The sequence below is a fragment of the Canis lupus genome, chromosome 2, assembly GCF_048164855.1.
Source record: "Canis lupus baileyi chromosome 2, mCanLup2.hap1, whole genome shotgun sequence".
NCBI classification, from domain to species: Eukaryota; Metazoa; Chordata; class Mammalia; order Carnivora; family Canidae; genus Canis; species Canis lupus.
In genome coordinates, this window is record NC_132839.1 from 44,979,437 (window position 1) to 45,123,615 (window position 144,179).

The 144,179-nt window shown below is 38.0% G+C and overlaps 1 long non-coding RNA gene across 50 annotated transcripts; it reads right to left on the minus strand.

The window, feature by feature from the left end:
* Window positions 1-8,488: 8,488 nt before the first annotated feature.
* LOC140616885 (uncharacterized) lies at window positions 8,489-96,294 on the minus strand. 50 transcript variants are annotated; one of them, XR_012017212.1, is made up of 13 exons: window positions 96,136-96,294; window positions 95,878-95,950; window positions 94,425-94,648; window positions 54,117-54,248; window positions 32,274-32,495; window positions 31,191-31,231; window positions 30,325-30,364; window positions 27,705-27,784; window positions 17,776-17,953; window positions 17,409-17,510; window positions 15,897-16,032; window positions 10,411-10,529; window positions 8,489-8,697 (listed from the first exon to the last, which is right to left on the minus strand). It is a non-coding gene; the product is annotated as an uncharacterized lncRNA (long non-coding RNA). The 50 variants fall into 50 exon arrangements; XR_012017222.1 differs by lacking the exon at window positions 31,191-31,231 and having other exon boundaries at window positions 8,490-8,697; XR_012017219.1 differs by lacking the exon at window positions 27,705-27,784 and having other exon boundaries at window positions 8,491-8,697.
* Window positions 96,295-144,179: the final 47,885 nt, after the last annotated feature.

A 144,179-nucleotide genomic window follows, 5' to 3' on the forward strand; every position in this document is an offset into this window, starting at 1 on the left:
GTTGTAATTGTAGTTACTGGAAGGTTCAATATCTGGGGCATGTCGAGGAGACAAGGCTGTGGCCTGGCACCCTGCTCTCTGCAAATACCTCCTGAAGCACTTTCTCAAGGGCTATTAAAGCAACTCTGCCTCTCTCTGCTCAGAAATGCAGAAACCACATGGGTACTCAGCCACAAGGAAACTGGGGGCAGGGCATGAACATGGTCATAAGCAATGTTGTGCATGTAACTTAGACTTCTCTCTCTCTTTCTTTTTCCTCCCTGAGGTCAACCAAGCAATTAAAGAAGAATGATAAGAACAGTTTTCCTCTTTTCCTGAAGGTAAACAATGATAGATTCACGTTTGTTGCAACGTTATCATTCCCACTGCCTTTGATACTTCTTTTCCCTTCCTGTGTCTGTCTCTGCCCCATCTCACATTTTATATGAGACTTTCCAACAGAAATTGTATAATCACCACTGAAGTCCTTCTCATCGGACTGGGAAACAGCACCCCTTAACAGAAGATGCTACCGGGTTAATGAGGGTTAATGGGCATTGTATTTCACTTGGATATTGCCAAGAAATTTTGAGTTTGAAGGGAATAAGGTGGGAAATGACTTCACTGATGATGAAACCAGTACCAATTAAGCATTGAAAGATATCTCACTGTTGGAACGCCATGTTTAAAATATGAAGTTTGCAAGTTCAACTATTTCACAGGGTTACTGAGGTATCAAAACATTGCTTTCGTCCTAAGAATTCCATACCTTTAACTTACATAAAGAGGTTATAAGAGAATCATTTCTACAAAAGGAAAACAAATCAGCTTGTGAAAAAATAAAGTGAATTTGGAATGTGTGACTAACACCTGAACACACAGCCACATCCACACTACGTTATGACAGAAATCTTCAGAAGAGGCATAGAGTGGTGGAGAAGGGTCTTGTGGATTCTCTAGAGCATCCAGGGAGCAACTTTCTGGTTGGAGAGTCCACTTGGACTTGGATTAAGTAAGTTATTTGTGCTTACTGGGGGCAAGCTATTGAACAGTAAGCCATATTTTCTTCTCATAGGCCCTTCTGTTTGGGGGCTGTTATCTCTAGCTTCAATTCCTCTCCATTGTTTAGTCCCAAGCACTTTAGTCCCAAGTGACTTCATTATACAGTGCAAAACCTTTTTTCTGTTCATGCCACAGTGCCCTCCCACATGCTATTCCCTACACCTAGCACACCACTCCCTCCTCCTTCTCTACCTGGCAATTCTGTATACTCTGGAGACTCCGAACAAATGTTACTTCCTCTGGAAAGCACTTTATGAACGCCACACCCTGTTCTATCTTCATTTAGGAACATGTGCTGAAATGCAGCCACACAACAGCATCTCAGTTCTTCTAAACTGGGAGATCTCTGGGAGTTGGGAGTGTGTTATATCATTGTCTTTAAAGAACAACTATCATAGTGTTTGGCATATAATCACTATACTTAATAAGTAATGATAGACAAATGAATGAGTGCACTGAAATGTCTTGCTAGGCAAATCCACCAGCCTAAAGTGGAATTTGAAATTTGGAATTTGAATTTTGAAATCTGGCACAGAAGAGCCAGGTAAACGACCTAAATCAGTAGAGTGACTCAGGAGTAGCATTTATCTTGATAAAGTGAGATAATATATATGGGATAACACATACCCAGTGTTGTAGAGCCTTCCACTTTTCTTTTCTTTTTTTATTTTTTAAAGATTTTATTTATTTATTCAAGGGAGACATAGAGAGAGAGAGAGGCAGAGACACAGGCTGAGGGAGAAACAGGCTCCATGCAGGGAGCCTGATGTGGAACTCGATCCCAGCACTCCAGGATCATGCCCTGGGTCAAAGGCAGGCCGTAAGCTGCTGAGCTACTCAGGGATCCCCACTTTTCAAGATAAAGCAGAAATTTGTATTTTTATTTGCAATCAACCAGTTTTGTGAAATATTGGAAATTTATCCTATTTTATATATAATGGCCCACATTTTCCCAGGTGGAAAAAAGAAAAAACTTTCACAAGAAAATCCTAGTATGAACTTTGTCTGGCTGTGTTTCTCTATCAGAGTAAGATGTTAGATCCATCAGAAAATAACGACGTGGGTAAGACATGGAGACTTCAGGACTTGAGAACTAAATGTTCTTACAGAGTTGGTTAATTGCTCATGAATGGAATCAACTACTTGATCTGGGAATTCATTTTTCCTAAATCCATGGCAATTAGGAAAGTATAATGCCCAATGTTCAGAACAGCCTCCATTGGTAGTCAACATCTGGGAATCATTCTCAGTGATATCACAGTGAAGCAAAAAGAGGTAGCAAGATAAGGATCCAGGACATAGTCATCATTAGAAATATGTGTTAGCAAGAGAGATTTATTTGAAGATCATGAGATTGTCTGTTTCTATAGAATCTACCAGAAATTGCTAGAATTAATAAGTGCATTAGACAAAGGCATGGCATGCAAAATCAATATAGAAAAATCAATTATATGTCTACACACTAGCAACCAAAATTTGAACACCAACATTTGAAATAAAAAATAGGGGATTGTCCTTGTCCAGTTGGCTTTTCCATTCTGGAACAAAGTCCTTGAGAACGGCGTGTGGGTCAGCTGGCCGTACGTGGGTGTAGTGGACCCAGGGAGTAATCCCGTCGACCTTGAGAGTGGTGGGAGTGGTCAGGATCACGATGTAAGGATGTAAGGTCCCTTCCAGCGAGGTTGAAGTGTCTGGTGTTGGTATCTCCGCACGTACACCCAGTCACCTGGCCAATATCGATGGGGGTCCAGGGGTGGCCGAGTCTCGTAGAGGACCCTCAGCTTAGGCTACACCTGCTCATGGGTTCGTTCTAACATTTGGAGGGAGAAAAGAAGTCGGTGATCATTAAATTCAGCAAGCACCTCAGGTTTTAAGTTGGGGATAACAGGTGGAGGAAGACCGAACATGATCTCGTAGGGGGTCAGTCCCATCTTATATGGGGAGTTCCTCACCCTATATAGGGCGAAGGGGAGGAGAGTCACCCAGTCCCCACCAGTCTCCAGGGCTAATTTAGTTAAGGTCTCCTTTAATGTTCTGCTCATCCTCTCTACCTGTCCTGAGCTCTGGGGCCTATGTGCACAATGTAATTTCCAATCTGCCCCAAGTACTAGGGCCACTCCCTGTGTTACCTTAGAGACGAATCCTGGGCCGTTGTCTCACCCAATCCTAACAGGAAAACCATACCTCGGTGCGATGTCTTCCAGCAGTTTCTTGGTCACGGTCTGTGCCGTTTCACGTTTGGTGGGAAATGCCTCTGTCCATCCTGAAAAAGTATCTACAAACACTAGTAAATACTTGTACCCGTATTTTCCAGGTTTTCCCTCAGTGAAGTCCACTTCCCAGTAGGCTCCTGGGCGCCCCCCCCCCGCCCCACCCCGCGCCGGGTGCCCGGTTAGATCCGTGGGCGGTGGCCTTAGTTAACTGGCATGGGTGGCAGCTCACCACAATCTGCTCCATTTTTGCTCCAGGGTCTTTAATAGTGAGCTTTGCATGTCCTATGAGGTCTCCCATCTTCCTCGTTCCCAGGTGAGTGCCCCGATGCATTTTGGATAGGACTCGCCGTCCCAGTTCCTCTGGCGGGATGATGCTGGAGTCCGCGGCCCTCCCCCAGCCACGCAAGCGCTGGGTCACAGGCAAGCGTTTGATCCAGTGTACGTCAGCAGCAGTATAGTTGGGGGTGTCCGGCAGCGGCGGTGCCCCCCGGGGTCTCCATTTCCATGGTTACAGCCGCCCCCGTGTATCGATTCCTTCTCAGACGAAACTACTGCCGTCCGTGTACCGGGTGGCGTCCGCATTGGGCAGTGGCTGGTCCTGGAGGTCAGCTCTGACTCCGTGCACCTGCGCCAAAATTTCTTGACAGTCATGCAGAGGGGGGGTCCCAGTCTGGGTTAGGGAGACGAGAGCATGGGGTATTGGCGGAGCCTGACTGCGCCGTGCTCACTTATTTCCCACCTCCAAGACTCCCTAGTCTGAGGTTGTCCTTCAAAATAGAAAGGGATGAGACTTAGTCTTCTTACAACAAAGGGTGGTGGTGGTGGGGGTGGGTTATGTGCTGCCTTAAACGTAGGATGTTGGTTCTTCGCTGGAATGTAAATGGGAGCGAGAACAGCAACAAGGTTGGTTAAAACCCTGGTTTAATCATTCCCCCTGGCTCACTCTGAGAGCAACCTGGACCCATGATTGGGTTCTTCCTTAGGTTCCTCTGAGAGGGGGAAATGTGGAGGCCGAGAAAATTAAGGCCATTCCACTTTAAGTTCAGGGTTAGCACAAGTACAGCCATCCCAGGGCCCTGTGAATTAGAGCTGAAATTTACATTACTTCAGTTACAGGAGAAAAAAAAAACAGCTTATAGCTTATCCTCCTAGAAAGCCCCATATTAAAATAAGAACAGAGCCCAAGCCAGTGGCAGGAAGCCCCTATTACAATAAGAACAGAGCTCAATGCCCTTGAAAGCCCCATATCAGAATGTAAACAGAACTTGAGGAATTGCTCCACCCCTTCTGGAGGTCCCCTAGACCAGCCCTTAAAACTAAGCTGAAACCCACCTCAGGGTCCAAGTCCCTGCTCCACTGTGTTGGGTACACTTTGACCCAAGTTCAAGCTTGTAAATAAACACTTGTGTGTTTGCAAAAAAAAAAAAAAAAAAAAAAAAAAAAGAAAGAAAGAAAAGAAAAAGAAAGAAAAAATATAATTTAAAATTTTATCAAAATATAAAATATTTGGGAAGCAATCTGAAAGAAAAAAAAATATGGATAAGACCTAAAAATCACAAAATATTGCTGCGAGAAACTAAAGAAGGCCTAAATGAAACAAAATATACACTGCGTTCATGAGTCAAAGACTCAAGATTGTTAAGATGTCAATACTCCTCAAATTGGTCTTTTTAACAAAAAGCGTTTTATGGAGATAGAATTCATGTATACACCATCTACCCATTACATTGTACAATTAAATGGTTTTAATATATTTATAGATTGTACCACCATCATCACAATCTAATTTCTAAATATTGCAACCCACCAAAAGAAACTCTGCTCATTTGCAATCACTCCTTTCTTCCCTCCAATCATATAACATTGCACTTAGTACCTTTTCAAGGCTTATCCCCATTATGCATGTCACAGTGCCCCATTCCATTTTATAGCTGAATGATATTCCATTGTGTGAATATGCCACATTTCATTTATCTCCCTAAGTTATCTTGGGCTCCAAACAGTCTAAATGAAAATGCCGTTTTTAAAAAGATTTTATTTATTCATTTATTTGAGAGAGAGAGCTCTTGAGAGAGACAGAACACAAGCAGGGGAGGGACAGAGGAAGAGGAAGAAGCAGGTTCCCTGGCTGAACAGGGAGCCTGACATGGAACTCGATCCCAGGACCTTGGGATCATGATCTGAGCCCAAGGCAGATGCTTAACTGGCTGAGCCACCCAGATGCCCTGAAAATGCCATTTATTTTGTAGAAACTGACAAGTCGATTCTAAAATACTTATGAAATTCAAAGGATCTGCAATAGCCATGACAGCTTTAAAAAAGAAGAAGAAAGTTTAAAAACTGTAGCTAACTATCAAGACAATGTAACGTTGATGTCAAGATTGATAAATAGATTTGTGGAAAAGAGTAGAGAGTCCATATATGAATCCACACATATATGAACAACTAATTTTTGACTAACACACAAAAGCAATTCATTGGCGAAAAGAGTCTTTTCAGTAAATGGTGTCAGAACAATTGCATAGCTGAGAGAAAAATAAAAAAAATAAAATAGCAAATAACAAAAAATACTTCAATGCATACCTTATACCATATATAAAAATTAACTCAAAATGGGCCATACATAAAAAGGTGAAACATGAAGCTATACCATTTATAGAGTAAGACTAAGAAAATTCTGGAGTTAATCGTAAGTTTGGTAAAAAATATTTTACATACAACACTTAAAGCCCTATCCATTAAAGAAAAAAAAAGTTAAACTTCGTTAAAAGTACAAACCTCAGCTTCTCAAAAAATTATTAAGAGAATGAATACAATGGAATATTACTCAGCCATTAGAAATGACAAATACCCACCATTTGCTTCGATGTGGATGGAACTGGAGGGTATTATGCTGAGTGAAATAAGTCAATTGGAAAAGGATAAACATTATATGGTCTCATTCATTTGGAGGATGTAAAAATTAGTGAAAGGGAATAAAGGGAAAAGAGAGAAAATGAGTGAAAATATCAATGAGGGTGACAAAACATGAGAGACACCTAACTCTGGGAAATGAACAAGGGGTAGTGAAAAGGGAGGTGGGCAGGGGTTTGGGGTGACTGGGTGATGGGCACTGAGGGGGGCACTTGGCGGGATGAGCACTGGGTGTTATGCAAATTGAACTCCAATAAAAAATTTAAAAAAGAATGAAAAAAACTTATACTTTTAGATGATATTTGCAATTTATATATCTGATAAAAAAACATATCCAAATATATAAGGAACTCTCAAAATACCATAATAAGGAAACAAACAACCCCAACCCAATAAAATGGGCAAATGATTTGGACAAACATTTCGTCAAAGAAGACATAAAGATAGCACATAAGCCCTTGAAAGAATGCTCAACATCGCTAGTCACTAGGGAGGTGCAAATTAAAACCACAAGAAACTGTTATATACCTATTAGAACAAGTGCTGCTAAAAAGTTGAAGAAATTGGAACTCTCATATACTTCTGGTGGCAAAATAAATTTTACAACCACTTTGGAAACCAATGTTGTGGTTGAGGAAGGTTTCTCAGAAGGAAAGACATGGTGGCTGAACCATGTATGTATCCAAGCCATGATACCCCCTCCATGATTGCTCCCTCTCACTTCCATCCCTATGAATCTTACTGATCTGTGTCAGATGTGTCATGTCTTTCAATTCCATCCTGGTATGTTCACACTTGATCCCATCCACACTGACCTTAGTACAGTTACTCCTCAGCCACCTGGACCTTCCACTAGACAGGCAGACACACACACACACACACACACACACACACACACACCTACTCATTATGTCTACACTGTGTGAACATTTGCAAAATCACTCACTCATTGCACATGCTATAGTTGAGCTATACGATTTTTCTATTATTACTTATCCCTGAAGAGTTCAGTGCTCATGAATAATACCCTCTAGAGTGGGGCAGACCTAATGAAGCCATTCTGGTTTGAGAAACAGATTAAATACAGCCCATGTCCTTTAGAATTAACATTTCATCTCTTGTATAGCATACCTGTCATTTAATGAGAGACCCTAAAACTTTTGCAGCTCCCTACAAAAATATAGATTCTAAGGAAGTAATTAGATTTACAAATATATCAGCATAACATTGATTAACATATGGTTCAAAGTATCAAAAATTATTAGAGCAACTTAAATATTCATCAACAGAGGAATAGTTAAATGAATTATGCTATATCCATCCATTGGCATGCCATACAGACATTAAAACAAAATGATCTAAATTTAGTTTATTGCAGAGAACAATCCCTGTAATACATATACATGTATATGTACTTATATATATGGAATGATCTTATTCTCCACCACACCTAGTATATGTGTATACACATTTGACTTTAGTATCTCTGGATGGTGGGATTACAGGTGATTTTTACTTTCTTTTATATGTATTTATTGTATTATTTCTGAATTTCTTGCAGAAAGTGGGCCTTGCTTCTTATAATCAGAAATAATAATTCTTTCCACATGGGCAAAAAAAAAAAAAAATACCATTCACATCTTAACATTGGCTTTGGCTGTAGGCCAGGAAGTCCGTTCTCAGGATGTGGGGAAGGGGAATGGATCTTCCCTGTGCAGCTGATGATTATGATCCCTGGCCCCCTCTTTGATTAACAGTGTGAGCAGCTGATGAATTTAGCATGTGCCATTTCATACACAGGTCTAGAGCAGCCTTTAAACTAACTCAAAAAGATGTTCAGATTTATCAAAATACTATTTAATATCCAAAATGTGCCTTTGCTCCTACTTATTACCTACTTGTTTTTCAGAGCTGACACCAAGTAAAGGAAATTCATATTTAAAAACCCATAATGCAAATCAGTGATATTGTATACGATGTAATGTATAATAAAGGGAAAAAAGACCTAACCATGGCTTAGCTGCTGAGGGCTGCCATAATAAATTAAAACAGAGTTGGTAGCTTTTATTTATTTTTTTTAAGATTTAATCTATTTATTCTTGAGAGACACAGAGAGAGAGGCAGAGACACAGGTAGAGGGAGAAGCAGGCTCCGTGCAGGGAGTCCAACATGGGACTCCATCCTGGGTCTCCAGGATCACGCCCTGGGCTGAAGGCGGCGCTAAACCACTGAGCTACCGGGGCTGCCCAACTAGGTGGCTTAAAAAACAACAACAACAACAACAACAACAACAACAACAAAAACACAAAAAACAGAAATACATTGTCTCACAGTTCTTGGGCTGAAAGTCTGAAATCAAGGTGTTAGTTGTTTGGTTCTTTCTGAGTGTTTATTCCATTCCTCACTCCTAGCTTCTGGTGACAGCTAGCCGTTCTTGGCCTTCCTTGGCTTGGAGATGTGTCCTTCCAATCCCTCTTCCATCTTCACATACCTTCCCTATGTCTCTATGTCTTCCTGTGGCTGCAATCAACTTTAGTAAACAGGAAGAAAAAGTAATCTGAAAAATCACTAAGGTGATAATACATTATGATCAGCCTCTTCTGTTCATATTTGGTGCAGTAATGCTTTATATACACATTTGACTGATATGTATAATTTGTCTTATTGTAGATAGCTATGCATCCCAATTCAGTACAGGGTAAGGAAGTCAGACTGTATGAATTTGTTTCTTGCCTTCACCACTTGCTAGCTTTTGTTTGTTTGTTTTGTTTTTTAAGATTTATTTATTTATTTGAGAGAGAGTAGGGAGAGTAGCAGACGGAGAGAAAGAGAAGCAGATTCCCCACTGGGCACAGAGACAGACTTGAGGCTCAATCCCATTACCCTGAGATCATGACCTGAGCTACCTGAGCTGAAATCAAGAGTTGGACACTCGTCATACACCCAATACAATAACCAACAGAGTGTTTCCACTCAGTAAGTATTGGAAAAGACAGAAAGAGGGAGAGAGAAGAGAAAGGCAAAAATGAGATTCAAAGAAATCTGCAAATAGAACTGTCTCAAAACACTATTAATATAGCAAATGGTATACTAACATATGGTGCCAAATGGAATCAAATAGATAAGAAAAATCCTGAAGTTTTGAGTGAGCTACACTGAAAAACTAACAACAAACCACCCTAGATTAAGAGGTTGCAGTAAAATAGAAAACAATAGAGGTTTTAGGGGAAAAAATGGCAGAAAACTTCAGAATGAATTCCTAGACTTGATTTCAAAGCATGAACCACATGAGGAAAAACTGGATTTGGACCTCGTTACATTAAACACTCTTTTTCTGCAAAAGATTTTTAAAAGGATTTGGTGGACCTGCAGCATCTATTAATAAAATCCCATGGATCAATCTTAGAAAATACTAACAATCATTGTTATCATTGTTGTTCTCTCTATTATTATGGCCTTAGTCAATCCCTGTCTCAAACACTGCTGTCAGCAGAGCAAAGCATTTTTAATTCCCACTAACCTTATCATTTGCCATCTTTTCCCCCTTTTCATAAAATTGATCTCCCTTCTCCTTTTCCTGACATTTTCTCACTTATCCCTGCTGACCCTGATCATAAGCCACCTCCTTAGCAAAGATTCCCTGATTCCCTCAGTGTCCACATCTCTCTCTCTTTTTTAAAGATTTTATTTATTTATTCATGAGAGACACAGAGAGAGAGGCAGAGACGTAGGCAGAGGGAGAAACAGGCCCCCCGTGGGAAGCATGATGCGGGACTTGATCCCAGGATCCCGGGATCACACTCTGAACCAAAGGCAGATGCTCAACCACTGGCCACCCAGGTGGCCTCTCTCCCTTCTTTCTGGTAGTTCCCTTCTGCAAATATATATTAATTTTTATATATATGATATTTTATTGTATTAAATAGCATATTATTTTTCAATATAATATGCATTTTATATATAATAGAATGTTAATTAGACTATAATTGAGTAGAATATTTGATAACAGAATGAAATATATAAAAAAGAATGAAATATATATTCTCTATCAGTGTGTATATATTACAAATATAAATATATAAGTATATATGATATAAATATATTTGAAAATGTTTATATATTAAATATGAATTTAATACATATTAAATATAAATATATGCATATTTATATGTAACAGTTCTATTTCTTTTTTGTTAAAAGGGTCTTCCCTCATTAATATTTACAGTTGCAAATAATCACTGACCATTTGTTGAATGAGCTGACATACAGCTGCTGCTGGAATGATAGGATTCAGCTCTGCTCCTGGGTATCCCCCAAGTGCCCAGTAGAATGTCTGGAATATACTTGCCATGGGGAAAATATCTAATACACAAGTAAATGAAAAGATTACAGAACACAAGCATCAGCCTAAACACGATTAGAGCTCCCCACAAAATTCCATAAAATATATATATATATATATATATATATATATAAAAAAGTCTGATGATGGAAGAAAAGCTCACCAAAACAGCTTTCTCTCTTTCTCTGTATTTTTTTATTTTGAATATCCCCTAATTTTTACCATTTCTTTCAATGATGTTTACATCGAAGGGAAAATAAATTCATGGTTTGATTATGGTTCATGTTACTTTTGTGAATACGTTTTGCTACTTTTGTCTTTTTTTATACCAGTCACTGATGTCTTTTCTAATTAACAGCTCTAATCAAATACTTGTGTATACTGCTCATATAGATGCTGATTTCAGTATGTGTGTGTGTAAGTGCATGTGTGCAAGCATGTATGCTTTTGTGGATCTGCAGTTTAAAAAAATGTAAGTTTAAAGAACTGAGGTTTAATATCCTCTGAGATTTCTCTAATTAGGTTCTACTCCTCTTCTTAGATGAGTTTAGTACCCAAATAAATGAACTAATTAGTAGTCTGTTGTTGAATGAGGCTACAAGGTTTTATAAAATCCCTGGTCATTCTCGAGAGTTCCTGCCCAGGACTGCAATTAAAGAACTCAGAAAAAAATAAAAAATAAATAAAACCTGTTTTCTATCCTCTCACCTTGTTCCATAACCACAAGACTGCAGGTGCTGTGCTCAGTTCCTGAATGGGTGTGGGCAGGGCGACATGGGTGGAGGAGGGCAGCACACAACCCAAATCTGGGTAGCAAAAGCCAATACAGAGATGGAGAAACAAAGACAATTCCCAGAAGACCAGTGCTCTTTTGAATGACCCAAGTAGTCTGAACGAGCCTTTGAATTTCACCTTGATGTTTAAATGAAGGCACAAAGGGAAAGCAGGGGCTAATTCTATCGATTGGTGTGGACTCAGAAATCTAGCATAAAAGTAATATACCAATATAGAGGGAATGTGACATAAAAACGAATCTAGTCCCATCTAACTAAATCATGTCCTGACCTTCTTATATCCCTGTGGATTCTTGTAACACATTAAGCTAGAGTTTTGTTGGGGATTCATTTATTAATAAGCAAATACATCAAACCTTATATTAACCATATTTAGCCTCTTCTGAAAACATTTAAACAAATGAAAATGAACTAATGACTAGTTTTTTTGTCCTGGTTTTGTGGACAAGATCTTGAGAATGATTCCTTAAATTATAACTATTTTTTCACTCGGGTCATGGTCCTCTGCTGCTCAAACTACTCTCCCCTCCACAAGTCGTCCCTGTTTCCTTCTATAGGGGTACATTGTTTTGGACTGCCAGTAAGAACTCTGTCAGGACGCCCGTCTGTGCCTCAGAGGGAGTACCAAATACCCAGGTAGTGCAAGGAGTGGAGAATATTCAATGTGTAACGCATATAAAGTCACAGACCCACAGCAGAAGTACAACAGAGCTCTGCGTATCTGAGGTTCCTTCTTTTCAGTACAGTGTTTCAGCCTGATGCTCAAGTCACTTCCCCTGTCAACTCAGCTCCCTGCATACAGAGCCCTGTCTCACTATAGCATCTTCTCTGCCTCGGCTATATCCTCTTTATAACCTTGTAGTGAGGATCCATCCCCAGCCTTTTCAGTCTTGGAAATCCACTGAACACCAAAGCGTTTCTCCTGCATTGGCTTTTTTCTGAAAGGCTAAATAAGGAAGTGGGAACCCTGGTTTCAGTGGCTGCAGATCCCTGAGGGTGGGCATGGGGCACCAGGTGAACACTGTTCTCCAAGCTCAGGAAGATGAAGCAGAGCTGGGTCTTTCTCCCCAGTCTTCCAGTTTCCTTTTCTAATGTGTCTAGAATAAATCCTATCTATTACAGTACAGATTTAGATCCCCATCTGTTCTGAGAAAGCTACATCACTCCCATTCACTTGTGTGTGACTTTGTTGGTGGAAAATAGCATCTGAGTTACTTAACAAGGCATCTTAGAGTATAATGGAGCAAGAGGAAGAGTAGGCTAGTGCTTGCTTCCCTCATGCCTGGGAGAAGGGAAATCCTTTCACCCCACGGCTTTACATCATAGTAACTTACTGAGTCAATTTTTAATTAAAATAGAAATATCTGGTAGAGGTTTCATGCATCTTCAAATATATTGCACCCAGATGCAATATTAGAAGAGAAGTAATTTGTCTGCAAACAATTGTCTGTCAAAACTAGGACAGCATACCTGAAACCAACATTTGCCAAGTTTAGAGAGACTGGTGAAAAGACTGTTTTCCCTGAAGCATTATTTCTGCCAGAGGAGCCCAAGCAGCCTTCAAGCAAGGCCAACAAACTTCCAAAGGCAGGAGTTAAGGGAGAAAAGAAAATTAATTATTTTCAAAATATAAGATACTTAGATGAAAGCCAGATGTTTGTCAATTTGCTAAAATATTACACTATCCAGCTTAAAAATGTTTGCAAAAAGTAGACAGAAGCATGAGCACAGATCTTGAAATGCAGCAAGTCACCAGGTTCTAGAGGACCAGAACACTACCAGGCATGGAGTGGTTCTCAATCAGTGCTCGTGGACCAAAAGAATGAGTGAAGATCAGCAAACCCCAAATGCCTTAGGATGATAATCAAGGTCTCTCATGTGCTTATGAAGATCCAGATATGGTCCATTTGCCATGTTTATGTCTCAACTCTTCGAATTCTTAACTATCAAGCTTCTGAGATACATCCCATCATAATCCCCTTCTTACAGAAAGGTTAAGGAATCTGCACATAGCCCAACAGGTCATGAGGTGAAATCACATTCTACCATGCATCATATCCTAGGTTCCAGGGAATGAGATGAATATGCCCCGCCAGCCAACAAAATTTTCTTATAAGAAGCACCCTGGAAGCAATTTGGACTCTGTCAATTGTCAATGCCTAAGGGGAAAAAGCAGTCTCTAGTAGATTGTTTCCTGTGGCCACAAAGTCTTTCTGAGCCTCAGTTTCCTTAACTGTAAGTGGAGATGATAAAATGTAAACCTTGGGAGTTTTCTGTAAGGATTGGCAATGATGTGTATAAAGCACCGCACCCAGACTACTGTCTGGCCAATGGGAGAGAGCCTCAGTGAACATTAGGTATTTTTGCTATTACCTGCTATTCCAAGTGTCCACCCTCTTCGTAAGCCTAATAATGTGGCATGAGGGATGCATTTTAGACTTCATCAGACTCCCTGGATGGTCCATATTATAAGTCTGTGGTCAAAGCATTTAGGATTGGTTTTAATGAGCTACCACCCATCTATTAACCCTTACAGATTCTTTTAATAATCCTGTTGGGTGAAGGTCTCCAGAGTACAGTGTCTGCCTCTTTGGTCTGGCAGCCTTACAGTAAGCGGTCTCTGGCATAATACCTATACTTATATGTAACTTCCCATCCAAAAGGCTCTTTAATAGCTCTAGTGAACAAAGCACCTTGTAAATAAGGTAGTGTTGGCATTTTTATGTTGGCTTCCATTAACAGAGACTCTATGATTGGTGTCAAGATGGTTTCAAAAAGGTTTCAAGGTAAGCTCAGCATTCCAAAGTCCCACTTAAGGACTCCTGCTTTCTATGTTTCCTCCACATTCATGCACCCATTCAGGAAACATTTGCTTAACTCCTTTGATGTGCTAGGCACTTGCTAGCACAGTGATGTGGCAGTGGAGGCAAGCAATGGGGGGTGATGGGAACAGAATCCTCATCCTCATGTGGTCTAGAGACTGGGGGAAACACAATCATTCTACATGAAGTGACAAGGAGTGGCATGGGGCAGGATACAGGGAAGGGTAAGGAATGGGCAGGAGACCCAGGCCCATCTGGAAAGGCCTTCTGCACAGTGGATTTGTAAACTGTGATGTGAACAATAGGAAGGCCTTGGACACATGAAATGTCACAGCTGGAAGAGAGTATAGGGCCAGTGAAAAGCCTGAATGAAGATCCAAAGGAGAGGATGAACAGAGCACTTTCTAGAGAATTGAAGGTAGGGTGGAGGAGGGGCACCTAGGTGGCACAGTTGGTTGAACTTCTGACCCTTGGTTTCAGCTCAGGTCATAATCTCAGGGTTGAAGGATTGAGCCCCACATCAGGCCCCATACTCAGTGCAGTCTGCTTCAGATTCTTTCTCCCTCTCCTTCTGCCCCTTCCCTCCCCTCCCTTTCTCTCTCTCTCATAAATAAATAAAAGTTGTTTTTTTTTTTTTTTAAAGGTGGGGTGGAGAAACAATCCATCTGGAGTATGTGTGGTAAGGAGCAAGAGGCATGTGTTAAAGCTCAAAGGTGGGCAGCAGTGCATTTGGAAGATGTTCTCATTTATGTGCCATCTATGAAGCCAGCAACACAAAAAATAAAAATCAACCTATATTTTCTTCCTTTGATTCATGCGGGCTGCACTGAATATACGTAGGTTGCAATTAAAGTGAAATGACTTACACTTATGATTGTGTAATAGAGAACTGAATTATGAGGATGGCCCAGCTTAAAGCCCACCTCCACTATCAATCCACCCTTGATCAGCATAAAGTGATTTCTCCACATTCAGATCTCCCAGTATTTATGGCTTTCATCACTTAATTATACTGGCTTGTTAAATTATCTTCTCATACACCCGTGGCTTAACTCTTTTATTAGAGAGAAGGCTTCTAAGAAGATCAAATCCCCTTTGAAACTTCTCTGTATCCCCCAAAGTAACTAGCATCCACATGATTATTCACTTGGCCAACAAATATGATTCTATGCACAAGATAGGCATCAGAGAAGAAGGCAGAGAAGAACCCTGGTCTTGGAAACCTAAAGTTTTGATCAGGGAGGCAGATAAATAATTTAAAACATATTGCAATACATAAGCACATAACTGTATATTTACAGCTTCCAATATTGCTAAGAACAATGATTAAAATGAAGGGAGATGTGTTACAAATTGGATTCGAGGCATACTACTTTATTGTATGGAGAAATCCATACAAAATCCAAAAAGTTATTTTTTAAGTCAGGACATGAATGATAAGAAGGAACAAGCCGTGTGAAAATCTGGAGTGATGCAGACAGATAAAAACTAAATATAAACCTCTATGATGGGAAATGAGCTATGTCAATTCTTCCTATCACTGGCAGAAATGATAATCATGTAATGCAATAGAGGTGTCAACTAACACTATGTGGCCATGTATCACAACATAAATATAAAATAAATATGTTGTACACCTTAAACCTGCATAATGTTATATATCAATTATATCTCAATTAAAATACAAACAAACAAAAACACCCAGCCAGAGGAGCAGAGGAGGAAAAGAAAGATGGCATGTATATCAAAAAAAGAAAGCAGTAGGAGGAACCTGGGTGGCTCAGTGGTTGAGCATCTGCCTTTGGCTCAGGTCGTGATCCTGGGGTCCTGGGATCAAGTCCTTCATCGGGCTCCTTGCAGGGAGTCTTCTTCTCCCTCTGCCAATATCTCTGCCTCTCTCTCTGTGTCTCTCATGAATAAATAAATAAATAAAACATTTTAAAAAAAGGAAAAGAAAGCAGTAACTAGTGTCTGATCACACAGAACTGTATAGAACATAAACAGAGTTTGGGTTTTATTCCTAGGTATAATTAGAAATCTTTCAAAGGTTTTTAAGTACTTAGAAGATACTAGAGTTTTAGATTTATTGATTGCTTAGCTGCTTGCATGCATTAAACCCCAGAAAGACAAGTTTAAGAGAATAAAGCTTACCAAAAATTATTTTCTAATTTGAGTTAAATACTCATGAGTAAGGCCCCAACCTTGTAGCAAATTACAGAAAAACAATGGAATTGGCATAACAACACTCTTCATAAGTGTCCCTTACAGCAGATGTTATCTGTCAATATTACCTTCTCCCTACAACTGTGTCTTTCATGCAAACAACATCTGCAAGTTTGCATGGTGGAATGGACGTAAAAGCCTGCTGTAAACCACTGGCAATTTTTGTGTCTATACTCGAGTGAATGTCACAAAAAATAAACTTCATGGCTTCAAGTCTTTAAAGAGGGAGTTGGTTAATCAGAAGAACAGCAGCTGAGCCACGAAATACTTTTAAAGGGAAATCTTGTGTATGTAAGCACCTATTTTGCAAATGAAGCGTGTGAAAGTCTCATATAAGGAAGGCAGAACTCCTAACTGGTGGTCATTAAACATCTCATGGGCAAAGGCAGTAGTGAATTACCTCCATTTCTGTGTTAACAATTGCCTCAATTTGCATTTTAGCATAAAATAACTGTGAGTAAAATAGCCTAAAACGTCAATATTGAAAAAAATCAACAACAACAATAATAATAGCTACCATTTGTGATGCTATTACTTGGTGCAAAGCATTTGGGGAACATTCTGTAGATACGTGCTCATTTAATAGTTGCAGAACTCCAAATGCCATCCCATTAATAAAACCCATTGTAATGAATGGAGAAAGCAAAAATCAAAGATACAGCAACTTGCCCAAGGCTACAGAGCAGATAAGCTTCAAAGTCAGAGTTCCCAGCCAGTCTGCCTTCAGCTCAGGTCATGATCTTGGGGTCCTGGGATCAAGCCCCAGTTTGGGCTCCCTGCCCAGCAGGGAGCCTGCTCTCTCTCCCTCTGCCTGCTGCTCCCCATGCTTGTGCACATTCCTCCCACCCTCTACTTCTGTCAAACAAACAAACAAACAAACAAACAAACATGTCTTTTAAAAAAATCCAGAGTTCCAGCTTCTCATTCTTAACTATTTCAATATTGCCCTCTGAGACACCTGGTCAAAGCATCCTGCTTACAGCTAATAAAGACTTTGTCCATAAAACTTGTTAAATATCACCTGCTTTAGTTGAATGTACAACTGGTGCTGCCTACCCACCTTATCTCAGTTGATTCATTCGAAGAAAACACTTCTTGAGTGTAACTCCTGTCCCAGGCAACAGAACTACAAACAGGAACAAAATGACTCTGATCCTGACTTCTGGAAATATATATATAAAATAGGTGACTATTATATATGCAAATATATAAATATTTATATATATGAAAATAAGAATGTCACGCATAGATAGGTAAGGAGGAGGGACATCTGTACACACATTAGGGCATTGCTGTGCACAATTAGGGTAGGAACTCTTAGATCTAGAATTTGAGTTTTCAAGTCTGCAGATTGTAAAGCACATTACAATCAATTCCTTCACGTTGCACATAGATTCCTCATGGGGTTTCTCTGCATTCGAAACTACCTTGTGGTTTTGGATGATAAGTCATTTATGAATAATCGTTTCCCCAGAAGACTCCATGGGTAGTATAGCTCACATAGTATGGTAAGTTGGTTCATGCTATATATTTATGACATAATGTTGACATCACTACTGGGATGTGTCATTATTCCAGATGGGTTCCAGTCCACTCTCTCAGTCTCTTGAATATATGTGCAAAAAAAAAAAATAAATAAATAAATAAATAAATAAATAAATAACATGCAAATATAAATACAAATTGCAAAATCCAAAAAATAGTTTTACTCAAAAAACTAACTTTCCTCTAAGGTACCAAAGCTAGTTTGCTAATGTAATTTATTAAAGGTGCCTACTTTGAAATCAATAGTAAATGACTATAGGCTAATTTTTGATTGATAAATCCCTCATTAAAATGAATGTCAGCCTAAGCTTCCAAACTATACCTATTAATAAAACTCTAATTGATATATGCAGCCAATGCCTTTCTATGGGCATAATCAATTTGGTACAGATCCTGCACTTTATTGACTTCTGGCTACCCAAGGGGGTTTTTTCCCTCCTCCTTCAGGGAGGGCCCATCTCTGTGCAGATACCCAAAAGCAGACCTAAGACATGAGGGCACTTGCCATTTAATTTAGACTTCCTGTGACATTCCTAACACACAGCACCAACGTCAGACAATGCTGTTAGTGGACAGGTCCCAAGAGTCACCATCTATGAAAAGCCAATTGCTGCACTTAAAAGCTAGACTGTCAGAAAGCTTGGTGCTCTAGACACCCTGGCTCCAGTTCCATCTACAAAACTTTAAGTGCCACTTGCTGAAAGTATGGAAAAACCATATCCTGTCTTTATCCATACAGAGTATCATTATGTGTTTTACAATATCGCACTAGCCAAACAACAGGAACCAGGCAAGGAGCTAGTGTTCAACATTCAAATATTCTAAATGTTCAAAGAAAAGCCTTTTACCTGAGTCCTGAAGAAAATCAGTTTTCATGGCAGAAGGCACATGAATATTGATTCATTTGAATCCAAAGGAAGACCTCAACCACTAACTGATTCTTTAAAAACACCCCTAAGCTTCATTGACATGCTGTTGCTTTACACTTAGCATTTCTGAGTGAGTGTATTAACTTGGAAAATCTCAGCACACAGAAAAAAATATAATAAAGGTCTATTGGGAAGCTAAAAGCCTAAAAGAAAAAAAATTCAATATCTATATTTTCAAATATAATATAAAATGAAATTTACTCCAGTGATAAAAATCTCAAATAATCAAAGAGCAGCCCAACGGCTAAAGAGAACTTAGTGGAGGCCTCTGACCCTCCCTCCCTGCAGGGATGGGTGGTGTGAAACCCTTAGATTGAAACCATTGCAGATATATCTTAAATATCTCAAAGACCAGATTTGTATTGAGCTCCAAGCAGCCCTTGAGTCTTCAGAAAATGTCAAGAGAAAAGATTCTCCTTCAAGGCTACCAGCACTTCTTACCTCGTTTCTATTAGGCTTGGAAGCCAAGAGCTTTACATCCTCTATGCAATTCCCAGCTAAGCTATAAAACTCATGTCGGTGAAGAACACTTAAGGAGAATTGTTTTATCCCCACCGTCTGTATAGTAGGTAACTTTGTGAATGAGCATTGAGAGAATGATTCTAGAATGGAAGGGAGTGTATCCTACTTCATTTAACCTGAAAACAGTGAAATGATTCTCTTTCTTTCTCCCCCTCCTCCCCTCTTTCTTTCTCTTCTTTCTCTCCTCTCCCTCTCTCTCTCTCTCTCCCTCTCTCTCTCTGGATTTCTTTTAGCTTTGGATGGCTGGTTGACCATCCCTCAATTCTCTATTATATTTTTTTAAGATTTTATTTATTTATTTGAGAGACAGAGAGAGAGCACAGAGGAAAAGGGAGAAACAGACTCCTCGCTGAGCAGACAGCCCAACATGGGGCTTTATCCCAGGACCCTGAGATCACTATCTGAGCTGAAGACAGATGCCCCTACATTTTAAATCATGTTGTAGACCCTTTTTTTGTCAGGGCTTGGGTAAAGATTGAGAAGTTTCCAAAGAAACTTAACAGAATGCAGGCCCTACTGTCAACCTGGGTTTTTCCCCAGACTGAACAGGACACCTGCATGCCAGCATGCTGACTCTGTGATAAAGTGTACCATGTGTTTAGTGATCCCCTCAAATCTAAGCCAGTAGAGATCAACATTTTCTGTTAAGAAAAATTTCATTTTACATAGAGTACTTTGTTTAAAAAAGTATAATTCTTGTTCATTATAAAAGCAAAAGAATATTTTAAAAGTTTGGAAAATACAGAGAAGGTAAAGAATCACTTGGCAATTCCACGATGCCTTATACTGAATAGTGAGGACACAGTTTCCTGCACTATGTCTCTTTTGCTTCATTTTAGAGCATCCATTTGCTCTAAGGTAAGCAAAATGCTGCTTATTCTATAAAATTTTGCATGATTAAAAAAAAGCAAAAGCTAAAAGAAATTTTGCAGATCTATACATTGCTCTTTCTAAATTGTTCTGCCACATGGCCAGAGATTTCACTGAGGTCTTTCCTCACTTGTCATTCTCTGAGGACCTTCTTGACCACTCACAGGAAGTGCTGACACCGTTAGCTTCCTCATCATCCTCCCTTGACCCCACCCCACTGCCAACCCACTTTTTTGTTTTGCACTGGTGACCCCTGACACCAACAGGTGTTAAGTATTGGCTTATTATCTGTTTAATAGAATATAAGCACCATGAATATTTGGGTTTCTGGTTAAAATTCAAATTCAATAATTGTTCCCAAACTCTAGAAACCCACAATTGTAATTTTTTACAGACTTTTTAAATAGTAGTTCTAGGCTCACAGAAACATTGGCAGAAAGCTACAGAGATTTCCCGTATACCTCCCTGCGCCCACGTATGAATAGCTTCCACTCCATCATCAGCATTCCCCACCAGAGCAATACATTTGTTACAACTGATAGACCCACACTGACACATTATTATCTCCCAGAGTCCACAGTTTATATAGGGTTCACTGTTAGTGTTATACATTCTATGGGTTTTGATAATGATATGTATTCATCATTATGGTATCATACAGAGTATTTTCACTGCCCTAAAAATCCTCTATGCTATGCATATTTTTCCTTCCCACTTTCTTAACCCTTAGCAAACACTGATCTTTTTACTGTCTCCATAGTTTTAACTTTTTTCATGTGATATATTGGAATCACATAGTATGTAGCCTTTTCAGATGGGCTTCTTTCACTTAATAATATGCATTTATGTTTCCTCTATGTTATTTTTTCATGGATTGGTAGCTTATTTCTTTTTATTTTTTTAATATTTTATTTATTTATTCATGAAATCAAAGAGAGAGAGGCAGAGACATAGGCAGAGGGAGAAGCAGGCTCCCCACAGGGAGCCTGATGTGGAACTCCTCCCAAGACCCTGAGACCCTCAGGTTGTGACCTGAGCTGAAGGCAGATGCTCAACCACTGAGACACCTAGGCATCCCAACTCATTTCTTTTTCAGTACAATATATCATTCCATTGTCTGGATGTGCCACAATTTATCCATCTAACTACTATAAGGTTATTTTGGTTACTTCTAGGTTTTGGTAAATATAAATGAAGCTATTATAAACATCTGTGTGCAGGTTTTTGTCTAGACATAAGTTTTCAACTTCCTTGGTGAATATCAAGGAGTGTGGTTGCCAGATCATGTGGTAAGGATAAGTTTGGTTTTGTAAGAAACTGTGAAACTGTCTTCCAAAGTGACTGTGCCATTTTGCACCCCACCAGCAAAGAATGAGCATTCCTGTTGTCTCACATCATTGCCAGCATTGGATGTTGTCAGTGTTCCAGGATTTTTCCATTTTAATAGGTGTGTTAGTAGTATGTCATTGTTGTTTTAATTTGAATTTTCCTGATGATGTATGGTGATAGATGATAGATGATAGATAGATAGATAGATAGATAGATAGATAGATAGATAGATAGATCTATATATACATGGAGAATTTTTTTCCCCTGCTTATTTGCCATCTGTGTAACTTCTTTGGTAAGGTGTCTGTTAAGATCATCAGATTGTTTATTATTTCATTGTTGAGTTTTGAGAATTCTTTGTACATTTGAATAAGAGTTCTTTATCAGATGTGTCTTTTGCAAATGCTTTCTCCCAGTATGTGATTGTATGCTCATTTTCTTGACATTATCTTTGGAAGAGCAGAAGTCCTTTGTGTGTTTGGTTTTATTTGTTTTAATTTTAAGGAGGTTCAGTCTATGAAGTATTCTTTTCATGGATCATGCCTTTGGTGTCCTATCTAAAAAGTCATGGCCATATCCAAGGTCACGTATGTTTTCTCCTGTGTTATCTTCACATAGTTTTATTGTTTTACATTTTACATTTAGGTCTGAAATCCATTTTTAGTTATTTTTTTGTGAAGGGTCATAATCATTACTTCACCTAGTAGCTCCCTATGGATAAGATCAAGGCAACAAAATTAAGGAATTTATTACTCCCTAGATTACCTTGAATTAGCATACAGATTGTTCATTCAGCCACTAGTCATTCATCCTACAGGCACGTTCTGATCACCTATTGGGTACCTGAGGGTCTCCAAATGAAAACAACATTTTTTTTTGTTCTCCTTGAAGACGAATGGCCAGTAATAGACAAATGTGACAGAAGGGCCAGACAAAGAAGTGGCACCAGAAGTTACATTATGCAAAATTGGGTGTGTACTGAGTTTCAGTATGGGCAATAATTTGCCACCACTAGCTAATCACATGATCACTCAGAGTAGGTGAGATCCATATATTCAACAGGGAGGAGGAAAAGAAGCAGGTTCCAAGTAGACAAGGGTTAGCCTCTGAAGGATCAAGCAAATAAGACAAGAAAATTATCTAAACTCCCTTCAGGGAAGCCTATCCTACGCTTCTTTCTGTCATAACCCATCACATGCCGCTCCAAATTATCCTTGTATCTAGTCCACACTCTATGCTTGCATCTTGCTGCTACCTCCTATAACCATCAGCTTCATGCTGCCCATTACCTCTTCCACCTCACAGAATACCATGAGCTTCTGATATCAAGAATGAATAAGGCATTTCCAGCATCTGGCCCAAAAAGAAAGCTTTATACCACCACTGGAGGAGTAGACAAATGAACTAAGAATCAGCAAATAGACTCTGGATATAGGAGTAGGCATATAATGAGAGGAGGATATTGTCAGTGGCCATATGGCATTGTAACTTAGACGAAACTCTACCACAACAGTTTAAAAGTAGAATACCATATTAGGGTGCATTAATAGAAACACAGTGCCCAGAAACATGAAGGTTATTATACATTCATTTCAAGTGAATGGTGTTCAGTTCCAAGCAGAATGTTTTAATAGGAATATAAGTCAAATAAAACATAAACAAAGATTGATGAAAAGGCAAGGTCAGAAGCATCTGTTCTAGGAAGAGCCACTGCAAAAGAAAAAAAGGGATTGTTTATTTAGAACAAGAGGCTTAGGGAAAATGGGATACCCACTGTTGGATATTTAAACTCTGCTGTATGAAAGATGCTCTACATATCTCAAAGGGAAAACACTGAAGGCCACTGCTAAATGTGCAGAAGAAACAATTCAGGCCAACGCAAGGAAAATTTTATGGCAATTAGTGCTACCCAAAATTAAATTGGATTTTCTAGTGAAGAAGTGAGGTTTGGCCACTGCAGGTATTCAAGCAGGGATAGCCATTTAAAAAAAATCTAATTATTTTTTAAAATTTGCGATAAAAATTAGGGTACCTGGGTGACTCAGTCCGTTAAGCATCTGACTTCAGCTCAGGTCATGATCTCAGGGTCCTGGGATGGAGTTCTGCTTTGGGTTCCATGCTCAGCAGGAAGTCTTTTGGTACCTCTATCCCTCTGCCCACTTGTACTCTCTCTTTCTCTCAAATAAATAAATAAAATCTTAAAAAAAAAACAGTTGTGGTAAAAATAGATATGATCAATAACATCTGAGTATTTACCCAAAGAGTTCAAAAAAGATACATGTGCCCCCATGTTTACTGCAGTATTATTTACAATAGCCAAACTATGGAAGCAGTCTGAGCATCTGTCTATTGACTAATAATAAGGAAGATAGTGTACATACATATATATGTATACACACATACACACTGGAATACTACTCAGCCATAAAGAAAGAATGAAATCTTGCCATTTGCAACAACACAGATAGATCTAGATAATATAATGTTAAGTGAAATAAGTCAGTCCACGAAAGACAAATGCTATATGATTTCACTAATGTGGAATTTAAGAAACACAACAAAGAAAAAAAGAGACATACAAAAAACAGACTCTTAAATATAGAGAACAAACTGGTAGTTGCCACAGAGGAGTGGGGTGTGGGGATGGGTGGAATAAGTAAAGGGGATTAAGAGTACATTTATTGTGATGAGAGATGAGAAGGTATAGAGTTATAACACTGTATGTTAGTTATACTGGAATTTTTTTAAAGCTGCAGTAAAATATACCTTACATAAAATTTACCATTTTAATTATTTTTAATTGTACAGTTCATGGGGAACGTAGGTACTCAGTGGTTGAGCAACTGCCTTTGGTTCAGGTCATGATCTGGAGTCCTGGGATTGAGTCCCGCATCAGGCTCCCTGCAAGGAGCCCTGCTTCTCCCTCTGCATATGTCTCTGCCTCTCTCTCTGTGTCTCTAATGAATAAATAAGTAAGATCTTTAAAAAAAATGACAGTTCAGTGTTATTAACTACATTCACATTGATGATCAACATCTCATCTCCAGAATCTATCCCATCTTACAAAACCGAAACTCTATACCCATTAAACACTAATTCTTTATTTCCTCTTCCCACCAGCCCCCGGCCACCATAATTTTACTTTCTGACTCTACAAATTTTATTATTAAGGACTTTATATGAATTGAATCGTACAGTATCTGTTCTTCCATGTCTGGCTTACTTCATCAAGCATAATGTCTTCGGGGTTAATCCATCTTGTAGCATGTATCAGAGAGATAGCTGGTTTTTAATTTTTTTTTCACTGTTTTAAGGAAAATAACAAGAGGTTTGTGATAGATGGATCAATCTTCCAAAATAATGGTTGTATGCCCTCCAACTTGTGCAATAATTTCAAAGTATTTGAGGAAAAGGTTGACTGGTGTGTGAAGGCCACTAGGGACTTATCTCCTTACTCCCCATGAGCTTGAGTGAATTTGTAGGGTTATCCTGCACAGGTGTAGCTCATACTGTTGTGGGTGGAGAACCAGGGCTCACAGTAAGTAAAGCTAGGAGCAAGAGGTAAGAAAAAGTAGAAACTGGGACCTTATTAGGAAGGGGGTGATTACCATAAGCGAAGCCTGTGTCTAATACTGCACATCATCATCCCATTTACTCCTTGCAGCGATGCTATGAAATCCATAATGTCATTCCTGAGTCTCCGTTGAGAAAAATGGGCTCAGAGGTGTTGAATAACCAGCTCTAGGTCATGCCGTGACTTGCCTTATACTAAAGTAGGTGCTATTTTTAGCTCATGATTTCAACAGAGTATTGACCTAGCTCTCTAGATGGTAATTAGAAGATTGCCCAAAACATCAAGAACATAGCACAGTTTTGAAATAAAGGAAAATAGTGGGGGGATCTGCCAGATTAGGACAACCTCTGTGTCAGAGACACACTGCTTGCTGGAATCTATTGACTGACTACACCTCCAGCATCTCCAGCCACCCAGACACAGTGAAAGGGCTGGAGTTCCACAGTGAACTGTCCCCATAGAGAAAAATTAAAAAATAAAAAAAAACCTTTAAATTACACCACAGATCTGTATAGGGTGACAAGCCTTTTGAAGCAGCTTTTTATTAAAATTAAAGCTAAACATAAAGCTAAGATAGACCAGGAATTTTCTCTTTATCTAAATATTCTTGAGTTTTTATATCTATGTTTCTAATAGTATATATAACTAATATATAATGCATGGTATATATTTTACAATATACATTAACAATATACATTAATGTACAATATACATTATTATTTTACAATATATATTAACTAATATAGTATATTGTATTTAATAATATTAATACTAGACATTATAAATATCATATAATATATTTATTTAATATTAATTATGGTATATAAGCTAATATACAATATTTTACTATATGTACAATATAGTCAAAGGTATATATATACACCTTATTATATATATAATATAATCTACAGAGTCCAAAGTGTTTGTGTGTGTGTGTATATATATATAATTTGAATAAATATATATATGTGTGTATATATATATTTATACTTTTCCCAATGCTTACTTACATTACAGCTTTGTACATGGCAAAAGATCAGTAAAGACCATGTGGTACTGGTTCCTATGAATGTCATTTGACTGCAACCTATTTTTCTACTTCAGAGTGCCATCTGCCAAATAACAGATTATAGATTCCCTTACATATTGACTCATATACATAGTTACCTATTTAAAAATCCCAGTTAACAGAGGGAGAAGGTAACATTTTTAAAATTGAAAATTACATGCCAAAGTAGACAACATGAAACCGGGGTTCAATATCAATTGCCATTGGGAATATTCAAGTTAAAACCACAATGAGATATCACTACAGACCTATCAGAATGACTAAAATTAAAAATAGTGGCAACACCCAAAGCTGGTGAGGATGTGGAAAAACCAGATCATTTATACATTGCTGGTAAAACTGTAAACTTGTAAAGCCACTCTGGAAAGCATTTGGCATTTTCTTATAGAACTACACATGTAATTATCACATGGTTCAGCAATCGTAATCCTGGTATTTATCCCAGAGAAATAAAAACACATGTTGATGTTAAACCTATATGTAAGTGTTCATAGCAGTTTAATTTATTGTAGCCAAAAACTGGAAACACCCCCAGGGTCCTTCCATGGGTGAATGATTGAACAAACTGTGGTCCATCCACAGCATGGAATACTACTCAACAATGAAAAGGAAGAGATAATAAATACATTCAACAACTGGATGAATCCTATGGGAATGAGGCTGAGTGAACAAAGCCAATCTGAAAAGGTTATATAGTATGTGGTTCCATTTACATAACACTCTTAAAACAACAGAGTTATAGAGATGGAGAACAGGTTAGTGGTCGCAAGGGTTTAAGGAGGGGTTAGAAGCAGGAAAGTGGTAACACAGAGATCTCTGTGGGTATGAAAGCATTCTGTATCATGACTCTGATGTTGATACATGAACCTACCCATATGATAAAATGGCAAAGAACTAAATACTTAAAACACACAAACATACACACTAGATTTTAGAGATGAAGAAACTAAGACCTGTGGCTTCTAAGTAATTGCTCAAGATCCTGGGGACCACACTTGGCAGTGTGGGTTTGAACCCAAACCTGAGTAAGCTCCAAGGCTGCAGTCCTCAGTGTGAGAGAGCAGACAGAGGGGGGTGGAAATAAAAACACATAAAGCTGGAAAATCTGGATAAGATTAGTGGATTGTATTGATATGAATTCCCCGGTTATGATATCATGCTCAATTTTTTCAAGATGTTACCATGGGATGGGGTGGGGGGAACCATGCAAAGGGTATACAAGATCACAAATCTCTTAACTTTTATTCCATATAACCACATGTGTATCTACAATTATCTCAGAATTTAAAGTTTAATTGGAAAAAATTGAGCAATCAGGTTGAAGTCCGTTTGTCTGGTTCTTGCAAAATGCCACTCTATTTCATCCTGCTGTTCCTGTGAGTGGGGGATAATCATAGGTGACTAAGTTGATACAATGAGGCTATGCTTATAACCGTCTTAGCTCAGAGGTTTAGCACATAATATATGCTCAATAAATGACATTAACAATGATTAAGAGATACATATCAATTCACAAACCTGCATTGTATTTCAAGGGTAGATGAGGTCTTTTGTTGCTTAATTAGTTATGCTACTTAACATAGGGACTTCTGGATTGCCTGCAATTTGGAAATGGTTCATTAGCTTACATTTCATTGTATTTTTGTCAAATGGAGGGAGGTTGGGCCCAAGAAGACTGAACTATCACACTCACTCAAGACCAGTACCAAGCAGATTCTGTCTCAGCTTACGTTCCTCCTCTGAAGATGTCATTTGACTTTTTTTTGGTAAGCAGACAAAGTGGGGGGAGGCACTGAAGCAAGACAGTAAATCTTTTTCTCCCTATTTTATGCCTTATTTACCCTAAACTTCTCATTTCCAGTGTGTCTTTACAGTCTTTTTAAAGCTACTACATCCCCTGCTGAGACATTTACATGGCCAAGAAGAGGGAGAGGCCCCAGGGCTAGTGGGGAGAGAGCATCTTGCTCAGACAGCATTCTCTTCCAAGTGTTTGTGAGTCCACGCTACTGATATGTGAAGTCCACGCATCCACATGTATCCAAATTTTGCTTCTGTGCTTTTTGAAAGCACAAAATTAGAGTCATTGCACTTCTTTTGAAATGGCCCACTTCCCAAGAAGAATGAGAAAGGGAACAGAATAGAAAAATCTTAATGAAGTAGGAGAGGAGCCAGACACAAGGTGCGAGCTTGCCATTGTGGTTGAAAATCTCCTGCGCACGCCCACAGAAAGGCCTTGCTGCCTGCCAAGTGTTCTTTCTCTGCAAGCAGACTGCCTGGAGAACAGGGCAGGAAACATTGGCACCAGGAGGGGTCTGCTTCCGCTTCCTCCTGCTCTCTAGGGGAGAATTTTCCCCAAGGTTTGGGAACCAGGGAAATATGCCATATTGAAATGAAAGGCACAAGGCAGAGCTGACATTTTTATCAGCCCAAATTCCTAAATGAGTTCTTCAGGAAGTTAACAGCCAAATAAAGCAGGCAGTCACCTTCAAAATAACAGTCTTCATTATGCTGCTGGGGAATCACTTGTGGAAAGTGGCCCCCAAAGGGCCCCAGATTTACTAAGAAAAGAGAGATTGTTTTGGCATTTGTCAGGTCAAAAAGGAGGGGGTTAGTATATGCAAAGCACATCTGTAATTCAGTCCTCCACCTTTACTGGTCCAGCCTCCACCATCCACTCGTGGGTGCCTTTTCTACTATGTTGGGCACAAGTGTGAGAAGCAAAAAGTGCATGGGAGCCAGACTCAGCTCCTGTCCTCAAAAGAGCCAGAACTCCATGGGGCTTAGGTGGAAGGTCATAAAAATGGATGTATGCTAAGTCTGGGGACACCTGAATCCTTCCAAGTCAAGGAGGACTTCCCAGAGGAGCTGCCTTCTCAGCTAAGACCTGAAAGACGAGAAACAGGAAGCTAGAAAAGATGTTAAGTGAGAAGGATGGAGAAGAGGGGAAGAGATGAGCAATATTCTGAGTGGAGTATGAAAGTAAAAGATCCTAAAGCAGTGCTTCTCAACCCAAGGCTGTTTTCCTCCTCAGAGGACATTTGGCAATTTCTGGAGACATTTTTGGTTGTCTCAATAGGAGTAGTGGGGGTGGGTTAGATGGCAGAGATGTTGCTAAATATTCTGCTGTGCACAGGACAGCCCTGCAACAAGAATTATCCAGCACAAATGTCAGGAGTGCCCAGGCTGAGAAATCACTTAAGTAAGACTTTGGGCAGGGTTTATTTTATTCTCAGAGCTCTGTTCTCAGTACCCATTTATTCTCAGGTTCTGAAAGCAAGTGAGATCCATGTGCCATTTCTGGGTTTTGGGGTATTATTCTCACTCAATATTCAAAAGCTTGTTGTTTGTAGTTGTTTTTGGTGTTTTGTTTTGTTTTTGATGGCTGAAGAGGTAGAGCAAGCAAGTGTAGGTGGTATAAGGAGAAGGGGTGAACACACATACTGTACTGAAAATTTTAAAAGCCTTTATTACAGCAATGTCTCCTCCCTATTGTTTGCTCCTAGTATCTCCTATGTCTTAGGCCAGGCTAGTTATTTATTTATTTATTTATTTATTTATTTATTTATTTATACTCCAAAAAACATAAGCAAGGAAGACTGGACATGTCATCATCAACATCAACCAGTAGAAACTCTGCAGATTACCAAAATAGATAAAAAAAAAAAAAAAGGATTATTCAATAAGGCAAGCAGAGCTAAAGCTTCTAAAATTGTGTTTGAATATTGAGATTATTTGGGTTATATCATCTGCATTAAGACACTAATAAATAGTTCCTGGCTTATACCTCAGCTCTCATCAGTATTAACGTAAGAATAAAAGTGTGTCATAAGATTCTGAGTCCACTAAGAACATTTCCACCCGCAGTGGAAAGTGGTGACATATCTGGTTTGGGCACTAAGATGTGATATAAAATCCTCCTTTCTCATTTCCTATCTTGACAATCCATACAACCCTTAAACAAAAGAGGTGAAATCACTTTTGGAAAATCTTCTTACAGAGTGTGAATATCTAATATCCCAGGCACATGGTCAGTTAATATATTCTGGCATACACGAAGGAATTTGCCGAACACAGACAGCACTGGGTAACACTTAATTTTACTATTGCATATTTATGAAATTAATGATATAACACTTACCATCCCTCCTAAGTTTAACTCTGGATGATGGTATTTGATCCTGTGGGAACACACAGTTATTAAGCCAGGAATTAAATGCAAAAGTAATCTGAAATTTTGAGGGGGTGACAAAAAGAGATGAATATGAGAGACCAAGTTGTATATTAAATACAGGAGCTTAATGAGAACAAAGTGAAACAAATAGGTTGGTACTCCCCCCCCCCACCATACCAGCTAAGGCTTCATTTTATAGCTGTGACCCATAACCACAGTTATGATTAAGGGTTATCAAATCCCAAATTCTGTAACTCCAAGTATGTGCTCCATTTTCAGATTCGTATGTTTACTGTAGACCCCATGCCTCCCTATCAGTATCTAAGAAACAAAGTGTAGGCATGAAGAAAGAAAGAAAAGAAAGAAAGAAAGAAAGAAAGAAAGAAAGAAAGAAAGAAAGAAAGAAAGAAAGGAAGGAAGGAAGGAAGGAAGGAAGGAAGGAAGGAAGGAAGGAAGGAAGGAAGGAAGGAAGGGAAGAAAGAAAGAAAAAAAAGAAGGAAAAGAAAAGAAAAGAAAAGAAAAGAAAGAAAAGAAAGAAAAGAAAAGAAAAGAAAAGAAAAGAAAAGAAAAGAAAAGAAAAGAAAAGAAAAGATTCCTTAATAGCCTATCTGCATTTTGTTAGCTAAAATGAAGGATCTTTATTAGGGTACTCTTAAAAATATTGTAATTGGTTATGGACCATATTCTTCACAATGGACATTTGTAACCATGTCATTAACAACTGTAGGCAGGGAGTGACTGGCAGCTGATTAGAAATGGTAATGCCTTTTCTCATTTTTGAAATCCAAATCCAGTTTTCAGGGTAAGCAATGCTTCCAGATGCTGGGACTGACCTAAAGGGTCTCTACATTCCACAAATGAGGCTTTGAGTATTCTGAAAGTAGAACAGCAAAGTGGAGTCATACATCTGTCCAAAATCACTTGGGGTTGGCGCACACATAAATTCAATCTTTTTGCTGGGGCTCCTGGGTGGCTCAGCGGGTTAAGCCCCTGACACTTGATTTTGCCTCCAGATCCTGAGATCAAGCCCTGATTCGGACCCTGTGCTTAGCTGGGAGTCTGCTTCACATTGTCTCTCTTCTGTCTCCCACTGACCCTCCCTCTACCCCCTCCCCACTCACTCACATTCTCTCTCTCTCTCTCTCTCTCTAAAATCAATCAATCAATCTTTTCTTTTAAAAAATCAATCTTCTTGTCATAGGGGCCATGGAATAAAAACTTCATCTTCTAAGTATTTAAGAACTGGTAGTAAGAGACAATTTCAGTAGTTCCAATCACAACATATGCTTGTTAACCTGGATCAGGGACGGCAAATAGAATTCATTTGATGGGTAGGCCCTGCACTTCTGGTAGGTGGGCTGGAGATACTATTGAGACCCAGATGGACCAGAATAGAATTCCTTGCCAACCTCTGCCACTTGGCATGGGTGACATGAATGTCACATAACTGACATCTCAGCTGTGAATTATTTCTATTGACTAAACAGCAAATTTCTCGAAAGGGGCCTCAAGAACTTTTCTTTAGCTAAATTATAGTCCCGATGAATTTAATATGTGAGACACAGAAAGAAGTTCTATTTCTCCATATATCCTGTATGATATACATGTATCTTATATAATACATTGTATAAGATACACTATCTCTTTGCTATATTTAGTTACATTTATTGCAAAAAAACTTCTTTTGAGTTTTAATGCAAAGCCCACTTTGTATTTCCCCAAATGCACCTCTCCAGTTGGGAATTTATGTACTATCATGAGACAAGATTTTAAGGAGACACTTCAAATTTTATAGGCGGAATTTTACAACAGATAATTAATGCCAAAGAATCTTGTCCTGACCTTTCAAGATATGACTAACTAAAGTATATTAATAATAATCAGCACTGCAAAAAGAAAGGCAATGTGGCACTGACCCTTTGGAAATGCAGGCTTGAAGGTACACATTTAGGTAAGGGAGAAACACAGTAGAAGGACTGCACACTGTATGAGCAGCTAGCTGGAGCCATGGAAAAGTCTTTGATCAAAAATGACTTGGCGGAACCGTTTTACTCCAACAAAATTTCTACTGAAGCCAGTGCCTCCGGCTTTCGTTGTAGCTTCTGTGGGAATTGTGCTCATTGCCTGCCTTAAGAGAGCTGGGTGAAGCAGGAGGAAAAATGAGTGAAGAGGTAGGAAGAAGCAATTGTATCAGTCCCACATAATTCTGCAAACGAGCAATTAGCCTGGAAACCCATTAAAATAGTGAGCCTATCTCTGGGGCTTATTTTGGAGATTACATGTTATACTGTAAATACATAACTACTGGTCTATCCACATGCATATACCTTGTATAACACTTCCACTTAAAATGTATTTATTATGGTGAAAGCATCTGAATCTGAATTATTTGGTTAGCTTGAAATAGCTTTTTTTAAGGCTTGTGCACACATACACATACAAAAAAACAAAAAATAGCGCAGCCTGTAATTTTGTGGCCAAATCAGCTGAGGGTTTAGTATTTAAATTGTTCATTGAATTCAAATAATAGTAAGGATTTGTAAGGATTCTGTAAAAAAAAAAAAAGCCTTAAAATGTCTGATGTGTTCTTTTATCTTATGCTGCTAATAAATGTCATTTGGGAGAGTGTGATTTCGCATTAGACTGTCTCTGCTTGTATTTTTATTAAGTTTTTACATTTTTTATTTCTTTTTAAATTTCGATTTAAATTCTGGTTAACACTGTGCCCAAGAGTGGCTTCAGGAGTTTCAGTTTTTAAGTTTTAATTCCAGTACAGTCAACAGCCAGTGTCCTATCAGTTTCAGGGGTACAGCACAGTGTAATTCAACAATTCTGTACATTGCACGCAGGGTTCATCATAATAAGAGAACTCTGTCCCTACCTGTATACATATTTTTTTTCCCGTATCTTTCAAAGCCAACATTTTTCGCGTAACTACTAATCCAGTTATTAAAGAGCCCCAGCCAGCCTCGGCCCCCGTTGCAAGAACAATGTGACAAATGATCGAGGTGGTGCCGGGGAGGCTGATGACTTTATACGCCGCGTCCCGGCTCGGTGACCCACAAATCTCCTTTGATATGCCAGGCAGGAGAAAGAGCTTGAAAGGATCAGGAGGCGAGGGGCCCGATGAAGCCATCATGTGACAAGCATCCTAAGGCGCGGAGCGGGGCGCGCGGGGACAGCGGTCGGCGGCGCCGAGGCACCCGCGCGGGGCTTGCAGCCCGGGCGCAGCCACCGCGGAGGACACGGCCGGCGCGCGCCGGGCGAGCCGGGAAGCAATCTTCGATAAATTAAAGAAATCTCCATGGAAATTAGCATGAAACATTTTCTAATCTGCTGCTTTTCACTGCCGACAAGGGTCACTGGTTTAGCTTTCCTCTTATTTTATTATTCCCCAGCCACCTCCCGGCTTCTGGCTCCCCTTGCACTGCGCTCTGGGTTTTCAACCCGTCCCTATTGTCGCCGTCCTCGGATCCTTAACCCCTTTAGACCACTTTCCCCGGAGGAGGATCTGATTCTCTTTGCTGCTGCTGGCGTTAGATCGACGCCAGGGCTCCTCCTGCCAAGGCCGCCGCCGCCGCGACTCGGCTCCGGCTCATGCCGCGGCCCGCAGCAGCGCGAGGGCAGGGGAGCCCGGGCGAGCGGCCCCCGCTCTTTCTCCTCTCAGCCATGCAGGCACCACCCTGCAGCAGCTTCATTTCCAGATCAGGCTGCCTGGGGGACCAGCGCCGCAGCTGCCCCGCCCCCTGAAATGTGACCCGACGATGTCCCGAGGCACCTGCGGTTGCTGTGACCCGCAACCAGGAGGACGGAGTGCTCGGTGCGCTGCGCTGCTCCTAAGGAGCAGGTGCAGGATGGAGGGGGCAGTGTCTGCGAGGACCCTTAGGCAGGTCACTCAACCTCCCTTCACTGATAAAATGCGGCCGATACACCCTCGCAAGGCTGTGGAGAGCACCCTGGAATGTGGAGGGAATAACACTGCAGGGGCCACAGGAGGTGCCCTGAAAACGACTGATACCCACGTATCCTGCAGCAGAAAAACAAAACAAAAACAACAAAACAAACAAACAAAAATATTGTAAAATTTTAAGTTGTGAAAATTACTTAGGACTCTTATGCATTAAGCATCCCTAAATGGAGCCTTTGAGCATCAAGATTCAACTTTCATCAAATAAATAGGAAAGAGAAGAAAAAAAAAGTAGCATGCATTGAGCGTTCACATGTGCTACATACCTTTACAGACACTGTCTTATTTAATCTCTACAACAGCTCGATTTGGGAGAGTTCTTTGCTGTCAGAGGCTCTGCTGTTGTTTGTTCATCTCCGCATTGCTAGTTCCTGGCACAGGATAGAGGCCACTTGGTGTCATCAAATGCCTCTAGGTTCCACTGCACTGAGAACCACTTATATCTCATTTCATCTTCTCAGAAACTCTACAAGTTATACATTTCCCCCATTTTGTGGATGAGCAAACTGTCGCGAAAGTAAAGGAGCTGGACTCAAGTCATTCCTTAATTTGTTTTAAAGATTTTTATTTATTTATTTATTCGAGAGAGAGAGAGAGAGAGGCAGAGGGAGAAGCAGGCTCCATGCAGGGAGCCTGACGTGGGACTTGATCCCTGGTCTCCAGGATCACACCCTGGGCTGAAGGCAACGCTAAACCACTGGGCCACCAGGGCTGCCCAAGTCATCCCTTAATTGATGATAGTAATGAAACTTGTGGGTGGTTCTGATCCCAGGGCATGTTCAATGGACAAATGGTCTCCCTTATGGAAAGAGGTAAGTGGGGGCCAACAGAGGCAAGGTGGCTTTTCCGAAGACACCTGGCTAATAAATTGCAACCTAGATCTGCACTGGATTTACCCAGCTCTGGAATATGTGCTATCTCCACCATAGCTCAGGGAGGCAACAAAGATGTTATCTTTGTTACCCAATTCTAGGCTTCAGTTCTACACTTTGTATGAGCAGATCCAGCCTTACTCATCACCATTTTGTGATGAGTTTATATACAGTTTTTTCCATTTGGGGATGTGCAGAAATTTAGAGATCTCATTGTAACTTCCTAAGTGACTCAATATCATATCCCCAGATAGCACAAGATGTGTTGAAACAGTTTCTTAAAAAGATAATTTTTACAATATTCAGACAGTGAGGGTTTGAATGATAATAGTTTCTAGAATATGAGTATGTTTGCTTTCCTCTTGCTGTGAAAATTTGATTTTTTTGGGGGGGATGTGGAGCATTATTTCAATGGACACTGATTTTACATGTAAATAAAGTTTTATGAATAAAATTTTATTTCAGATGGATAAGGAAGTTCATTTCTTTTTTTAAAGATTTTATTTATTCATTTAGTTATAAGAGACACAGAGAGAGAGAGAGAGAGAGGCAGAGACACAGGCAGAGGAAGAAGCAGGATCCATGCAGGGAGCCTGACGTGGGACTGGATCCCGGATCTCCAGGCTCACGCCCTGGGCCAAAGGCGGCACTAAACCGCTGAGCCACCCGGTCTGCCCATGGAAGTTCATTGTGAACAATGTAAATTATTTTATAAACATTGATATTTTGAATTGAAAGAATTGTTTTCTTAATTTCCTTTTGATATCTCTAATTTTGTGTGGGTGTACATACACTTATCTGTGATAAGTGAAGCTTGGTAGCATAACAACAGTCTGTGACAAGAAGGTAACAGGATAACAAGCTGTAGGAAAGGAAAGTCAGGGAGTTTGGAGGATTTTTCCTATCTATTGCAAATAAGAAATGAAGTCAGATACTTTGTACCACTGCTGACTGAATTACAGCATGGTTAACAAATATCTACATCTGTTAGCTGAGGTCCAGAGTAAGGGTTTCCTGCACTGATAATGTTAAAGAATTGCGTTGATATTTGCTCTATGGCTAAGAACCTGCTCAAAAGTCCTAGATGCCCATTTTGGGAATACTAACTCCTATTGATGCAAAATGCCAGGATTCTGATTTTATCACGAGAGTTCACTCCATATGCAAACATTCCTTTATCTATAGGTATTGCCTTTTCTTCCAGGTGACTTTATTCCAAGTCTCCTCTCTGAATGTTGCCCTCAACTATTCCAAGAAAATGTATGGTTGTGTGAAGGCACGACTTGTGCCAAGTACTCAATGCTACGGAAAGGTATTCAGAAACCTGACATATCAGATAAAGGGCTAGTATTAAAGATTTATAAAGAACTTATTAAACTTAACACCCAAGAAAAAAACAATCCAACAATCCAAGAAAAAGACATGGACTGAAATTTCACCAAAGAAGACATACACATGGCCAACAAGCATGTGAGAAAATGCTCCGAATCACTTTCCATCAAAACCACAATGAGATACCACCTCACATCAGTGAGAATGGAGAAAATTAACGAGACAGGAAACAACAAATGTTGGAGAGGATGTGGAGAAAGGGGAACCCTCTTGCACTGTTGGTGGGAATATGAACCGGTATAGCCACTCTGGAAAACTGTGTGGAGGTTCCTCAAAGAGTTAACAATAGAGCTACCCTATGACCCAGCAATTGCACTACTGGGGATTTACCCCAAAGATACAGATGCAGTGAAACACCAGGACACCTGTACCCCCAATGCTCATAGCAGCAATGTCCACAATAGCCAAACTGTGGAAGGAGCCTCAATGTCCATTGACAGATGAATGGATAAAGAAGATGTGGTCGATATATACAATGGAAACTAAGGGCCAGGATGAAATGCACATATAAACATGACTGAAGCTAGTGTATGATATGAAAAGTGAATATATTCCATATAAAGATTTAATACAAGAATTCAAGTATGCTATGTAGGCTTTAAAGCCCATACCCAAAGGTACATCTAGATTTTAAACAATTCTTTGTCAAAGATGCTTAGTTGAAGACAATAATTCAAAGCACTATTCTCAATAGGTAAGAATTATCTTAGTGAATAAAACATAAATATGAGGCGGGCTACTATGAATGAGATTGCTGATGGATGTTGCCTCCATATTTCCTAGAGGACCCTGATGACTGCTTGAGGTGCTCACTGCTCATTATCCTATTCTACTACTTAACACCTCTTCAGCTTTAGTCAAATCCCCAGCCCACCTTTTATAGCCTTTTGCCTTAGAGAAGCAGAGTTCCACTTTCAAGGCTGGGTTTGATGGCTCTGAGGATATTTTTATTTCATTTCCAGATTACTTAAAGATTGAACATTTGATCCAATTCTGGTTAATGAGATGCTAGATGTTGGGGACACATTCTTTCCTGCTCTTAAGAAGAAGCTGGTTCATCTCTCAACCATCACTGGACATGTACCAAAAAATCATGAAGTCCGCTAACTACCATTGCAAACCACCACAGTATCTAGATGCACAGTGAAATTAAACACAGGGGTAGAGCAAAGCAGAAAGACGGGAAGAATATAGCTCTAGATAACCCTAAGTATATTTCACTATGAGCCTCCTCTTAGGCAAGCTCTCATTTTTCCTTTATGTTTCAACTAATGGAAGGTGGTTTTCTGTTATGTATAGGAAAAGCATTCTAAATGATACATGCTGAATTTTTCTCTTTTCTTTTTTTAAAGGTTATTTATTTATTTATTCATGGGAGACAGAGAGAGAAAGGCAGAGACACAGGCAGAGGGAGAAGCCAGCTTCCCGCAGGGAGGCCAATGTGGGACTCGACCCCAGGGCCCCAGGATCATGCCCTGGGCCAAAGGCAGGCGCCAAACTGCTGAGCCACCCAGGGATCCCAATGCTGAATTTTTCTAGTTAACATAATACTTATATCAATGAGGAAACTGACACACTACTCTAACATTGTTTTCCTGTATTTTGTTGTTGTTGTTGTTGCACATCTTTGATTGGCTTTTCATGTGTCAACACTTCTGTCAAACAATTTTCTATAGAGATGATAAAAGGTTAATTTGTCCTTCTTCTAACATGGTTGATCGAAGTTCTCTTTCTCTTTCTTTCTCTCTCTCTTTCTCTCTTTTTCTTTCTTTCTCTTTCTTTCTTTCTTTCTTTCTTTCTTTCTTTCTTTCTTTCTTTCTTTCTTTCTTTCTCTCTCTCTCTCTCTCTCTCTCTCTCTCTCTCTTTCTTTCTTTCTTTCTTTCTTTCTTTCTTTCTTTCTTTCTTTCTTTCTTTCTTTCTCTTTCTTTTTTCTTACCCATGGCCTAGAAAAGTATCTTTCAGCTTTGTAATTTGTTGTTGTGTACATTTTTAAGTAAACATTTTCATTGATGTTCAATCTACATAAAAGTACACAGATCCTAAGGGAGCAGCTTGATGACTTTTCACAAAGGGAGAGCATCCATGCAACCAGCACCCAAATCAAACAACAGTTTGATTAATACACCAGGGGTTCCCCTCATGTCCCTTCCCAGTTACTTACCCTCACTCCCAACTAAAAATAACCAATATCTTACTGACTAACCCCAGAGAGTCATTCTGCTTATTTTAAAATTTTATACAAATGCAGTGTATTCAATGTACTCTTTTGAATAATATAAAGTACATATTCTAATTTGTCTGGCTCCCATTAATTCAATATAATGATGATAGTATTTTCTTTTTTTAATTTTTATTTATTTATGATAGTCACACAGAGAGAGAGAGAGAGGCAGAGACACAGGCAGAGGGAGAAGCAGGCTCCATGCACCGGGAGCCACGTGGCATTTGATCCTGGGTCTCCTGGATCGCGCCCTGGGCCAAAGGCAGGTGCTAAACCGCTGCGCCACCCAGGGGTCCCTGATAGTATTTTCTATTGTAGTTAATTTATTTTAACTGCTGTATAGTATTCCCTTGCATGAATATATCATGACTACCATTAACTGTTTCTCCCTTCTATTGTTTTGGTATCAGGGCTCTGCTAGTTTTCTAAAATGAAAATCAATCCTTTTCTTGTTTCTCTATTCTTTGGAGGTGTCTTTGTAGAACATTATTTCTTCCTTAAATGTTTGAAAAAATAAACAGTGAAGCCATCAGTTCTAGAGTTTTCTTTAGAGAATAGCTTTTAATAATATATTTGAAGTGTTTAATAAATATAGAAATAAGCATTGCTTGCAGTTCTTGTAGGAAATTTGAAAAGCTATATTTAACTAGGAATTTGTCCATTTAATATAACTTTTCACAATCATTGGCATAAAGTTGTTTATAATATCCTATTATCTTACTGGTATTGTTTCTCCCTCCTCCTTCCACATCCCCGATCTTAGTAATTTGTTTGTCCTTAATTTTTATTGTAGCAGTCCTTTGAAAGGTGAGCTTTTAACTTTCCTATTTTCTCTGTAGTGCATTTTTAAATTTTGTGAGTATAATTCTGCCATGACTCACTGCTTTCTTCATCTTACTTTCTTGAAAGTTTGATTTGCACTTCTGTTACCAACTTCTTCAGAGGCCATGTAGGTCAGTGATTTTGCAGCCTCTCTTCCTTTCTAATAAATGCTTTCAAGACTGTCACTTCCCCCTACACACATGCATCCCATGTAACTTGAAAAGTTGCATTTTCATGATCATTCAGCAGAAAATATATTCTAATACTCATCCTGAGTTCTTCAGAAATGTATTGATAAATTTCAAGTACCAGAGCTTTTCTGTTTTCTGTTTCTATTGATTGCTACTGTAATTACACTGTGGTTATAGAATATACTTTCTGTGATTTCAATCTTTAGAAATTTGCCAAGACCATATGGCTCAGCATATGGTCTTAAGTTATTGAGTACAGATTTCTATGTATGTAAATAAGGTCAAGTTTGATAATCATGTGATTGAAATCATCTATACTTTTACTAATTTTTTGTCTATTTCTTCTTTTAGTTGCTGAACAGGGTGGTTAAAATCACACTCTATTTTTTCTTTTTTTAAAAGATATTATTTATTTGTTTGTGAGAGATACAGAGAGAGGCAGAGACATAGGCAGAGGGAGAAGTAGGCTCCCTGCGGGTATCCCGATGCAGGACTCAATCCCAGGACCCCGGGATCACAACCTGAACCAAAGGCAGACGCTCAACCACTAAGCCACACAGGCACCCCCAAAATCACACACTAATTGCAAATTATTTCTCCTTTTTCTCTTACCAATCTCTTTCTCTTTCTCTCTCTTTCTCTTTTAATGCTGTAATTTTGGTGCATATAAATTTAGAATTTTTTTATTATCCTGTTAGATTGAACCTTTCATCATTATGAAACATTCTTGCCTTAAGGTCCACATTGTCTATCATTAAAATTGGACATTTGCATTCTTGTGTTTAGTTTTTGCATAGCTTAAATTTTCCATTTTAATTTCCTAATCTTTCTAAAATAGATATACTTATATATCTTATACATATATGACATATAAAGAAAGATATACATCATCTATATTTTTCATATCTATCTATATGTATGTATAATTTTCCACTTGTTTTATGCAATCTGATAATCTTTGCCAGAAAATCATCCAATTTTTTCAGATTTATCCAGTCTTTTCATTAGAGCATCTAATCTGCTTATATTTGATGTAGTTTGTTACTACTTATATATTTGAGTTTAAATTTGTCATCTTATTTTTTTTCTATTTGTCAACTTACTTTTTTCTTTCTGTTTTTATTTGGATGAAGCAAACATTCTTATCATTCCATTTTTCAACTCTATTCCTTTGTTACAATTCTTCTCCTTTCTTTAATTTTTTACCATAGAGATAACCATGTAAGTCCTTGATTTTAGTGTCTAAAATAAATTAATGTTCATCATTTCCTGGAGAGTTCAAGATCCTTCAAAGCATACATTATTATTATCATCATTATTATTTATTGAAAGTATACTTTAATATGTACATATTTGTACTATTAATATCTATTTTTATTGCTCTTCATTTTTTACTTCATCTTCTTGTCTTAATCAATTTTTTTTTCCTAAGTTGTCCCCCCCCCCCCCTTTTTTCAATATGTGCTGCTGGAAATAAGTTTTCTCTGGTGAGTGTGTGAGCCAAGATATATGTCACCTTCATCTTTGAAGACTATTTTTAGTGGATGGAATTCTAGGTTAGAAGTTATTTTAAACACTTTTAATATGTCATTCCATTTTCTTGTCTTCTGCATAATTTCTGTTGTGAAGTCAACTGTTAGCCTTACTACTTATATTCTGAAGTACTATGTCACTGTGCTTCAGCAGCTTTTGAGATTTTTCTCCAAGTTTTTGATTGTTAGTATTTTACCTTTGATATTCTTATATGCAATTTTCTTTGTATTTATCATGATCTATGTTTATAAATCTTAAAATTGGGGGACTTCATGCTTTTCATCATTACTAGAAAATTCTTGCTTAATACCACTTCAAATATCACTTCTAGATATTCTCTCTCTCCTCCCTTTAAGGTATTTAAATTGTGTGAATATTCTGACTTTTCATTGCATTACAAATACGCTTGTGGTTCTTTTATGTATTTTTGCACTTTTTCTGTCTGCTTTAGTATGGATCTCTTCTAGTAAATTGTCTTTCAGTTAACTGTTCTTATTCTTCTCTGTGTCTAAGATACTATTAAGCCAATTTTTTCCCCTCAAATTTGGTTAATTTACTCTTCAATGCTAGGCCTTCTCTTTGATTTTTTTCACTGTAAGTTACTGGATGAAATTATTCATCTTGGCATCTATTTTCTTAAACATACTAATTGAATTTATTTTAGAGTTTATGTCTGATAATGTCAGTATCTGAATCCCCTATGAGTCTATTTTTATTATTATTTTTTTCTTTTTCTGTTGCTTTATATTATTTAGTCTTACCTTCTACTAGGCCTGATACTTGTTGATTAAATATATACAATAGTTTTCTAAGGCTTTGGCCATAGTCACAGCTATCCAGAGAATATTTTCTTTTGTTTTCTTATAGGCAGTTAGCAAAGGTGAAGATCATCTTAAATCTGCCTGGCAGTAATCAAGCTGAAACCTCACCTTTAGTCTTTTTGAAAGCTGGTCTATTTCTGAATCATTTTTTCAAAATGCTACTCAATAGAAATGTAACATGAGCCACTTTATCATTTCAACTTATCTAATAGCACATTTAAAAAGTAGAAAGTAAAAGCAGGTGGTAATTTTATTGTTACATTATTTAACAATAACTTTAACTTGTCAATGAGATAGTTAACATTAATTTTTGTAATAAGGCTTCAAATATCTGGTGTGTATTTTTATACTTAGAGTATATCTGCATTTGGACTGGGACATTTTACATGCCCAATAGCTGCACTGTAGCTTGTGGCTACTCTATTAGACAATGAAGCTCTTCCTCCCAAGTTATAGCCCTAACTGATGTTATGTTCCTAATTGGGACTCTGAGGTACTCATCATAGTCTCTCCTGAAGATTTCTGACTTCCAATTTTTATCTTCTCAATTTAATGAGACTTCCTTAATCTCTGTTTGAATTCCTGGACTATTAACTGCTACTTCTTATTTGACTTATCTTCTTAGTTTAGAATCAGCAATTGCCTTAATAGGAAATATGGAGGAGAATAAAAAGCTCACCTAAACATAGATAATTCTTTCTGGCATCTTGGTCTCTCAAGTCCTGGCTGCCTGGGTAGCATGGAACTCCAAGATTCTCTCTCCCTTATCCTATGCAACTGCCAAATCTCAGCTCAGAGTCCTCATTTCTTCCTGCCACTTGCCATTTCACTTTGTAGTCCCTTGGACCTATGTCACTTATTAATAGCCATATGACTTAAGTGGAAAAGCAACACAAAATGTCAGGCTCACTGTTATGCATTCCCATCTTTGACTACATCCTGGCATCCAAGTGCTGCCTCCTTTGGTAGCTCTCCAATGCTTCAACAGATTTTTGTTTGTTTGTTTTGTATTTTGTTCATCTCTTCTAGTTATATTTGGTATCAGGTTTGGACTGCACCAAGGTAATGCTCCACCACATCCCAATTTTCTAATCTATGCTGCTGATTTTTAAAATGGATCCAAATATGTCATGGTTAGTAGAGAAAAAAAAATTACACTGTATTTGGGAATGCCATAGGTATTACTTATATCAGTTTTTACAACGTGAAAGATTGTCATGTTCCTCATTTTTTTCCTTGTAAAACATGGACACCCTGGTGTAAAATATACAGCTATCAGAGTACATGCCACAGAACCAATATTTATCAAAACACATGCTTACGGAGGAGGGGCAAGATGGCGGAAGAGTAGGGTCCCCAAGTCACCTGTCCCCACCAAATTACCCGGATAACCTTCAAATCATCCTGAAAATCTACGAATTCGGCCTGAGATTTAAAGAGAGACCAGCTGGAATGCTACAGGGAGAAGAGTTCACGCTTCTATCAAGGTAGGAAGACGGGGAAAAAAGACATAAAGAAACAAAAGGCCTCCAACGGGGAGGGGCCCCGCGAGGAGCCGGGCTGAGGCCGGGGCGAGTGTCCCCAGGACAGGAGAGCCCCGTCCCGGAGAAGCAGGAGCTGCACCGACCTTCCCGGGGGAAAGGGGCTCGCAGGGAGCTGGAGCAGGACCCAGGAGGGCGGGGATGTCCTTAGGCTCCCTGGGACACTAACAGACACCTGCGCCCCGGGGAGAGTGCGCCGAGCTCCCTAAGGGCTGCAGCTCGCACGGCGGGACCCGGAGCAGCTCGGAGGGGCTCGGCGGTGGCTCCGCGGAGGGGGCTGCGGGCTGGGAGCCAAATCCAACAGCGCAGGCCCCGGAGCACAGGGGGCCGGGGACACAGCCCAGGATCTGGCCTCCCCCGGGACAGGCAGAGGCCGAGAGGGCCCAGGACAGCAAGGACGCTTCTGCCCGGAGCTGAGCAGATCAGCGGCCCCGCCCTGGAGCATCCAGGCCCTGCAGACCGAGAGCTCTGGAGTTACTGCGGGAGCTGACTCCAGAGCTAAGAGCTGGCCCCGCCACTGCGGTTGTTCCTCCTGGGGCCTCACGGGGTAAACAGCCCCCACTGAGCCCTGCACCAGGCAGGGGGCAGAGCAGCTCCCCCAAGTGCTAACACCTGAAAATGAGCACAACAGGCCCCTCCCCCAGAAGACCAGCTAGACGGACAAGTTCCAGGGGAAGTCAAGGGACTTAAAGTATACAGAATCAGAAGATACTCCCCCGTGGGTTTTTTTTTTTTTTTTTTTTTTTTTTTTTTTTTTTTTTTTTTTTTGCTTTTTGATTTCTGTTTGCTTCCCCCACCCTTTTTTTCCTTTCTTTCTTTTTCTTTTTTTCTATTTTTCTTCCTTTTTTCTTTTTTCTTTTTCTCTTTTCTTTCCTTCTTTCTCTCCTCTCTTTTTCTCCTTTTCCCAATACAACTTGCTTTTGGCCACTCTGCACTGAGCAAAATGACTAGAAGGAAAACCTCACCTCAAAAGAAAGAATCAGAAACAGTCCTCTCTCCCACAGAGTTACAAAATCTGGATTACAATTCAATGTCAGAAAGCCAATTCAGAAGCACTATTATACAGCTACTGGTGGCTCTAGAAAAATAGCATGAAGGACTCAAGAGACTTCATGACTGCAGAATTTAGATCCAATCAGGCAGAAATTAAAAATCAATTGAATGAGATGCAATCCAAACTAGAAGTCCTAACGACGAGGGTTAACAAGGTGGAAGAACGAGTGAGTGACATAGAAGACAAGTTGATGGCAAAGAGGGAAACTGAGGAAAAAAGAGACAGACAATTAAAAGACCATGAAGACAGATTAAGGGAAATAAACAACAACCTGAGGAAGAAAAACCTACGTTTAATTGGGGTTCCCGAGGGCGCTGAAAGGGACAGAGGGCCAGAATATGTATTTGAACAAATCCTAGCTGAAAACTTTCCTAATCTGGGAAGGGAAACAGGCATTCAGATCCAGGAAATAGAGAGATCCCCCCCTAAAATCAATAAAAACCATTCAACACCTTGACATTTAATAGTTAAGCTTGCAAATTCCAAAGATAAAGAGAAGATCCTTAAAGCAACAAGAGACAAGAAATCCCTGACTTTTATGGAGAGGAGTATTAGGGTAACAGCAGACCTCTCCACAGAGACCTGGCAGGCCAGAAAGGGCTGGCAGGATATATTCAGGGTCCTAAATGAGAAGAACATGAAACCAAGAATACTTTATCCAGCAAGGCTCTCATTCAAAATGGAAGGAGAGATAAAGAGCTTCCAAGAAAGCAGGCAGGAACTGAAAGAATATGTGACCTCCAAACCAGCTCTGCAAGAAATGTTAAGGGGGACTCTTAAAATTCCCCTTTAAGAAGAAGTGGAACAATCCACAAAAACAAGGACTGAATAGATATCATGATGACACTAAACTCATATCTTTCAATAGTAACTCTGAATGTGAATGGGCTTAATGACCCCATCAAAAGGCGCAGGGTTTCAGACTGGATAAAAAAAGCAGGACCCATCTATTTCCTGTCTACAAGAGACTCATTTTAGACAGAAGGACACCTACAGCCTGAAAATAAAAGGTTGGAGAACCATTTACCATTCAAATGGTCCTCAAAAGAAAGCAGGGGTAGCCATCCTTATATCAGATAAACTAAAATTTACCCCAAAGACTGTAGTGAGAGATGAAGAGGGACACTATATCATACTTAAAGGATCTATCCAACAAGAGGACTTAACAATCATCAATATATATGCCCCGAATGTGGGAGCTGCCAAATATTTAAATCAATTAATAACCAAAGTGAAGAAATACCTAGATAATAATACACTTATATTTGGTGACTTCAATCTAGCTCTTTCTACCCTTGATAGGTCTTCTAAGCAAATATCTCCAAAGAAACAAGAGCTTTAAATGATACACTGGACCAGATGGATTTCACGGATATCTACAGAACTTTACATCCAAACTCAACTGAATACACATTCTTCTCAAGTGCACATGGAACTTTCTCCAGAATAGACCACATACTGGGTCACAAATCGGGTCTGAACCGATACCAAAGGATTGGGATCATCCCCTGCATATTCTCAGAACATAATGCCTTGAAATTAGAACTAAATCACAACAAGAAGTTTGGAAGGACCTCAAACACATGGAGGTTAAGGACCATCCTGCTAAAAAATGGAAAGGTCAACCAGGAAATTAAGGAAGAATTAAAAAGATTCATGGAAACTAATGAGAATGAAGATACAACCGTTCAAAATCTTTGGGATACAGCAAAAGCAGTCCTAAGGGGGAAATACATCACAATACAAGCATCCATACAAAAACTGGAAAGAACTCAAATACAAAAGCTAACCTTACACATAAAGCAGCTAGAGAAAAAACAGCAAATAGATCCTACACCCAGCAGAAGAAGAGAGTTAATTAAGATTCGAGCAGAACTCAACGAAATCGAGACCAGAAGAACCGTGGAACAGATCAACAAAACCAGGAGTTGGTTCTTTGAAAGAATTAATAAGATAGATAAACCATTAGCCAGCCTTATTAAAAAGAAGAGAGAGAAGACTCAAATTAATAAAGTCATGAATGAGAAAGGAGAGATCACTACCAACACCAAGGAAATACAAATGATTTTAAAAACATATTATGAACAGCTATATGCCAATAAATTAGGCAATCTAGAAGAAATGGATGCATTCCTGGAAAGCCACAAACTACCAAAACTAGAACAGGAAGAAATAGAAAACCTGAACAGGCCAATAACCAGGGAGGAAATTGAAGTAGTCATCAAAAACCTCCCAAGACACAAAAGTCCAGGGCCAGATGGCTTCCCAGGGGAATTCTATCAAACGTTTAAATAAGAAACCATACCTATTCTCCTAAAGCTGTTTGGAAAGATAGAAAGAGATGGAGTACTTCCAAATTCGTTCTATGAGGCCAGCATCACCTTAATTCCAAAACCAGACAAAGACCTCACCAAAAAAGAGAATTACAGACCAATATCCCTGATGAACATGGATGCAAAAATTCTCAACAAGATACTAGCCAATAGGATCCAACAGTACATTAAGAAAATTATTCACCATGACCAAGTAGGATTTATCCCTGGGACACAAGGCTGGTTCAACGCTTGTAAAACAATCAATGTGATTCACCATATCAGCAAGAGAAAAACCAAGAACCATATGATCCTCTCATTAGATGCAGAGAAAGCATTTGACAAAATACAGCATCCATTCCTGATCAAAACTCTTCAGAGTGTAGAGATAGAGGGAACATTCCTCAACATCTTAAAAGCCATCTACGAAAAGCCCACAGCAAATATCATTCTCAATGGGGAAGCACTGGGAGCCTTTACCCTAAGATCAGGAACAAGACAGGGATGTCCACTCTCACCACTGCTATTCAACATAGTACTGGAAGTCCTAGCCTCAGCAATCAGACAACAAAAAGACATTAAATGCATTCAAATTGGCAAAGAAGTCAAACTATCCCTCTTTGCTGATGACATGATACTCTACATAGAAAACCCAAAAGCCTCCACCCCAAGATTGCTAGAACTCATACAGCAATTCGGCAGTGTGGCAGGATACAAAATCAATGCCCAGAAATCAATGGCATTTCTATACACTGACAATGAGACTGAAAAAAGAGAAATTAAGGAGTCAATCCCATTTACAATTGCACCCGAAAGCATAAGATACCTAGGAATAAACCTAACCAAAGAGGTAAAGGATCTATACCCTAAAAACTATAGAACACTTCTGAAAGAAATTGAGGAAGACACAAAGAGATGGAAAAATATTCCATGCTCATGGGATTGGCAGAATTAATATTGTGAAAATGTCAATGTTACCCAGGGCAATATACACGTTTAATGCAATCTCTATCAAAATACCATGGACTTTCTTCAGAGAGTTAGAACAAATTATTTTAAGATTTGTGTGGAATCAGAAAAGACCCCGAATACCCAGGGGAATTTTAAAAAAGAAAACCATAGCTGGGGGCATCACAATGCCAGATTTCAGGTTGTACTACAAAGCTGTGGTCATCAAGACAGTGTGGTACTGGCACAAAAACAGACACATTCATCAATGGAACAGAATAGAGAACCCAGAAGTGGACCCTGAACTTTATGGTAACTAATATTTGATAAAGGATGAAAGACTATCCATTGGAAGAAAGACAGTCTCTTCAATAAATGGTGCTGGGAAAATTGGACATTCACATGCAGGATGAAACTAGACCACTCTCTTTCACCATACACAAAGATAAACTCAAAATGGATGAAAGATCTAAATGTGAGACAAGATTCCATCAAAATCCTAGAGGAGAACACAGGCAACACCCTTTTTGAACTTGGCCACAGTAACTTCTTGCAAGATAGATCCACAAAGGCAAAAGAAACAAAAGCAAAAATGAACTATTGGGACTTCATCAACATAAGAAGCTTTTGCACAGCAAAGGATACAGTCAACAAAACTAAAAGACAACCTGCAGAATGGGAGAAGATATTTGCAAATGACGTATCAGATAAAGGGCTAGTTTCCAAGATCTATAAAAAGCTTATTAAACTCAACACCAAAGAAACAAACAATCCAATCATGAAATGGGCAAAAGACATGAACAGAAATCTCACAGAGGAAGACATAGACATGGCCAACATGCACATGAGAAAATGCTCTGCATCACTTGCCATCAGGGAAATACAAATCAAAACCACAATGAGATACCACCTCACATCAGTGAGAATGGGGAAAATTAACAAGGCAGGAAACCACAAATGTTGGAGAGGATGTGGAGAAAGGGGAACCCTCCTGCACTGTTGGTGGAAATGTGAACTGGTGCAGCCACTCTGGAAAACTGTGTGGAGGTTCCTCAAAGAGTTAAAAATAGACCTGCCCTATGACCTAGCATTTGCACTGTTGGGGATTTACCCCAGAGATTCAGATGAAATGAAACTGCAGGACCCCTGCACCCCGTTGTTTCTAGCAGCAATGTCCACAATAGCCAAACTGTGGAAGGAGCCTCGGTGTCCATCGAAAGATGAATGGATAAAGATGTGGTTTATGTATACAATGGAATATTATTCAGCCATTAGAAACGACAAATACCCACCATTTGCTTCAACGTGGATGGAACTGGAGGGTATTATGCTGAGTGAAATAAGTCAATTGGAGAAGGACAAACATTGTATGTTCTTGTTCATTTGGGGAATATAAATAATAGTGAAAGGAAATATAAGGAAAGGGAGAAGAAATGAGTGGGAAATATCAGAAAGGGAGACAGAACATAAAGACTCTTAACTCTGGGAAATGAACTAGGGGTGGTGGAAGGGGAGGAGGGCGGGAGGTGGGGGTGAATGGGCGATGGGCACTTGATGGGATGAGCACTGGGTGTTATTCTGTATGTTGGCAAATTGAACACCAATAAAACATAATTTTATTATAAAAAAAATGCTTACACTTATTGAGGGAAATATATCACACTCAATGATTCACTCATCAAATGAAAAGTGAATTCCAAGGCTGGAATCATAGATGCTTTATACTAAGAATATAAATACCAAATATCCAGAATTCCTAAAGAAAATCTTAAGAAAAAAATAATTAAAAAAAGAAAATAATAATAATCTCTAAAATAAAAATAAATTATGTATAGGAACTATCTCTTAGTAAGAAAAGAACATTAGAGTCTTGTTAAGACTTGATTTCTGAATGCTATAAAATATAAGAAATTATGTTTTACCCATATAAAAGTCGATGCATTGTGTTATTAGATGGATCTATATTCAAATCCAATGAGGTCTCATCTGGGATAATAATAAGTCAACATTAGTATATGAAAGCTGCAATTTGAATGTTCTTATTGATTGCACTGATTCCAATTCCTAAAACAGGCAATGACTGCTTAGTATGAGTGTGAGTAGTTATTTAAACTTATTAACAGTCTTCAAGTGTGTTAAAAGCCTATATATCAGTATACTGCTCCCTCATCCAATCAACTTTGCTTATTCCATCTGGTAGTCTCATCATTACCACACTAAAAGCAGTTGATGGGCACTCAGTTGCTTAGAAAATATTTATCTAGACTACTCTTTATTTAACTTTGATTTCTTCTGCCAAAATAGTGAACCTCATATGTAATGTCACCTAGCCCTGGAAATGCAGGTCTTGACAATGCAGATTTCACAAAGACAGAGTATGCCCAGAGAGTAGTTGAATCATGTTTGGAGTAGAGAGAAAAGCAGGTATGTCTGGAAAAATGAAAGCACGGATCCCTCCAATTTTGTCTTTTATATCCCAATTACCATTGTCTTTGTGATGAAGTTACATGATTTTTAAGTGTTCTATGACCAGTCCCTGCTTTCCCATCCAGTTTCATCTTACACATGTTTCCCCATGGTCCCAACTCCATTGGAATCCCTTCTGTTTCTCGAATGTATTCAGCTGTCACTTTACACTGTACGTTCACCCATGCTTTCCCCTCTCTAAATCCCCAAGCCCCTCAAATGGGTAAGTCCTATGTATTCCTAAAGCCCAGCTTCAAGTTAATCTCTCTGGGCATGTATTCTTAGACTCTCTAGATTCCAGTGAATGTTCATATTGGTAGTTAGGTTTAAATGATTCTCTTCCATTGATTAGTGAAGGCTTGGATCACATATCTGCTGTCTTAGTGTTTTATTATCAGTACCTGGTTCCATGCTTCTGTCAAAGTACATAACTTTTCATCTCAGAGAAAGAAAAAGAAATTAGTGGAAAAAATCTTCCCTGGGTTTTAGGAACTTTTATAAATTACTTCTTACAAGAAACACCATCTGATTTTAAAATAAATCAACCAGATAAAAATGTAGAGCTAGAAGGGATTTTTTAAGAAACTAAATTATATAATCACTTCACCTTGCTGATAAGAAAACTGAGGTTCAGGGAGCACCAGCGATTCTCACTGGAGCTTATATTAATGATGATGATAATAATAATGACAATATCCAAGCCATCTCCATCTATGGCAGACTACACTGCAATGTGCAATTTCCCTTATCCACTCCAGCATGTTCTCTGTGATTCTCAGGAGCGGTGTAAGAACACACCAATAATAAAGTACTCAAGTTTGTAGAGGATTTGCTTTCCTAATAGAATCTAATCAATGCTATCCCTATAACTGTGTCACTCTAACTTACATATACTTGAATAGCAATTTTAGTCTTCTTTTGATAATAAAGGTATTTATTAAATCAGGATGCTTTAGTGGCAAGTACAGAAAACCTAACAGAAAGTGGTTTACATAATGATGACTTTCAAATGTCACATAATAATAAGCCCAAGGGTAGGGCAGTTTGAGCGATAATTCACTGGCTTAATGATGTAATCCATGAACCAGGTTCTTTTTGTCTTCCTGTTCTGCAAATCTTGACACACTGGCCTTTGCCCTCGTGGCTTATTTTTGTTAGCTTAATATGTCTGCAACAGTTCCAAGCACTGTATTCTCACAAAGATACTTCCAAAGGTAGTAGAGGAGAAAAGCGTCTTCCCATTTTAATGGCAAGAGAAAGTTTCTTAAAATCTCTACTATGTCCCACTGGCTACAGCTGTGTCACAAGCTCATTTCTGAATGAATTGCTGACAAAAGGGTCATTGTATCACCATGGCTAACATACTAATCAGCATTTTCTTACTTGCTTTGCAGAAGGGCCCAGTTTCTCTTGAAGTAGATGACTTACGGGAAAAAAAGGCAACTAAACTATGAAGGAGTTAACATCTGTGGGCAACGAACAGTGCCCACATTTCTTTTAGATTTTTTTTTTTTACAAAGATCAGGTAATTGTCTAATTGGCATTTAACAGGGATAATATTAATTATTTCTCACTTTTGTCAAGTTTTACACAAAGCTTTAGTGATAATATTCAACTTCCTTTTGAAGTCTTAAATTGCTGGGACAATACATTCAACAGCTAAACATTTTCTAATATCAACCCAAACTCTATCTGTTAAACAATGTGAGAATGAATGCAGTTTTTTTGTTATTCGTCCAACAGCTATTTCTAGGATCACGTCTTAAAAGGAACAAAGACCAACTATTTATATGAAACTGATCAATACGAAGACACATCCGGAGGATCTGACTGTATTGTGTCAGATAAAATTAGTATGCCAAGAGCTCAAATGTCATAAAGACAGAAGACTCAACTTCATGAGGGACTTATTAGCAGTCAGACATAGCACATTGTCCTGCACAGACATATGCTGTCTATGCCAAGCATTCATGATGCTATCTTAATGAATAGAGGAAGAACTCATTTTGAATCTGTAAAGTTTACCACCAAGTTGAATACTTACACTGACTACTGGTGAAAAAAAAAGCCCTCAAATTTTTCATGTTTCTTTCTCATATAAAAATATTATTTCTCTCCCAAATCTTCCTCCTGATGCCCATTGTACTCCATATCAAATAAATAGATAAAAATATTAATTTCCCCCATGTCTGTCCTGGTCTATGGATGTTCATGTTTATTTATAATCACACTGGTTCTCTTGGGCTGCAGGCTCCCTTGGGAAGGAGGTCACCATGGCTGTCCATTCAGTCTACATCGTACTTAACACAGTGTCACGTGCAAAGAGGTGCTTTGTGATCAATATCAGGAATCTAATTGTAAAAGGTAGAATTAAAATGAATTTTATACTTGTTTAAGTGAAATAAACAGTAGCTCCTCATTCAGGGAAAGAATACTGTTACAGGAAAAATATCTTGCCATTATCTTCTCATGAATATCAATAGTGAATGCCAGGTTAAAGAATGGAAAGAAAAATGAAAAAATATTATGATGACTTAGCAATAAGTTGATATTTAGTTATGTAGAATATGTACATATAAATCTATATATATAGCTCTACATATATGTAACTACACAGACATACAAACACACACATATTACTAGACTATACAAGCAGCAGGCATGGCTGGCTCAGTCAGTGGGGCATGCTCGGGTTGTAAGTTTGAGCCTCACACTGGGTGTAGAAATTACTTAAAAATAAAATCTTTAAAAATAAATAAATAAATAAATAAATAAATAAATATAAAACTATGCAAATATTAACAAAATAGTAGTATTGTATTAGCTGGAGTCAGAGGGCACATAAACCAATTCTATTAACTCAGCCACAAAAGACATCAGAGAACTTCAGGTCTTGGTGTCATGTACGGACTGCTGGCAGTGAGAAACAGGCACAAGGACAGGGCACAGGAAGGCTCTGAATATGAATATAACCTGGCTCCACTGTCCTTGCCCCCTCTGGCAGTCAGCTTCTGGAACTGCAACACCCCACCATGGGTATCAACATCTATAAAGCCAAATTAAATTATTTCTAAAACGCTCTCATATCTCAGCATTACTCTTTCAACACAGAGTCCCTAGGACAAAAATCTCATTCCAGAGACACCTGGGTGGCTCAGTCACTTAAGCAGCTGGTTCTTGATTTTGGCTCAGGTCATGATCTCAGGGTCCTGGGATTAAGCCCCACATTGGGTTCTGTGCTCAATGGGGAGTCTGCTGGAGGATTGTCTCCCCCTTCTCTCTGCTCTTCCTCACACACTCTCTCTCTCAAATAAAAAATAAATCTTAAAAAAAAAATATCATCTCAGCTACTATGAAAAGAGAAAACATGGTCCTTCTCATTTTTGAAATGGAATCCCACCAAAACTGACACCGTGGGGAAATTGCCTACACTACAAAAGGCATGCAGATGCTAAGAAGGCAAGAGTACAGGAAGGGACCACTACTTGCTACCTCTGTAAATCTTTCTTCCTCTCTCACACTTCCAGAAGGGAAACAGAAAATGGATAGCACATCAGACAGCCATGCCACAATAAACATGCTCACTCTTTCCACAAAGGGAGACAACTCAAAGTCTTACCAATTAATTTGAAAATGTTCAAAATCCAGGATTCCTAGGTGATGCTTATTCCTCATGTGCAGACACCATCAATGCACATTGAAAGTCAGTATTGCTGAAGCCAATGGTAAGCAGCATAGTCCAAATACAATGCTGAAGGAGGAAGAAAATAAATCAGAAATTGAGGTGTGTTATGCAACAAAATAGGTTCGTGGGGTAATTACTCTCATTTGGACAACTGTGTATGAAACAGAGCTGCTATTTACGACTTCTCTCCCTCATTGCCTTTTCTGCATCTGCCTACAAAGTAGCACCCCAGCTGACCAGGGAGGTTGTTGCTATTTTTAACCTAACAGATTACCAAAACTTTTATTGTTGTTGGAGACAGGCCTTTCACAGTCTTTTCAGTGTATGGTTTTTGTTTTTTTGTTTTTTTGTTTTTTTTTTTCATTGAATTTTACTATTATAAGTGGTAAGATAAAAAGGTGCCTTGAGAGGCCGCTTGAGTTTCCCCCATAATCTTCCTTCTCCATTATGAAGTAGTAATCTTATTTTCCTTTACAGTCAGGATCAATCACACCAACCAATGCTGAAATGTCTATTGTTTCCGTTTTTCTGAGAGTTCTGCTGAAAATGACCAGGTGGCATTATTAGTTTCCAGTGAAATAGGAACATTGTTGTATGTCCTGGTGGAAGTATTCTTCCTTGGTAGACTAATATCTCTAAGCCAGCAGACCCAAAACTTATGGAAATAAGAAGTTAAAATTGTTTAAAGCAGAGCTATAATGGAGACTTCAGTTGACCATTCAAAGGTCTTATAATGACAGATACTTCTGGGTTATGGCAAATATGGTAAGGCTAATGAATCAAAATATAGCAATTCTTTGTTTTTCATGTTTTCTTTCAAGATCCCCTCCCTCTTAGAAGTGATGTTATGCAGAAATCCATAACAATGTTAGAGCAATAAATAAGTCGCTTTATATTACTCCTTGCTGATGCTTGATGGACAAAGACAACCAATCTAAATCCATATTAAATATGTCTTCCAGTGAGGAAAAGTGGCAACCTATCTTAGAAAGGTTTCAATGTTATTATCTTGTTACAAAACATCTGGTTGGTCTTCCTAAGATATAATATATGCCTTGTGTTAATGTTACTTACGTGGATGGTAAATTGGACATCCTTTAGTGAGAGTAGCCTAAATGATCTTGGTCAAGGGGAAGTCCATGTTTTCAAGCCACCCAGAGCCTTTAACTTTGTTTTATGGCCACTTGAAATATGTAACTTGCACAAAGGAAAGATTCTTCAAGAAAATCAGTACTGATTATTCAGATGCTCCTCTGAAGTGGGTGTGATGCTTTGGTAAACATCCCCAAATAACTTCACAATCTGTGGTTTCCGGGAAGATACATTCCTCCTCTGTAAATCTCTTTCTTACAGTTTTTCAAACTTGCCCCTCCAATCTCCTGACCACATGAACAAACAAATTGCCAAATCAGTAGATCACAAGAAAATCACTGAGGCAGTAAGACTTTGCACTTTTCTGTGGGATCTACCTCTAAACCAATGGCCTGTGGATGTCCTGCTAAAGGCAGTTAAATGCCTGCTAATCCTTTCTTGCCTCCTGTCATCAATGTAGTATTAGCCACGTAGAAGAGCAAGCAACAAAATGTCCTGGGAAGACAGGAGAGGGCATGTTACTCCTCTTATTTGTTCAAGCAAACTTCTGCTAGTATTTTCTATTTACTAAAAGAGAAGAAAAGCATTCCCAAATCTACATGCGGGCCACATGCACCAGTTCCTCCAGCAGAGAAATCACATCTAGAAGAGCAGCTACAGTTGGAGCTAAATCTGTTCCACTTAAGATAATTCATGCTCATTCAGTGAGGCTCCTCATTTCCCGCACCTCCACAATTTGAGAGATAAGTAGAGTCACTTTGAGAATCCCCACTCCTGGGACGCCTGGGTGGTGCAGTCTGTTAAGCAACCAACTCTTGATTTCAACTCAGGTCATGATCTCAGGATCCTGGGATCCAACTCCTGTAGGACTCCACACTCAGCAGGAGTCTGTTTGAGGCTTCTTTCTCCCTCTCTCTGCTCCTCCTCTGCTCTTTCTTTCTAAAATAAATAAATAAACCTTAAAAAAATCATCTTTCCTGTGTGTCTCAAGTCTTTGATGGCAGCACTAATCTCTTTCTGGAGAAAAATATTCCCCTAGGGATGCGATATTACTTTTAATTTACTATTTCATTTAGAGAAAAAAAAATCCCAAGGGACACAATGATACCATAATAACCTTTATTTATGGGTCACAAAAGCTTGTATTTTCCCAGTGTGTGTGTGTTTTGTGTGTGCTGTATTTCGAATATAATTTCAAATATATACTATGTAACTAGGAAAGGGAAACAGAATGACTTTGAAGTCCCTTAAGCCAAATATCTGCTTAACGAATAAATAGATATATAAATAAGGACAACTGAGTCTTGGAATCTATTCAGGTGTTGGGATTAGGTTTAAGATGGCAAATACATATCATGATTTCTCACAATTAGCCTAAGCTTACCAGACATGAAGCTGTATCTTCTCCCAACATATACAACCTATTGTTGCATTTAGAAATTTGGAAAACTTCTACCAACTCTGAATCTACTTTGTCCTAGAGGACCTCATAATCATTAACCATGGTCAAAGACCCTTGAAAAGTCTGTTTACCATGCTGGCTTCTTTATCCTGGAGATTAAAGGCAACCACCTGGCTTCTTCTCCTCTGCAATCCTCCTGCCCAGCAAAACCAGAAACCTATTTCAAGTCTCTCAAAAGCATCTTGAATCCTAAACAAATCACTAACAAGCACATTTCATAGATGTTGGTGCTCTTGTGACACCATATTTTTCTTAAAGTCTCAGGAAGAGGGTGTTTTTGTCATTTCTTGGGGAATACAGTTAAGAAATGATCTGGAATAGCCCATGACTGATGCACGACAATCTTCTAATATCAAAGTCTTAGGGGCATCCTCTATGTTTTATGACAAGGCTTTTCTGGTTTTTCATCACCTTCGAGTTTCAGATTTCAGATTTTAGGCATCCAGTCAAGAAAACAATTAAAATCATTTCCAGGGAATCTAACATATTGGAATCGTATTAATTTGATCAAATCAAAAGTAATGATCTCTCATTTTAAAAACAAGCTCAGATCCATCCCTATACACATTTCCCAGATTTTGGGCAACATGAATCAGTAAGTAATTCATTAGTACATTTTTTAATATGAAAGCATTTTTATGAAGGTTTGATTTTGTAATTTTTTCCAGAAGTATTCTGGAATATAGTGTTTTTGACATTTGAGGAGGAAAGCAGGTTTAGGAATGCTCAGAATAGGAGGCTAAAAAGAATGATCTGCTTTTAAAGAAAATAGTTTCAGCAAGAGTGGTACTTAAGACACTTTCATGGAATAGTGAAACAGTCTCATCAACAAGGAAAGAGGGATATTCTAGCTTCCAAGGGAATGACAAGATCTCTGAATTTCTCTATACATGCTTCTTTAAATTCTATGTTTTCTCAGTGACTGTCCTATTGATCTAAAATCTGGTGAAGCTTTGCATTTAACTGATATTACTATTCAGTGGAGGTTCTTCTGGCCCCGAAGAGAAGCTTAATATCTCTGTATCTTCTCATATATCCTCAATTTAATTATTAGGGTTCTAATATTTTTCAATCAAATTTTCTAACTTTGACATGAAAGATACAGAGAAACTTCTAATGCAGTAGATATTGTAATTTAAGGGATGCCTGGGTGGCTCAGCTGTTGAAACTCGGCCTTTGGCTCAGGGCGTGATCCTGGTCCAGGATGGAGTACCACATTGGGCTCCCTGCAAGGAACTTGCTTCTCCCTTTATGTCTCTGCTTCTCTCTGTGTCTCTCATGAATAAATAAATAAAATCTTAAAAAAAAAAAGATATTGTAATTTAAGTCAATCATTAAGCATAGACTTTGGCTGCTTCCACCTTTTTGAAGTATAAGATGAGATCAGTAAAGTATCTGCACCTGGGATTCTGAAGCCATTACCAGTTTCAACACCATTGGCTCTTAGCATGAATATTTTCTTTTTTAAAAAAAGATTTATGTATTTATTTTAGAGAGAAAGAGAAAGAGAGCAGGGGGAGAGGCAGAGAGAGAGGGAAAGGGATTCCACACTGAGCCCAGAGCCTGACATGGGGCTCGATCTCACCATTCGGAGATCGTGACCTGAGCCAAAATAAAGAGTCAGACACTTAACCAACTGAGCCACCCAGGTGCCCTGCCATGGATATTTTCTAAATGATGTCTGTTTTACATTTTTTTTGTATTGGTTTTCTATTTTTTGTCATAATAAATGATCACAAGCTCAGCAGTTTAAAATATCACAGTTCTATTATAGGTAAGAAATCTAGGCACAGCATGTCTGAGCTGGTTCTCTGTTCTGGATTTCACAAAATGGATATCAAGATGTCAGTACGGCTTCATTCCTTTCTGGAGATTTTAAGGATGGATCTGCTTTCAGATCCAGTTTATTCGGGCTGTTGGCAGAAATCAGGTCCATTTGATCATAGAACTTAGGTTCCCATTTTCATGTTTGCCAGTGATATGGCTCCTTCTCACTTTCTTAGAGGCCACCCCTAGTTTATGGTCCTCTTCCTCCATCATTAAAGCCAATAATGAAAAGTTGAGTCCTTCTCATGCATAGGATCTCTCTGACTTCCCCTTCTACCTCAACATGTCTCTGCCTCTCTTTTAATACCTCATCCCTCTAGTTTTCCTGCCTTCTCCTATTTTTATGGATTCCTATGATTACATTGAGGTAATCTATAATCTAGAATAATCTCTATGCTTTATAATCAGCTGATTTGTAACCTTAATTTCATCTGGGCATTCTTCACGGTAGTATCTAGATTAGTGTTTGGTTAAATAATCATGGCGTGGGAATCTTGAAGAACATCTTTGGAAGTCTGCCTACCATGCTTCCATTAAGATACAAAACCCTCATCAGAGCATTCAATCTAACAAAACAAGACCTCACATGCTTTACTTAACTTTATCTTCCAGGGAATGGACAGAAACAGAATCTAGCAGTGTAAAACTCTGTGGAGTTGAGGCCTTCTATTTTACTTATTCTGGTATGGTGGATTTATCAATCAAAAGAACAAATGGGTTCAAATACTTAGTGTTCCTTCCACCAGTGAAGTAATGTCCACTATTGGAAGCAAATTCCTTTTGTTCTTTGAATTGATGTATTTGTTATTTTAACCACATTAATGAAATTAAACCATTAAATTTATATCATTCAAATATGCTTCTATTAATGCTAATCAACTAATGGAGAAAAAATTTGCAACATTTTTCTTAATTAGAATTTAGCTCCCCAAATATCCATTTACAATAAATAATGTATAACTTAAATGTATCCTAAAGAAAAATAAATGCCTGAAACATAAAAATCTAATGGTTCTTCTACATTTACTATTGACTTAATACTGCATAAGCACATGATGAAATTGTAGTGCACTCTAGGAAAATAATTATTAGAACACATTGCAATTTATTTGGTATAAGATTCTCATCAAATACACTGAGTTAAACAGATAAATTCATAAGCCATTCAAAGTACAACAAATGTAAAAACATTATTTTTCTTTATTAGAATAATTATACTTGATTGGTTAATAAAAATAATATACTTAATGTCTGTCTTTCTATTTGAAGATAAAGAGAGTTTGGAGTTCTTCTAAGCCTGCTTCTAAGTCAGATTCCTTTTGCTGTCAGGAGCAGTCCTTGCCTAATTTATTCACTCCATGCAAATGAATCTTGTCAAATGTCTGGTGCAGGCTTTTTTTATTAACAAAATAACCCAGAAAGGATTCTTCCACTCACTTCCACTTTAATTTTTTAAAACAGCCAAAAAATAATAAAACATTCATTGAAATATCAGCAAAGAACAGTGGAGTAGAGAACTGCAAAAGTCTGTACCTTCACAAAGGCAACAAATAACCTGGTAACAACTGTCAGAATCTATTGAGAGGGGAAGGAAACTTTGAAATCCAGTCAAAAGCTTAAAACAACAATCAAGGAAACATTTAATCAAGAAGAAGAAAGAACAAAAGAAAGGAAGGAAGGAAGAAGAAAGAAAAAGAAAGAAAAAGTCAACCAAGTCTTGTTCTTAGAGTTTCTGACATTTTAATTTACCTCAGTACCATCCCCCAGTGAGCACCTCAGTGTCAGCCTTGAAGACAATAATACACAATTTCTCGATAGAGGTTCCTAGGATGTGAGAAAGCAGTATTGACCTTATTCTCAAAGAATTATGGTTGTTTTGACCTATCTGGTGGCTCCCTGAAGAACTAGGTCAAAGGGCTTGCCTTCATTATGCCTAACTCAGAACTCTCTCAGGCCTAGGGCAATTATCAAGGATTATTTGTTGAGGAAAAACTGCAGGCAGATACATTAAACACTATCACCTGGAACACGGGAGAACAGTTGGGCAAACAGTGGACAAACCAAAAAGATTGGGAAGAAAGACTAGGTAATGAAATGCTTTGTAGAATAAGGACTTTGAAAAGCTTTTACATATTCCTAGGAATCCAAATGATTTTGTGTATGTTCCGGGCTGTGTGCATGTTCTGAAAAGTCCTAAGAAGGTTCTAAACTCTCATCTCTGGCTAAACTTTGGAATGATCAGGAAGTGAAGGTTAAGGGAAAGTGGTAAACTGCCTGGCTGAGCATTGAAGGATGCTTCAACACACACACACACACACACACACACACACACACACACACACACCTTATCTAAAAAGAGCTTTTGTATGTTTAGTTTTATTTGCAGGATTTTTCAGTTCCAGATATTTAAGGAAATTTCTGTCAAATTACTAGCTGACCACTAGACAGAGATATCAGTGGCACAAGAAAAATAGATTTCACAAAATTAGTTCAAAATATCACTAAACAAATAACAACTATAATAAACAGTAACAACAAACCTTGGAAGAAGGAGAGACTCTAATTTCCAGAGTTGCCATGTTATAATTTTCCAAATATCTAATTTTCAACAAGAACAAAAAATGAGGAGGCATGGAAAGAAAGAAGAAATCATGGTGCATGCACAGCAGGGAAAAAACAACTAATAGAAACAGTCTCAGGATCCCAGGGTGGCTCAGCGGTTTAGCACCTGCCTTCCTGGGGTGTGATCCTGGAGTCCCAGGTTAGAGTCCCATGTCAGGCTCCCTGCATGGAGCCTGTTTCTCCCTCTGCCTGTGTCTCTGCCTCTCTCTCTCTCTCTCTCTCTCTCTCTCTGTCTCTCATGAATAAATAAATAAAATCTTTTTTTAAAAAAAGAAACAATCTCTAAGGAAGCTCTGTCATTGGATTTACTGAACAAAACTTCAATTCAATAATTTACAATATATGCAAAGAGCTAAAAGAAATCATAAACAAAGAACTAAATGAAATCATGGGAATAATGTCTTATCATTACAGAGACAAATCCTGAAATGGTAGAAGTAAGTTCTTCCTTATTTGTTTATTAAATGGAAATGGACAAAACTATTTAATTAAAAGGAAGAGATTAGCAGAATCAATTTTTGAAACATGATCTAACTATGTGTTATCTATAAGAAACTCACTTTAGATCCAAAACTATGAAGAGAAAAAGGCAGGTGAACAGCAAAAGGGCAAAAAAAGGTTTTTCATGCAAATAAAGGAAAGAGAACCTGAGTAGCTGTAATGATAGGAAAAAAAATTCAAGATAAACACCATTACAAGAGAAAGAAAAGGACATCACATAAAATGATCAATCTATCAAGAATATATAACAATTACAAGCCTATATGCACACAACAATATATGAACAAAAAAGTTACAATTATTTTTTTGTTTTTATTCAAGTTCAATTTGCCAACATATAGTATAACACACCGTGCTCATCCCTGTCATCCAGTTACCGCAACCACCCGCCCACCTCTGCTTCTTGCAACCCTTTTTTTGTTTGCCAGAGTTAGGTGTCTCTCATGGTTTGTCTCCTTCTCTAATTTTTCCCACTCAGTTCCCCTCCTTTCCCTTATAATTCTTTTCATTATTTCTTATAATTAAAGGGAGAAATAGACAATAATAGCTGAAGATTTTATTTACCAGTTTGATAATGGGCAGAAAAACCACATAGAAAATCAACAAGAAAATAGAAAGTTTGGGGGGAAAAAGGAAAATAGAAGGTTTGAACAATCCTATAACCAATTAGACCTAACAGACATATACAGGATGCTACACCCAATACTAGCAGTATATACATTTTTCTTAAGTGTTCATGGAGTGATCTCCAAGATAGGCTATATTTAGGCCACAAAATAAGCCTTAATAAATTTTAAGTGATCAAAATAATACAAAATATCTTCTCCAACCACAATGGAATAAAGTTAAAAATCAATAACAAAAAGAAAACTAAAAAAGGAAATTCACAAATTTGCGAAGGTTAAATAACATACTCTTAAAAGGTAGTGAGTCAAAAAGAAAACACAAAGAAAATTTGAAAATATTTTAAGATGAATAAAGAGGAAAGGACAACATAGCAAAACTTATGAACTGCATAGAAGGCAGTATTAAGAAGGAAATTTACAGCTGTAAACACAATACGGAAAATAAGTTATCATACCAATAACCTTACACTTTAAGAAATGAGAAAAATGATCATAAATTAACACAAATCAAGTTGAAGTAAGGAAATAACAAAGATTAGAATGGAGAAAAATGAAGTAGAGAGTAGAAAAGTAATAGAATCAATGAAACCAAAAGTTGGTTCTTTGAAAGATCAACAAGTTGACACACCTTTAGCTAAATTGACTAAATTATTAAAATCAGGAAGAAAGTGGAGACATCACTAACCTTATAGAAATAAAAAAATATATTATAAGGAAGTACTATAGACAAATATACACCAAAACTTTATACATAACCTACATAAAATTTCCAAATTCCTAGATACAATCTATCAAAACTGAATTACCAATTGCACCTGAAATTGCATGGGAACTGCTGATGATTGTGAACTTCCTAGGTTGTTAAATAAAACAAATTATAATAAACTGTTAACTTTTTTCAATATTAAAAAAAATGAGAACCTGAATAGATTTACAGCAAGTAAAGACATTGAACCAAAATCAAAACACCCAACAAAGAAAAGTCCAAGACCATATGTTTTCACTGGTGATTTCTACCAAAGACTTTTTAAGTAATTTGTATAAATATTTTCCAAACTTCCAAAAAATACAAAAGAAGGGAATACTTCATAATTCATCCTATGAGGTCAATATTACTCAGATAATAAAGCCAAATAAAAAAAATCACAAGAAAAGAAGCTACATACCAATATCTTTTGCAATACACGTGCAAAAATCCTTAATGAAATAAATACCAGAAAAATGAACTCAACAATACATTAAAAACATTATACACCATGACCAAGGAGGGATTTATTCCAGGGATGCAACGGTAGTATATAAAGTTTATTCAATGTAATAATCACATTAATAGGAAGAGGGAAAATCACACATTTGTCTCCAATTGATGCAGGAAAAGCATTTGAAAACCACTTCCATTATTAAAAAAAACTGAAAAACTTAGAAATAGGGAAAAAATTTGATCAATCTTATGAAAAGTTTTGGTGAAAAACTGACTCTTAACATTATACTTTATGGTGACACATTGAAACATTTCCACCTAAAATCTAGATCAAGACAAGAATGTATGTTTTCACCATTTTTATTAAACAACATGCTGTAAGTTATAGCCTGAATAACCAGATGAGAAAAAGAAATAAAAGATGCCCAAATTCAAGGAAAATAAAACTGCTTTTATTTGCAGATGACATAATGTTATATATAGAAATTCTCAAAGAATGCATAAGAAAGCTACTAGAACTAATAAGTGAATTGAGCTAAGTCTCAGGGTGCAAGAAAAACACACAAAAGCCAGTTGTGTTTCAATATAGTGTCAATGGACAATCTGAGGGGGATTTTAAAAAACCATTTACAATAGCATCAAAAGAATGAAATACCTGGGGTAAAAAAAAAATACTTGGGTATAAATTCAACCAAGGGTGTGAAAGACTTGTACCCTGGAAAATTCCAAACATTTCTGAAAGAAATGAAAAAAGACCTAAATAAGAGAAATATACCAGAGATTGAAAGACATAATATGGTTAAGATGACAAGACTCCCTGGGGTACCTAGGTGGCTCAGTAAGTTAAGCACCTGACTCTTGATTTCTGCTCAGGTCATGATCTCAGAGTTGTGAGATTGAGCCCTACATTGGGCTCATGATGATTTCCATTTTGAGAAGGAATGACATCAGTAGAGATATTGATGTAAATCATTCCCCACTTAAAAAATCCGTTACAGGTTTAATAAAATATTTTAAGTTTAAAAATGATTGGATTTACCTAAAAGAAAGTAAGGAAAATCTGAGGTCATGAGTGCAAAAGAAACATAAACCAAGGAGAAAAGCTAAGAATTAAGCAGCTTCTTTTCCTGAGGATATATAAAGGTCCTGGAGCACCTGTTACGGGGTAACTGCAAAAATATCCTGAAATTATAGATGGAAATATTCTACATAAAGGTGGAACTCCAGGTAGGAGTGAGACCTACAGAAAAGACTAAATCAGAGAACACAACCATTTAGAAGCATCAACAATGCAATGTGTTTTGCCTCTGGTTAGAAGATTTTTTTATAAAAAACAGCAACATCAGCAACATGACCAATAACCTTCTTACAGGATTGGAGACTAGGTTTACAATTTTTTTCATGGCTTTAGAAATTACAAAGAACTATAATGTAAAATGAACCAGATCTCTAGTTCCCTTGCAGATATGGCAGAAATAAATATGCATCTTCCCCAGAGGAATGCATCCTTAGAGTAAGGATCAAAAAACTCATAGTGGCTTCAACCAAGCTCAAACTCGTGATAAAATCCCAATGTACAAAAAGAAAATAAGACACTGTTAGTGGGAGTCAGCAGAAACGACTAAGAACAAAGTGAGATCTCTAATAACTTCAATTATTGGAATTATCAAATTTAACACATTTTAAAAACAAGAATAAAAGTAACAAGACACGAATTTGGAGCCAATGACTATCAAAGCAAGACCAAGCAGAAAAAAAAAGAATATTTCCAGAGCTGACAAGTGTAATTAATGAATTTAGAAAATCAATGATTGGCTTACATATTGGTTAGATACAATAAAGCAGAGAATAAAGACTGAAATATAGATCTAAAGAAATTATCAGGATTACTTTCCAAAGAGACATAAAATATAAAAGTGATGTTAAAGAGATATGGTGGCTAGAGTCTAAGCAAACACATGTCTACTTATATTTCTCAAAGGAGAAAATACAGCAAATGAGAAGGCAATATTTGAAGACATTACGTGTGAGGGTTCTCCACAGTAACTTAACACATGAATTCTCAGATTTTGAATCTCAGAGAATCCCAAGCAAGATAAATAAAATTTCATACCCAGATACACTGTAGTAAAACTGCAGAAGCCCTCAGAAAAAGGAGTGAATTTAATATCTGTCAGAGAAAGAAAAAAAATAATAGATTTTTTTTAAAAGTGATATTTTTGCTGGCAATTTTCCTACATAAAAATAAAAGCCTGAAGAATGTAGAATGACATTTTAGAGGTCAGAGAGTAAATAAAGATAATTTGGAATTATTCAATCTAGTGAAATAATCTTCCATAAAGACAAAAAAACTGGAAGTGTTTACGACCAAAGATATAATTCCCATGAAGCAAAGTAAACCCGAAAGGACATTCAGAGATATAAAAGGGAATAGCATAGCATATGTGTGAATATATTATATTATATATTGTATATAATATTATATATTATAAATAATTATATATTACATATAATTATATTTATATTAATGTGTGTGAATTTAAAATTGGTATTTAGCTAATAATGGTAATAATTGCTAATGTGTATATTAAAGAATAAAAATTATGAATGGCTATTTAAGTAAAGAGAGATGGTTACTGAATTTAAAATATTCTGAGGCATTTGTTGAGGAGGCTGATAATATTATTTGGCCTTTGTTAATGACATCTACAGGTTAAAAATTAAAGGAGGACCATAAAGACAAAAAGGGGGGGGATTTATATTATCTAAACCACTGGAAGGGGAGATAAAAGATTATACACTCATTTAGAAAAGCGTAAGTAAAAGAGGGGAAAGTAGAACACTGAAAAGGTAAGATAAATACAAGGCACAAAATAAATCCACGTAATCAATAATCATAATAAATGTAAATTGATGGACTTTTGTTTTAAAAATTATATATTACCCATCTAGATTTAAAAATAAAAATAAGAAGGACAATGATAGAATAAAAGTAACGGACTAAGAGAAATATACCAGGCAAATGAAAGCCAAAAATTCAGCTGATAGGAATATATTAAAATCAGAAAATTGAACTTCATCTTATCTAATTTTTCTAGGGGGAAGGGCAGAGGGAGAGAGAGAGTCTCCCAAATTCAGCGTGGAGCATCACATGCGGCTCAATCTCACAACCCTGAGATTATGACCCGAGCCGAAATCAAAAGTCAGATACTTGGGATGCCTGGGTGGCTCAGCAGTTGAGTGGCTGCCTTTGGTTCAGGCGTGATCCCAGTTCTGGGATCGATTCCTGCATCAGGCTCCCTGTGAGGAGCCTGCTTCTCCCTCTGTCTGTGTCTCTCTCTCTCTCTCTCTGTGTCTTTCATGAATAAATAAGTAAAATCTTAAAAAAAAAAAAAAAAACTCAGATGCTTAACCAACAGAGCTACCCAGGCACCCCATAAAACTGAATCTTAAAAGGAAGGGATGACTAGAGATTAAGAGAGAAATAAGAAGAATACTAATATAATAATATTTTCAACAAGAGAATATAACATAAGCACCCAGCAATATAACTTCAGGATATGAAGAGGGGAATGACTGAATCATAAGGAGAATTGGAAAATTCACCGAAGTATAATACCACCCTTAATAAATGATAGTTTAAATAGATTTAAAAAAATCAGTAAGAAGACAAAAGATGTAATAGAATCATAATCTAATTAACATATTAAATGTGTTTCAAAATGTTGAAAATGAACAGTATTTTCCATCATACCTAAAACATAGGAAATATTACCAGGTGATAAGATACTAAAAACTATGAACAAATCTGAAATGAATAACATCATATACAGTATAATGTGTAATTTAAATATATAAATAAATATATTTAATACATTAATATATTTATTTAATACATATTGCATAATTTATTACATGTATTATACATATTACATCTATTTTAATTACATAGTATACTATATATGGTTATTTATAGATAGAGATATATCTGAAAATCTCAAAAGCAAAGGGCAAAAGATATGAACAGATATATCTCACTCTGCTTCATCTATAATCAGAAAAGAAAATTAAGGTCATAACAAAAAATATTGAAATAGCACTTTGCTTTCTTGGCATAAGATTAAAAATCTGAAAGTTCCAAATTTTTGCAAGGATGCCAAAAAATGGTAGCTGTTACACCCTGCCTGTGGGAGCATAAAGTATACCATCATTTTGATAAAGAGTTTGCACTCTTCTCTTAAAAGTTGGACATTTACACGGCTTGTGGACCAGATTCTGAACCTAGATATATATACTAAGCACTTGTGAATTCATAATCTCACCTTAACAAGTCCTTCCATTCAATGAAATGTCTACCTGCTAAAAAGCATGAAAAAAAGTACCTGCTTACATTGACTTTCTCTGCAGATGAAAGGAGAAAGCTGGCCTAATTACAGATATGTTGGTGTTTTTGTTTGTTTGCTTTGGTGGGTGGGTATGGGAACCAGAGACAGACTTAGCTGATCTAGAACCAGAGAACATGGCCAGTCACCATGTTCTCTCCATTCATTGGTGAGCATTGTGTTTTCTCGTGTTCATAGCGCTGGGGAACCTGACAATTCCAGGTTGTAATGGCAGGTGAACAGCATTTTCCTCTGATAACGAGGTGTGAATCTCCATCAGATCAGTGGGGATCATCCTAGTGGAGGATTTTTATGGCTCTCTAAGCTGAGCAGCAGACTAACTACCTACCTTCTGTTTAATGGAGTGGGCTCACTCCATTTCCACTGGTGGGAAAGAAGCTGTGAAAAAGTCACCCATAACTTTTACCACCATAACTGGTGGCAATGTTGCAATTGGGTCTTTGAAAGAAAAGGTGAAAAGGTAGATTATAGGAATTAGTCTTTTTGAGGAGAACCTAAGAATAACCAGTTAGCTCCTCAGTTTCTTAAAAATTGAAAGACACTTTCACCTTCTCATACCTATTGAAAAAGAGACCACAATTAAACATTGTGTTTAATACATTTGTTTTACACCCATTCCCATCTGTTAGACCCATTTCTTTGCTTCGGTCACTGTGTCAATGCCAGCCCAGTTTTGGTCAAATCCAATAAATTTCCTGATAATTGGACAGTTCATTATACCAAATTCTTCCACACAGAGGAAGAAAGCATAAACATAAAAATAAAATATCACTTTTTAAAAAATGATGTTGACTTTAACCAGCCCTCCAGCTGGGTAAAGGGTCTCATTTCTGAACCATTCAACAAACATCCCTGGGAATGGGACTGTCCCAGCTACCAGGAGAATCTAAAACCGAGTAAGATATTAATATCTTTCACAGCATTTGCTTTGTAAAGAGGAAACTGCAAGCCAGTAACTAAAACAGAAGTAACATAAAATTTGCCTCCAAAGAGATCACACATCTTAACAGTGGAAGCAGAATAAGAAAGAGCTGACTGTGACCCCAGCAGTCAGAAGACTATAAATCAGTGGCATTTGCATATGGGGATTTTATGAACACCGTGAGGATAGGCATGGAGTTATAAGTGTGCACGCCCGAAGAGTGTAAGTGGTTAGATAAAATTTGGTGGGAGATGAGGCCACGAGAGCTTGGGACAAGACTGCAGAAGGTCTCAAATGTCATTTTAAAGCATTTCAGCCTTATTCTTTAGGCTGCCCCTGAAGACTGTGATGAACGGGAGAAAGGTCAACTTACTTAGGTTTTAGAAAGATAACTAGGGCAGCCATGTGAATGACAGATTTGAAGATCTGGTTAATGAGGAATAGTTAATAAGACACTTAAGGAATCCAGGTTTATTCATGCGATCGATTGGATAAGGAGTTCCTCATAGGAAGCTTTTAAATTGTTTTTTCTCATTTCATTTCACCAAGTTTTGCTCAGAAACCTATTCAAATTCAAACATCCACAGAGTTTTCTTTAGAACTGTAATGACATTTTCAGATACATAAAGACAACATTTCAACCAGAACTCTGAGGAAGATATTAAACTGATATCATCTGGTTCCTTAATATTGGATTCTGAGGGAGTTAAAAATATGCTCCTTGTGATGAAAATTTACGTTATAATGAACATTTGATTTTTTTTATTGGTGTATAATTGACATGTAACATTATATTCGTTTGGGGTGTACAACATAATGATTTGATATTGTATATGCTGTAAGGCGATCACCACAATAAGCCTAGTTGCCAACTATCACATCCAAAGTTACAAATACTTTTTTTTCTTCTGCTGAGAACTTTTAAAATTTATTCTCTTGGCAACTTTCAAGTATGTGCTACAATGTTATTGATTATAGTCACCATGCTGTGCGTTATACTTCATAGTCTCTTGATTTTATAAATGGAAGTTTACTTTCTGACACCTTTTACCATTTTTCCCACCCCTCCCCAGCCCTCTCCGCTCCAGCAACCACTGCTCTGCTCTTTGTTATCTATAATTTTTGAACAGGGGAGAGTGGTTACAGAGAGTCCGGACTGCAAGTACTGGTGCAAAACACCAAACCAACAAAAACAACAAGAACATAAGATAAAGGGACACTTATAGGATTTAAGTAATGTGCTTATCTTAGATATTAGCCTCTGTCATTTTTACAAAGTATTTCATAGATTGCAAAGATCTAAAGAAATTGCCCGCATTGAGTATAAGAAGTCATAACAATGCCTTTTTATATCTAGAACCAGTGTTAATTAGATATGACTTTGAGAAGTCTTTTAAAGAGCAGGTGAGATGGAGTGCATTACCAGGATAGAAACCAGCCAGTCACGAACAACCCATTGAACACATCAGTAGGAAAAGTCTTTCCCCAGAGACTCGTTATTTGATGATTGAAAAAGAATGTCTAGACATCAAATGGATTTTGGACAGTTTAAGGTACTAAAGTATTTTCCTGGGGAAAAAATTTATATTAGAGACAGATCATAGAGCTATACAATAGTGGAACAGAATGAAAGATGAGCAATGCCCTGCTTGTAAGATATTATCTGTCCCTGTAGCAATGTATATTTGCATTTACCCCAATAGTCTTGTTAATGAAATATGGTGGTGTGTTTGTTCAAGATGGTTTCTGGGGAGGGGGATTATTCAGTGGAATTATTAGTGAATTGTCCTTACTGTCCATGCAGAGTAAGATTTTCTGCAATCAAATCTTAGTGAAAAAGTTAAGGAAAATTTTCTCATAATTGTACCCAGGCATGCTTCTCTATAATTTTCTCTATTGCCCACCTCATCCTCCTAAAGGAAGGAGCCATTTTAGGTCCTGCAGGAGGTGAATGCAGGCAGGAAAAATACCAATGGATATTTTTGTATTGCTCTATATAGGAAGTTATATCTGGTGAATAGGAATTTACTATTTATGATTATATTCTATCTAATGAACAGTGAAATTTTATACTTGCTCTAACAATCTGTAGAGTCTGTTGGTTTTTCTGTGTAGTCAATTTACATCTAGACGTAATGTAGTTTTATCTCTTCTTGATTTTTATCTCATTCTTTCTCTTATCATTGGTTAAAGCATCTAATTTCTAGTTTTGACAGACATATTGATAATGGACAGTCTTTTCTTATTACTGAATTTAATGATAGTGCTTTGAAATTTCTATGACCAAGTTTAATGTTTTCTACAGATTTCTGAACTGTATCCTTTATCAGGTTAAGGAAATTACCGTCTCTCTGAAACTTACTGTCAGTTTTTTTTTAATTTATTTTTTATTGGTGTTCAATTTACTAACATACAGAATAACCCCCAGTGCCCGTCACCCATTCCCTCCCACCCCCCGCCCTCCTCCCCTTCTACCACCCCTAGTTCGTTTCCCAGAGTTAGCAGTCTTTACGTTCTGTCTCCCTTTCTGATATTTCCCACACATTTCTTCTCCCTTCCCTTCTATTCCCTTTCACTATTATTTATATTCCCCAAATGAATGAGAACATATAATGTTTGTCCTTCTCCAACTGGCTTACTTCACTCAGCATAATACCCTCCAGTTCCATCCACGTTGAAGCAAATGGTGGGTATTTGTCATTTCTAATAGCTGAGTAATATTCCATTGTATACATAAACCACATCTTCAGTTTTTTAACATGAAGAAGTGTTGAACTCTATTAAATGCCTTTTCCTCATTTATTGACTTGATCCCATGGAATTTTGCATTCATTCTGTTAATCCAAGATCAGGGTTGCCATGTTTGGCTATGCAAACCATACTCCACTCAAATTTAAAATGGCATCATCCCCATAAACTCCATCCTCAGAAACCCCAGTGTGGATGGGATGTCTTGGAGATTTGTCATGTATCCTGTCCTATGGAAGGTATATTCATAGACTTTCTAATGTTAGAGCATCATTGAACTCCTGGCTGGAGAGCAGCTACTGGTCTATCAGGACAAATCTGGCTACTTTTACAAGAAATCCTATTTTCCATTCTTCTATAGTAATAGAATATAAGCCAATACATGCTTTCACATTAGATAATTCGTTCCTCGGTTTCAGTTGCACTAGATATGTCTATGTGACTAAATTTAGGTCAACAAAAGAGAAGCATGAGTGATATATGCAACATGCAAATCAATTTAAAGCCAAGGCATTTTCTTGAAGTTCCTTCCTTTTTCAACAAGCAGGAACAAATCCCACTTTTGACAGAGTAGCTGAGGGCAATGCCCAAGGGCAGACTCAGTAAACTGTGGTGAGGGCCAAAATTGGCCCTCCAACTATTTTTATGAATAAAGTTTTATTGGAATACAATAGTTTCCCTTTGCTTATGCATTGTCTATGTCTATTTTCATTCTGGAACAGCAGTGTTAGGTAGTTGTGACAAAGAACATCTACCACACAAAGACTGAAATATTTACTATTTGGCCTTTGACAAAAGAAGATTGTTGGCTTCCACCTGCCCTACAGCCTGAATTCTCAAACTTTACCGGGTGGCAGAATCATGAGGAAAAAATTTTTGAGTGAATTCTGGCCCACCAATACATGTAATTCAGTACATCTGGGGTGGGGCCTGAGATTTTATATTTCTGACAAGTTCCTAGAGGACATAGATGCTAATCTATGATAGTCCATAGACCATAGTTTGAGAACCACTGGCCTATGGGATAGTTGAACAAGAAGGGGGAAAACCAGTTCCCTAAATGATGGATGGATTTTACCCACCTGCCTGAAAACACCACTCCTACTTTGACTGTCTTATAAGATTCAAATCTCCATATTTAAACCCCATATTTTGGGGGGGTTTTCTTATACTAGTTTAAACTCTAAATTACCCAAATACCCTTATGATGTTTTGATAGGTAGTTTGATAGATTGACAGGTAATAGATAGATGCATTTTGTCATTACATACATGGATACATACATGGATATATTCCATTGGCTAGTATTTATTTAGAATATTTACTATTTATGCTCATATATGAAATTGGTTTGTGATATTTTTCTCTTATGCACTACTTAGCAATTTTTGTGTATGTTAACTTCATAATTATTGTAACCTCCACTTTACTCTTTTAGTGGTTTGGTAGGCTAAAAATTATGTTTGGGTGATACAATAAAATGTTACCTGTAAGGGAGATATTACCAACATAGTGGAGTAGGAAAGCCCAGACTCAGTCCTCCCACTAATATCAACAAATAGGCATTGACCAACAAACAAACAAACAAACAAACAAACAAAAAACAGCTCTGGGCAAGCTATGAAGTCCACTTTAAAAACTTTGGCAACATAGTAGTAGAAAAAACTTGAAAGGGATGAACAACCAGCTTCTATCATCTTTGGCAGCACAGCACAAAGGTCTCACTTTTAGTTCCACCAAAAATCACTAGGTGGAACCATACAGAGGTGGCTAGAAACAAGGGAGGAATCAGGGCTACCAGTTTCAGTGTGCGGTAGGAGTGACGGCAGTTTCCAGTGACCCATGTCCTGCAGATGACCACCCCTAGAAGTTTTCACCACTGAAAAAAACAATGGCCAGCGCAGCTGCTGTGCACAGTGTGTAGATTTCACTGGTTTTTGTCCCACAGGTATTTGCTTTCCCTGATACCAGCTGCCTGAGTCCTTCCTTCCTTCTTTCCTCTGCCCCCACCTCATCCCCTGTCCCTGAAGGAAATTGTGACCTGCATGAGCAGCCAGTCCAGGCAGCTTTGCAACTACAAGATGCCAAGGCTCTCACAGCTGTTGATAGGCCTGATTTTGACCGTATCTCCTGTCACTGGTCAGTACCACTGGGCTCCCTTGCAACTAGCCTCTCCCAGCTATCCAGTAGCATACCCCAAGCCTGCCAGTCAAAACTGGTTTCCATTGAAATGCACTCATCTGAGAGGAAACTGTACCCTCAGGAGTCATAGAAGGGTATGCAGACAGCCAGGACTCACACCACTGCTCATGCAAGGAAATGCAGCCCTATTTACTGTTGTTGATTTCCACCACTGGGATCAGCAGCTAGGCCCTCTAGCTGTACATCTACATGCCCTCAACTTGACTCCCAATACCAGTCTCCACTGCTATGTGACCATGACAAGAAACAGTGATCACCAACACCAACTGTCAGGGCCCCCAGAGTTGGGGTGTGTCTGCAGTCAGCTTCAGGACTTAGAGCCTATTCTGGCCCCCAACACTATGATTTGCAGCTGGCCCCTGCCACTATGCAGACACTTGCAGCTGACCCCCACAGCCACAGTGTGTGTATATCACTGATTCCAGCCTCCACTACTGCCTGCCCTGGTCCCTAGCCACTGAACCTGGAAGTACTGAGGACCCCAACAGCCTTTGCAGTCTCTACAGATCCCCACAGTGCTCCCCAAGGGCCATGAAGTTGTCAGTGCCACGTACCTCTGTGGTGTGAGCTGGTGAGTCATGACACCCCCCGGGATCTAGAGCTAATGCACATCCCCTCTCAGCACTTGCACAGATAGACCTGAGGTCACTGCATACTTTAGCATGCCCCTACCCGCAGGTGAAGATTTTTCCTTACAGTAGTCAATCCATAAAGTCTGGAAGAGATGACAACTTCTTCAAATGCACTTATACATGGCTATAGAGATGATGAAGAAGCAGGGAAACATGGCATGATTCCACCAAAAGAACACAGAAAACCTTCAGAAACAGATCTAAAAGAAATGGAGATACAGGAATTGCTCAACAGAGAATTTTAAATAAGTCTCAGAGAGTTACAAAAGAGCACATAAAACAATTTAGCAAAATAAGGAAAACAATACAAAAAAAAAAAAAAAGAAGTTCAACAAGAGAGAGAAGACATACAAAAGAACCAAATGGATTTTTCAGCCGAAGAATACAATGACTAAACAGAAGAATTCAGTAGGGATCTCCCAAAGCTGGCTGGAGCAAGCAGAAGAAAGAATAAGCTCAAAGACAGATAATTTGACATTATCCAGGGAGAACAGCAAAAGAAAAAAGAATGAGAAGGAATGAAGGAATCCTACAATACTTATGAGACACGTTACAAAAAACAATCTATATATCACTGAAGTCCCAAAAAGAGAAGAGGGAAGTCATAGAAAGCTTACTTAAAGAAAAAATGGCTAAGAACTTTCCGAATGTGTAGAGAGATTTGGGCATCAAGTATATGGAGCTAACAGGTTACTCCAAAATTTTAATCAAAAACAATCTTCTTCAAGACACATTATAATAATATTTTAAATGCAGCAAAATTTTTTTAAAGTGTCCCTAATCCAAGCAAATCCTCATAAGGCTGACAGCAGATTTCTCAGCAGAAATCTCGTAGACCAAGAGAAAATACGATGATATACTCAAAGTGTTAAGAGAAAAGACTGCCAACCAAGAATACTTTATCTGGCAAAGTTGTCCTCCATAAGTGAAGGTGGGTTAAAGACTTTCCCCAAAGAAACAAAAATTGAGGCAATTCATCATCACTAGACAAAGAAAACAACTCCATTTATATTAGCTTCAAAAACAATAAAGTACTTAGGAATAAACTTAACCAAGAAAGTAAAAGATCTATCCACCAAAACTCTCTAAGACATTGAGGAAAGAAACTGAAGCACAGGTAAATGGAAGGATATCTTGTATTCATGGATTGGAAGAGTTAATATCGTTAAAATATCCATGGTTCCCAAAGCCATCTGTAGATTCAATAAAATCTCTATCAATATTCTAATGGAATGTTTCATAGAGATGGAAAAAATATCCTAAAAATTCCACAGAACCTCAAAAGATCCCGAATACTCAAAGAAGTCCAGAGAAAAGAACAAAGCTAGAGGTATCACACTTCCTAATTTCAAGCTATATTTTACAGCTGTACTTCTCAAAACAGTGTGGTACAGGACTAAAACAGACACAAAGACCAATGAAACAAAACCAAGAGCTAATATTTGACAAGAGAGCTAAGAATACTAACAGGAAAAGAATGGTCTCTTCAATTAATAGTGCTGGGAAAATCCAAAGAATAAAACTGACCTATCCTACATCACTTGCAAAAGCTAGCTCAAAATGAGTCTTAAAACTAAGGGACTTAAAACTAAGATCTGAAATCATGGAACTCCTAGAAGAAAACATAGGGGAAAAGCTCCTTGACATTGGCACGGGGAATGCTTTTTTGTATATGACACCAAAGGTATAAATAACAAAAGCAGACATCAACAAGTGGGACTGCATTCAACTTAAAAGCTTCTTCTGCAAAGCAAGAAAACAATCAACAAAGTGGAAAAAAAAAAAAACAGCTACAGAATAGGAGAAAATATTTTCAAATTATGTATCTGATAAGGGGTTAAAATCCAAACAATGTAAGGAACTCATACAATGCAATAGAAATAATTAATTAGTTAATTGATTAATAATAATGAGATTGAAGAATGGACAGAGGACCTAAATAAACATTTTATTTCCAAAAAAAAGATATATAAATAACCATCAGGTATATGGAAAGGTGCTCAACATCACTAATCATCAGGGAAATGTAAATCAAAACCACAATGAGATAGCTCCTCACAACTGCTAGAAGGGTTGTCATCAAAAAGACAAGATGTAACAAATGTTGGGGAGGCTGTGGAGAAAAGGGAACTCTCATGCACTATTTGTGGGAATGCAAAGTGATACAGAAACTATCGAAAATTTTTTTAAAATTTGAAAATGGCACTTCTATAGATCCAGCAAATCCACTATTGGGTGTGTATCCAAAGGAGGTGAAATCAGTATCGAGAATAGATGAATATGTGGTATACAAGTATCCCCAGCTTTCTGAAAGTTCTCATTATGCCACCTTTTGTTAATGACTCATATTACTATGATAGCAGCTTTTCTTATAAAATCAAAAATCCTCTTCACATTTTTCCAGTTAGCAGAAATAGGCAGTAACGTGGGTCTTCATTAAAGTGAAGTGGTATAATGCAAACTTTCTGAAAGCTGGGGATGCTTATACAATTTTGGCTTACTAAAGATTTTATAGGAATGCTCTACTTTCAGACAGCAAGGATAAGCTGATAGATAGCTGATAGATTAGATAGATAGATAGATAGATAGATAGATAGATAGATAGATAGATAGATGATAGATAGATAATAGATGTAGATATACATATATACATAAATGTGGGATATATAACATAACTGGAATGGAACACTAAGCCATTAAAAAGAAAGACAATTCTGCTATTTGCAGCAATAGTGGGACAACCATGAGGGCATTTTCAGTAAGTCAGATAGTAAGTCAATAAGTCAGATAGACAAAGATAAATGTCATAGTATCTCATTTATATGTGGAATCTAAAATCAAACCTATTGAAACAGAGAAGAGAGTGGTATTTTCCATGGGCTGAGTTGTCGGGAAAATGAGGAGAAATTAGTCAAAAGGTACAAACTTTCAGTCAGAAAACAAATAAGTTCCTGGGTTTTAATGCACATTAGGGTAACTATATCAACAATATTGTAATCGTATATATGAAAGTTGCTATGAGAGTAGAGCTTTAATGTTCTTACCATACGCGCAGCAACAACAAAATGGTAATTATGTGAGGTGAAGGACGTGTTGATTAACCTTATTGTGATAAACATTTCACAATACATATGTTTACCAAATTATCAATGTACATCTTAAACTTATGCAATTTCATATGTCAATTACATCTCAATATAGCCAGGGGAAATTACCTATACATCAATCTGAACCTAGAGGCTTTCAATTACCGGCTTAGTTTCTTCAATGGTTAATGAGTTATTAAAGTTTGTACTATTTTAATATAATTGCAGATGTGATAAGAACCCAAAAGAGAGTAGTGGGATGTTTATTTTTGATAGAATATTCCAGAAATCAGTCTCTTTGGTATGATGTGTAGAGAGAGGGGGTACAAAACAAACTTCTAAAGCCAAAAAGAGGTTAGTGATGCTAGAGAAACCCAAGAGTTTGATGGTCAATGGGGGGGAAGAACTGGAAAGGAAGGTAGTATAAAGGAAGATCATGCGAAGCTCTAAATGCAATAAGGGGTTTAGATCTCATTAAAAAGCAATGAAAAATCATTTGAAGTTTTTGTCTGCAAGTGAAAAATATCTAATTTCCATTTAAAAGATCTTCCACTTCTCAGAGGGAAGTAATACTGTAGGAAAGGAAGAGTGAAAATATGAAGCCAAAGTGGAAGACACTTCTAGTCTGGAGGGATATTGTCCATGCTGCTGGTGAGAAGTGGGTAGATTTGGGATGTATGTTGAGGAAAGTCTTGATGGAACTAACTTGCTGATAAATTTGATGTGGGATGCACATTAAAAATACATGTCTGTAATTTTCTAAAAACTCAGGCTACGTGGAAATCAAGTAGTGTGCCATACTTAGAAATGACATAACTAGGGAAGGGAAAACTTGATTCCACATAAATAACCTAACAGGCTAAGAGATTATTCCTTTTTATATTTTCCTAATTTACAACTGAAGATTCTAATTTAGGGGCTGGATCCTGGAAGCTATTGATTTTACAGATTAGTGCTGTCTAGAAATGTCTCAGGAAGCTACATAACTCTCTTAGGTTCCCAACTGTTGAGAGAGTCCACAGTGTGATCTGGCTTTTTCCTTTTTAAAATTCTGTTTGGCACAAAAGTTGCAAATCATCAAAGCAGAAACAAGAAAGGATTTGCACCACATCTAACTACTCTAGGTTATTCTTCATAGAGTTTTTCTGAAGAAAAAGATCATCTCCAAATACTTGTCTAAAGGTACAAAGTGATCTCCAGTATAGAAACTTAGAAATGGGGCTATAGGCAAAAGCCATCACAAGAAAGGTGATTTCGGGGATAAGCGATATGGTAACCATAACTATTATTACTGAAAGCTTCATATGTATTTATTTCATTATGTCTTGTTCTTGCCATGCCAGCTCTATGAACTTGGTACAATTACCCTTGTTTATAGCTAAAGAAATTGAAGCAGAGAAAAACTGAGTAACCTACCTAAGGCCACAGAGCTTGTATTGGTGCTAAGAGGACCTGGACCCAGGTCTCCATGATGCCAAGGTCAATGCCATTTAAGATATCTGCCAAACCTCATATATGTCATATTTATGGTTCCACAATGAACACCACATGGTCATCAACACATTGGAGGGTTTGCTCCACTCATTGCTGAATATTACACACTTGTACTAGTAAGATTCGTCTTCCAGCTTTTCTTGGGACATAAAGATGAGGCAGGAAGAAACCAAGCTTCTTGCTTTTAAACATCAATTTTTAAGAAAAATTTTTTTAAGAAAAGACACTTCAAGGTTCCTGAGTGGCTCAGTTGGTTGGGCGTCTGGGATCAAGTCCCGCATGGGGCTCCCTGCCTGCTTCTCCCTCTGCCTATGTATCTCTCTCTCTCTCTCTCTCTCTCTGTCTCTCTCATAAATAAAATTTTGAAAAAAGAAAAGAAGAGATATTTCCTACACTACCTCTAAACTTGCTAGGACTTCGTTTTAATTTTTACTTTTGCTTCTTGACTGGAAGAGGCATTCCCTTGGCATAAGGGTGGGTGGAGTTTTAATAGATCCATCAGGCACACACAACCCCATGAAACACAGGTTAAGATTTCTCATTTGGGGGGCATCGGGGTGGCTTGAGCGTCTGCCTTTGGCTCAGATCATGATCTCGGGGTCCTGGGATCGAGTCCCAGATCTGGCTCCCCTAAGGGAGCCTGCTTCTCCCTCTGCTTATGTCTCTGACTCTCTCTGTGTGTCTCTCATGAATAAATAAATAAAATCTTTAATTAAAAAAAATTTCTCATTTGAGATTATCTATATCTGCTAAACTCCTCTACCCCATAACCAATCAGAGATGATTTTCTGCCACAAAAAAATAGTTTCTAAGTCCTCCCTCTTCTACTTCAGGTCAAGAGAAACCACAAACTAGCCAGACCTATGGCCTCTGCAACCAGTTGTCCCCTGCAACTTAGGACTTTGCCGATATGCAATATTCCATCATGTAATATTTCTATCATGTGTCTCCCTCTGACATGATTTTGCCTGCCCACATAAAACAGAAGTAACTTACAATGAGCTTTGAATAGAACTATCAAAAAACAGGCCACCAATTTCTACTTCCTACGTAATAATCAGACAACCAGGAGCAAAAGATGGCCTGCCACCCTCATTCTGCTACATACTATGATTAACCATCCACCTTGCAAGATACAATGGACCATAATGAGAAACTCCATAAATCTTCATTAACTTCACAGTTTTACCCAAATAAAAATAGCAGTTAGTTCTAACAAGCTGCTGTTTATCAGCCCTACTCTGCCTCCAGTTGTTAACGCTCCTCTCAGTATTTCAGAAGAAGGCTGCTCTTCTGTTTGGTTCCCTCTGCCACGAAGAGAAGGGTTCAAAGAAGAGATACTGTATAGTCTACTACATTTGGCAACATTCTTAGATTTGGTGCTATTTTCATTTTCAGAACGCTTAAAAAAATCTAATCCATTTGTTCCATATCTTTATCAAGTTAGTATCTATCATCACAATGTTATCAATGGTAGAGTCCTAAATGAACACTAGTAGTATTGACTATCCAACAGAGCCATCTGCCTATGGAACTCAAGTACCACTAATATGATTCACTGGTACATTCAAGGAGTATAAAGAAAATAGACAAATTAAAAAATGTGGACCCATAACTAAAACCTTCAGCACCAAACATTCTTATGTCTAAATGGACTGAAAAATATAAACTCTTGGGGTGCCTGGATGGCTCAGTCAGTTAAGCGTCTGCCTTTGGCTCAAGTCATGATCCTGAGGTCCTGGGATAGAGCCCCACATCCAGCTCCCTGTTTAGCAGGGAGCCTGCTTCTCTCTCTCCCTCTGTCCCTCCCCCTGCTAGTGTTCTCTCTCACTCTTTCTTCCTTCCTTCCTTCCTTCCTTCCTTCCTTCCTTCCTTCCTTCCTTCCTTTCTTTCTTTCTTTCTTTCTTTCTTTCTTTCTTTCTTTCTTTCTTTCTTCTCTTATAAATAAATAAATAAATAAATAAATAAATAAATAAATAAATAAATTTAAAAGTAAACTCTTCTCAAAGTTGCATCCTGCAGCCAGGTTTTCTATTTTCCCTATTTAATCCTTTTTTTTTCCCCATACTAAAAGGAAAGGCATAATTGACAGTGTCAGGAGATCTGACTTCTAGACTCAGCTTTATCTAATATTTGTCGTTTTACCCTGGCTCTGTGGCTTCATCCCTTGAACCCTCAGTTTCCCAAGAAAAATTAGGAGATTATGAGAGATCAGTCATTCTCATACTATTATCAACAGAACTGTACATATGGTTCTATTCCTGTCCCTCTGGGGTTGCCAAAAAGAAGGGGTTGGGTCAAGGGGGAGCCTGGATAAGTGTGGGTTGAAAAATCCCTCATTGACCTTCTTTTATCAGCATTTATTTTGAGGTTCAGTGTCAGATTCTATTTGAAAACTGGATTCCAGCACTAAAAAAAAAAAATGTGTTACCCTGAGTTAGATGATTCTTAAGGACAAAATCCCTATGGTCCCAGGATATAGGCACAAGTGGGCATGTTCCTGTAGACATGATTATGGAAGATGAAACACAGTCTGGCTCTTTGAGAAAAAAGCCAATTAATCAGAAAGATCTGTGAAAAACAGGACCATGAGTGTGAGCACCAGGCATCAGAACTACCTTTTGGTGTTGACAGATCTTGACCCAAAATGGAAGAGACCAAGGAATAAATGATGTAAGATGGTGAAGCTTTTTAAAGACTCCAGCTGTGAAGTAAGTGTTAAACATACTCAACAGGATATGTTATCCTTAGAATCACAATCATTGTGTATTCCAATTTTTAATTTAAATTTTTATGAGGCCATGTCCTTCTTCCCAATATCAAGATTCCCTTACAACTTAGAATGGATTTCCCCACATATTTCTCATTATGTCCAGTGCTTTCAAAAATGCCATAATACTAACTTTGAGCTTCTTAGAAAATCATTGGTCATATCAGGCTGATGTAAATAGTCTAAGATAATAGATGTGTTTGGAAATATTGTGAACTAATCACCTTCTTTTAAGCGTACATCTCAATTGTTAGTGAAATTTAGGTAGTGCGCTGGCTTCAACTTTGATTCTTCTTCAACTGGCTGATGTTGAGGTAACTCTGCCAATCTATCTTCCCAACACAAATACTTCCTTTTTGTTTGTTTGTTTGTTTTAAGTTTTTATTTAAATTCTAGTTAGTTAACATACAGAGTAATATTGATTTGGGGAGTAGAATTTAGTGATTCATCACTTACATATAACACCCAGTGCTCACCCCAGTGAGTGCCCTCCTTAATGCCCATCACCCATTTAGCCCATCCCCTCACTTGCCTCCCCTCCAGCAATCCTCAATTTGTTCTCTATAGTTAAGAGTCTCTTATGGCTTACATCCTCTCTTTTTCCCTCTCTCCTTATGTTCATCAGTTTTGTTTCTTAAACTCCACATATGAGTGAAATCATGTGGTATTTGTCCTTCTCTGACTGACTTATTTTGCTTAGCATAATATATTCTAGCTCCATTCACATTGTTGCAAATGGTTAGATTTCATTCTTTTTGATGGCTGAGTAATATTCATATATATATGAATATATATATATATATATATATATATATATATATATATATATTCATCAGTAGATGGACATTTGGGCTCTTGCCATAATTTGGCTATTGTTGATATGGCTGCTTTAAATATCAGGGTGCATGTACCCCTTCAAATCAGTATTTTTGTCTCTTTTGGGTAAATACCTAGTAGTGCAACTGCTGGGTCATAGGATAGCTTTATTTTTAACTTTTTGAGGAAACTCCATACTGCTTTCTGGACTGGTTGCACCAGTTTGCATTCCCATCAAAAGTGTCAGAGCATTCCTCTTTCTCTGCATCCTCTCCAACATCTATTGTTTCCTGAATTATTAATTTCAGTCATTCTTACAGGTGTTAGGTGGTATCTCATTATGGTTTTGATTTGTAGTTCCCTGATGATGAATGATGTTAAACATCTTTTCACCAACATAAATACTTCCTAATAAAGGATTATTGAAAGCTAAGGAGAGTGTAGAACAAGAATTTAATATAGGGAGGAGTGGTATAGGAAATCTGTGTGGGCTAAGAGACCATTGGAAAGGTCAATGGGAATAGAAAGCAACTTTCTAGAAAGGATGAGAAGATCTAAAGAGAGAATAGAGTGCTAAAGGTAGTGGGTAGTAAAGTAAATAAAGGTCCTCCTGTCCAGGGACATAACAGTGGGCTCCTAAGATGACTGTATGACTTGATTGGGAGGAAAGACTGGATAAGTTACCACTGCTATGGATGTAGCACCTGTTCTCTGAAGTCTGAGAAGTGAGAACATTGAAGTGTGTGCCTTCAGAACTGGCAGCAGGGGGCAGGGAAGGGCAAGGGGAAGTGGGGTTAGACTACAGTTCAGAAAAAACAGTTTCTTCCTCATCTCTGAGATTTGGTTTCTTTTCAAAAAAGATTTTATTTATTTATTTATTTATTTATTTATTATTTATTTATTTATTTATTCATAAGAGACACACAGAGAGAGGCAGAGACATAGGCAGAGGGACAAGCAGGCTCTCTGTGGGAAGCCCGATTCGGGACTTGATCCCAAGACCCTGGGATCACACTCTGAGCTGAAGGCACATGCTCAACCACTGAACCATCTAGGTGTCCCTGAGATTCAATTTCTTTTGGAGTCCCATGAAAACCTAGGAGAAATCGTAGCTCTTGTCTCAGGTGGCTCCATGGCCAAAGGTGTCAAATAACTTCAGGTAAGGAAAAAGTTTTGTAAACTGAGTCTGAAATTATTGATATATAATTTTGTTATAAGAATGAATTTTCCATATTCAAGATATGCTTAAATATGCTGCAAAAGAGAAATAATCCCCTCAATAATAGTCCATGAACATAATTACATAGCTGGATTTATGCAAGATTGCATGGATTATGGTGCTACATGTAAATAAACATTTAAATGCACAAGATGAACTCTTACTTATAGGAGATCAGCAATGAAGTGAATCCTGTTGTGAGATTGTTTGAAAATAATTGGGAGAATACATAATGATGTGGGGAAATACTCAAAATATATTGTTACATGGGAAAAACAAGTTATGAAACAGTACCATAGAATGAACCCAAATCTGCCAAAATGTCAGTTGTACAACACACACACATATACACACACACGCAATAATATAGTTACTGACATTTGTTAACTGCAGATTCACAATAGGATATCCACACTAGTGGTGGTTCTCCCTGTGTGGTGAGATTTTCTATCCTGGACATGTATTATTATAATTAGAAAACATAATGTGGCATTTATAGTTTATAGATTCACTAGCTAGCTATCTTCAAAAAGAAGTGGATTAAAAATAGTTTCCCATCTCACTTCTTGGAAGATTTTTCTGGATACCTGAAGTTCATATATTCAAATATTCCTTCAATCCTATCTTCCTTCCACATAGGACTAGAAATAGAAAAACAAAATGACCCACATAGACATTAAAATCCCCCCAAACACACATTATCATTTATTGAGTTGTCTAAAAAATATATGAGAAATGGCATAAAACTTACTGCAGAGTTTCCTAACTGCCACATCAAATAAATAAATGAGATGTGTCAGAAAACTCATGTCAAGAAACATACCAATTCAGGGGCGCCTGGGTGGCTCAGCGGTTGAGCACCTGCCCCTGGCTCAGGGCGTGATCCACGGTCTCAGGATCAAGTCCCACATCGGGCTCCCTGCCCGGAGCCTGCTTCTTCCTCTGCCTTTCTCTCTCTGTGTGTCTTTCATGAATAAAAAAATAAAATCTTAAAAAAAGAAATGTACCAATTCGAAGAAACATGAACTATACCTTGCCCTGACTATCATGGAGTGGGTGGGGGAAGGGATTAAGACAGTGTGAAAATGTGAATAAAATCTTTCAGTGAGTGTAGGACATAGGGAGGGAAGAGGATAATTCTGGAACATTATCTATTTGAATTGATCTCATGACAATTCAACAATTTTCCTGACAATTCACTGAATACATAGTTCTCTTTGCTAATCATCCACAATAAAAATTTATCTCTGTTTTTCTAACAAAATAGAATCTCTGTGTAGTGATTAAGCATTTGTCTTTAGATCAGACTCCCTGGGTTTGAATCCCACCGCCATCATTTACTCATTAGGGGATACTGGGTAAACTTATCCAATGTCTCTAATTTTTATGCCCTCCTCTATGAAATAGCAATAGTAATAGAATCTATCACAAGTGGTGGAGAGGATGAAATCTGTGATGGTTAATTTTATATGTCAACTTGACTGGCCATGGGGTGTCCAGATTAAACATTATTTTAGGGTATGTCTTAGAGAGTGTTTTCAGATGAGATTAGCATTTGAATCAGTGGACTCCGTAAAGTAGATTGCCCTCCCCAGTGTGGGTGGGCATCATCAAATCCAATGAGGGCTTGAATAGAACAAAAGGTAGAAGGAGGGATTTGCCCTTTTTGCTTCCTGCTGCATGCTTGAGCTGGGACATCTCTTCTCATCTTCTCTGACCCTTTGGACTTGTACTGAATTACACCACCAGCTGGGTCTTCAGTTTGTAGTCAGTAAATTGTGGGACTTCTCAGTGTCCATAATCACATGAGCCAATTCCTCATAATAAATCTCTTTTTATCTCCTACCGGTTCTGTTTCTTTAAAGAAGCTTGTCTAATACAAATGATAAAGTGCTCAGAACATAACAAGCACTGTATAAATGCTATCATCTTCGTCATCACCATCACCATCATCACCAAGCAGAGCTATGGAGAAACACCGAAGTAATATGAATATGTAAATTTGACTGCAAATGAATGACATTTTAGTGAAATCCATTTGTTTTTTGAACCATGGGTTCACCTAGCCTGCCAAAGCAGCCCAAGATGAACAGAAGTTTCCGTCTTTCAATTGCTCTTGGGAATACACGTAACTTGAACTCAATCCCAATCTCTCAGGTATTTTGATCCTGATTCCTATCTAAGATTGACCCTACACCAATTTAAGGATAGTTAACCTTGAACATGGTGGGGGTTAGGCACATCAACCCCCTGCACAGTTGAAAATTCGTTTATAACTTTGGACTCCCCAGAGACTTAACTGTTAGTAACCTATTGTTGACCAGAAGTCTTACAGATAACATGAACAGCTGATTAACACATATTTTGTATGTTATATGTGTTTTTATGCTGTATTCTTAAAATAAAGCAAGATAGAGAAAATTATATTAAGAAAATCATAAAAGAAAATACATTACAATATTGTACTGTATTTATTGAAAAAACGTGCATACAGGAGAACCCAGGGAGTTCAACCCGTGTTGTTCAAGGGTCAATGTTATTTTAAAAAACTATGTCAAAATACCTTACATTTCCTCCCATTGTGTGTCACCTCCTTGCTGGCTCCTTTCTCAAGTGCCAGATAACCACACTAGCTACCCTCCTCTCCCAAAATGCACAAACATTTGCTTGCACATACATGCACGTGCACGCACATGAATGCACACCACACACGCACTGTCTGATTCTCTGGACAGGTTCAAATATCTTGAGAATTCATCAAGGACAGTTTTGGGTCACTACAATTCAGAAGTTGAGAAGGGAAATATAGACTTTAATTTCTTCCCAAGGGGAGATTGACCCTTATGCCCCAAACTCTGCTCCCATTCAATGAAATTCAAAATAGTTACATGGCAGAAGGATTTCTCTAAGAATCCACATGCTTGTGTGTGTGTGTGTGTGTGTGTGTGTGTGTGTGTTCATAGAAGAGATAGTGAGCCATAACTCCCCCATAACTTTGCAAAGGTATATTCTAGGATGCTCATCGCCATGGTCAACCTGCATTCCCACCTTGTATTTCCTACCAATGAATGAATCAACATTTGTCATAAATGATATCACATTTGTTCTTCTCTAATTTCCTCTCCATTAATTCAATGTTCAGTTACATTTTTAAAGCCTTTTTTTAATGTTCAGAACAGAGCACTTGTCACCATTTTAGAGATGGTAAAAACCGAGGCTCAATGGCAAGCTTTCTTTACTCACTGTAGCCCCTATAATTGTACAGCCACCGGAACTGTCTCCAGCATGCTGTTGTGGGAACCAACCCAGTCTGGGAGTCCACACACTTGGATCCTGGCCACTGATTTGACATAAACTATCCATGAGAACTTGGGACCTCATTTTATCTTTCTGGGTTTTAGCTTCCTACCCTGTAAAAGTTGTGGCGAAGGTAGAACCATAGCATCACCCAGGTTTAACACTTTAAATGTATATGATTTTTACTCTGGGAAATTCCACATTTTTTTTTTACTTGTTCTCTGATTTAGCATTTGACCTCAATCTTAGTTTCCATAAATGCTCATTTATATTAATATATTAACATTCTTTTCTATTAATTAATTTAATTCATTATTTGAAATAACATGACTAGGAGAAACATTTCATTTAGGCTAAAAATATCGTGTTAATAAAAAATTAACATAGTCCAACATGCCACTGTCCAAAAATGCCCACACAATTACGTGGACATATTTTTTTTTAGAGGAGAATGTATTAAGGGGAATCTATGTTAAAAATTACTGGGTATTCAGCCACGTTTAAAAGATAGAGCCTGTTTTGGGGTTTTTTTGTTTTGTTTTGTTTTTTTTCTGGGTGATCCCACACGGGAGGCCTGCAAATGCCATATTTCAAATCATAGGAAATTACAGTTTAGCCAGCGCTCTCTCCCCATGGGCTCAAATAAAATTTCCTGAAGACTCTAGATTGACCACAGGTGGGAAAGGAACTGTAAATGTTCTGAAAAGGTGATCTCTCCGTTATATTAGGATGGTATCCATGATCCTTTCCTCCTCCCCAGACCTCTATGCAATGTTTCAGAACTGAGACTCTGGCCATGAAATCTGCATGGTCTGTCCAGGAGCCATGAATCCCGTCTGCTTGAGAACTAAGCAGAGTGCTCACCCTTACACTTCCAAACCAGCTTCCTTCTGCAGCTTCACCAGTCTGTTTTGAATTCCCCCTTTCTATAGTGAATAAAGGATAGAGGGAAGGAACATATTTCTAGTGGAATAAAATAAAGTCCCTCTTTTTCCTAATATTTCAATTTTTAAACTTTTTTATATTTGCCCATTGCCCTTCTTATATTTCAACTATTTTGATCACTTATTTTTCTCTTTCTCCTGAGCCAAATGATCTGTTACAGGACTTTTTAAAATTTATTTATTTTTAATTTTTCATATCTGAAATTTCTTTTTAAGTATGGTATACCAAAGAAAATAATCTCCCTATTCAAACTCAAGATAAGACTTCATATTCCACATAAAATAAAGCAACCATTTTTATTTCTGTCAAATATAATTTAGGCTCAATCAGCACTCAGAATCTATGTTGCCAATTAAACAACGGTATGCTTTAAAATGCGAAAAAAAAATCGCAGGGACAGATAGACACAACATAGAAAGAATCTGGGAAATAAAAGAAACATAATTGATGCACCCTTCAGTCTCCAGCATTGATTTCTATTTATTATTACAAACTCTTCAAAACACAAAGATTGGATGTCAACATGTTATCCTGGAAGCATACAATTGAAGAAAGAATTACCTGCATGACTTACTTCATAAAATTTGTTTACCAGAATTGGAGTTCCTCGTTCATTTCAAAGGACTTTGAAGTAAGAGGGATAAAGATGATTTAAGCTCTTTTTTTTCCCTTAACATTTTACTTTTGAGATTTACCAGACTTCAGTTACATAGATGCCTACTTGACAACCAGGAATCTCAGTAATACGAGTGAAGTGGTAAAATGGAGTTTGCCTAAACTTCCCTGTAGGCAGAGTGGAGCTCTGTACAGGGCCACTTTTATCAAGCACAGCTAGCTGACTTTGAAAATTCCTCCTGAGGAACAATGATCAGCGGACCCTTCTTACATTCATCTAATTTCCAAGCCTTGATGTGACATATGAAATAAGAAGAAAGTGACAACAAAAATCAATGTGTCTAAATAGTCTTGCTTGGAAACATACCTGTCACTGGCTTAACTCAGAAATTGGGTGGGATATTAGATCTGATATCTTTGTGTTTTTTGTTTTTGTTTTGTTTTGTTTTGTTTTTTACTTCAGAATTTCTTTTGGTGCCTGCAGAGAGAAAAAGGCAGAAAATCTCTCCTCAGCTTCCACAGAAGGGAATGTGTCTTATTAAAAAGAATTCAAAATTGCAGACACATAAAATAAGCGGTGCCTGTCCATTTTGCATTGGGTTTTTATTCTCTTTTATATCAACGTGCTTCTGATTAAAATGAGCCTGGCCATAGCCTAGTGGGATCGCATGGGCTTTTAAAAATATTAACTAAAATAAATCTCTAGGAAGTAAACTTACATATTTGAAGTTATAAAAGTATAACACACCGGAGACTGTGTCTGCGTAACTCCGATAATTTTACCACTGGAATTTAGAAATAGGGTGAAACTAACATTAGACTGAATTTTGAACACAATTATCTCCCAGTAGATTCCCTCTAGAAATATGGTATAAAATCACATGTTTCTGTAAGCCGGCTATCAATTATTCCTCTATTTTACATAAGATTTCTCTTGTCATTAAGTCTCTAAATAGAAAGACATTATGTAATGTGATATTTACTAGTCCTCAGAAAAGAAAACACCTTGCTTCAGTCTAAAGAAACAATTCAGGTTTACTGAGTATATTATGAAGTTTAAAAACTACTTAAATCCTTATCTGGCTAAAAGATATCCTTTTGATAAAACAGTCACCACATCGAGAAAAATTAGCAATCTGAAATTAAACTTACCATGATATTTTATGTCTTTTTTAAAAAAATATACAACTTGCCAAAAAATTACAAAGATGATTGTCTACTTTTAAACAAAGCAGCGAGAGCCATTCAACCTCCTATTCACACATAAATGCATTTTCTTTTCAAAGGATATTTACCCTTTAAGGAGACATTTTTAACCTTGTGACACCATAAAATTCCATGCATGCAAAGTTATTTGTTTTTATTTTTCTGACATTCATTCCTGATCAGATATTTTCCATAGGCTTTCTTGTGTTATTCAACTTAAAGGCACAGTTTTAATAGTTCATTTTAATACCTTGATGAATAGGAGACAATTTGTTTAAAAAATATTAGTGTTGGCATTCTGCAATGAATTACAGAAGCTGAGCAGACATGCTCTTTTGTGCCTTTTTGAATTTCCTTTCAAAACATGTTGAACTACCCAGTATTTGTTCAAATCTACCAAGTTTTAACATTAGCTAAGCATTAAATGAACTTTCAGATCCTAGAAGGGTGTTTGCTTACAACGTGCCGATATGGGGAGGAAGAGTTCAGGTCAAGAGCGGAGAATTTCAGCCCTCTTGATTATAGGCGCTGGCAAGTGAGACCCAAAAGCCTGCTGTCTGGGAGGCACGGGGCACAGCCAGTGCTTCTAACAGTCTCCAACCAGCTGATTTTAAAAGACCAAAGACTAGGCTCTTTCTCAAGTGGCAATAGTTGCGGATTTCCTATCTAACAGTGGCATAAGCCCAATAAAGGGGCACTATCCTGACGACTTACCATGCAATGTTCCTGTTATACCAGACCTAGAGGAGGAAAACAAAATTGACTGTTGAAGATTTTTCTCCTCCAAAACTAATAACATAAATGGCTGACTTATAAGATAAAATGTTCCCTTGAAAGAGAAAAATAAACAACTGTACTAATACTCCATCTTCCGAAGTACTTTGTGAACTCGTTTTTTAAATTCGCAAATACGTTCAAAATGTACAAAAACAAAACTCTGGAAGAACAAGAAGGATAGGGGAGGTTGATATGAGATTCACACGATTTGTTTTCGCGTACGTTGTAAACAGCTAGAGCAGCTACCATCCAAGACCAAAGATAAAAAAGAAAAGGTGGGTATTGGGGGGGTTAGATGCGCACCTTCAAACAAGGACATATCAGGGGCCCCCGAACCTTGAAAGAATACATTTCAACCATCAACAATCAAACAACAATTAATATTTGTGAAATATTGTCTTGAAAACAATTTTGTTCATTGTTTATTTTGCAAAGCTGACAGAATAACATTCTAAATCATGCTCTAAGTGGTACTTTAAGACACACTGGGACGGGGCACTGTTTTTGACACATTGAGGTCAATTGTGTGAAGAACCAAGGCAACAAGCCCATCAAACAGCAGTAAATGGAGCTCTTTGTCTTTAAGTTGGGAAGAAGGCGGATGTATTTGATCCTGACAGCCAGCAGCCCTGCAGATTTCTGAGCATAAGACAGATGGCAGTGCAACCAAGCTAGAATCCAGACCTTCCCTCTTTCCCTCTGGGTCTAACTCCTATTATCCACTTGTAAATTAACCTGTCAATTTATCAATCAACACCATCTTGATTCTCCCCTGTTCCGAAGCCCAGCCTTGCCGTGAATTTGCCTCGTAAATAACTGGGAGCCCCGTGTTTGTTAGTATTGTGAATGAGTTTATTATCACTTTGATGGCTGCTATGAATCACAAATGCTGCTGAGAGGCTGATAAGAAAAAGTACATGCACACATTAACAGGGTTGAAACTATTTTGGAGATAAAAGATGGACTAACTGTGATAGCAAATCATTTAAATTGAAAAAAAAATGACTAAAAATTGTATTTGTGTGTGTATGTGTGTGCGCACGCGCATGTGTGTGTTGGACACCCCCACTCCCTAGCTTAAAGTCAAAGTGAAAGAGAGAAATGAATCGACTTTCATTTGGACTGTTCAAAAAAAAGTATCTGCAAGACGACATTGGGGGACAGGGTGACTCTCAGGTCTTTGGGGACAACTGTTTTATTTTGTGGTCTAGGTGCAAAGTTCAGAAAATACCAGGCTCTATTCTAAATGACTAGTCCGCCAGTTTTTTTTTGTTGTTGTTGTTGTTGTTTTTTGTTTTTTTTTTTTTTTAATAGATGCTGCTTGGGAACTTTATAAAGAAGACAAAAATCTAAAGTATGTGGGTAGGTGTTTATTTATATGCATATTAAATTTTCTCTGAGTCCTATATAAAACTACCTAGAAGTAAATGGGGCAGTTTGGAAAATTTAACACATTAATAAACAATTAATATCTAAGTGCTAATTATTTTGCTTTCCCTTGTTGCTCTTGAAATAGTTTATTATTTGATACTTAAAATTACATTTAAGTCATTTTATGTTAGAAATTCTTCAACAAAAGCTACACATATTAAAATCTACATTCAATTACCAAATCCTATGTTGCCTACAATTTCTAATAGTTTTTCTAAACATGATTATTCTGTGTTGTAAAATATCCTATGAATATAAATCAATGTTTTTATAGAATACACAGTATCATAATTTGACAAGTAAGACCTATATTATTAGGCTAATTCAGCTTATACTTGGAAGGACTATACCAAATAGCTAAAATATAAGTTTAATCACATATATAACTCTTCTTTACAGAAATTTTCAGAGTTTGTAGCAAGTAAGTATAAAAGTAAGACTAAACTTTTTAGGTTCATACACATACATGCTTTCTTTAAAAATTGTATTTCATATCTTATTAAATGTATTTTTCATTTTAAAACCCCATTAGAATATTTCTTGCAATATTTCCAATTTGGTGCATGGGTTTTGTTGGAAGTTTCTATACATGAATCTTAAATACAAGCAACAATGACATTATTTTTTAAAAAACATAGAAACTCACATGTGATATAATTACTGTTTTCATCATGCAATACTTCTATCATTTGTAGGTGATTTTAAAACAGGAAGATTTCTTGGTAATTTTATTGAGGCAGAACACCGTGAAAAACATTGCGAGGCATGACATATGGTTCAAGTTCTCAAACTTGTAAGTCAGAAACAAACTATTAGTTGTCACATGGGAAATACTTTGTCCCAATTAAGGCACTGCATAAAAACAGAATATTCCCTGAACATTATTATACCCAATATGTCATCGGTAGAAATGTGATAAAAAATGAAACTATTTGTTCGAATGCAATTTAGAGAACCCGATAGGTTGTCCATTTTATTCAGCTTATAATTAAGATAGTGTTTAAATCTGAAATGAATTCTATATATGCATGTTCAATAGGCTATAGCACAACAATAAGAATGGAATCACATCTCATTTTATCGTAAATTGTGTAATAAGCGATAAGGTAAAAACTAGGGCTAAAATCCTTCCAGCAAAAAATGAAACAGAGCGACCTCAATTGCCCTAATTCATTCTGCTTTTTTCCTTTTTTTTTTTTTTAAGTCTCTTCATTTTCCCTCTGTTCACATTATTAGCTTACACATGAGTGCATTATTAGAAAATAACAAAGCGAAGCAGGGAGACTTCGAAGGAACGGGAGATAGTTTCCTTCGACAGCTGAAAGGTATTCTCATTTCATTTGTTAGGAGTTGCAAAAATAGTTTTATAGCCAGGGAGGGACAATGACCTCTCTCTTTCAACAAGCTTGGTGGTTGGTCTTTTGATGGAAAAACTCTGGGATACAACATCTGGTAATTTGTGTTACTGAGCTTAGCTGAGGTCTTAACGATGTAAGCAGATTATTCTTGAAGAAGAACAAAAAAAATTCCGGAAGACCCAATGGACTATTTAAAGTTATTAGGCATTGCATTCTAGCACTTCAGAGCTCTTTTCTGATTCATTTTCCCTTTAAAGCTATGCCTTTGGATCAATTTTTTTTTTTTTTTTAGGTCCACCTCCTTGCAATTCCAGTTGACTTTTTTGGTGGTCCACAGCTGCTTTGTCATTCACACTGGCCTCCTTTTTTTCCATCACAACAGAAATGATTACTTTGCTGATTAAATTTTCTCCTTCAGAACTTTAGGAAGCTCTCCTCCACCCTCGGGAGTCGTTTGCAGACCAGAAGGGTCGAGCAACCCCAAATAGCAAGAGCCAAGCTTCGGCAATTTTAAAGAAAGGGGGAAAATTGTGAACAGGAGCAATGCATGAAGAAAATGGCCCACCCCATCCAGGATCCCAGGCTAAAAAAAAAAAAAAAAAAAAAAAAAAAAAGGAAGTAAGAGATGGTACTAATTCATCCACTGTGGGAGCTTATTCCCACAGGCATCATATTGAAATCACATCCAAAGTTTGTGTTTCTACTTTGATAACAGTGGTGTGGGGTCCATGTAATACTGTATTTGTGTTACTTCATGGAGGAAAAAAATACAAATGAGATTAATTGTATAAGGCTTGGAAAGATTGTGGGCACTCCTTAGAGAAAGAAGTACGGTATATCAAAGTAAGACAGTAGAGAAACTTTCATGTGAAAATCTTGTCTGACTTAACTCTGGCTATAAAAATATTACTACGACTTGAACCTTTTTCTCACAGCATTACCAAATCAAGGTATAGAACACAAAAGACTGACTCACAGGCTGTTACCCACCTAGAAAGCCAGGGGATCTGGGACCAATTGAGCTACCACCCAGACAGGGAGCTCATGTGTGCACACAGGCTTGCTCGATTAGCACGTGGCTTTGCAGTTATGAACCGAAAAAAGCAATAACATTACACACCAATTTCAATCTCCCCTATGTACACAATCCTTTTGGATGGCAGGACCTTGTCTTCGATCACTGGTGCTTTGAGTCAAAGGGCTTCATGCAGTAGCTTAAAAAAAAAAAAAGGAAAGAAAATATTCAATTTCAAAATATCACAAATATTCAGATTAAGGGTTCATATTGGAAAAGAATACCAAACAATTTTTAACCTTAGAATATTCCCTTAAGAAAAACTAGTAAACATTATTTTTGTTAGCATGTAGCAAACTGATGTACAGTGATCCATAGCCTATTTAATACCAGGTATACTTTCCCACTTTATCATATTTTTCCACATGTTGTCTGTACTTTATAGAATTGAGGGTAGGACAGATCTATGACACATTGAACAGGATTCCAGCTCAGATTACTTTTGAATAATGTAAGAGGGTAGATACATTTACATTTTATATTACATTACCTTTAGTTTTGCTTTGCTATATTCTAATTTTATCATATATGAACTGTTCCCAATTAAGGATCCCATTAGGTAAGAAAGCAATCATCTTCTTTCCAACATGCTTTTAGAGGTTTTCTGTTTTAATAAGATGGACATTGAGATAAATATTTTTCAAATTGAGCTAAAAGCTACACTGGTCATTTCAATTTTTGCCCAACATTGGATTTGAATGACACTGTTGGTGGTAACAGAAAGGGTTGGCAACATTATATACTCAATTTACCTCTATATTCAAAAGATTTTTAAAAGATTTTATTTATTTGTTCATGAGAGACACAGAGAGAAAGGCAGAGACACAGGCAGAGAGAGAAGCAGTCTCCATTCAGGGAGCCCGATGTGGGACCTGATCCCGGGACTCCAGGATCATGCCCTGGGCTGAAGGCAGGCACTCAACCGCTGAGCCACCCAGAGTTTTTTTTTTTTTTTTTTAAGATTTTATTTATTTACTAATGAGAGACAGAGAGAGAGAGAGAGAGAGAGAGGCGGAGACACAGGCAGAGGGAGAAGCAGACTCCATGCAGGGAGCCCAATGTGGCACTCGACCCCAGGACTCCGGGATCACGCCCTAGGCGGTAGGCAGAGGCTCAACCACTGACCCAGCCAAGCGTCCCACTAGATTTTTTAAATTAATAGTAATTGATTTACCTCTATATTCAATAGATTTTTTTAAATTAATGGTAATTTACACTGTGGTGAGCACGTACACCTGAAACTAATGTAACATTGTATGCTAACTATACTTAAAAATTGTTTAATTAGTAGTAATTTACTGAAGTTTACCATTTTCTCATTTCGTTACTAAGATATATAATGCTTCCGATTAGCCACATCAGATGTACCTTGAGCATTTAGTACTTGTCTTTCCATCAGATCTTCCAGTTTCAAATTCGAAGCTGCATTTGTGAAGTTCCACTGCAGGAGGAAAAAAAAGTATCCATTTGTGGTTATAAGGGCAACTGTATAATCAGGGTATTGGCAGATAAGCAATTGCAAAGAGCCCATTAAAACAGAGAAACTGATGAGATCACACACAAAAAAATAGTTTCTCCTTCAGACTAATCTAGCGAAGTCCTTCACACAAAGTTATGTTCACTTACCAAACCAAAATGTTCTCTACATTTGGACTGGTTTTTTGGTTTTTGATATTAAAATTTGAAGCCTCACTCCATCTTAATAGCTGATACATTTCTGAATCAGCACATCTCTGCTTGGATTATTGATGCAGACAATGGAACATTCTGGAACTGGCTTGTGATCAGGTGAATTGTGCTACATGAACATAGATTCCATCATGAGACTTCAGATTTTTTTTCCTTGAATCACTCATAGTTTCAACTACTTTCTGTATATGTCAGTTCCTTCCAGTAGGCCAGGGAGGATGGGGAAAGACCTCACTAGCACAAGAACACATTACCTTTGATTGATTTCTCTCCTCAGCTCTGTCAATATCCAGTCATCCATTTTTCACATCCCATTTCCATTCTACCTCCCTACTTCAATCCTTAGAACACTACCCTTAAACTGTACTCTCTTCCCCATGACCCTACATCTCTCACAAAGTACCCCTTTGATTCTTTTATTGCCTGCTGAGAGTCTTCAGCTGATCACTAAACACCATCTGAATCCTGGGACAGATGTTTAAGGCCATTTACAATCTGAGTACTACCTATCATTTCAGGTTTCCTTTCCAATGTTTCTGGTAAGAAAATCATGTAGTGAAACAAACCACCAGACTTAGATTCAGGATATTCAAATTTGAATCTAGGCTTATGATATAGCCACTGTGTTTCACTGGGTGAGTTACTTAAACTCTCTGAATTTCAGTTTTCACATACCAAAAGCTGACAAGAGTGCTTTATGGGCCATATGTGAACCCAGATGTGCCTTTTGCTCCAGACAATGAATTTAAATATTTTGCATTATCCATGTGGCTCTGTGGTCATCTGTAAGTGTACCCACATAGCATCTGCACAAGAGGGCAAATGATACCCATATCACACCATATTGCTGGCAGGTTAAATGAGGTAACATATGTGAAAGACCCATGCTGGTGCTTGTTAAGGAAACATTCTCAAAAAAGCTTAACTTAAATTTAATGGGGCAACCGAGTGGCCAGTCAGTTAAGTGTCTGCCTTTGGCTCAGGTCATGATTTCAGGGTCCTGGGCTGGAGACCCAAGTCAGACTCCCTGCTCAGGAAGGAGTCTACTCATCCCTCTCCTTCTGCTCCTCCCCCTCTCAAATAAATAAAATAAAATAAAAACTTACTTAAATCTGAGACTGAATTACTTTACTAAACCCACCCTCTGAGTCCAGTTTCATAGACAAATCCAAAAAAGTCCTGTCACTGTCTATCTCTGGATTTTTGCTCCTACATTTTCTAAGACTATCCTCCTTCCTTCTCTGCTCAGACAAATCCTACTCATCCTTCAGAACCAGGCCAAAATATACTCACTCCATATAAATCATTCCCCAAGTTCCTGAAGAGTCAACCTCCAGCATTGGTCCAAATGGCAGCAATAACCCTCTTGGGCTTGGAATTCTCAGGCCCAGCAGCACTCTTGAGATCTGAGAAACCAACATTCTCACATTCCAGGTGAGAAAGCCAAAGGCCAGAAAATTAATAAGACTAACCCAAGCCCAGAAACCTGGTTCTCTGATCTCTTCTATCAGAGACTTTTTTTTCTGCTTCTCAGTTTATTATATGCAGGTTTGTTTTCTTTTTTTTTTTCTTTTTTAAGTTTCATTGTTTTATGTATGTGTCTTATCTTTATTCATTTGCAAGACACTGAAACTTAGGGATGGCTTCATATACCTAATGGATTTGTGTCTCTCATAGACACTAGCCCAGTGCTTTGCAATGTTCAATAAATATTTTGAATAAATAGAGAAAGAAAGGCAACTTTTCATGATTAAGTTCCCATGAGCAGGTGTCCAAGGGCTCAAGGTATAATGACTTCATCCTGTTCTTGCAAAGTTTTCAATGTTTCCAATGCACAAAAATTAAGCATTTGTTGTTCTCCACTATGACCGGGCAATATCTATGTGCTTTAAATGGATCATTTTATTCAAACCTCAGAGCTCTTTGAGGGACTTCCCTTTATTGTCAATTCCATTTTAAAATTAGAAAAACAAATCTGAGGATGTTTAAGTAAAGAGAGCGTCTTAAGCCACCCAGCTAGAGACGATCATCAAGGCCCAAACAAGATCATCCCAACCCACAGCTCTGCTGCTTAACCAGCAGGGTGAGCCAGTCTCTGAAGCCACCATTGTTGCCCTGCTAGATTCATAATGTCCCACATCACACTTGTGCCTGCTGTTATTACCCAGGATAGGAATGTATATTAAACAGCATAAATCATCTTGTCCTATGAAACTTCTCAAGTCAAAATTTCAAATCAGCATTGGAAACCAGCTTGGTATTGACTTGGCCACCTTAGCCGTTTTGACCTGCCCACCACTACTTATCCACAACCCAGCTATCTTGAGGTCACACAACACATATTTTTTTCTATACCAACTCCAAAACCTGCTTTTACAGCTCTCTTCAGCTAACTTAGCACAATTAGCTGAGTTGAGCTAATCCTTTGCTCACCCTTCTTACTGTGGATTCCTCATTTTGTTTTTGTTTCCTTCATTCATTTAACCAGTTAGCCTCAATAAGTCTACCAAATGCTATGCACTGATGCAGTCTTGTCCTAAAGGACAAATTTGATAAAGCAAACTAAGAATGGAAGCCAAGTGGTTCACTGAATTACTGGGTGAGGTATGAGAGACATCGCTGCATCGCACATGATGGGCACACAAAGTCAGCAGTGGGCACCTCAACTGCCTACTGAAGGGAGGGTTAGAAAAACTTCTTAGAGAATGGGTCACTTGAGCTGAGTGTTGAAAGGTAGGCAGATCTCTCCCAGCTGGACAATGGAACAACCATAAAAATTATTTCCTTAAGAATCTTCTTTACTGAAGTTGATCCCCATTGCCATAGCACTACCACATCTCCTGATGGCCTTATTACCTGGGCCTTATGGAGTTTTACCCTCATAGATGAGAATCTCTGCAGGATGAAAACAGGAAGCAGAATACTCACCGGAATAAAACAAAAATGCCTAGAATTCCAGTTACACGTCAGTCTTATTTGTTTATTTACTATGCAAATCCTTTGTTTCTTTTTGTATAAATTAAACTATTTAATAACATACAAATAGATAATTCAATGGATAGTACATGATTTCTCATTTATACAAATCAGGGAATTGGGGCTGGAAATAAGATATTTAAATCTGAAAGAAATCTTGGAGACCAGGTTAAGCATTGATGAAACAAATAAGTTCTGGGGCAGCATGGGGGTCAGGGTGGTGCCCGACTTAGGATTTCAGATCCCCACCAGAGAATCAGCTGGAACACTGAAATTCAATATTTTGCCACTATAATATATAATTCTAATTATACTTTGGATTTCTACTGTACAGTATGTCCTATATATAGGACATATTTTTTCACACATATATTTTCCTCCTTGATTGCCATGATAACTCTATATCTAGTGTTAGTATCTTCTGATACTCTCATTTTATAGGCTAAAAAAAAAAGATGAAGCTGAAGATAAAGTGATTTACTCAAGATCACAATAAGCAGCAAAGATAGAATCTGAACAATGGTTGCCAGACTATTATTTCTACTTTTCTTTCCACTCATATAGGCATCTTCTCATGTCTAATCACCACCAGAAGCAAGGATGTGGATTCAGTTCAGCAAAGCTTTATTGAAATTTTCTACAGCAGATTACTATGCTCAATCATGGAGAAAGAATAAAAAGCTAGGAAAGTGGGATTGCTTCCTACCTTCCTGAAGCTTACTATCTTTTGGGAAGCTTTGCAGAACAAAAAGATAAGTTTCCCTGGGAGATGCTGCAAGGCTACAGTGTTCTTTTAGCAATAATAACAAGTTTCCACATTAAACAAAGAAGTATTACAAATCTAATTCAATTAGACCAAAAATTTAAAGCTGCAAGGCTACAATGGTCCTTCAGTGTTAAGACCAAGAGTTTTTACATGAAACAAAGAAGTATTACAAATCTAAATCAATTAGTCCAAAAATTTCAGACCATTAGCTGCAAAACCTGAGGCTGTTGTGCTCTCAAGAGAACAATTTGGCAGTGAGATACCACCCACCATGAACCAAGATAATTATCCATTTCCCTGGATTGGGAAAAAAGTACCAGTGGGTGCCAAAACTTATGAAGCAGCTCTCATCAAGGGTATCGGAGCTTTTGCATGTCTATATTCTACCCCAGGGATTTCTATTACAAACATCAAGGCGTAGAAGAAATTCTCACTCACTACGCCAACTAGCAAAACCAAGAATTGAGGCCATGACTCTGTAGAGGACTAGATTCTTTCTTCCTTCTCTTTCTCTTGTCAACTCATTCATCTCAGGGCAACAGGTCAACATTCAGAGGCCAGGAAGGATCGTGAAATTGGCCTCTAAAGGATGCTGTCCCTGCAGTGATTTTGGACTCTGATTCATTAGCAGACGGAGATCTTGAATTTTCCACAATTCAACAGAAACCAGGACTGTGTAAATAGCAAATGATTATAAAATGGTTATGAAAATTTATATTTTTATGTATTTTTGGGTATTTTTAGAAAATCAAGATTGAATTATAAAACCTACCTTTTTTAATGTTGACTAGATATGATATAATACCTGGACAATATTAACTTATTAAATATTATACCAGTCTCTAACGTTAAAGATGGAAGAGCTGTCAGATTGAAAACTTACTGATTGGTTTTCATTTGTCTTGAATCAAAATACCCTTCATCTAGTCTTTAAAAGGAAACTGCTAATTTAGGACAGGAACTAGATCATCTGTTCAGGGGATGGAAAGTATTTCTTAAATAATTCATGGCAAAAATTTACCCTACTTTTGTGATATGAAAATGCCTTGTTGCTTTTCTTGGCTTGTAAGTAGATTCATCTACTTGCCTGTTTTGGTTTCTTGATATTCAGAAGTAGGAAAACCTTCTGAAATTTGAATCATACTTTAGATCCCTCCTGAGTAGTTAAGTGCACACCCACACACACAACTTTTCCCATAAACACCACATGCCAAAGCACACATTAAAATTAGATTTTTCCTACCAAGAGAGCGGGGGTGTAGAATATGCATCACCAGAGAGAAGTACTCCTTTCTGCAAGATGTAGTATAACATGGGCCTTCTTCAGTAGGTGTTAGAAATATAACTCAAACTCCTAACTGCATAATTTCTCTTTCTTCATTAATAGCTCCTCATTCTTCATATACTATGAAATCTAAATCTTCCATTTTAATAAGAAAACATGGATCCTAAATTTTAATTTGATGTTTGAATTGAATGCACATTAAGGACTTGGCCTTTTTTTCTGTCTAGCACTGGATGGTTTTTATATTGGTTGATTTTCATTCATCTTCTTTAATGCCAATATGTGTGGTCTTGGGTTGGACTGGATATACTGCTGAGTGTAGTGAGCTGAGTTTCTTTCATCCCAAAATTATACAATAAATAAGTCACAGGGCTGAAAAGTACAGCATGGGAATATAGTCAATAATATTGTGATAACTTTGGATAGTGACAGGTGGTGATGTCATTTATTGTGTCAAGCATTGTGTGATGCATTAGATTGTCAAATCACTACATCATACACTTGAAATGAATATAATACTGCAGGTCAACTATACTAAAAAAATCCCTTTCTTATACAAATCAGAAAAATTCTAAAATTATCAAAAATACTGCATTCATATTTCTTTAATGTTTGCAAATATTTAGTCTTATAATGAGTACAGGTCCTCTTTTTGGCATTTTCTATGTTCAATTCTAAAAAGACCCAAAGTTTCAGGTCCTACAGAAATAATGAGGTAGGAGTTAACTCAATCATATTCAATCACCTCTCTGTTCTAATGACAATATAATTGGTTCTGCTAAGGAGAGAAGGTATATAAAAAACCCATGATGAAACTAGGAGGGAATGTTTTAAAGGTTTTCCCCATGATAAAGATTAGTAGGGGAAATCCATATAAGTTTGCGGGGTGGAAATAGAACTTTCTATGGAATCTTCACTAGGCCCCAGGGCAGATGTTACTCATCAGCAAATCATTTTACTGTTAGATTTGTGAGGCCTGTTAAGAACAGCTTTGGGAATTTCATGTGAGGAGCAGCCAGTACTCAAGTTTAAGTCCATTCAGCTATGTCTGCCAAAGCCATTCTCCACACTTACTGCCAAATCCTGCTTGTGAATAAGCAACCTTCATATCTGCAAAACAGGGATAATGTGCATTTTCTTTAACAAACAACAACAAAAACAACTTGGTTTTGATTTAAACAATAAAAAGATATTTTGCTTGAAAATCAGGCATAAAAAAAAAAGAAAATCAGGCATATGCCTTAATGAATTTAACTTAATTTAACTAATTTAATTTCATGTTCTGTAAGTGATCACTTACTTGAGTTTGAGAACAGGTCAGTGGAGAGTAAACAGAGACATGAAGATTTGCATTAATGGCTTAATTGCTAGGTGGCAAACAATTTTGAAAAATAATGGGCCTGCAACCAATAGGCTAGGATTGCATCATCATCATCAATACCAATGTTGCATTTCTATGGCATTTTATACTTTTCAAAAGATTTTCATGTATATTATCTCATTATGTGTTCTATGTCCCTACTTTTCATATTCCACTAGCCAGCCAGGAGTATGCAATAAATACAAACGGAAGGAAGGAAGGAAGGAAGGAAGGAAGGAAGGAAGGAAGGAAGGAAGGAAAGAAGGAAGGGAAGAAGGAAGGAAGGAAGGAAGGAAGGAAGGAAGGAAGGAAGGAAGGAAGGAAGGAAGGAAGGAAAAAAGAAAAAAAAAGAAAAGAAAAGAAAAGAAAGAGAAGAAAAGAAAAGAAAAGAAAAAAGAAAAGAAAAGAAAGAAAAGAAAAGAAAAGAAAAGAAAAGAAAAGAAAAGAAAAGAAAAGAGAGGAGGATGGAGGGAGGGAAAGGGGGGGGAAATAATAGGCCTACAAAATTTTTCTATCTGGCCCAGGAAAACAAAATTAGTTGAATATTTGTTTCCGTATCATAGACTTTAAGTACAAAGTTATAACCATTCTTGATTGAATCTTTTGACTAAGAGCATACTTATTTATTCAACAATCACTTATTGAGCATCAACTGTGTGTGCCAGGCACCAGTGTGGATGCTCAGCAATGCATGGCTGCTGTCTCTGAGAGGCCTACTGTCTAGGATGGGGGAGACACAGGAAGATCATTAGTTCAGTGAAGAGGATGCAGATCATGAAGGGCCTTGTGTGTTCGGTATAGAAGATCTTGAGTTAATGGGAACCACTGAACACATTTCAACAGCAGGGAATGTAGACAGAATCATCTTTAGACAAATCTCAAAGAAAGCAGGAGAGCTGGAGCTGGGATTATATCTGGGCTTCACACTCGAGCAGTTAAATGGAAGATGTCATTTTAATAAAATAAAGAAGGATGTTTGGGACGAAGATGACAACTTCAAAATTGAGCATAAGTAGAGATGTCTACTCATGTGTATAGATAATATGATCATCCTAAACAGAGCATTGTAGGCAATGACATGCATGGCATGTCATCAGTACATTTTAGGGAGAGCTAAAGCCAGGGTGTGGATGAGCTCATTCAGGGATCCTACGTAGAGTATACGATGGGTATACCAATGAAGGATCGAGGTTCAGTATCAGACCACCAATAGTTTATGTTTATGTGTTTTCTCTGATGTTGGTCTGCTGCAAAACTGTAAGAAGCCATTTGACATTCCTGAACCTCAGTTTTCCTCTCCTGTAGGATGTATAATAATATCATATACTCATACAGTACTGAGTGAAATAAATAAACTAATCCATATAACTTGCCAGTGCATAGTGAGTGGTTAATGGATATTAACCACTTATTATTATCATCATTGTTGTTGCTATTATTATCATAATGAAGTGACCAGAGAACAGAGTGGAGACTATATGACATCAATATTTGGAGTACAAGTAATGACCAATGTTGAAGCTCAAAACCAACCTAGATTGTATTAAATGCAAAGTAGATAGAATATATAATCAATCCTTCTTACAGATTCTATTCTTTCTAGCTCTGTAAACATGATTGAAAAAAAAAAAACAAAAAAAAAAAACCATGATTGATCTCATTGTGCTCCAGGTTCCCTACTATAAATTTTGGACAATAGCAGCTTCCTAGCAGGGCAGTCATTAATAGTAAATTAAATCACACACATACCTGAATATGAAATTAGATAACACCCGTGTTACTAGGTCCTCTTCTTTCCAATAGCCAAACTTCAAGCATTGATCAAAACCAACATTGTATGTGAAAGTATGTTGTAATCTAGACATCTGTGAACAAGTTTCTCTGGGCTGCAGAAAGAAGATCAAACAATGTTAGACAGATGAAAACTTCTTTGGTTTAGAATTTCCTAGAGGTGTGAACTCTATTCTGCCAAGGGGAGTTAATTCAACCACCCTCTTTCTGCCAATAAACAGTTGTTCTTGCAAAAAAAAAGAAAACTTCTTTATTCTCTCCTTTTGGAAATGGCCAGAGTAGCCCCAAATAATGCAAGATTATAAATCTGGCACCAGGACGCATTGGCAAGACTTGATTAAATATGCCACTATTTGTCTCAACAAATGTTACCAGGTAAGTGGCAAAGGAGTTTGGCATACCTGTGCCAAGGGATCGCAGAAAAAGCAGCTGTCTTATTGAATATGTTGACTAAGAGGAAGCAGAGCTCTATCATGGGAAATAGATTGTTTGCAGAATAATAAAAGGTGTTTTTGTTGTGAAAGCAATTATACAAAACCGGTTCCTTAAGAGAAATCGTCAACTTCTTTCCAAAAATGCCAGAAAGTTAGAGTAAGTGGAATAAAATGATGATAACAGGAAGAAGAAAATGCATTTCAAAAGCATGCAATTGTTCACTCAGAAATCAAAATCCCTCTGCAACATCCAGAGTAGAGTGATCTAATGGGCACACCTCAAAAATAACTACCAGTGAATTGTCTCACTGCTTCATGACCTGCATTTCCAAAGAGCTGGGCCTAAAGACTTAGAAGCTTTAGGAGATGATTTTTCTTCACAAAGAACATTCATTCAAAAAATGCCCACATGACAGACACATATTGAATGGCAAGTGTTTGATAGATGTGGCCACAGGTTACAAATAAGATGGTGTGCTTGTCTTCACGGATCACAATCTACCAAGAGAGACAGACATGCAAACAATCCTTAATTAAATAAAATTTAATTAAACATGCTCCATGATTATGTGGTTTATCTCAGTGTTTTCCTCCTGGCCCATAAAGATCAGCCTCCCAACAAAAGTGTATCTGATTAAGTCTTCAGCAAATGTTTCATGTCCTCCTGTGTGAAATGTATTACAGGAGGTCTCAGCAGTTCCTTTTCTTTATTGTTAGGGTTAGCAAACATTTTCTGTAAAAAGGCCAGATTGTGCGTATTTTAGGATTTGAGGGCCAGACTGTCTCTGTTGACACTGCTCAACTCCTAAGTGAATGTAGCCAGAGACAATATATATACACTTAGGGGCATGGCTATATTCCTGGAGTGTTTTATTTATATTTAAAAAAAAAAAAAAAAAAAAAAAAAAAAAACAAGCCCAGATTTGGAACTTTGGTCATGGTCTGCTGACCTTGCTACACTTAGGTACTGTCCTGAGGCTTTCTGTGCTAAGATGTATCTTATCCACGTTCCCCTATTTACGGGCTTTGGTTGGGGAGGCGGAAGCAGGTGAGTAAGAAATTGCCAATGTTGCTTTCCTCTCTTTCACGAGTTTGCTGCATAAGAAGTTGATATTGGTATTAAAGTCATCACAAGTTCTAATGAAGTGCATCATACATACATCCTAGACCATAAGAAGGTTGGATAGATGGTTACAGAATAAAGTCATTTGTTGGAAACTTTTTTGCAGGACAACCTGGTGAGTTACAGAGAAAAGAAGTGAGCCAAATGAGCAAGCAAAAACAAAAACAAAAAAGGAAGCCAAAAGGAAGAGCAGAAAGAAATAGAATTAAAGAAATACCTTGTGTGAAAATCATTCTTACTATTTATAGGTCATATATATGATATGATATAAGACATGATAGTAGGGGAATATTTCTTGGAAAATGAGGTCTAGGGGCTCTGGGATGAGCCTTGCTGCTTAAAGACACTTGAATATGCTTCCATATCTTGGCTCTTGTAAATAATGCTACAGTAAACATAGGGGTGAGTGTATCTTTTTGAATTCATCTTTTCATTTCCCTTAGGTAAATACATAGAAGTGGAATTCCTGGATCATATGATGTTTCTATTTTTAATATTTTGAGGACCCGCCATATTGTTTTCCATAGTGGCTGCACCAGTTTGCATTGCCACTGACAGTGCACAAGGGTTCCTTTTTCTCCACGTGCTTGCCAACACTTGTTATTTCTTGTCTTTTTGATTCTAGCCATTCCGACAAGTGTAGGGTGATATCTCATTGTGGTTTTGATATGCATTTCCCTGGTGACTAGTAATTTGACCATCCTTTCATGTATCTGTTGGCCATTTGTATGTCTCCTTTGGAAAAATGTCTATGCAATGTATAGAATTGTTAAATCACTATGTTGTACATCTGAGATGAATAGAATCCTTTAAGTTAATTAAATAATTTAAAATTAATTTTTAAAATTCCTTGGATAAGGATGGACAACTAGGGTGCATCCCCCACTCCAAAAATGTATCTTTCATTGCCCTGGGTTCTACACCCTTGCAAGTCTGAAGCATGGCACAGTTACTGGATATTGCGGGCCGTGAGCAGCACAATTAAAGACTTATCAGGACAGCAAGGGGGATATCCTGGTGATTTTGCCACAGAAGTCCAAAACCAAGCTTGGACCAATACTTTGACAAGAGGTGGCAGGTACGAGTCTCAGGACAATCCCAATGCAGACATAGGGACTAATAAAGAAAACAGAAGAATTGTCCTACCCAGGGAAGGCTCATTCGGTAGAATGAAGTTCATTTATTCAAAGGAAGTTTGCTCATGATGAGAAAGACAGATTATCCATCAACACAGAGTAATGGTTTGGCTCAAAATAGAAACACATTTTTACATGTCTTAATAGAATAAAGTCACATTTCCTCCTCCTCTTAACTTCACTCTCCACTTCGTTCTTTTCAGGGAGGAAAGCGCTAAACTCTGCAAGGAACCTCAGATCAAAAGTAACAGATTACATGGCCCCCTTTTGGAAGCAGAGGAACACAGTTGCATTTAAACACACTCACACACACACACACAGGCACACACACACACTGCAACCTAGACACCAGAAGACATGCTTACATGTTACTCACACTCCTCCAGAATCAAGCCCTTGGTTTTCAAAGTGCGAGCAGAACAATGGGAGTCCAGGTACTAAAAAGAACACACCTTTAATTAATCTTGATGACTTGCCACCCTGCATCCACCATCAGGCTCGTTGGATCTCTGATTGCGTCATATTTTATTAATCTGTCTCCCTCATGTGGACAGTTTCACTCCCCCCACTCCTTGGAGTGACAAATATTGACAGCAAGCAATGCATTTCTCCATGAACATTTCATTCATTTCTCAGATGCTTACCAGGTGTGGTTCTTCATCAAATCGATTGCTAATTGTGGCAAAGACTTGGGGTAGGGGCTGCAGGGAGGCCTCCAAAAGAACCAAGTCATTGGAAAATCAATTTCCGCAGCTGCAACTTGGAAAAAGCTCTCCAGTGAATAAGCATTCAGGGCCATTGTATTCAAGGTGAGCATTCTTTTCTTGTGGAATATCTTATTGTGAGTTTCTTTGGACCTCAAGGATAGAGCCTCTTAACTTTGAGAATCTGCACACACTCTAATTTTTTCAGCCTAATGAAAAACCACAACCAAAACCAAAGGGCTACTCAATTTTGATAGGCACGCCATTCTAGGTGTTTCCCGTCCTATCCCAGGCCCCTCCCCGGCCCCCGGGGTTCGACAACCAGCACTACAAAATGCATATGTGAAGATCTTTTTCTTGGGTATGTCTGGTACGTCTTTATTTTTATCTTACTTTGAAAAAAGAACACAAGGAAAATTGCATCTTTCATTTTCAAATAATGCTAGGAGGTTTCCGTGCATACCTCCAATGGGAGCCAATCATGGCCTGTTAACAACAAGAAAACCAGTGATCTGGGGATATTTAATGCCGCATGGGCCCTGGAAGAAGGAGGACTCTTTCATTTCGCATACTTTGTCTCCGCCATGGAGCTGGCTGACATAATGGACTTTTACAAGGAGCTCTGAAGCAATTGGCAATTAAGTGGTTTGAAGGGGTGCTTCTGGGCTGCTGTGAAAGGCTTCAGGTGTGAAACGCTTGTTTTCAAGAGCACTGAACAAAATGTATGGTTGCTTTCAGCACCCCCCTTGTCCTTCCCGAGGAAGGGGGGGAGCCGGGGGAAGCAAGGACACTCAAGAGCAATTTGCTATTCAGCATCTGAATGCTAGACGCTTTCTTCCCCCCACAATCCTTGTGCGGCTGGTGAGGGGGGCAGATCGAGATGGCACAAACAGCTCTCGGCACAATGGTGGATCAAGAGAGAGGCAGGGAAAATGAGGCCAGGGAGAATGGATGCCTGAATGAAGGGAAGACGGCTTGATTGTTAATTGTGGGTAAATGTGTTGCAAGAGTGAAAAGGGTTCATGGGCTACTTTAAAGCTATACCCAAGCAATAAGTACAGAGAGTGGGGAAATAAGGAGATGGTCTTGACCCTTTTAAGGACTATAGTAGTACATCTGGCCCACTTGAAAAAGTACATTGAGAACTGTTCAAAACGGTAGGCAAATGCATATGTGTGTTCGAATCCCATTGCCTACAAGGAAAAAAAAAATCTGGCAACTCCAATTCACATGCAATGTGCACTTTCAAGTGTACTCTATTCTTTTTGAGTATTAGTCAATAGGACAAAGATAATATGCAATAAAGATGCTGTCAAATAGATAAATATTTAAAATATGACTTTTCCTCAAGAATACAGCCTTCTGTTCTAGGATAAAATATATTTGCACTGAAGCTAGCACAAGGGTAAAGGAAACTTCAAACAGGCTTCATGAAGGATATTGTTTCCTTAGTTCTGTTTCATGTCACTTTTCCTAGTCTGACCTTTACTTCCAACATATTGATTTTTTCCTAACCCAGCCTTGCTTTGCAGAAAAAAGGGGTATTGAGTCTTTGAGCTGCTTACATATCACTATTGTACATGCATTCTTAAAGGTGAAGGAACCCCTTTCAGCAGATGACTGGCTGACTGACAATGTGATTAGGATGGTCTGAGTACTTTTCATTTTAAATGTAGGAGGCCACATGTATCAGTCTGGGAAAAGAGACTGGAGCAGACTCAAATCGAGTTGTCTTTTCAAGGTTTCTCAAAGAGTTCTGATTTCTGTCTGAGCAACAGCTTCTCAGATGAAGTATATACCACATCAAACTTTATCAACCCAGACTGGAGCTCTCTAATTTTCTGATGGTTTCTTTCCTGCACATATACATTTTATCCAAGATATAATTAATATCAAAGTACTCTGGGCGAGGTAGGCTCTTTTTTTCCAACATTCTGGTTTCCGGTGGGAACATTTGTAAAATATAATCATCTAACCACATGCCGTGCTAATGAGGCTGAATTTTTGACTCATCCCATTACGCCATATAATCAAAAATACAGAAGGACAGTAAGCAATTAAACATTGGTTCTCCCCCTCACCTCACTCAAAGGAGGCTATTGAAATCATTTGAGATGTTACAGAATTTTGAAAATTACTTGGCAACTGCTCCCCAGTCCTTTCTGTGGCCAGATAAGAACCATGAGAAGAAGGAGGAAATGGCTCATCTTTCCTTTATCCTATTTCATTCCAGAATGATGTTATGACCATGTTAGTACCAGAGCCACCTTGTACAGTGAATAGGTCATAAAAGGTGCCCTTAGGGTCATGCAATAAACATGTTTATCTGAGGCCTTGTAAAAAACCCAAGTCAAGGATTCAACACAGCATCCCTTCATCCCATGTAGCATGCCTAGTTAAGTTAGATGAATTGCATGTTTGTGTCTAAATTGTCAAACACATCCTGCAGTCTACTTCTGTGGTATGGTCTGGTCTAGTGTCGGAGAAGAAGAGAAAGCTAAAACCCATCATGTCAATTCCAGACTCCAGCATAGAAGATAGCTCATGAATCAAAAGTCTGCTAGCTCCCACCTACACTATGGGTCCAATCACTTAGTGAGATTGTAAAGGTCTTATTTATCTCCAGTTCCACCCCCTCCAAAAATCCACAATGAGGACTAACACAAGCTTGACTCTGATGTTCCTTTCTCAGTAGAGAATGAGACAGTCTTCTTCATTTTCTCTGAAACACTTAACATATCAATGTATCAATGTTCTGAAAGTACCTAATCTATTAGCCAGATGTTTCCTTGCATCTACTTTCCTCACTGATATAGCGCATCTCCAAATACTATGCAAAATCTCTAGAAGCAGCATGTCTTCAGCCCCATCCCTATAACCAATTTCTTCACCTATGAGTTGGTCTCATAGCAACCTAGTTAGCATTTGCTTTTTTTCAAGGACATAAAGTGCATGCCATACACTGAGGTTAGAGTGGCATCCCACTGTAATCAAAGGTCTCTAGGGTCACTGAACTAAACTCACAGTCACCATCCTCAGAACTCCTCGGTCTACTCCAAAGCAAGAGTTAGAAGAGTAGACTCTCTCAACAGTTGTGGCTCTCTCAACAGTTGGTTTTGAGCAATCATTTCTACTCCTTAAGCTTCAGTATTCTCCTCTATATAATGGAGACAATAGAACCTGATCCATAAAAATAATAAAGATAAAATGAGATAATCAACATACACAACAATGTCCCACACATATTAAGAGCTCAAGAAATGTTACCTATCAACAGTATTAGTATTATATCAAGTTTTTAATACCCGTGTTGGCAGCCTTCATCTAAATGCCATCAGAAACACAGAGCTGAAACTCACCAACAAACTCTCCTACTCATGCAGCACAAACTTTCTTTGATGCCTTGGATGAACAGAGAGCCCACTCTCACAGTTCCTAGCCAAGTTCAAAACACAGTGCTGTCTTCCATCTTTCGAAAACCTGATAGATTACACTCTACCACTGGTGATATATCAGATTTCCCAAGGGGCGTCATCACCATTGCTTTCACAGTGGGTAGGACTTAGTGCCTTTTTTCAGTCTTTTGGGCCACAGAAATGCTTAAAAGCCTGAGAAACATCTTCACATTTCAAGGTCATCAGCTGCAGAGACACCTTATAATTACAAAAGTGCTCTGTCATTTCATATGCAATGTACCTTATATTTAAGTCTTGCGATGCCTTTTGCATAGGAGAACCACCTAGTATTGAAAATGAATAACTCTTTATGTTACTTCACCCCACTCTTAATTCCCTCTACTCTAGCAAGAAAATGTTGTCAACTTTCCCACACACACCATGTAGTTTTGTTTGGTCTGTTTCCCAAATGGATGATTTCTCAATTCATCATTTTGTTGTTGTTGTAGAAATTAATTCTTAATTTTCCCTTCCCTAAGACATCTCAAAATGTGTTTCTGAAAGTATGTTGAGAAAGACTTGTCTCAATAGCTGATTTAAGGAGTAAAAAAAAAATGTATTCCATTGTTGGATAAATTTGGGAAATAGGATTTGACAATATTAGTAGATTTTTCTCCTTCAATGGTTTCTCAGAGTCTTCAATTTGCTAATCTGAAATGTGTTCTACATTTGCATCATTTCCCAAAGTTACTTTAGCATGGAGTGCTTTGTTTTTCTTACTGTCTCAGAGTCTAGTGTTTCATTGAACACACTTTTGAAAATTCTGTTTTAATATTATCCAATACATGGCATGTGCCTTGTTCAGCCTCTCTCCTTCTCATTTCTTCTGAGAATCATTCACTCCTTCTCCATCCCAAGCGCAACTCCCTCTATTCCTCTTTAAACCTTTTGTGCAGTTGTTCTCTTTTTTGATCTATGACAACAGAGCTTCTTAATTAGAACGTATGAACATCGTCAACACAACACCTGTCTCAAAATGCTGCCTTTTGGTCAGACAATACAATTTACTTTAATGACTTTTATTAAAAATCATTGATCATTTTATCAAAATCATTTTATTAATCAAAATATTGCAGTTTCCTCGGGTAGAGAGTATTTCTAATTACATTAAATCATTTTTCCTATCACCTAGAGAACCACATTCTCATCATTTGAGAATCAATTTGAAGTCTGGAAAAAAAATGTGAAAGTGATTTTGTATGCCAAAGTCATGAATATCCCAGACAATACTGGATGTTAAAGAATTTCTAATCAGGTTTTCTATGAATGGGTTTAGAACTCCACAAGTTCCTGCAATTATGTGCAAAATCGTGTGTGTGTGTCTCTGTGTGTGTGGATTTACCTCATGCATTTTCCTGGGAAGTGGGTCTACAGTCTTTCAATAGATTCCAAAAGATATCCATGATGCCAAGAGTTCATCCACCTAATTCAAACCTCTTATTTTACAGAGGAGGAAAATTAAGTCCCCAAATAGCTTATCTGAGGACATAGCTAGTGAGTATTAGAAGTAAAATCTAGATCTATATTCTTACCTTTAATTCCTCTGTATTGTAAGTTAGTGAACTAACAGAACATGGAAAGAGCAATAATGTTGGTGGCATACAGGATCCACCTTGCTTCAAGTAGGATAGTCCAACCCACAAAGACTTCAACTCCAGATGAAACCAAGACGTCACAAGATTGACATTTGTCTTTTCTTCCTTTTGTCTTTTTTTTAATCTGCCCAAAGTTTTGGGCAGATAAGTTTCAATCTACTTATGGTAAATAATAGATCTTATAGAAGCATCCTTAATGATGCCTAGTTGTCAAAAAGCTACAGAAAACACGTTTCCCCTCATGGGATCTGGAAGGTAGGCCATATGGTCTTGGGAAGTATTATAAGTGTTGTGAGGAGGAAAGGGAAATTGAGTTTTCCTCAAGCAAACCCAAACCAGTGAAGAAATTATGAAAGACATGTACTAACTTCATGAGGGAACAGCCGAGTCCATTTTGGTCATGAGAATGTTTCCAATGCTCAGCATGGGGCTTGGAACATAAGTAGTTACTCTGGATAGTTGATGATGATCATTCACATTGGCAATTTCTATCTCTTGGCAATTTCTGAATCCAATCCCCTCCCCCACATATTCCATTGAGGAGTCCTCTACTGTATCATTTTCCCCAAGGATAGGAAAGATGTGCATGAGGTAGTTTAAATACAAATCCTCAGTGAATTTTGGCTTTGTGACTTGTGGATAATTATTGAACACCAGTAAGAAGAATGCTAGAACTGAAAGCATTAGCTTCAATGAGCTTTCACTCGTTCTTTCCATTAGTCTGGACCTCTTCATTTTAAACAACATTTAAGGGAGTTTGCTGACATGATTAGAAACCTGGTTAGTCAGCACTTGAAATGTGTAGCCAAAGAGCTCTGAAGAAGAAAGGAAACTTACAGGGAAAGCAAACAGGAGAATTTCATCCAGGATACTTTAGAACAAGGCTACAGATCAGTCTGGGAAATCTGCATGCCACCATGTCTTCAGGTAGAATGTATGACACCTTTCTTGTTGGTTCTACTTTAGCCCCATTAAAAAAAATTATATATATATATATATATATATATATATATATATATATATATTTGAGAGAGAGATTATGAGTGGGGAAAGGGGCAGAGGAGAGGGAGAGAGAGAGAATTCCAAGCAGACTCCCGACTGAGCACAGAGCCTAATGCAGGGCTTGATCTCCTGACCCTGAGATCACAACCTGAAGATGCTTAGCCAACTGAGCCACCCAGGTGCCCCTTTTAGCCTCATTTATCCACCTCCAGCTCCTCACGTTTTTCCTCTCCTTCATTCCATCTCCAGGGTCTTGCAAAAGACAGCACATAATAAGGTCTCAATAAAAGATGGCTGACAGAAATGTTGGACCAGAAATATTAGGACCTCAGTGAACCTGAAGTCCCTGCTTTTTGAGAGGTTTCTATTAGCCCAAAAAGGGGGCTCAAATTCCCAGGATATATAGATGTAAATCCAATCAGTTATTCACAGCTATTCCAGATTTAGCCTTTTTTGAGTCAAAATTAAAGAGAAAAAAAAATGAAGATTTTGTCTTTTTCTTTCTTTTTCATGTGCCACCTTCACTTTAGACTGTAATCCCCTCCAACTCACCCTAGGGGAAACAAAAACTGTAAATCCATTCTGGAAATTCTTGTTTAGAAAAATTACACAAAACATGAGGCCTAAAATATTGCCCTCAGTTGAAGCAGAATCTCTGTGTAGAGAATTCCTCCAAGGATGTTAAAGCACTTTCCAGATAGTTTCCTTATTTCAATGGCACACCTGTTTTTCTATCATAATATAGCTCATGTATCTTTTACTTGTCTTTGTATAGGTAATTACTAGAGTTTACAAATATGCCTTAAGATATAATTACTGTAGATTTGCCAAGGAAGTTCCACAAGCTCTATGCAACAGTTTTTGTACTGTGTTATATATACATGGAACTGTGTTAGTTTTAAATAATTATTACTTGCTCCCATTGGAACTCCATCATAAAACTGGAAATGTTAGAAAGTATGTAAAAAAAAAAAAAAAACTTTTCCGAATTTACAATGACTTTCCACTTCCAACCCTCAACCCAAAATCTTTTTAATAGTGCTTCCTCATAGATAACTGGAACCAACCATGGCCCAATTAGATTACAGAAATGCAACTTAAGCATTGCTACCTAGCTGATGGGTCTTGGTGTCTGTGTCAAGTTGCCATTTATCCATCCTGTCAGTGAAGTCTCATTTCTCTTGTTATTACCTTTGGAAGTTCTATGTCAACACCTACCTATCAAATCAAAGTAGATTGTTATTTATTACTGTTTTAGCACACCTAGCACAACTGTTAGTGTATCTATGAGGAAGTTTTCTCACATGTGAAATGGGCATTATAAGAATATCTGCTATGGAGGACTTCTGGGGGGGTTGCAGGAGGTAATTCATATGAAGTGCTTAGCACAAAAGTAGACACTCATACCTGTAAGCAATTTATATTATTAAAGTCCCACCATAGCTGACAATTTCAACACTTCCTCCACAGCATTCAGAATTTAGCAAAAGCAAATTTCCCATTTTAATATTCATGTAAATAGAGTTTTCCATTTCCATTCTGAATAAGAGATTATGAAACGGAAAATCCATTCAGAAGAGTGCATTACCAGAACCAACATTTTTAAACACCAACTCAACTATCAAAGTACTTTTACACTCGAGTTTCAGTAAAAAGGAGGAAGATGCCACCACTCCCCCAGGCCTTTGAGCTCCAGCATTATGACTTTGAAGCCCAGTACAAAGGCTTGGCAGAGGGCGACCGCGTATACCTTCACATGTGCGGCCACACAGGAACAGACACTTTACATATCACTTACTGCTGCATATTCTTATCCCTCAAGGCAGTTAAATGTGTCAGGGAATTCTTTTTTATTATCCTTTTATTTAAATGCATAATCAGAATAGTTACCAGGGAAGAGCTGGTGAGAGAGAAAAACTAGTTCTAGAGAGTAGAGTCTTCTATTGATCTAAGAGCTGCTTCATAAGCTCTGAAAGTTTTATCCTCAGTGCAAAAGTGCCTGAGTCTATTATTTGCAAATTAATAAGCTGTAAAAAGTGATACAATGCTGAAAAAAATGTAGCCTTACAGTTTGAAATCTGGTGTCCAATTCTGATAATTTAATTCAAGAAACTTAAGAGATATAAAATAAGTTTCCAAAACTTTCTTCATATATTGTCCTTGATCCCCTGCCATTTCTCTTCACCCTACTCTCTGGTCTCAAACCTAATGACTCCCATTTTATTTATTCTTTGAATCTCACCCTCTCCTCCAAATTCAGATTTCATATGTCCAGTTGCCTCGCATGTGGAAGTGCATCAACCTATTTCTCCACTTACATTTCATGACATAACCAAATGCACCCACTTACCCATGCTGAAAACCTTTGTCTTAGAGGTGCCCATTTCTCTTCACTATGTATCCTACACTCACTCAACCAATACTTGCTCTCTCTAGCAAACTTTTAATTAGGTGTACTCAGAGGACATCATATTTTGAATCCTAGAAAGTCCTTGCATTCTATCTATAGGCTTCTTTTCTTCCTTTCTTCTGCTAGAACGAAGATGTGATGGCTGGATTTGCAGCAACAAACTTTTTTCCATGAGTCAAAAAGCAGGAGAAGAAGGCCAATATCACTGCAGCTATACTAATCTTGATATTATTTAGCCTCTGAAATAACTCTGGTCTTCTTATGGGACAGGTTGACTTCTATTGGTTTAAGTTTCCCAGATTCTATATTTACATTGTTATAGGTAATCTCAATTCTCCAACAAAAGGATAAAAAAAAGTTTTTTTTTCCCCCTGAATTACTTTAGAAGTGTCCTAACACAATTTTCCTTCAGTTTTCTCCCTTTTCCTTCCATAGTTTTTTCCAAAGTCCATCCTCCTCCACCCTACAAATTAAATGTTGCAGTGTCTCTTCCTGCCTTCATAAACTCTTTGGGGCAACTCCACAGGAAAATAGGCATGGGATATTAACAGAAAATATGCAAAAAAAGATGGCTTATGATATACATTTTCAAAAAATGCCAACCTCATTAGTAATCAAGAATTACAATGTGAAATAGTGAAATACCATATTTCTGCCTACCAGATGGCCAGAAATGTTAAAGGTCCATGATATTCACTGTTTCTAGTGAGACAGGGAAATAGACACTTTCACAAATCAGAAGTGATGGCTCAAGAGCCTAAAATTGGGCATCACTACTTCATAGGCTATTTACCCTGTGCCAATACAACACTCCAGTTCCGGTCATTGGAAACTCTTTATGGACTTCTTCCTCTCTTTTTATCCAATGGTTTCCCAACCACCAATGGAGAGAGTACAAAGAAGATCCATTGGATGGAGAGAGGATGAAAGGAAGGAAAATGAGAGCTACAGCTGAGGATATAGTTGGTGGATATAGTTGAGGATATAGCTGGTGGATAGCTTTGGGAAAATATCTTATTCCTTTAGTTTCAGATCATGGGGGGTCCTGGTAATCTTGATGGAATACCAGGATGGTAGAAGCTAGAGAAATCCTTTACTCAGGAACTATGTGTAATGACCCAAACAATGAAATACAGCACAGTATTTTAACAACTAGTGCAGCTATACTGGTGGCTAATAGTTAAATATAGTCCTGGTTTCCACACCTTTTTGGGGATCCTTTATGTTCCTGTTCCTCTTCAGAATAAATTGAGTGAAAAAGTGAATAAAAGAATTAAGCAAGCTAGTCAGGGGATAATGAAATAAAAAAATGTAGAAAACAAATAAAACTGTATGTTGATATCAATTGTCAATCCTTGCCTCAACTCCTATATTTTTCTCAAAGAATATACCCTTCTCAGAGAATAAACTTCCCTGCTTTCCCATAGGGTCCTTTTGCCCAGCTGACCCAGGAGGAGCTAATCCCCAGGTCAAGTTGGACCAATCACATTTGCTCCATCAAGACTTGAAGCTAAGAGGGGCACCTGGGTGGCTCCTTCTGTTGGGCATTGGACTCTTAATTTCTGTTCAGGTCATGACCTCAGGGCTGTGGGATTAAGCCCCACATTAGGCTCCACGCTCAGTGGAGAGTCTGCTTGGGATTCTCTCTCCCTCTCCCTTCCCCCTCCCGCCACTTGTGCACTAACTCGCTCTCTCTTTCTCTCTCTAAAATAAATAAATTAAATCTTTAAAAGAAAGAGTTGACACTAAGAGACAGAGACTACATGAGTTGAATAAAATTTATAATTTATAATTCTTGTAAATTATCTCATTTGAACCTAGGAATTAGGTACTATGACCATCTCCTTTTTACAAGTAAGGAACGTGAGTGCTATCCAAGTTAAGGAACTTACTTGCTCAAGGTTACACAGCTGCTAAGTGACAGAAGTAAGACAAACACAGGCAGGTTGCCTCTAGAGCCTGTGCTCTTAACAATAAACCAGACTGGACAGAAGAGGTTCTCGAGCGGAGAAAATAGACATAACCAGCCAAAGCTCCATGCAGACCACTGTCAGGAGGAATAGAAGAAAAGCATGAGAATGGAGAACTGGGGAACACTGGTCCAAAGGGTGCTGCAGCCTTGTAGGAGAGAAGGGAGGGGCCCAGGGCCCCACATTCCAGTCCTCATAAGGCCAAAATGGAATTATAATCTACCCAAAGATTGTTGAGGGAAACTTTACAACCAAATTCCCTCTGCTTAAGCCAGCATGATGGGTCTTATTTTCAAAAATGACACTTGATTCAGGAGTGACCAATCTCAGAAAATGAATTTGAACCCGGATCTGCAGAATACTGCCTCTGATAGATTTTGACAGAAGCCCCAATATAGCTCCAATTCTTCTCAGGAAATCTGAAAGAACTTCAGACATTCTCGGAATGCTTCAGAGCACCATCTTTCCCAGATGGCTGGAAACAAAATGAAAGAAATGGAGGGAAAGGCAGGAGAGAGGGAGGAAGGGAGGGGGAAAATGCAAGAGGTCGAAAAGGAAGGAAGAAGGAAGGGAGGCAAGCATCAGAAATATTTTCTGTACCCTGAAAGCCAAGTATGAAATGAAAACAGCACCACTGCAACAGAAGCACGATTCCAGTTCCTGGAGCCTTCTGCTGTCAGTTCCCAGGGAGGCTACAAGATGCTGTTTACAGCGGTGTCCCGTGCTTAATTAGCGTTTTTGGATCTACTGCAATTCAGCTGGATGGGCATTCCCTTACAATTGATAGTCGCCTGGAAATGGCTTTCACAGCTGGGCCACAGATCCCTCACCCAGGGAGCCTGGAATCGGGCTGCTCAGCAGCCTTGTTCAGCCATAATTAATATTTCTGGAACTGCCGCTTGGAGGCCCCTGAAACTGTGTCACACCAGCGGCGAGCCAGTTGGAAGATATTTTATTGTTGGAAAATGAGTGACCCAGCTGTGCAGACCCCAGGCCTGGGTGACAAGAGACTTCAGAGGCTCTAATCCTTTACCACCTGTATTGTTAAAGTGATGGAAAAGAGAAGACATAGAAAGGAGAGGAGGAGGCAGTCTTGTCTTCAGCTCCTGGCTCTGACCATCACAGCCTAAGGCTGCCAAGGGCAAGAGGGTAAGAAATGAGGGCAGGAGGGTGTCTGGTGTTTCTGAAGGGGCTTTGCTTTTCCTCCCTAGCCATGTGCACATGCTGAGCACCAGCTTTTCCTCTTGTAAGCTGGAGCTCCCACCGGGGCAACATGGAATAGTGTACAATTTGAAGGACCTTGCAATGTATTTGGCTTAATGACTCTGACTTACAGAGGAACAGAGCAAGGCCCAGAGAAGCTAAATGGCTAGAGCTCAGGCTAGTGGGTGGTTGGTCACCCAGACACAATGGAAGGAGAAGGGTCTCTTCAACTTTAGTCCCTCGCATATTTTTCCAGCACTATAGGGTTGGAGTCGGAGAGGAGGTGTATGTATGTGACAGCTTTACAAGGACACAGGCTGGGGTTGGAATCCCTTCTGTGCACCCAGGGGTTGTGAGATTTTTAGGGAAGGGGAACTAACTCTCTGCCATCATTTTTCTCAAAGAGAGACACACACAAATACAAGCACACACAAACACACACGTGCTAATAGATATTGATATAGATATACCCATAATTGGGAGCTGTCATAATTATTTGCTGTTCTTCTTATGTGCATCATTACTATTACTACCTCCTATGCCCATGAGCTATGTGAACTTGGCTAAATTATGAAATCTCTTTAAGCTTCAGTCTCACAACTATAAAACAAATACTAGAGAATCACTATTCTCCAGCTATAATAGTGCCTAATACTGTAGGTAAGCTCTTGGTAAGTGTCTGCCACTTTGTTATCCTTATTAATATCATTTCCAAAGCAAAGTTGTTTATAATTCTGACCCTACTACTTGCATATTTAAACTGTTACAAAGGCCTCTTACCTTCAGACTCAAGTCTGAGTGCCTTAAATGGACATCTGTGGTTCTTCACTATTCAGCTTTCATGCCCACTGGCAGCCACGTATTTTGACAGTCTTTTGGAAGACTCTCATTGCCCCACTCACCTTCTCCTGCCTAGCCCATTGGTGCTTTACCCCAGTGCCCTCACATGTAGATCCCTTTGCCTGAAATTCCTTTCCTCTCTTTCTTTCCTCAGTGAACACTTACATACCTATTAAGACTCCACTTGCTTGTCACCAGCTTCCAACTTGTGGATGCCTCCACACCCTTCCTAGGCTATGCCCCTCATCTATGGCTCCGTCACAGTTCTTACAAGCCAATGAGAATTCTGGATTACCTGCCAGCTATCTGCCTACGCTGGGACCATTTCAGGACTGGAGTGTGACATTTATCTTTGTTTCCCTAGTCCCTACCACAGCTTAGTGCTCAATAAACATCTGTAGACTGAATAATTCAAATCTAATAATAGAAATAGGAATATATGCATTGAGCACAAAGCCTTGCACATTTAAGGACTTGACAAACATATGTTAAATGAGTGAATAAATGAGTGAATAATGAGAGAATATTTAGTCTCTATAATAAGGAAAGATTTTCATCTCTACAAACCAGCATTTCAAATTGAAAAAAAAAAAAAAAAAGAAAGAAAGAAAGAAAAGAAAAAAGAAACTACCTGACTGCAAAATTAGGGAAGTGGTCAACAATTAAAAATCTTAGTTCAACAATGTCACAGGGGAAAGCTTGGTGAATCCCTGAGTTAATGAAACAATGATTGAGTTAATTTAGTTTAGGGGGAAAAAAGCAAATGATTTGGTACCTTATAAAACAGAAACAATATGGAACTTTTACTTTTGGTGTCAACTATATTCAATTTAAGGGAAAGCAGGAAGTTCGTTAATCCTATGTGTGGCAAAGACTGACTAGAGAGTTCATTTCTGCTTCCCTGGCAAAGGATTGAGCTGTATTTCCCAGACTCCCCTAGGTTTAGGTAGAGACCATGTGACAGAGTTCTGGCCAATGACAAGAGAGCAGAAGTGATGTCCATCACTTTCAGGCCTGAGGTCATTCCACCTGAAATCTTCCATGATGAATTTTCCTCTCCCATGGGTTTCTTGGAAGCCATGAGTTAACAATGGCAGAATCATAAGATGGAAGGAGAGTTGGGTTTCCCAATAACCACATGGGGAAGCTTCCCCACCCCACCCCACCTACCAACACATTGGACTCTAAAAGGAGAAAGCACCATTTATTTGCTATATATTTATCCATGAAGCCTTCAAAACAATTTGGGGGGTGGGGAATGGGATATGGCCCACACTAGTACAGAACATGGTAATTTGAACTCCAGAGCTGCCAAATTAAAAAAAAAATCAATTTTATTTCATTCGTTTAGCAGTAAGTTGGTGATGAAAGGGATATAATTGGCTAGATGGCTAGAAATCCATATTAGGTGGTGCCAAATATTTTGTGGAAACTTAGGTGCTATAACTTGGAAGGCACACCATGTGTTTGCTGAGCTTATAGCACTAATGGAAGAAGCTGGAAAATAGAATGTTAGTGTTCTTTGTTGTTCCTTATGGCTACACTTGGTAAGGAATTTGATAGAGGAAGCCAACTCTGGAAAGTGTTGACTGCTTTGTAGGCATAAGTGAAGAGGAATCGAACCCACATATAAAGTGACTTGTAGGGTCAGAAAGGCCAATTGTTTCTAGACCCTCAAGAGTAAATTCAGGGATTAAGAAAGGCTTACAGGTTCCACACAAATCTTAAGATGATTTGTTCCAACTCTCTGAAGAAGGTCCATGGTATTTTGATAGGGATTGCATTGAATGTGTAAATTGCCCTGGGTAACATTGACATTTTCACAATATTAATTCTCCCAATCCATGAGCATGGAATATTTTTCCATTTCTTTGTGTCTTCCTCAATTTCTTTCAGAATGGTTCTGCAGTTTTTAGGGTATAGATCCTTTACCTCTTTGGTTAGGTTTATTCCTAGGTATCTTATGCTTTCGGGTGCAATTGTAAATGGGATTGACTCCTTAATTTCTCTTTTTTCAGTCTCATTGTTAGTGTATAGAAATGCCACTGATTCCTGGGCATTGATTTTGTATCCTGCCACACTGCCGAATTGCTGTATGAGTTCTAGCAATCTTGGGGTGGAGCCTTTTGGGTTTTCTATGTACAGTATCATGTCATCTGCGAAGAGGGAGAGTTTGACTTCTTCTTTGCCAATTTGAACGCCTTTTATTTGTTTTCATTGTCCAATTGCTGAGGATAGGACTTCTAGTACTATGATGAATAACAGTGGTGAGAGTGGACATGCCTGTCCTGTTCCTGATCTTAGGGGAAAGGTTCTCAGTTTTTCCCCATTGAGAATGATATTTAACCATTCTTGCATCCCGGGGATAAATCCCACCTGGTCATGGTGAATAATCTTCTTAATGTACTATTGGATCCTATTGGCTAGTATCTTGCTGAGAATTTTTGCATCCGTGTTCATCAGGGATATTGGTCTATAATTCTTTTTGGTGGGGTCTTTGTCTGGTTTTGGAATTAGAGTGATGCTGGCCTCACAAAATGAGTTTGGAAGTATTCTGTCCCTTTCTATCCTTTGGAACAGCTTTAGTAGAATAGGTATTATTTCTTCTTTAAACATTTGATAGAATTCCCCTGGGAAGCCATCTGGCCCTGGACTTTTGTGTCCTGGGAGGTTTTTGATGACTGCTTCAATTTCCTCACTGGTTATTGGCGTGTTCAGGTTTTCTATCTCTTCCTCTCCCAATTTTGGTAATTTGTGGTTTTCCATAAATGCATCCATTTCTTCTAGATTGGCTAATTTATTGGTATATAACTGCTCATAACATGTTTTTCAAATCATTTGTATTTCCTTGGTATTGGTTGTAATCTCTCCTCTTTCATTCATGACTTTATTAATTTGAGTCTTTTCTCTTTTGTTTTTAATAAGGCTGGCTAATGGTTTATCTATCTTATTAATTCTTTCAAAGAACCAACTCCTGGTTTTGTTTATCTGTTCTACAGTTCTTCTGGTGTCTATTTCATTGAATTCTGCTCGAATCTTTATTGTCTCTCTCCTTCAACGTGGATGGAACTGGAAGGTATTATGCTGGGTGAAGTAAGTCAATCGGAGAAGGACAATCATTATATGGTTTCACTCATATGGGCAATATAAAAAAATAGTGAAAGGGATTATAGGGGAAAGGAGAGAAAATGAGTGGGAAAAATTAGAGAGGATGACAAAACATGAGAGACTCCTAACTCTGAGAAATGAACAAAGAGTAGTGGAAGGGGAGGTGAGCGGGGGATGGGGTGACTGGGTGGTGGGCACTGAGAGGGGCACTTGACGGGATGAGCACAGGGTGTTATAATATATGTTGGCAAATCGAACTTAAATAAATAAATAAATATGTATATATGTATTGAATAAATTTAAATATGTAAATTAATATATTTAAATACTTATATGTGTTAAATATATTTATATATTAATATATTTTATATATTTTAATGTATATACTTATATATTAATATATGAGTATATTAATATATATTTAATATATATATTTAAAAAAGACAGGGCCCCAGTGGGATTTCCCAAGTGACAATGTCTAAGCCCCAAAGGACATGTCTGATGAAGAGTGTGGTCTTCCCAATCAGGGTAGCCAACAGTAAATTAAGAAAGCCATGTGAAAGCTAGTGCAAAGAAAGAAAATATACATGAGACACAATCTAGAAGGAACATCAACAACCAGCATCAGCAACCAATGTGGCTGCTGATGCACAGAACTGATGACAAATGAATACATCAGCACCTACTAAGTTTCTGCAGGAAATGTCTTGCCAAAGAAACCACAAGTCTGGACTAGGAACACTAGAGTCATTTGAAAGAGGTTTAAAACAACACTTGGGCTAGAAGTGGGCTAATAAAAAGCTGTATTGCTCCTAAATGAGGCCAATTTTCTTAACACCCATTTCAGATATAGCTTAGGAGGACAGACCAGGAGAAAATTCTTGTAGAGTGGATCAGGGACCACAGAGACCAATACATAAGGGAGATGCTCACGGACAACAGGGTCAGGCCTAGACAAGGAAGCCCCTTGCCCCTGGGTAGGAGGGTGATTTTCATAATGTCTGTCCAGTGGGATTTCAGGGGTGCTGTAGACTAGTGATTACTTACTATCCTTTCTCTGCTCTGTATTTTATAATAGGTGTATGGGGGAAGGGAGCGGGTCACATTTTTTTTTTTTTTTAATTCATGCATCACTAGACCATGGGAGTCCTTTCTAGATAGGATGGAGAGGGCTGCATATCAGAAGAATATCTTGGACTTTGAGCAGGTTGCAGACTGGGTGAGACTTTGGGTCGACTTTCTTGGCATCAGGATGAGTATGATCTCTATAGGGAAAGAAGAGAAAATTTGGTGAACAGAGGGTGAATTGTGATAGAGATGAGCTAGACACTTAACCAGAAAATGGGGGAGGAGGAGAGAGAGTGATATTTCAAGAACCTTCATAAAACAACGTCACCTACTCTTCCCACCTCATGCCCTGCTTTTCCTTTAAGTGAACACAGCACTCCAGACAAACTGGGCTCCATAGTGAGCCCTGAGAAATGTTTAACTACCCCTGAATATTTGTTGCACCTCTTAAGAGCCTCCCTACAAGGCACCTAACATTCCATCTGAATTCTATTCATCTTTCAAAGCCAAATCACCAGCAAGGCTATCTTGGAGGGGGATTCCCACTGGTCCCTACTTTTCTTGGCCTTAGTCAAGGCTTCACAAGAATTGTCTATCTTCTTCAAAGAAACACTTTCTCCACCTTGTATAATCTCCTTCACTATGTATTCAATCTTCAGATTGGAGCAGTGTTATTTTTTGTTTTTGTTATCTGAATAGTGCACAGGACAGTAAATGACATAGGGAACTATACTGTGAAGGAAATAAATTCCTTGAATTGTCTCCGTCACATAGATACAACATGAATCACCCTGCTCTGCCATGGATACCAGGTTCCCTCCTCTCCCCTTCCCCACAGGCTCAGCCCTGAAAATGTTTTTATTTAGCCTTTGGGGAACATGTTTTGATAAGAGTCTATTTCAATGTCACAAACTTTCAGGAATCAGATAGCTTATTAAACTGGTAAGCAGATGATTAATTGTGTCAAAAATGATGTTTGATACTGAGAATTGGACACACTGGGTGAAGTACCCCCATTTCTAGTGAACACAACACTACCTTCAAGGGAGAATGTGACCTCCTCCCTTGCCAGCCGGATATTGCTTTTATGCAATCAAGCAATCAGTGCTTATAGGAGAGAATGAAAGGCGAACATGGGGTCTTTTAAAACTTGCACTGTCTTGCTCTACACATTAAGGTTTAAAGAGTTATGAAGTGATGCAAAGAACCTGCTTGAGGAAAGAGTCCAAAATTCTGAAAAATGACTTGTTGCCTGCTGGAAAAGTCCTATAATTCATGAGCACATTTCGGCAGCTAATGCAGTTTGTGAAGCTTTATAATCCTTCCACATTCCAGAGCCCCAGATCTCTGAAGGTTAGACCTAAGGGATACACTTCAGAAAAGTTACATAAACAACGGTGAACCTTAGGCAGGGAAAATGTACACTTGGAACATGTTGAAACTCTCCATATTAAGTCAGTTTAGCACTTTGATTAAAGAGTTTAATCAATCACCATCCTAAGCTGTATATTAATCACTTTATCAAGCAGTTGATGCATTGCCGGTTTTAATAGAATCCATTTATTTTGATTTCTACCTACTTCGTCTTTCCAAAGGGCTTTGCGAATCAGCTGTGATAAAAAAGGAGAGGGAGAGGGAGGAGAGAAAAAGAGGGTGGGAGAGGGTGGTTGCATTGAAAACCTGGCAAGAAATCTCTAACTGCACCTAAACATACTTTATTATCAACGCCCTACGACGACTTGGCCAATTTATTACAGGCAAAAAAAACGCTCTGGGAAGTGACTGTTTGGGTGAGCCACACGGTTTAGCTCAGATAAACACAGGCCATTCGTTTGCTTTCACACCTGACACCCTCATGATATACGATCCTAATAAGATTAATCTCCACCCCCCCACCCCCCACCCCCAGCCCCTCTTTGTTCCAACCTATTTGAGATCTTCCACTTTTCTTCCTGGACATTTTTCCCCACCTTGGGTTACAATTTGTGGTTCGAGCTAAAGCCCTTGTTTCCTCACTACAAGGAAAACAAGATTTGTGGGAAGAAAACATTTGTTATGTGGCTTAAATTTTACTCTGAGGCTTTTCCATTCCTTATGCCTTTAACATGAAAGGAATGGGTCTTGGAAGACGTCCATGCAGCCAGACACATCAGGTCTGAGCGCGGGTCCTCCCCGCCATGCAGGCCTTACAGCGTGCAGAACGCCATTCCGATTTGCAAATAGTTTTTCTTCTCCACCAACACCAGGAATTTAGGAGGGATAGTAGTTATCTGCCTTGCTTTTTATTCTTTTTTTTTTTATTCAATTCATAGAGATGACAAATATTGTGCAGATAAACATTTTAACCATTTATTTCCTTTTTCCCCCAGTTTAAAAATTCTTTAAATGGCTTCCTCCATTATGTCTTCCTCCTCCATAATGTCAGAGGGGAACATTACTTTTTTTAACATTACTGTCACAAACACAGAGAAGTAAGCAAATGTTTAGTGCCTCTTTATATATTAGTGCCTGTGTTTAGGATTTCCCATATACTGTTCCATATCGTTTTGATAACAGTCCTAAGCATTCTAAACAGCTTTGGAACTGTGTGATCCAATATAGTAGCCACTAGACACTAGTGGCTGTTGAGCACTCAAAATGAGGCAGATTCAAATTGATACGTGATGGTACAGAGGATAAAGAATGTTGATGGAATTTAAAGCCCCATGAATGACTTCGATCACAGAGACACTTTTCACTGAGGAGACTGAATGCATTGTGTAAACATTTTTATATCATTGTCGTCAAAAACTATGGGGACATTATATCCTCCTGACATTTATTGAGCAGCTGTTAGGTGGTAGGGGTACAGAGGTGGACAGAACGGTTGCTGCTCTTAAGGGTGCTACATATTAGCTAAGGAGAAAGACCCAATGAGGGAGAGGTAAAGAGGAAGTGCCATGTGGTGCATAAAATGATAAAGCAATGCACAAGGCATTCTGGGGCAGAGAACAGGAAACCAGACATTCTGGAGATGGAGGGTAAGAAGTTGGAGAGAGAGCTCAGGGATTTTCTAGTGGAGAGTATGCCTCAGCAAGAAGAAAAACACCCATTGTAAGGATGTTTTCACCTGGTAGGCCTGGGGAGAGAACTGGGAGCTGGCTGCAGATCCGTGTGGAAGGAGAGCCACCCCAGCTGGAAGCACAGCTGAGGCAGACATATGCAGTTTGGAAGGCAGCATGGAGTGTGCAGGGATTGTAAGCATTCAGCATGAACTAAAGCGAATGACAGAAAACAGAGCTGGAAATTCAGAAAGGCCTTCCTCTTAGGAAGTTTTGAGTCTGAGTGCCATGTATAGGATTTATCCTTTATCCTGTAGTCTGGGAGAAACCATTGACAGATTATAAATAAAAAGATGTGGTCAGGCTTGCATTGAAGACCATCACTCTGGTAGGGATAAATGCGGGATGAATTTGAGGTGGCAGACCAGAGACTCATAAAGCCTCTGGCAGCAGTCCATGGGACGAATGATAAGGAATAAATTCCTTATATATTGTAAATTCAAGGCATAGCGGCAAAGTGAGATCAGCAGAAACTGGTCATTGACTGGGTGTAGGGATACACATGAGAACAGCTGGCTCAGACGCCCAAGATTGTGACCAGATAAAGAAAAGGTGACTTAAGGGAAAGAGTGTAAGTTCAATTCTTCTGCACAGAGTGTGAAATGTCTGTGGACAATCAGGTTGGTTGAGCCAATTTGTGGATGGATATTTCAGTCTCCAGATGGAGGGCCAGTCTTAGGCTGGAATTGGACATGTACTAAAGGTTTCTGAGGCCCTGAGATGTGTGGGAGTATTACCCCATGTGAGAAGGAGCCAAGAGCCACACCCTGGAGGAAGCTGATTAACAGTGTCCAGAGCAGTAAAATTCTGGCCAGATGACAACTAAGGTGGGTTTGCTGGCTTTGACAGGAAGGAGGTCATTAGGTATTAGAAGATAAGCCAGAACACAGAGGGTAGGTGGTGGACAGCTTGAAGGAAGTTCATTTGTGAAGGGGAGAAAAACATTTGACAGCAGCTAGAAAGGGGTCCAGGGAGATTTTTTGAAATGTACCCATTTTTAATGAGGCTGAGGTTTGAGAGAGTCCTTAGGAAAAAGAGGAGGAGCCAGGAAGTGACTTCTCACAGACTTAGTCCTGGAAGAGAGAGAAAGTGTTGAGGTCAAAGGCACAGGTTAGAGGTTGGGCATTAAACAGACCGGGTCCCTATTGCTGCCTCTGAGACAGAGCAAAAGGAGGCAGAGGTGGATGTGGCTATAGTTGTGTTTGTAGGCAGGACAGGAGTTCAAAGATGGTTGACATAGGAGGTATGGTTGTCCTCTGTGAAGCCTGATGACTCAATGATACTAGGAAAGGTTTGTGCTGATCGATATGGGTAAGGGGTAGTAATTGATCCAAAATAAGTTTAAGAATTGGCGGTTTAGTACTACCTTCAACCCAGGGTGTGATCCTGGAGACCTGGGATCGAGTCCCATGTCATGCTCCCTGCATGGAGCCTGCTTCTCCCTCTGCCTGTGTCTCTGCTCCTCTCTCTCTCTATGTCTGTCATAAATAAATACAATCTTTAAAAAAAAAAAAAGAATTGGTGGGAAATGTTGAGAGAATAGCTGAGTGGTTGGTCAAAGCTTAGGCACTTGGCTATAGGCACAATGAGGGCAGAACTTGACCTAAGGTTGGCAGTTGGTTTGAAGGTCAGGGTTGCTGAAAAATAAAATGGGCTGGTGAATGAGTTATTTAGACAGGTATCATGGAGTCCTAGCTGGGCTGGGAAAGAAGAGAAGCCAAGCAGTGACTAACGGATTTTTAAAAAGTTGGAAGGTTAGGGGGTCAGAGCATTCCAATAATTTTAAGGAAAGAATACTGCTGATTTATTCCACTTTAAATTCTCATGATCAGTTCCTCCTATTCTAATTTTCCAAAGGATAAACTGAGACACAAAGAGCTACCTCTAAAAGAGAGTGGCATTAAGTTGTGGCTATCTTGAATTTAGGGATCGTGGCATTTGTATTTTTGTATACCTAGTGAAACAAATAGGTGTTAAATAAATATGAATGAGGCAAAACTTAGACCTGCATCTTTGACAGCCTAGCCTGTGAGTTCATGCAGGTCATACTATTATAGACAGAAGTGAGGAGAAATCTATATAGAAATATGAAAATGCTATGATAATTAATTTTATTACTTAAATGCCATGTGAATCAATTATTTTGTGCTAATACCTGAGATTTGACCTCTGCTGCTTCTAGGACTTGGCAAGGCAATTTACCTCTGCGAGCCTTTCCAGTACCTTCAGAAGGAAGGGGGCAATTTTTTTGTGTGTGGTCCCAAAGTGTATGGAAATGGCTACCACAGCTCCTATTGGCTTGGTGCACTGGTTAGTGTAGATAGCAGTGACTGGGTCTTACTGAATTTTGTACACCAGTAGCTACCTCTTGCTACTTTGCTCAGAGATGTTCGATAAATGTTTATCAAATGAATGAATCAAGGAGTATGGAATGAAATAAATAAGTAATTTATGAGAGCCATTCTAGCTCAGGTGTCTAGCTCTGGTGGGCTGTCATGGAATCCTCAAATGGCTCTCTAATGGATCACAAAGATCACAATAGTTCTCCTCAATCTGACCATCCTAGCCTGTGGATCCCCAAGGAATTCCACACACCCTTAGGGATGTCCCAGAACAGTGGGTTAGGCTGCTTAATGGTTAGAACATTATGCTAGAACCAGAATGCCTAGGCTTGGATCCAAGCTCTGTCACTTAAAGTCTCCATGACCTTGGACATGGACTTAGACAGGTAAGCTAGATGAGCCTTGGTTTCCTCATTTTTAATTGTGGATAGTAAGAGTACCTACTTCATGGAGTTGTGGTGATGTTTCGATTATTTAAATCATATAAATCTCTCAGAATCGTGTCTACTAGTAAGTAGTCAATAATGCCAGCAATGATTCTCATTGCTATTTCCAATACAAGCCCTCTAGAATTAGAGACACACTCTAGCAAACTTAAAATTGTGGGCATTTTTAAAGACCATTCAGGGAGAGGAGATACAGGAGGTGGGCAAATCTGTTTGGATAGTATCTCAGGAGCCTCAAAGACATATGGAAAGGACTTTTCTTTTGGGGACATCAGGATGGCAGAAGGAGAGACAGATGGGAGAGAAGTTGAGGAAAGAGGCAACAAAGGACAAGATGAGTCAAAGATGACTCCTAAGTTGTTGTTACTACATTTTATGTTTTGGGATAAGGTAAGATGTAAGAAATTGCTGGATATGATAAGCTTCCCACAGAATATTTAAGTAGAAACATTTCTAGTCTCTGTAGAGATACAATGATTTGGGGACCACCTATCTATTTAGAGCTAGTGTTCTAAAACCTGATAGGTGGAGAAAAGACAAATCTAAGAAGAAACCCTGGAGGAATGCCTAAACTTAGGATGTGGAAAGAGAGAAGGTGGAGAATCAATAGTCAGATAGGACATGAAAATCTGAAGGGCAGGGATGTTTTAAAACTGAGAGTCAAAGAGCAAGAGTCAAACATCAAGTCAGTTTTAAAAAGGATAATGCACTGGTCCTGATCCATTCATTGTGATACAAACACTAACCAAAATCTACATCTAGTCTAGTAGGTGATTTGATTCTTCTACTGCCAAATTCAAGCTTCATACCTAATACCACGGGCTAAGATGCAAGGGATTTTTTTCCTTTGATAAACCAAAAACATGGTCAAATGAAAAAGAATATGAAATCGTCTGCCATCATGTGCTAGCTAGCAATCAGGAGTACTTCAGAATTCAACAACAGATTCACTGAGTGATTCATTCATTCATAAACATGGAGTGATTAGTTGTCATATGCCTGCTCTATCCCAGGCCATGTGGGAGGCTGTGGGAATATGGCAGTGAGGATGAACATGGTCTCTGCACTCAGGAAACTTAGAGTGGGGCAAGGGGGATTCCATGAAGAAGAAAAGCTGGGTGCTATGAGTATATAGGACAGAGGTCTAGCTCTGTCTGGAGGGCCCAAGACATTTTTCCTGAGGAAGAGATGTTCAGGCTGAGATTTAAAAATATACAGCAGAACAAAGCTGTTGGAAGAAGTCAAGGGACAAAAGCCTTGATACAAGAAGGAATCTTTCTCCTGAGAAGTTAGAAATAAGGTCAATGTGGCTGACTCACAGAAAGACAGACAAGACAGACAACACTGAAAAGACATGCAAGGACCACAGCAGGCAGAGTTTGAGGCTCTGGTTAGGATTCACACTTCAGTCTAACAGCAGTGGGGAGCCATTGACAAATTTTAAACATCGATGAGATTTTACTGCAGGGTGAAGAGTGAACAAAAAGGTTATCATGATAAGGCTATTACACTGTCCCTGGCAAGAGATGACAGTTGCTGGAAATACCCAACTGTGAGAGATATTTAGGCAGCCAAAACAATAGGAATTTTGACTAGGCACAGGGGGCCAGAAAGTGGAGACAGCAATGCTGAAGTTCAAATTTCCAGTTTAAAGTGAAGTTTGTCCTCTCCCCCTCTTCCCTTTTTTAAATGTTTTCCATTGTGCTTATTTTTTATTGGGGTTCAATTTCCCAACATATAGCATATCACCCAGTGCTCATCCCATCAAGTGCCCCCCTCAGTGCCCATTACCCAGTCACCCCAACCCTCCACCCACCTCCCCTTCCACTATCCCTTGTTTGTTTCCCAGAGTGTGGGGTCTCTCATGTTCTGTCACCGTCTCTGATATTTTCCACTCATTTTCTCTCCTTTCCCCTTTATTCCCTTTCACTATTTTTTTATATTCCCCAAATGAATGAGACCATATAATATTTGTCCTTCTCCAACTGACTTACTTCACTCAGCATAATACCCTCCAGTTCCATCCAGTTGAAGCAAATGGTGGGTATTCATCATTTCTAATGACTGAGTAATATTCCATTGTATACATAGACCACATCTTCTTTTTCCATTGTGCTTAAAGTAAAATCTAGAATCCCTAACAATGGCCTTCTACCCCTTCTACATCCTGGCTCTTGTCTGCCTCTCCAATTGTATTCATACCCTTCTCATCCACTCTGCATATTCACCACTGTGGGCCCCCTTCCTGTCCCTGAAATTGCTAGTATATATTTGGCAATTCTATTTTTATTTTTTTTTAAACTGCCATATCGTTTCTCATAGTGGCTGCATCATTTTACTTTCCCACCAAAAGTGTACAAGGATTCCAATATTTCCACATCCTAATCAACACTCAGTTTTTTGTGGTTTTTATTTTTTACAGTAGTCATCCTATTGAACATGAGGTGATACCTTGTTGTATATTTGATTTTCACTTCCCTAATACTTAGTGATGATGAGCATCTTTTCATGTATGGGGACACCTTTATGTTGCCTGTTGAAGTGAGGCTCTAAATTACCAGCACCCTCCCTCCACTTTCCCTGAGATGGAGAACTATGATCCTGAGCAGTCATTCAAAGCTCTCCAACTTTGAATGCTAACCTCTCTTTTCTGCTCCCTCAAAGGTTCCATGTTCTCTGGGATATCAGATAGAGTTCTTTTCTTTTTGCATTCCCTACACTCCCTCACCTCTTGTACTTTGTACATAGTTTTCTGGGACTGGAATGCTTTTCTCCTTCTTTTCCACTGGTCAAAAATCTTATTCTACCTGCAGGGCTAATTACAAATCCTCTCCATACCCCATGTTGGTCCTGATCCAACTTCTTTGAAGAGATGAATCACTTCTACTTTCCATAGCACTTATTCTGCTTTAGTGATGTCAGTGTTGAGTCATCTTCCCATGAGACTGTGAGTTCTTTGAAGACTGGCTTCATCATCTTTGCAACCTCAGCAGTCAGCCCTGGGCCTGATGAGTGTTTGGAGCTCTAAGAAATGTCTGCCTTGTGAATAAAGGGAGAAAGCTTTGCAGACAAGAAGGCGATGAGTCAAGGTTTGGGGTCAGGAGTAAGACTCAGTGTCAGAAAGTAGAATTTATATTTTCACAGAAGTGATGAGGCTTTGCAAAAGTTTAAGAAACTGCACATAGCTGGACTTCTGAATTCTTCAGAGGCTAGAAATCTCACCAATGGGACCAGGCTTCACATAAGAAATTTTCAATAGCTCGATCAAAGCCGAGGAGTGAAGAGCAGAGGGACCGGTGGCTTACAGAAAGAGCTTACAGCTTGCCTAGCAGTGTCTTAGAAGAGTCGATAAAACTTTAAAATCAATATGCTGATGAAGTGCCAGCTAGAAAACATCACAGAATAGGTTGATGTTGTCATAGGGATCTAAGAATACCGCAGAGTGCTGTCCCTGTCCTATCCCTCATAGTTGTCCCTAGGTATCTATATAGTATAAAATCTTTGGAACCTCAGCAGTTCTTTATAAGAAAGACAACAAAAATCCTATTTTTACAAATTTTATTTGACAATAAAGGATAATTATGGGAAAAATTTAGAAAACACAAAAAAGGCTTAGAAATATCAGAAGCTTTTTAGAAGTGACCACAATTAACACTTAAGTGTGATCCAATTGCTTATGATTTATTAAACATTCTTATATTATTGGACATTGGAATTGTTTCCAATATTTACCTGAACATCTATGTAGATGAAACTTCTAGAAATGTTTTGTTATTTCCTTAAATACTGTGAAATGAAGATAATCAATACCCACCTAACAGCACTGTTTTGAGGATTATAAGACAGTATTTGCAAAATTTACCTACTAGGCACTTTTGTGTATCCTGAAATCTAAGGATAAAAAGTATTTTTGTTTTAATATTGACGTATCAAGGGAAAAGTTAGTAATAACGGGGTTGAAATCAGGGGATCGAAGTCCACGCTCCCAAGTATACATGACTAAATTGTCATAAATCTTATTTCAATGAAGTATGTTCTTTGCCACAAACCTTCTTTTATAACTTTCTCCTTCTATAAGGATATTATAATTCTCATTATATGAGTTACATGTACATATGTAGATGCACACACATGTGTATTATTTATTATACAAAACTATACTGTAAGTATTTCAATTAAAATATTTCTATACTGTCCTGGCTGCAAAATAATAATGTAGCATATCATTAATAATCTGAAAAAACAAATCCAAATGACAATCAGCTAGTTATGCAAACACAGAAATCATTTAGTGATTCAAGTATAGTCCTTTGGTTAGATTAAAAATGAGTTATCAAAAATGTACTGACAACTGAGATTTAATAAATTATCCTTAAATCATTTTTATATATAATTTTATCATTTGTGAAATTACATTACTCAAATCTCTGCCTGAATTTGGATGTTTCCTGCCAGTGTCTGCAAATAGGGTGTTTTTTAAAGCTATCTTAACCCTTTCATTCATGGTTTGGAGAAAATACTTTTTTTTTCTTTACTTAAATTCAACTTGCTAACATGTAGTAGAACACCCAGTGCTCATCACATCACGTGACCTCCTTCATGCCTGTCACCCAGTCACCCCAACCCCCTGCCCACCACCCTTCCTGTGACCCTCTATGTGGAGAACCCAAAAGAACTTATATTTTTAACTTTCTCCATTCTTGACTCTATCAATCCATCAATATTTTCCTCTGTGCTACACAATGGATGGAGCGTGGAAATTATCTATTAGGCAGCTAGGACACCAGTGATAGAAAATGTCTAGTGGAAAAGAATATTGTCTGTCTAATTGAAATTTAACAGCAACTAACAGCACAACATTCAAGTGGACCTTAAGCATTCACTGCAGATCCCCAACGCTCAGAGGTGAGGAGCTGTTCTGAATATAGAGTCATTCAGAAATTGTGTAGCCAAAGAAAGTGCCTTAAGAGACTTCTGCTTTAGGTTGAGGTTATCAGAATGGAATTACCTTTACTGGAAATAAATCACATTGTTTTCTTCACAGGTGGCTCGATTTAGGTGTTTAATCTGAGAGAAATGACAGATTTAAGAGCAGAGGAAAAAAAACTCTTGGCTCATCAGGTTTGAAAGAGTTTGAAAGATATTTTATCTCTGTTTCAGTGTTTCCATCTGATAATCAGTTGTGTAAACTATAATTTCAGAGTAATTTGGAGCATAGAAAATAGAAAGTCTTACAAATAGGTGTGTCTTGGAGTGGCATATAGATGGTAGTGGGCTAAGGTATTTGTTTAGAAATAATAACTTTTTTTACTGTCAGGTTTAATAACTTGCTCAAAATATATGTGTACATATTTTGTTAGACAGTTTCCAAAGGAAAAGGTCATGCAATTTCGATGACTGGCCACATAACGTACTGTATTTGGTCAAGACAGGAAACTAGCTGAGGTAGGAAAATAAATAGTTTAGAAAACCATGCATGCTTTCAACTAAGAATACCTGAAAGTAATACAAATATAAACCTTTATTTTGCTGAACTCTATTATAGTTCTATAAACTGCAAATATAAATGGGACATACACAATTCAAAAAAGAAATCTAAGAACAGAAATATATTGAATTTAACACAGAAATAACCATAATACTTAACAGAGAACAGCAAATCCATGCCTATGCTTAGAAAATCTAATAACATATTTTAAAAACATACAAGAGAAAAAAATTATCATCACTGCCCATAGTGATATGTTGTGGGTACAATACTATGATTTGAACTAGCAAAGCACCAAAATGTATTATTTTAACTGGTGTCTCTAATTCTGTGCCATAAAGTCTAGGAGTTGACATACAAGAAAAATCTAATGGAGGAGAAATGCAGTTTGAAAAGACTAAACAGCCAGGAAATATTTTCAGAAAACACTACACTCAAGAAATAAATTTTTAGGGGCGCCTGACTGGTTTGGTCAGTAGATCATGTGATTCTTGATCTCAGGATCATGAGTTCAAGCCCCACATTGGATATGGAGCCTACTTAATTGAAAAAATGGGGAAGGAAAGAAGAAAGGAGGAAGGAAGGAAGGAAGGAAGGAAGGAAGGAAGGAAGGAAGGAAGGAAGGAAGGAAGGAAGGAAGGAAGGAGAAGAAAGAAAGAAAGAGAAAGAAAGAAAGAAAGAAAGAAAGAAAGAAAGAAAGAAAGAAAGAAGAAAGAAAGAAAGAAAGAAAGAAAGAAAGAAAGAAAGAAAGAAAGAAAGAAAATTTTAAAATAAAAGAAAGAACAAAAAGGAATACTAAAGTGAAAAAAAAAACTATCTATTAACAATTCTTCTAGTCCATGACACTGAGGTAAATCAGCATTGGATGGAATGAATCTAATGAATCTAGAATCTAATGGATCTAATGAATTAGAACTTCAGGTAAAATGTGCTCAATAGTTGTTTTAACTTTACATTCCTGTCTCTGAATATACTTTCTTAATTTTTAAAGCTATTCCATGTTATGGAAAAAGGGAACCAAGGAAACACTTACAGAACTGAATGGGAACTGCGTTGTTTTCAACTGCGTTGAAAGTGTGTGGTCCACTTTCCACCTGTTCCTTCAAATGTAGATGCAGTTTCCCTTCAACAGCATTGGGAATGTAGTGAAAGTGACAAAAATCCAGAGAAAGGTTAGATAATCTTAGGAACACCAAGGAACACCTCTGTCTCCAAGGAACACCTCTGTCAGCCACCATCTTGATAAGAACTCTATGAGTTCATTGAAACTTCTAGGTGATGAGGACCTTGCTGGCTTGCCCACTGCATTGCAAAAAGGCAAGTGACAACCTTTTACCAAGTTAATGAATATTAATAGATTCACATGGGTTAGGGGGAAATAGTGATTTCCACACAGAAGAGTATTACAGAAACAAACAAACAAAGACTCCTTGTTCAATAGGATGTTTGGGGAATTAAAAATAACTCTTTAATCCATGCCCCTTTATACATGGGTGCACATTTATGTAAATATATCCTATTAAGTAGGAAGAGTTCATGTTTAGCATGATCCTCTTCATCCTACTTCTACAGTAGTGGATAAAATTAGATCTTCTCAGAGGAAGCTATTAACACTCATCTGAACTATGGGTACAGAAATGTAGATAGTGTAAACGACCAGAGGTCTTGTGAACCTTAAAACACTACAGACTTGAGTTGCAGTAATAAGATGGTGGCACTGTCCTGGAAGCCTTGCCCCTTCAACCACAAGAAAGGTGATTTGAAAGGTTCTGAATTTTTTTGAGTCAGGTGGAAAAGCTCAGGGATTCCTGTAAGGCTCTCTGTCCCAGATCCCTCAGCAAGGGAGGCTGGTCCTGTGAGTCCCCAGGGCAATGGACCAGACACTACGTATCAAAAAAAGTGTTAACATAATTTTCTGAACACCAAATAAATCTGGATGAACTCTAATAAAGCATGATTCTATCTTCGGTAGAAATAGAATATGCTGATAATGAGAATTCAAAGAAGTGTATTAATTTAATAATACTACTATGTTATTTGCATGTAGCACTTTACCTATGTTACTTTATCAACATATTATTGTTATAAGGTAGGTAAATATAGGTTTGCTTGCCAGAATAGAATTATTGGCAGTGATTTTGTTTTCATTTTTATTTTCTTCCTCTGTCTCCCCTTCCTTTCCTTCTTCCTTTTTTTTAAAATTTTATTTTATTTTTATTATTATTATTTGGTCTCTCACTATCCAACACCTATGTACCAATTTAAATCAGCTTTGTTGGAATAATGTGGTATGGATTCTCATTTCCTGACAAGATGCTGACTAACCAGTACTTGGGACTCTCAGAGGAGGTATTCCAGGATTGACTTGGTCATTCCTTCGGCCGGGAGCACATTCCTGAGCTAACTGCCAATGCAAAACAGAATCTGGTAACTCATTTTACACAGCAGCATCAAGATAATTAAATTATCAGCTTTGGTTGCTTGGAATGAAGTACCTTTCAAAGCAGGTGCCTTGAAGAACTAAGTAGCTTATGCCCCAGCTATAACTAAAAGTAATGATGACCACAGGATCATATGTTGATTTGGCTGCTTTCTAATGCATGGATATACTTACAGAAAGAAACCTAGAGCTCAGTGCTATGATCTACCAGCTGAGGTAAGAGCCAATCAGCAAGGTTATTACAGTAAAAATAACCAACAGAAAATCCTTGGAATCCGTTTCTTCCTCAGAATGGTAAAGGCAAAATCTTACTGCTGAGAGAACTACAGGAATCAGTATTATTACCAAAGATTTGAAAAATGTAGGCAAATTCCTGCCACATCTCTACTTCACTCGACTATTGGGCTGGTGCAAAAGACGATAGATCTTGGAGAATGACTACAGATTTTCATAAACTTTATAAAGCAACCGAATTACAGAGGGTGTTCTAGATATGAATTATTTACTGGAACAAGTCATCATGTCTCCTAGCATCTGACACATAGCGATTTATCTAGCACCTTTTTTCCTGTCTATACTGATTTGCGAGGTCCACTGGAAGCTGTTTGTTTTCACCTGTCAGGAACAACAGCATACCTTCACTGTCTTGTCTCAAGGGTATATCAGGTCCCGTGCTCTCTGACAGAACCTTGTTCCCAGAGGTCTTGACTGTAAGAACACTCCACAAAATGTCATACTGCTCCTCTTTACTGATGGCAACATTGCTGATTGACCCTAATGAGTAAGTAGAAGCAAGTATTCTAAATAACTTATTAAGACATGTATATGCCAGAGAATAAGAAGGATAAATTAAAATAAAAAATAAAGATAAATTAAAATAAAATAAATAAATAAAATAAAATTCACAAGCCTGCCACCTTGATGAAGTTTCTGGATATCCAGTGATTTCAAGTATGATGGAATGTCCTTCTAAGTGAAAAAATAGTTGCTATTCTTCATGCTACATGGTAGGTGTTTTTGGATTTTAGAGGCAAGGTATATACCACAGTGAGTGTGCTAATACAATACATTGATTAAGTAACCTCTAAAGTGACCTGTTCTTAGAGAAAAGCCTTTAAAATGGCCAGTAGTGTATGAAGATTAAAGTAACCTACAAAGTGACTAGTTTTTAAGGAAAAAGTAAGCACTTTGTCACCTATTCTATAACACAGTTCACTCTGTGACTTCATCCTTGTTACTTAAAAGAGACTTCAGTTATCTATGTATTTGAGGCAAACAGACATGTTATATGGAGCATCTTATTGACTACAGTATAGGAATCACAATGGAGGTTTATTTTAAAATAGAAAAGAAAAAAAGTATGCCTTCTTGGGAAGATAACTTTTTTTTAGAAGTCCCACATATTGTTCCTGAGTTCTGGTAGTATCTGAAAGCCCAATCATGAGACCTCAGTGACTATAGCTAAGCTCTCTGTCATAAAGTGTATGTTATGGGGTCCATTAAGCCATGAAGTTGGATGTGCAAAACAATTACTCCACCGTCAGCAGAGAATGGTATAGAAGCGATTATTTTTGAGCAGATTTTGACGTCAAGTATAAGTATCTGAGACTCATAGGTCTCATACACCTGTTTCATTGTCTCCTCTCGCTCAGTCTATACCTGTGACGTCAGTAGACATTCAGCATTACTGAGGAGGAAAAACAAACTCTTACCTTCATTATGAATGTTCCTTCACAATATATTGGTACCAACTCCAATTATTTGTAGTACCACCACCCACCCTCTACAGGTACCAATTTCCAAGATTCCCAGTGAATATCTAAAATTGCAGATAGTATGGAGCCCTGTATATACTGTCTTTTCCCATATGCACATACAGATAGTAATGTTTAATTTCTAAATTAGGCACAGGAAAATATTGTCAACAACAATTATTTTACTGATAGTAAAATAGAACTTAAATTATAACAATAAAAGTTATGCGAATCTGGTCTGTGTCTCTTTCTCCCTCTCTCCTAAAAATATGCAACTGTAGTTACTTCTTGTGTTGAAATGAGATGATAAAGTGCCCATCTGATGAGATGAAGTGAAATGACCTGATATATCAGAAGGAAGATCATCTTCTCTGGACAGTGATTGACCACAGGGAATTGAAAACATGGAAAGCAAAACCATGGATGAGGGCACTACTGTACTACAGGCACAAACAGAAAAGTTCCTAAAAGGTAGTAGTGAAGGAAAATCTTCACAGAGCAGATAATTTCAAACAATGCATTTGGTGGTCCATCTTTTTAAAAAGATTTTATTTATTTATTCATGAGAAACACAAGCACACAGAGAGACAGAGAGAGAGAGACAGAGAGAGAGAGAGAGGCAGAGACACAGGCAGAGGGAGAAGCAGGCTCCATGAAGGAAGCTTGATGCGGAGCTCGATCCCAGGACTCCTGGATCATGCCCCAAGCCAAAGGCAGATGCTCAACCACTGAGCCACCCAGGCATCCCTTGGTGGTCCATTTTAACTGTACTGAAATATGGCCGAGAATATTGGTTTATATTGATTCATGGGCATCAATGTAACTAAAGGGACAAAGACTTGAAAAGATTCGTAATAAGGAGGTCTTGGAGGAAGATGAAAGTCTACAAATTGACACAGAGATATTTTTGTCTCATGGGAATGTTCAACAAATAACATCCATTGCACTCTCTCACCCATCAAATAGCAAAGATTACAAATTCTATGGGTGAAGGTCAACCCTTCAGACCAGGAATGCCTTATTAGCTATCACAGCATCCCACCTACCATTGCTTCTGAGCAAGAAACTCATTTGTCAAACAACAACAAATATAGCTGTAGTAGACTTACGAGCATAGAATTAACCATAGAATTAACCTCAGCTTCAAATCTACTGTTTTCCACTTTGTGGTATTAGAGCACAGACTGAGAATATGACATTTTACAGACCTCCCTGAAACTAACTGCCTCTTACTTTCTGACAACAGGAAGCTCTAGAAGGAGAATGAAAAGCAAGATAAGAGGAAAAAGGATTTTTTTCAGCAGAAGCAGAGAGTCATAAATCCTTCAGAGTTTTGAGCACCCTCTTCTTGGGTCACCTCCTAAGTCCTTTTGGCTCTATAATTATCATTTCTGATATACTAAAGTATTATCCTTTTTTCTCTTTCAACTCTCAAATACTTCCTATATGAAATCAATTCACTACATTAAATTAAAATCCCTGGAGTGGTTTCCTCTTTCTGATTCAATCCTGATTCATAAAATAACAAATAAAACATGTTATTGTTTGGATTTTTGGATTATTTATGGAAGTATTCAATGGTATTTTTAAATTGCCTTTAGAAGGCCCTTTCTTGTCCTAGTAAATCACTCATAATAAGTGCTTGAGGTCAAAGTCATAGACTCAAATTCTTAGGTGATAAAATTTAGAACACTTGAAGTAGGAAGATGTTCTTCCAATAGACCCAAATAGAATATCTTATTGTATGTGGTTGGAGATATCAGTGGTTTTCGAGCTGTGGTCTGTGAACTTCTGATAGCCCCAGAGACACCTTCAGATAGTCTGTGAGTTTAAAACTATTTTCATATTAGTATTAAGAAACTATTTATTATATTCACAGTGTTAACATTTATACCAGTGGTGCAAGAAAACATAGAGATAAAAGTACTGATACCAATACTTGAATCAAGGCAAGTAACATTAGACTGGACTATACTGTATTTTTACCACCATACTCTCTCTGGTGAAAAAGAAACATCAATTTAATTTAAGACTGTGTTGATAAGGCAGTAAAAATGATACATTTTATTAAATTTTGACCCTTGAATGCAGGTCTTTATGCTGCTTTTTAAATATTCTGTTTATTAAATGAAAATGTGCATAAATCACTTCTTATGAATATTACATGGGTATCACCAGGAAAAGCATTAGTGTTTGAGTTGTGAGCTTAACTGGCCACTTTTTTTCATGGAACATTATTTTTAATTAAAATAAATACTGATAGATAAAATATAGCTATTTAGTTTTAGCTTATTTGGCAGAAAATGTCTCAGAAATGAATTGGGTGAATTTATCCCTTCAAGAGAACCACTGACCATTTGTATTAACACAGACAAATTGAGCTCTTAGGCAAATATAAGAGTCTTGGAAAATTTGTATCCGCCTCTATAAGTATAGTAGCTTCCCAAAATATAAGGGCATTTCTGATATCCATCCAACAGTAATCTTAATCTTAATGATCATGTGGTGTATTCTTTTTTGTATGATAAATTATGTCAACATTTGGAATACCTACGTAATTTAGCAAGGTAACATTTTGCAAATGGCCAATGCATGATGATATAAGATCATGTATGGTTAAAATATCCAAACAATGTACAAGATATAACAAATAAGTTTAATGTAACAGAGTTTACTAATATGATTTAAGAATCTACTTTCAATTAATCTTTTAATAGATTTAAAAGGCAAACTGCCATTTGTTGAGTTTTGGTGTAATATCAAAGAATACCTACAATGATCTAAAAGGGCTGTTAAAACATCTCTTCTTTTTCCAACTAAAAGGTCAATATAAAAGCTAGCTGTTCTTTGATACTTCAATGAAAAGAACATCACAACAGACTGATTTCAAAAACAGATATGATCAGGCACTTGATAGGATGAGCACTGGGTGTTATGCTATATGTTGGCAAATCGAACTCTAATAAAATCTATACCAAAAAAGGGAAAAAAAAACAGATATGAAATCCAGTTGTGTTTTATTAAGCCAGACATTTAAAAGATTTGCAGAAATGAAAATCACTGCTACCCTTTTTGCATTTTTTATTTTCCCATTAAAAAGTATTACGTATGTTAGCATGTAATGGGTTTGTGATAGTTATTTTTAAAATATCTAATAAACATTTTAAAAGAATAATGAGTTTTCATTTCTAATGCAGTAGATAGGAATAGACACAATCCTCACAAACAAAAGTCTTCTAGAAGGCTCATTTTAAGAATGAAAGGGATAGGGAGCCCCAAAGTTTGAGAACTACTGAGATGTGTCATTGTTTCTCCATGAAAATGTATATATAGATAATTATTTAAATTGAGTAGCAGTACTCCTAATCGATAGGAATCATTTTTCATTTATCTCTGTACCAAGTTTAGAAGTCCATATTTGACTTGAAGGTGAAGTGATATAAATGACTCAAGCTAAGTTATTGAATTGTGAAGATCGTGACGTTTTCTGACAAGAACTTGTTACCCGTTGATATGCATTTTCAAATGCATGTGGTTTGCTTTCAGAGATTCTTTTTATAGGCTTTTGTTTTATTACCCACTTTTTTGGCTCACATACACACATATTTTCATCTGTACATTATTGCCACAAGTGAGAAGATCATACATAGCAGCACCAGCTCAACACTCCTTGATTTGCCTTTTGAGTTATTTAAAAATCAGGCCTACTGCATTATAGACATATTATAATCCACTGTTTAAAAGATAGCTATGCAAAGGAAAATGTCCTTCCGAGTATCATGAAGTCACTCTATAGCCAAGGGTTCAAAAAAGTACTTCGTCTATCTTTAAAGAAATTCAACTAATTATTGCAATCCAACCAAACTGTGAATTCACCTCTAAAAATAGCCTTTTTGGTGGCTGTATTAGTTAAGATAAAACAATCCTTGCACATGTATATGTTCAAGGCTAACGAGAAGTGCCATCTGCAGAACTGGAATATTTTCACACTCCTCTCTATTATACAAAACAATAAACCCTCTCCAGCTGATTTCTCTCATTGTGAAATGCAAATTGCCAATAAAAGTCCTGAGGGTGTGAGAAGACACTTATCAAACAGACATTACACATGCATTCATAGATACTATGCAGCCTCAGACTCTATTTTAGATGCATTAAGGACCAAAAAACATAGGTGTGAACCT